This window comes from Alligator mississippiensis, chromosome 2, assembly GCF_030867095.1.
Source record: "Alligator mississippiensis isolate rAllMis1 chromosome 2, rAllMis1, whole genome shotgun sequence".
NCBI lineage: Eukaryota > Metazoa > Chordata > Crocodylia > Alligatoridae > Alligator > Alligator mississippiensis.
In genome coordinates this window covers 289013619-289157797 of record NC_081825.1, presented here as the reverse complement: position 1 = coordinate 289157797, position 144179 = coordinate 289013619, and the positions used below count along the sequence as shown (strand labels likewise).

General features: G+C 44.4%; 1 protein-coding gene across 1 annotated transcript; it reads left to right on the top strand.

The window, feature by feature from the left end:
* Positions 1–38480: 38480 nt before the first annotated feature.
* AKT1 (AKT serine/threonine kinase 1) lies at positions 38481–143724 on the top strand. Its single transcript, XM_006271369.4, has 14 exons — positions 38481–38651; positions 44066–44233; positions 90097–90225; positions 102771–102882; positions 110510–110657; positions 112538–112669; positions 112847–112912; positions 114051–114119; positions 115064–115189; positions 118882–119010; positions 122239–122453; positions 134818–134905; positions 140230–140332; positions 142117–143724. Exons 2-14 carry the CDS (start codon positions 44188–44190, stop codon positions 142194–142196), a joined length of 1443 nt encoding a protein of 480 aa, XP_006271431.2. The 5' UTR covers positions 38481–38651; positions 44066–44187; the 3' UTR covers positions 142197–143724.
* The last annotated feature ends 455 nt before the right edge of the window (positions 143725–144179 follow it).

Genomic DNA, 144179 nt, shown 5'->3' with positions numbered 1-144179 from the left:
ACCATAGCAGGTAACAGCCCCATGGAGTGGGGACCCATTGTGCTAAGCATTTTATAAATGCAGAACAAGACCTTGCAATTTTAAGTATAAGACATGAGATAACAGATGCAGAGGTAGATCTGGAGGGGTGGGGGGTACAGTGGTGCAGTCACTGCCCCTTCCCCCCTGCCTCGCACTATGTGCTGGAGCCAGCTTTTTGGAAGGCATGGCAGCTAGCTCCAGTTCTCCATGGCCCTGGATGCTTGGGCCCATTGAAGAGTCCAAGCAATAGACCAGGGGAAGGGGAAAGGCAGGGGTGTGGTGTGGCTAGAGCCCCCAAGGTAGCGGGGGCTCTTATTAAAGCTCCCCCTTGAAGCTGCTCTAATTAGAGTGCCTCCCCGCCACCTCCTGGAGCACATCTATAAATGCCCTAAGTGGGCATTTGAGACCCTCTGTTATTACCTCCTAGGGGTCCATTTTTTTTGTTCACTGACCATGCCCCTTCAACATGGCTTAATGCTATGTGGGAGGCCAATCCTAGTTTGATGAGATGGTATTTGTCCCTGCAGCCTTTTGATTTTTCAATGAATCACCACCCTGGGACTGCACATGCAAATGCAGACTTCTTCTCCCAATGTGGGGGAAGAGGGATTAAACATAGAAGAATGCATCCCGTGCTCCACTCTTAGGAGGAGGAACATGTAACAAGGTGCGTGGCTCAAAACAGAGGCTTAAAGGGTACGAGTGCCGGGTCAGTTGACAGGGATGATTGGCTGACTCTGAAGGAAGTTAAAAGTTCCCAGAGAGATGATGCCAAGGAGGGAGGGAAGCTGAGCAGAAAGGCAACACTGAAACACTGCTGTGAAGCCCTTGCCCTAGGTAAGGAAAGGTTTGGGGAAAGAAGATTAAAAATTCCTTTTTAACCCTGATGATTTTGACCTGATGGCTAGATTTCTCAAGGAGATGTCAGAGAGAGAGGCTGAGATTTTTAGCTTGAACAGAAGAGAGAGACCAAGACTACAAGGAGATCTGAATGGCCAGCTGAAGAGAGGGGGTGATTGAATTAGTGCTTTTAGATGAGATTACCAGAGGTGAGAGGAAAAAAAAGAAGAGCTGACTAAGGACAGAACTCTGAACGCTGAAAGGAGAATGAAGAGGATCCATTGAATTACATGAGGTAAGAGTGATTACAGGGATGAGAAGAGAACCAAAAAAAGTTAGTCCTGAAAGCCAAAGGAGAACAAGATATCAGGAAAGCATGGTTCATTTTTTCAGAAGCAGCTACTGATCAGGAAGGACAAAGCTAGACTCATACTTCTAAGATTGTCATAGATTTATAGATTCATAGAGTGTAAGGCTGGAAGGGACCTTGGAAGATCATTGGGTCTAGCTCCTGCACCAAGCAGAAAGGATAACTGCAGGTCAGGTGATCCCAGGTGACTGTCTAGTCAGGTGACTGCCAGGTGATCCCAGCAAGGTGACCGTCTAGTCTCCTCTTGAAGATTTCCAGGGTATGTGATTGCACCACCTCTGGAGGGAATTTATTCCATAATCTGGACACCCTGATTGTGAAGAAGTTTTTTCTAACGTTGAGCTTGAATCTATCTTCTAGGAGTTTGTGGCCATTACTCCTGGTTTTCCCCTTGGGTGCCCTGGTGAACAGTTGCTCACCAAGCCCTTGATGTACTCCCCTAGCGTAGCGGTAAGCTGCTACCAGGTCCCCTCTCAGCCTTCTTTTCCTCAGGCTGAAGAGTCCCAGATCTCTCAGCCTTTCCTCGTATGGCTTGCCTTTTAAGACTGATCATATGGGTGGCTCTTTGGACTCTCTCAAGCTTGTCCATGTCCTTGTTGAAGTGCGGTGCCCAGAAATGGATGCAATACTCCAGCTGTGGTCTCACCAGTGCTGAGTAGAGCAGAAGAATCACCTCCTTGGTTTTGCTGGAGATGCATCGATTGATGCATGCCAGAGTACTATTTGCCCTACTGCCTACACCATTGGACTGCCAGCTCATATTCATACTGTGGTCTATTATTACCCCCAGGTCTCTTCCATTCGTGGTGCTAGTCAGTTTGGTGCCATCAAGCCTGTAGGTGAGGTGAGGGTTGCTCGTCCCAAAGTGGAGCAGTTTACATTTCTCAATATTGAACTCCATCAGATTATGATTCACCCAACTTGCAAGCCTGTCTAGGTCTGCCTGTAACTGTAGCTTATCTTTCCCCATAATGTGGTGTCATCCATGAACTTGGCCAGTGAGCTCTTCACCCCCACATCCAAATCGTTAATAAAGATGTTGAAAAGTACTGGACCAAGCACCAGCCCCTGCTGGGCACCGCTGCCCACTTTCGCCAGGATGACACAGGTCCGTTCACTACGACTCTCTGGGTCCTATCCTGCAGCCAGTTTCTCACCTACCTGACAGTCTCAGAGTTATGCCAACAATCCTCCAATTTTCTCGTGAGGACATTGTGAGGACTAAATCAAAGGCCTTTTATAAGTCTAGGTATACAATGTCTCGTGTCCAGGTGGCAAGTTACCTGGTCATAGAAGGAGATGAGGTTGGTAAGGCAAGACCTGCCTGCAGTGAAGCCATGCTGGCTGACATTCAGAATCTTACCTTCTGCAAGCTTATCACAGATAGACTCCTTGATGAACTTTTCTAGATTTTCCCTAGGATGGAAGTTAGGCTGATTGGCCTATAGTTACCTGGGTCCTCCCTCCTGCCCTTGTTGTGGATGGGCACAACTTTGGCCCTCTCCCAGTCCTCAGGGACTTCTCCAGAAGTTGTGGAAGAGTTTTGCCAGGGGTTTCGCCAACTTCTTCAGCGCCCTCGGATGAAGATCATCTGGTCCTGCTGACTTGTATACATCTAATTTTATTAACTGGTCATACACCAATTCTAGGGCAATAATAGGAAAGTGATTACTCCTACCATGCTCATCCTCTACTCTATCTGGTGTGGTTTTCCCCTTGGTCCAGTGAAAGACCGAGGTGAAGTAGTCATTCACCTGTTTCTCTTGGGTGCCAGTAACCAGCTCTCCTGAGTTGTCGAGCGATGGCCCCACACTCCCATTTATTTTCCTCCTGTTCCTTTGTACCTAAAGAAGGACTGCTTATGCTGTTTCATATAAAGAGCAATGCCTCCACCTTTCTTTCCTACCCAGTCCCTTCTATGAAGGGTGTAGCCCTCTATAGCTACACTCCAGTCATGTGCAGATTCCCATCAGGTCTCCATAATCCTTACTAGATCATAACGCACATTGGAGAGTAGGAGGGCCAGCTCCTCCTGCTTGTTCCCCGTGCTCCTGGCATTAATATATAGGTACCCGAGTCCTCCTACTGAGGCCCTCACCTTCCCACCCTGCTGAGAACTATTCCCTCAGCTACTGCAAGAGTGGCTCTCCCAGTGTCCCTATTTACAGAGCTTACTTGTATGTTGGTCACTGGACATGTTTGAATTTTTGTATCCCTGTCCCCCTTCTTGTTGTCCTTGATTCCCGTTGCTAATCTAAGTTCATTTGCCACTTTAGCCTGTCTTATCTGTTCCTTGCAAATGTGGGTTGTCGTAGAATAGTCCTCCTTGGGGTCTGCCCCAAACTTCCATTGTTTATATAAGCTTCTCTTCTTTCTTAAGAGGACCGTGATTTCCCTGTTTAGCCAAGAGGACTTCTCAGCCCTTCTGTTACCTTTTCTCTGCATGGAAATGGACTTCCTTTGTGCTTCAAGAATCGTGTCCTCAAGGAACAACCATTCTTCATGCACACCTTTCGCCTTCAGTCCCTGGTCCCACAGCACTTGCCCTACTAGTTGTCATGACCCAAAGGTCTGATTTTTTTGTGTGTGTGCTTCGGCACTCGAATTATCCCTGTGGGTTAACAGCTTCATTGCACGGGGGAGTTCTGCTGCGCAGAGAACCTGCGTGCAAGGGAGTGTTCCCGCCACTTTGCAGCTATCTTTGCAGGGTGCATTTTCTTTGCAACACAGAAATGCACGGTGCAAAGATTTCCCGCTCGTCGTATGCAAATTCGTGCCCCGCAATTGGGTAGTTCTAAATTATTCACACGTGGCGGCTAGCGATTGGCCTGCTAGCCGTATAAGAGACTTGAGCAGTTTCCGCCCAAGCCGAAGAGGACTCTGCATCCATCTCGTGGGGACTCTGGGTGTGCGCGGCAGGGTAATAGAAACCCTGTGTGTCGCTCAGAGGAGTTTGGCGGCCTGATCCACCGCCCACCTCTTCCCATCTTCGAACGGAGCCTACTATAAGATGTAACAACGAGTTTTATGCACGCTTGTCCTGGACATCCGGAGTTTGTCTGCGTGGAGCCTAGCAAGCTCCATGTGATTGTTCGTGTTCTGTCTGCGTGGAGCCTTGCAACCTCCACGTGTGTTCGTGTTTTCTGTTGTAACCGCAACTCAAGCAAGTTCTCAGCCTACACCACGACCATCTCAGTGTAAGTAAAATAATCTTAAAATCAACCGTTACGTGTCTGTGCCTAATTCTAGCTCGGCGCCCACCCTCTCCGACCCGGCCTGCCCGGGCTGCTGGCCACAGCCCACGTGCAGAGCGACGAAAGCGACCCGGGGTCTGACCCGGCCCACACATGGCGACGAGGATGGGATCGGGATCACCACGGCACATGCCGATGGGATCAGGAGAGGGCTCGCTAGAGTTAGAATTAGTGGAGAACTGCCCTTGGAGAAGTGGGAGACGCAGCGTAGCAAGCATCAGAGAATTGGAGGCGCACCTCGCGTACCACCAGGCGGGCGGAACGGGCCAGAGATGTGTCCATGGACACCTTTCGTTAAGGGGAGAAGAGGGAACTCCAGAAGTCGGAGCCCTGGAAGGGAAAGAGATATATCTTCACCCCGCAGCGTTCGGGTGTATCATGGGCGATGAGCGGGTCCTATATAGGCCCCTCGAAGCTGTAACTCTTGCTGAAGTCGACCCGGCGAGTGCAGTAAGCCCGACCCCCACCCAGGAGTGTGTCTGTTGCTCACGGTGTGCCCGAGAGATGGGAGAGACGATGCCAGTCGGCTGGTTTTCCCCTTGTATGGTGGTGCCTAGACTGAGGGGTCGTGAGCGTCCGTCTGAGCTCCGCGAAGACCCGGAGACGGAGGACCACGCCGTAAATGAGAGAGTGGTCCTACGGTGCGACAAGGGGGGAAAACTAAATGCAACCTTTCAAACTATGGCTGATCTAATGACTGAAACTTTAAGATTAAAGACCCAGCTGCATATGGCCATTCGAGCGGTCGGAGAAGCGGCTGAGAAAAGGGATCTTGAGAAGCCCCAACAAGATGGCGCCGAGCAGAGGGAAGACCGCGTGGAAGAGCCGGAAGTGAGGGATGGAGCTTCGGGAGAGCCCGCGAGGGTTCGGCTGGTGACTCCGCCCAGCGACGCAGCGTCGGTTCTGCCGACCACGCCCCTCCGCCGAAGGGAGGGGGAGTCGAGTGGAGGAGTGCATCCGCCCCTCCCGCCTGAAACAACAGCAACCCCCACTGTAACAATGACTGCAGCTCCGACAGAAACAGCAACAGCAACGACAAATCACGAGGAAATTGATCAGCCTGCAGCATCGAGCAGCCCAGTCATCGGTCCGCAGAGTGCAGTTCAAGCTACCACCTATTACGCTCGTTCCAGAGCCGAACTGCAGAATTTGTGTAGAGAATCCAGGATCCGATCCAACGAAACTCTGGCTGTGTGGTTGGGACGTCTGGTCGTGGAACTTGGGTCCGACCTCCTGGACCAGGAAGAAGCAAGCTTCTTGGTGAGACAAGCTTCATGGAGTAGGGGACATGTCACCGACATCGACACGGTGGCGTTTAGCGTCCACTGGCCTATTCCGATTCCAGCGCTTGTGGCAGGAGTGATTGAACAGAAGGCCCACGCATGGCATGACGGCCGACCAGAGCACACCGGTGCAGAACAGCTTGTACTGGCTATTATCGGAGTTTCGTACTGCGCCTGGAACCCAAGAGAATGCATGTTGGGACTAACACCGCTCCAACGAATGCGACCGTGGCCTCACCGTCACCTGCGAGACCCTGGAACCGTTCCAGTGACCCTCAACAGCATAGATAGTTGCCTTAAAGTTTATGGGCAAAGAAACATCGTGTTTCTGCAAATTGTGCTGAACCCACTGGTCGATCATCCTGTGAGTAGTCTTCTTCATCAGTTGTCAAGACTGTGCGTCCTCATGGAGCCAAGTGATCGGGAATGTCAACACCCGACTGAGGCTCAGAACATGAAACACCGTGAATCCGAGCGTCCAGTATTACGCCAGAGAACACAGGAGGAGAGATATATGTTTGGATACCTCCTGCAGCGTTCTGGACTTAATAAGAGACAGCTTCGGATTTTAGGAGACGCGGGACAATGGCAGCTAGCCTACGAGTTAGGTTTTCACTATCTAGAAGAAGGCAACGATGACTCTTCGACGATTTCGTTGAGTTGCTGAGTTGGAAAAGAAAGAGAGCTGTCTAGTATAAAATCGTGTTTACATATTTGTATTTAATAGTGATGATAAGTTTAATCGACTGCATTATCGTGTGGTCCCATGTGATTTTGTAAATAGTAGTGAATAACCATTTTAAGAGAGTTCTTTTACAGATCTGGGATTCGGAGTGCGTGGTGGAGAGAGGCCTCAAGAGGGACAACATCACCGAAAGGAACGGAGGCCTGACACGCGATTCCACCATGACGCCCACCGAAGTCATGATCGTTCAGTTTTTTGTTATGAATGTGATTTTATGTATATGTGTGTGTGTCGGTTATTATTTGATTCGATCCCTTGAGGACGAACTTTTATTGTTGACTGATTTTGTTTTTGCTCGTTTAGTTTCGCGAACCATTGACAGAGCTATGAATAACCCGGATGATAGGTTTGAGGTATAATTCTATTGTGCCTTCAGCAAGGGGGGATGTCATGACCCAAAGGTCTGATTTTTTTTTTGTGTGCTTCGGCACTAAGAATTATCCCCGTAGGTTTGCAACTTCATTGCACGGAGGAGTTCTGCTGCGCAGAGAACCCGCGTGCAGGGGAGTGTTCCCGCAACTTTGCAGCGATCTTTGCAGGGTGCATTTTCTTTGCAACACAGAAATGCACGGTGCAAAGATTTCCCGCTCGTCGTATGCAAATTCTTGCCCTGCAATTGGCTAGTTCTAAATTATTCATACGTGGCGGCTAGCGATTGGCCTGCTAGCCGTATAAGAGGCTTGAGCAGTTTCCGCCCAAGCTGAAGAGGATTCCGCATCCATCTCGTGGGGACTCTGGGTGTGCGCGGCATGGTAATAGAAACCCTGTGTGTCGCTCAGAGGAGTTTGGCGGCCTGATCCACCGCCCACCTCTTCCCGTCTTCGAACGGAGCCTACTATAAGACGTAATGACGAGTTTTATGCGCGCTTGTCCTGGACATCCGGAGTTTGTCTGCGTGGAGCCTAGCAAGCTCCACGTGATTGTTCATGTTCTGTCTGCGTGGAGCCTTGCAACCTCCACGTGTGTTCGTGTTTTTTGTTGTAACCGCAACTCAAGCAAGTTCTCAGCCTACACCACGACCATCTCGGTGTAAGTAAAATAATCTTAAAATCAACCGTTACGTGTCTGTACCTAATTCTAGCTCAGCGCCCGCCCTCTCCAACCCGGCCTGCCCGGGCTGCTGGCCACAGCCCGCGTGCAGAGCGACGAAAGCGACCCGGGGTCTGACCCGGCCCGCACACTAGTGACCTAAGCTTGGTGAAATTTGCATTTTTGAAGTCTAAGACTTCAGTCCTGTTATCGGATTTGTCTGCCTTATGTCAGACAGTGAACATGATGGTTTCATAGTCGCTGTTGTCCAGACTTCCCTCTATATTTAAGTCAGTCACCAGGTCGTCTCCTTTGGCCAGGACCAAGTCTAGCAGAGCGTCACCTCTGGTTGGCCCATGCACCCCCTGAGTCAGGAAGAGCTCCTTGACACAAGTCAGGAAGGATTGTGACTGTTCTAACTTGGATGAGTGTTCCTCCCAGGAGATGTTTGGATAATGAAAATTGCCCGTGATGACCATGTCATGTGCACATGCCGCCTCAGTCAATTCTTGGGTGAACTCCAGATCAAGTTCCTCCCCTTGGTTTGGTGGTCTGTAGTATAAACCTACTGTTAGGTCTCTCTCACTGCACCCCTCTCTGTCCTCTCTCCCTGAAGTGTGCGCCATGGTCAAGGAATCCAAAACCTTCTTGGTGGCACCAGCGTCAGAGTTGCTGGTTCATTTCCGTGATGTTCACTTCCACCTCACTTACTATTTGGCGAATAGACTTTGTGAAAGCTAAGACAGCAGCCACTTAGCTTCCAAGACCACTGCCAGGACTAAGAATGGGGTAAAAACTGAATTGGAGAGAGTCCAGGATGGTCTCAGAGGAGAGAAAAATCTAAATGATAAAAGGGGGAAAAGGAGAAAGATCAATAATTGGCTAGAAAAGGGGTAAAGGATGGGTTTCTAAGGGCCAAAACATGCTTGTATTGTGAGGGGAAAGAGCTGGATAGGAAAAATGAGGTTGGTTAAGGAGAATAGTAAGTGTGGAGATTAGTGAGTGCGTGTGGCAGGATCAGAAGATAGGATGGGGACAGTGGAGCAAGTGGAGGGATTTGAGAAGGACAGCATGTAAAAAACTTCTAGGCAGTGCCTCTGAGATCCAACTCTGATATCAAAGAGATGGCCAAAGCTAGCTCTGTCACATTAATAATTAAACTTTCTCCATTGTGGATCACCTCAGCCTGTACATAATGTGTCTGTGCTATATTTAGTTCCCACATTGTGCCTCAACACATTTCATAGATTTCATAGACATTAGGGCTAGATGGGACTTCAGAAGATCATTGAGTCCAGCCCCCTGCCACAGAGGCAGGAAGTCTGCTATGGTCAAAGGATCCCAGCAAGGTGGGCATCCAAATGTTTCTTAAAAGAGTCCAGAGTAGGTGCTTGCACCACCTCTGGAGGGGGTCTATTCCAGGCCTTGGGGGATTGGAGAGTAAAGAAGTTTTTCCTTATGTCCAGTCTAAAATGGTCTTGGAGGAGTTTGTGACCAGTTGACCTTGTCATCCCTTGGGGAGCTCTGGTGAACAGGTGTTCCCCCAGATCCTGATGTACACCCCTTGTATACTTATAGGCAGCCACTAAGTCACCCCTGAGCCTACGCTTTTCCAGGCTGAAGAGTCCCATAGCTCTCAGCCTCTCTTCATAAGGCCTGTTCTCTTGCCTTCTGATCATGTGCATGGCTCTCCTCTGGACTCTCTCAAGATTTTCCAGATCCTTTTTAAGTTGTGGAGCCCAGAATTGGATGCAGTACTCTAGCTGCAGCCTCACCAAGGCCAAGTACAGCGGGAGGATGACATCCTGAAATTTGCTTAAGAAGCATCTAGGGATGCAAGCCAGGGTTTTGTTCAGTTTACCAGCTGCGACATCAGATTGGTGGCTCATGTTCATCTTGTGGTCAATCAATCGTTACCCCCAAGTCCCTTTCAGCCATGGTGCTAGTGAGCGTAGCACTGCCGAGCCTATAAGTGTGATGAGAGTTTTTTCTCCCAAGGTGGAGTACCTTGCATATTTCTGTATTGAATGTCATCAGGTTTTCATCCACCCATTTTCTAAGCCTGTCAAGCTCAGCCTGGATCACCAGCCTATCCTTAGGTGCGGACGCTTTACCCCAAAGTTTGGTGTCATCGGTGAACTTGGCCAGTCCGCTTCTGACACCAAAGTCCACATTGTTAATAAAAATGTTAAGGAGTATAAGTCCAAGGACAGAGACTTGGGGGACACCACTGGTCATGGAGTGCCGTGATGATTCATTTCCATTGATTACCACTCTCTGGGTTCGAGGTAGGAGCCAATTCCACAGCCATTGGACTGTTATGTAGCCGAGGCTGCAGTTGGCCAATTGTTCCATGAGGAGATCATGGCACACTAGATCAAAGGATTTTTTAAAGTCCAGATATATGACATCAGTCTCTTCTCCCTTGTCCAGGTGATATGTCATCTGGTCATAGAAGATGAGATTGGTCAGGTAAGACCTACCTGCAGCAAACCTGTGCTGGCTGTCCCTCTGGGTGTTGCCATCAGCTAGTTTGTCAAGAATGGTTTCTTTAATAATTTTTTCCAAAATCTTCCCAGGAATTGAGATCAGGCTGATTGGCCTGTAGTTTTCCAGATCTACTTTCCTCCCTTATAGAAGATAGGCACCACATTGGCCTTCTTCCAATTTTCCACTTCACCTGACTGGCACGAGTTCTTGAAGATCTGTCTGTGCCAGTGGCTGAGCTATGATGCCTGCCAGCTCCTTAAGTACCCTGGGGTGCAAACTGTCAGGACCAGCTGACTTGAATGTGTCCAACCTCTCAAGGTCCTTTACAAGGTCTATGCTGAAGTTAGGTATAAATTTGCCCTCACCCTGGTCGTCCCGTGTCATGTTAGGCAGGGCAGTCCCTTTGGGCTAGTGAAAAACCAATGTAAAATACCCATTAAGCAGGCTGGCTTTTTCCTAGATGTTGGTTGTCAGTTGTTCCATTTGGCTTAGCAGGGGTCCAATGTTACTCTTGCTTTTCTTCTGACTCCCCACATATCTGAAAAAGGACTTTTTATTGTCCTTGATATGTGTAGCCAGTTGGAGTTCGGTTGCAGCCTTGGCTTTCTTTCCTGGTTCACTCCCTGCAGGTCCGGATCAGTGCAGAATACTCCTCCTTAGTGGTGATTCCAGTCTTCCATCCTTTATAAGCCTCTCTTTTTAGATGCAAGAGGTCCACAAGTTCCCTGCTGAGCCAACAGGGTTGCTGTGCCCTTCTGCTACCTTTCCTCTGAAATGGGATGGACATCCCCTGTGCTTTCAAGATTGCTCCCTTAAGAAGCAACCACTCATCCTGAACTCCCCTCCCTGTCAAGTTGTAGTCCTTTAGGGCCACAACAACAAGCCTCCTGAGCTTATCAAAGTCAGCTTTTCTAAAGTCGAGGACTTCTGCATTACTGATTGACTTGCCAGCTTTGCGGTGGATAGTGAAAGTGATCAGCTTATGGTCACTGTCTCCCAGCTTCTCTTTGATCATTAGGTCACTGACTTGATTATCCCCTTTGGCCAGTACCAGATCGAGCAGCGCTTTACCTCTTGTTGATGCATAGAATTCTTAAGTCAGGTAGAGCTCATCCATACACGTGATGAAGCTTTGTGACCATTTGGATTTGGCTGAGTGCTCTTCCCATGAGATGTCTGGGTAGTTGAAGTCTTGCATGACAACCATGCATTGACAGCATGCAGCCTCTGCCAGTTCCCTGGCAAATTCCTGGTCAAGCTCTTGTTCCTGATTAGGAGGTCTGTAGTAGACTCCTAGCATTGTATCCCCTGTGCCATGTTCCGCACAGATTTTAACCCAGAGGGTCTCCGGTCGTCCTTCCCGAGTGCCAACGTCAGCTTGCAGGGACGTGTAGCTTTCCTTGACATAGAGAGCTACACCCCCACCCCTTTTTTCCACATGATCTCTCCTGCACAGGGTATAGCCATCTATAGCTGTGGCCCAGTCAAAGGTGGAGCCCCATCAGGTCTCTATTATTCCTATGATCATAGCAATTCTTGTTTAGCAGGAGGACCAGTTCATCCTGTTTGTTCCCCAAGCTCCTGGCATTGGTGTACAGGCAGGTAAGTGTCCCATTGGAAGCCCTAGGCTTCCTTGCACTCCCAGGAGGACATGGTTTTAGGGCTGGGGTAGGAGTGGATTGCCTTGAGTGCCTTAACCTGCTGGTTTTGCAGAAGTTGCTCAGTGGGCTTGCTTTGGTGGTGTCCACCCATTTCTCTGTGGGCTTAGTTTAAAGTCTGGTCGAGCAGGTCAGCCAGTCTGGTTGAGAAGAGCTTCCTCCCCAGTGAAGTGAGGTGGAGGCTGTCTCTTCCCAGCAGACCACTGCTTCTCTCACCAAAGAGTGGACTGTGATCGTGGAAGCCAAAGCCTTCATGATGACACCAGCGCCAAAGTCTTTGGTTGACTACCTCAATCCTTCTCTCCCTTCTTAGCCCATGACCCGAAACTGGGAGGATTGGGGAAAAGATTACCTGCACCCCAACCCCCTCAGCCCCACTCCCAACGCCCTTTAGCCACTCATGACACAGCCAGGATTGCTCTGAGCCATGTCATTCATGCCCACATGGATAGAAGAGATCTATGAGGCTCCAAATCACATCCAATTGATATATTACACACACTCACAGACACACACACAGAAAATGTAGAAATATTGTAAGGAAGCATGTCAATCTTAACATTTTAAGAGAAGTCAGGGATGAAAAATGATGTCACAAGCAAAGAAATCACAGAACTTCCACAAAAAATTCCACAAAATGTGGCTTGAATTAAACTGCAGAAAAAATGTGTGATTGTTGCAGAGGAGAGAGATGGATTACTGAAGAAAGAGTAGAAAAGGAGGAGAAGATCTCTGAAATGCTAAAAAGAGTTATAATTGATGGAACAAGGATCATTAGAGTTAGAAGTTTTCATGTAGAGTACTGTTTCAGTGTGCCATTTGACTTCCTAAATGACAGATACCTTATGAGACATCTCTGAAGTTGCAATAAATTAAGTTAATGAGCAAGGCATTGGGAGGACATTTGACCTTAGTATAGACGCTTTATTGGATGGTGAACACATAACATAGAAGTGTCTTGCTAAGTTGTCCAAAAGATAGTAAATGACCTGGAGGGGACCCTCAAAATAAAAAGAAGAAAATAATAAAAGATACACAAGGAGGGAAATATGATGACCTTTAAAAATGTCACGACATCCATTGGTCTTCTATGGGTATTTTGAAGAAATTAATAAAAAATGCTGAAGATCAGTCTAAGGAGACTTCTGGACTCAAATTATTCCAAAGAGGTCAGACCATAAATTCGCTTTGGAGAACGTTGCTGAACTCAAACCACTTCTAAGTGGACTGGTTATGTTGGCCAGTGCTTCTGGATAAAGATTTGAGGGAAAAATAGACCACACTGAAGTCAATGGCAACACTCCCAAAGACTTTTCAAGGTTCAGGATTTTATCCCAGGTGTCTTGCAGTTACTATATCTATCACCTACAGACATTGTGTTCACCATTTCTTAAGATCAAGGGTCTAATGAACTAGGCAGCTGATCACAGTAATCAGACTTAACCTGGTTGAAAACAAAAAGAGAACATTTAACTAATTTCACTGCCAGTATTTCTCCTGCCTTTTATCAAAATAGCAACATTTTTCGAATGTGAAAAATCTTAACAAACTTCACAGCTAATTGAAAAAAGGAGGACATGTTTACAGAATATTCAAAGATGTTCTTGTTGATTTTTCCCATTAATAATGTGGAATTGCATTAACTCTTCAAGCTTTAGGGACATCAAAATCCACTTTAATTACACCAGAGATGACTGCAAGCTATTGTAACATCACAGTGGGTGCGTCTACATGGGAACTTCCGTTACTGCGCAGTCCCAGCAGCGCATGGGTCGTTTCCTACCCTACTGTGCTGTAGCTCTTTGCTACTGTGCAGTACTCTGCAGTAGTGTTGGTGTCACAGTTCATGCCCTGCCCAACACTATGTCACTGTAGCGATGAGCTACGTTGCCATAGCCTGTTGCTACAGCGACATAGTGTCTCATGTAAACGCGTCCATTGTTCGGTCTCCTACTGGTCATAGCTCCTTGAGTCAAATCCTGCACACCTTAGGCTGTGCTTAATCTGGGAACCTTTGCATTGGTGAAGCTGTGCCAGCAAGGTTAGAATAGAGCCAGCAGTGACCTGCACAGTGACCACCACAGCAGAGAGCCTGATTAGCTGCTTTTCCTTAGTAGGTGGGCATATGGGGGGAAAAATTCACCAATCAGATAAGTGTTTCCCTTCAGACACCTCCTCAGTGACTTGGCTTCCTGTTATTCCCCAGGTCTGCATCCTGCTGTGACCCAGCACACTATAAACACTGGCTTTGTTCTGACCTACATGCCAGGAGCTTCAAGACTTAAATTCATGACTTCTGTCACTTGAACTAATGAGCCAGGCCCTTTAACTGGGAACTGTAACAAACTCAGGTCCTCTGGAGACTGGGCACTGAGAGAGAGACATAACACACACTAGGACCACTGGGTTATAATATACAGCAGTATAAATGATGACAAATTTATGTTGGATTTAATCTCCTATACTGCTATGAGTTACCTTTTACTACATAAGTTAGTGTAGCTACAATGGTACAAAAACCCTTCATGAGGACGAGAACTGAACAAGGCAAAACTCTGATGCTAGTAAGTAGTTTTGCCTAAGGCAGAAATATTTAGCTAAAAAAGCTGGCCCTCCCTGTAGCATCTGCCATAACGGAGACTTGCAGGTCAAGTAGATGTAAAAAAACTAATTTGAAAAAACTAAAAATTAAATGGAGTGGCTAACTGCTTATGACCTGATGTAGTATACAGTTTGGGTTGCTTTCTGGATTTCAGAAACCATAGAAAGCCACAGATTCAGGCTCTGTAACACAACATCTTATCTGGAGGAAACACCAGCCTTGTTCTCATGACCCAGGACACAAGTTTTTTAGCAGGAAACTGTAGGAAAAGTTTAGGAGGAGGATAATTCATATCAATGTGTTTCACAACTGCTTATATCAATGAGCTTCATAATTGTCCATCTGTTCCAGGATCTTCCCTTGTTGAGGCTCAAAAGCATGCAGGAGTTGCTACTGCTCTGTAGCTAAATGTCCTGATACATGAGCCAATAGCAGCCAGTTCTTTTCTCAGGGTTAGAGGAATTTTGAGTGAAAAAGCACAGTCCTTTCCATGGGAATCACTTGTGTCCCAACACTTCTTCTCTTAAAAGGCATATCCAGATGAGCGTGGACATTTGGTTCCCCAGGGACAACCACCAGTAGCACAACTTGCACCGCAGCTACTTGTCCCTGGGGAATGCCTGTGCCATGTGTGCTTTGGTGTGTGGCAAGTTGCCCCAGGTGGGGTAGGGAAGGCTGGGATCAGGATGGGGCTGGCCCCAACAGCCTTACCTGGGGTCCTGGGGGCTTCCTGGGGCTGCAGCTGTGGCCATTCTGCTGCATGGAGCCTGGCCAGCATCCACAGCACAGCTGCAGGCGGCCCAGCTCCGCTTTTCAGCAGCACGCACGGCCCAAGAGTGCGCTGGGCCAGTTCTTTTTTCTGTAGGTTTTTTTCACCCTGGATCAAAAAACAGGGTCAAAATGAGGTTAAAAATATGTGCGGAAAAAACCTGGCGCAGCACATGTTTGGGCAGTGCATGCTTGCAACGCGGAGAACACCGGACTGTGCGGTATGTGGTGCTGTAGTCATGTTCATAGCACCACATACCGTTCGACCGCACTCGTCTGGATGCGCCCTAGGAGTCTGTTGTCAAGCTCCCACTGGCCTTACAGAGAATACACAAAGCTGTTCGGTTCTTGGTGAGCTAGGATAGAAAAGAGGTCATTCGGTAGAGTTTTCAGCCCTCTGCAACTTTTTTCCTCCCACACAGACCTTCCCAGAGCAATCATCAGTCAGGGGAACATTGTCAAGTCTATCAGGCCATTTACCTTATTGTTCCTGACAAACTTTTTAGCATCTGCCACGCAGCAAGAGAACCCACGGCAAATACCCAGCACACACCAAGATATCAATCTTGTGAGGCCAGGTGCTATATGACAGGGGTCAGCAATGGCAAATCATTCACAGAGTTATTCCATAGCTGCTCCTGAAAACAGGCACCAATGACCAGGACTCCTAAGCCTGCTGCTTCTGGAGTTGTGAAGACACAGCTGGTGCAGGGTGAGTGCGACCTGGTGCAGGGTGAGGTCCTCGTTGTGCTCCAGTGCCATCAGTCAGTGCTCGCAATAGTCGCATCCAGTGTTGAGTACGCTGTTTGAACTATGTCATTTATGTGAGCATTCATGGGAAACATCTGGCACAGCATCTTATTGACGTGTCTCCAGCTACAGAAAACTGAGAAATCATGTCAAAGCAGCCACCTAAAACAAGACAATACATTTTTATTAATCTCAGGCCTGATTCGCCTCTCACTATAAATTACACATCATTTTAGGGAAGTCAGTGTAGACACACAAGTGTAAAACTGGTGTAAATTGGGTAGCTGCAAAGGCTAACAGTGCTACCCAATGGGGTAGAGCAGTGAACCCAGGTTTGGGCGATCTGGTTTCAGAACAAGCTTTGCCATTGTCTTGCTGAGTCACCTCCAGCAAATTACTTCACCTCCCAGTGCTCCAGCTTTCCCATCTGTAAGAGATGGACAATTGTCCCTATCCCCTTTGTAAAATGTTGGTGAACAGTTTTGGGGAGGAGCTAGCTGTAAGTATCAGCAATATCTGGATCCACCAATGACTTGTTGTTTGACCTTTGATAAGATGAATTGATACAAGGAAAAAACGGTAAAAGAAAAACTGTATAAGCTGCAGAGTTAAGGACAAGTAAGAAATGCTGGTGTTGGCCCGTTGCTAGAGGGATATGCTGGAACCATCTATAATAGTGCAAAAAGGCAGAAGTGTCTTTTGTTCTCAATTTGGGAGACAGCCAGATCTTCTGTTCACATAATAGGATGAAGAAAAATCTTAAGCAGCATCTACTACAGTCTGGCATTTTGAAACCAATAGTTCTATATAACTTACATCCAAGATCTGTTAAAGAGCCAGACAAAAGTTTTTCTAGACTATTAATGCTGCTTTTTAATACCTGCAGGAACACTGCTGAGAAAGCCAACATTTAAAACTGGGAAATGGGATGGCAGGTGTAATAATGGACTGGGGCTGTCCAACTTTGGCATGGCTGAAGGCCACATGCAGCCCACACCCTGTGTGGACAATATACTGTAGGGGCAGACCCCTGGAATCAACAGTCCTCCCATATCTTTGCAGGTTGCATTAGTGAACCCTTGCCACATGGGCTGCAATGGCATTACACAGCTCCCTTGCTGCATGGACTGCACTGGAAGTGCATGATCTCCTGCCCCCCATACTGCACCAGTGGCATATGGGTCCCCAGTGGTGCAGCTCTGCTCTGGGAGCTGCCCTTTGGTCCTCCCCTGCTGTGTGGCCAGGGGAGAGGCAGCTATAGTATCTTCATGTTAACTGCTTGCAGGCTGTACGTGGCCCACAAACCACCGGTTAGACATGGACAGCTTTGTTATAGACCAGTCTGGTATCAGTCCTGGGCAGTAATGACAGAACAGCTGATACAGGACACCATTAATAAAGAATTAAAAGACAGTAATATGATTAATACCAATCAGCATGGGTTTATGCGAAATAGTTCTTATCAAACTGCCTTGATTTTTTTTATTAGATTACAGTTTGGGTTGGTAAAGGTAATAGTGTTCAGATAATACATTAACAGTTCTGTAAGGCACTGCACAATATTTTGGTTAAGAAACTGGAATGATACAAACTCAAATGGCACACATTAAATGGATTACAATCTGACTGACTGAAAGGTGCCAAAATGAAGAATCATCACTGAGTGGGTGTGTTTCTAATAGGGTCCTCAGGAAGTGATTCTTGGCTCTATGCCATTTCCCATTTTTATCAAATACATGGAAAAAATATAAACCATTAGTGATGCAGTGTGGAGATGACATAAAAATTGGGGCAGCAGTAAAGAATAAAGAAAGACAGGCTATACATATATGGGGATCTCGATCACTTGGTAAGTTGGGCATAAGCAAAAAATATTTATTTGAATATGGTAGGAAAAAGGAATGGAATATTTTACCAAAGATATGCTCCAGTTCAAACAAAAATTAATTCAGAGCAATCGTACAGTCTTTGTTATACAGCAGATCAGACTAGCTGATTGTAATTTGACCCTTTCTAAATACACAGTCTACGAAAACCTCTCTAGGCCTCTGTTTCCCCTGATGTCCTGTCTGCCTTGTCTATTTTATGCTATTGGGGATTGGAACTATCTTCTAAAATATGTTTTAAAAGCACAATAGACACATCATCTCAGTTGTGGCTTCTCTATGCTACGATCAAGTCAAATGTTGACCTGTGGCTAACAACCCACAGGACTTCTTCTTTCGCATGGCATCAGATATTAACTTCCAAATCTATGAGCCAGTGTCCTGTAGACTAGCTAAAGCAGACCAATCTCCATAGCCAGTAGCACTCAGGGGAGCAATGTGGCCAGCATCATACCTTTGATTCCCCAGCTTGGCTGACCAGGGACCTGTTTACAACTAGGCCAACTGGGGGCAGCCTTTGGCATGAGTCCAGACCAGGGCACCTCTAGAGCCATAGCAATTCAACTTAATCACTCTGCTACCACATGCCTTATGCTGCCATAATACAAACACTATTACTTTGTGTGGGAGATACAGGCTGCTTAAGCTGAACCTCTGTTGACAACAAAAGGAAATTTTGGGCTAGTTAAAGGGAGGGGAAAGGGGTGTGTTAGTAAACTGGAGAAGTTACAATAGCCTACCAGGTACTATTCACTCTGATTCTAGTGTCATAACCTGATCATCTTGCTGCAACTGCTCTCCAGATCAGCTCTTGAAATACTAAGTACACTCTTGGCAATAAGGGAGGAAAAAGTCCCTGCCTGTCATACTGAATGATCTAAATGTTACAGAAATGACAAAAAGAATGTTTTCTGAAATAATTAGGTCAATTAAAATGTAACAAGGATAGTGGTCTAGACAGCATTTAAATTAGAAATGAACTGCATCCATTTCACTTGCCTACTTAATCATCCAATTCATCTATGCGAATTCCTGGCAAATTAGAAAATTTGCAAAAATGAACCCTCCATGAAGGTGGTGACTAAACTGTATTAAATTATGGGCCAATGCCGATGCCATTTTGCCTTAAGTATAAAGGGAACTGAGGCATATTGTTCAAAGGTATGAATTACTTCGAAGTCAATGGAGTTACATTGATGTCTGTCATCTAAGTCCCATGCTATGGTTCATAAGAAAAATGGTGATTTTTAAGGTTAAATATTCAAGGCCCAATCCCATAACCCATAAAATAAACAGTTAGACAATGGACTACGAACAAGAGAAAAGAACGTGGTTCCCCATGTGGCCTATACTCGCCACAGGTAACAGCCTTGTAATTGGTATAACATTTGTGCATCTAAGGGCACATCTATACCGCTGGGGCACTGTGTTATGGCAGGGAAGCTCCCAAGCACCGTACCTGCCCAATCCCACACATACATTCTTAACCCTAAAACGCACTGGTGAAATTGGGGCTGGATCCGATGATCTTCTGAGGTCCCTTCCAGCCTTACAATCTATGAGTCTATGAAAAACTGCTCTAGGGTCATCCCCAGTGGCTTCTCCCAAATACATGGGAGACCAAGAACCCCTGCCAGGACACACGGCTGTCTCAGTGTAAACATACCCTAAAAGAATCCTAGAATCAAAGAAAATTAGAGTTGGAAAGGACCTCAGGAGGTCATCTAGTCCAACCCCCTGCTCAAAGCAGGACCCAGTGAAGGCTTTAACTATATCATCCCAGCCAAGGCTTTATCTGTCCAGGTCTTAAAAACCTCCAAGGATGGAGCTTCCACGGTCTCTCCGGGTAGTCTGCTCCAGTGCTTTATTACCCTCCTCATAAGAATTTTTGTCCTAATATCTAACCTAAACTCCCCCCACTGTAACTTGAGACCATTGCTCCTTGTTCTGTCATCTGCCACCACTGAGAACAGTCCAGCTTCATCCTCTTTTGAATGACCCTTTAGGTAGTTTCATAGTTTCACAGTTGAAGGCTGCTATTAAAACCCACCTCATTTTTTCTTCTCCAGACTAAATAAATCAAGTTCCCTCAGCCTCTCCTCAAAGTCATGTGCCCCAGCCCCTGAACTATTTTCATTGCCTTCTTCTGGACTCGAGATGGTTGGAGGGACTGTGATATTCTCTCACCTAATACCTGCATCCAGATTCCTTAGGAAAATAGCACTGCTGCTTGGGTCTTTTCTGCCTGATGCCCTTGGGACTAATTATCACATAGGGAATAATCCGTCCCCCCTGCCCCATCTCCCACACACACATATACACACTCCTAGTACGGAGCCTGTGTTAGGCCTAACCACCACTTATGCCTTCCGTACCTCTGTGCAGGAGTGAAATTCATCTAACAACAACATCAATTTATATGCGTCATAGTGGTCTGTTTCTCTTTTTTAACTACTATCATGTTAGAGGACATCCCAACCTTAGGTTTAGCACTTTTTCTGTAATGGTTCAGATGGGAGTTCACTGCTTTCTTTTCTAGAACTCCCTGTAGTTACCATGCAACCAAAGTCAGGCTCTTAAAATACCTACTAATGAAATCATTGAGAAAGGAGAGATGAGGAAGTTGGGTGGGAAATGACATACATGGGAGAAAGAATGGGTGACAGAAAAAAATCGATGTTCTGAGGAAGTATACTGTAATGTTGTAGAACCTGTATATTTTTCCTCTATCAAGCTCATTTTCCTTTTGGATCAGCAAACTTAGGAACTCTCTACTGAATGCTTAGTAATGGATTGAATAGTCAATAGTTTGCTCTGACTACAGCAAATAAAACAATATATCTTTGTCATATAGAGCAACTTTGCTTTGCCTTCCCTAAAAGAAGCTGTAAAACTATCTGGAGAAACCAGCTCCAAAGCCCAAGAACCATTACAAGATAAGGTGAATTCAATTATATCTGTGTGTGTGAGACACAGCACTGTACAAAGTGACAGGCTGAAGTGTTTTTAAAGAATGGGGGATATTTTCTGACTGGGTTCCTGGCTAACAGAAAACGGCCCTTGCTTTGAAGGTTTTAGAAACTTTGTGGATGGTATTGAGACAAGCAGACAGAGAAGAACTGAACGTTGACAAGACTCTGAGACTAAGGTAAGGAGAACGCATGGATTAGGTGTTTGCTTGGGGCTCAAACCTGAAATCTGTACTTGGGGTGGTGAACTGGTCTGGCTAAAATTAAATCCAGTCTGAATCTTTCTAAGTCTTCTAAACTGAACCAACCCAAACGATTTTCTTAAGATCAGAGATTGTATTGTTTCGTGCGAATGCAATGGTTAGGAATTTTTTTATGGTCTTTGGATATCTGAGCAGGGGAAAGAAGATTATAGAACCATTATACTTGGTACTGGTGCAAATACTTCTGCTGTTTCCTTCCTGCTTCTTCAGTCCAGTAAGGAGTTGCTGCCACACTGAAGGCTCTTTCTGGATACAGTTTTATTCTTCAACAAAATATAGGCAAAAACCAAAACAGGCCTTCCGAACACCCTAAGGTTCCCAGAAGTCCTTTCCTCTTATCCACTTTGGACAAGATCTATTACAGCAAGCCCAGCTCTTTTCCTCAGCCAAACTACTTGTTGGCCTGCTAATCACACATTCCCTTTCCAGCTGAGTTTGAAAGCTGTACGGGGCTGGCTAGCCCCACTGTCCATGGACCTCAGACTTCCTTAGTTACAACGTAAAGAAGAGTTAGGAGAATGTTTAAAGGAAAGAGTCCCCTTGACTCCCCTTGTTGCCAGTTTATCGGGACAGCAATCTGAATACATCACATATCCATTGAATCAGCCAGACCTAAAGTGAAAATGAAATAAATTGAAAAATTCCTTTCTTGGTGGATGACTGGCTGAGGAGCTGAGTCACTTGGCAGTGCAGAAGGTCATTTAAGAGGCTTGTTGCAACAGAAGCTCAATTCTATTTTAGACCAAACACGTGCCTTTTCTTTTGATTGTTTCTCCCCTGATTTGCCTGATTTGTTTTTCTTCGTGTCTTTATATAAATGGACAGATTTCGGTGTTTAGCTTTGAAGTGTAACTGGCCTGCTTTTTATTAACCAACTTGAACATGTGCCTAGAGCACTGACTCTCACCCACGGCTGGCGCATTGTTAACAAGAAGTATCACTTTTCCTAATGAAAGTTTATTACCATTACAGTGAACTAGTGCGCTCCATCCTGAAGGAATGAGAACATTGTAGTGACGTGACAGACGGTAGACACAGGAGTCACCTTATTTGTGTCCACCTCTGCTTACCTCCATTAAATGAGTTCTATGTCAAGTTTCAGACTGGAGCAAAATCTTTATGTCCCAATTAATAACACTCCCAACCAACCACAAGAGTGGCTAGTGGAAGCTGGTAGATGGCATACACAATAGTACTGCACAGCAGTGCTACTGTGCTGGAATATATATTTCAGTCATCTACTCAGAAAAGATATATCATATTCCTAAAAACAGTGCTTACAAACAAAATGCAGTGTATAACATGGTGAATATAATAATGCTGAGCATAGAGAAACCTTGGGCTACCTTAAAAACAGATTTAATTCATATCTGAAAATAATTTAATCTTCAGTTTTCCTCCACACCACTTACTAGGTCCAAACAGTTTATAAGAGCTATTGACAGGCAGAAATTATTAGGGAGTTATGGCTTTTCAAGATCTGACTTTCTCAGCAGTTGCAAGTACAAGAGCAGAATGCTGATTAGCCCTCTGATGACATGTGAATGAAAAAAGAACCCCAGGAATATCATAACTCTGTTATATATAAAATGAAATATTATTTGGTAAACATTGAGCAAATGGTGATTTGTAGAGCTTGAACCACAGACTAAATGCCAGAATGAATATTCTTAAAGCAGTGCTTCGTTACCATTTACTATTTTGTAAGATTTGTATGAGCATTTTATATGATCACTAGCTATAAACAGAAATGTGCTATGTGTGGGTCAATACAGTGACTCAGCGATCAAAGTTACTTAGTCTCACTGCAGTCAGAAGACTGCAGTTTGATTTCCAGAACCATGTTTTGTATTTCCAGAGAGAAGAGGAGATGAGTCAGGGAATTAGAACAACCTTGCATTACTTAGCTAGTGCTTGTGGCTTGATCAATGGCACTAGCAGAGCTCTGCTGTAGGGAACCCCTGCAACAGTGTCGCAGTCTGCTCACTATCATAGAGTGCTGTGGCGGATACCAGTGCTCTGTCGCATGGGGGAAGAAAAGAAATATGGGCATGAAATAATATTGGAATTTCCTCTCAAATGATAGATGGTAAATAATATTTACCCTTTTCTGTGCAAGCACTCTGTATCCCAGCTGTTATGCAGGCAGACACAAAACTTTAAAATAAGAAAACCCCCAAATACCGTTGTTTTCAAGCTACAGCCAGTCACTGGCAAACTGGAATGCATGCAAAAAACACAACGCTCATAGAACAGAAGCATATCCTGGCCAGTCAGCCAAGACGTCAGACAGGTAATTAAAAACACCAGAATCCAAGGAGCTAGGACTTGTTTATTACTCAAAATAACATTAGCGATCTTAATAGTGTCAATTTTAGTTGAAGTGATTTATTATAATAATTGTGATTTGTACGCATTGTACAGCATACCCAGAGCAATAAACAATTGCTACTCTATCTAGCATTAGGCAAGTATTCTAACATGAAAATAATACAACATTTAAAACAGGAAATTACTTGCAGGAAAACAACTGGAGGTAACGGGTAGATGGTTTTCATAATTTGAAATGTGAATAAAAAATCTTTGCTGAACAACAGCTATTTCTAAAGTAAAAAGAATAACGTTATGTAAGAAACTGTCTAGTTGAAGGCATGTCATAAAAAAAGCTCCAATGACATACATAAAGGGGGAAAGTTATTTGCAAATTATAATGATAGCTTTCTACATCTGTTCTTGTAAAGAAAAAGAGCTGTGTGGTTGGTAATGTTTTATGCCAGGCTTTAAACCATCCATATTGTATTAAATTTAAAAAATCATATTACTCTTTTTATGTGATTTTATAGGGTTTTTCCCCCCACTTTTCTATAGCCACTGCTCTGCTTCAGGTTAGACTGTGATTTTCATCACGTTTTATGATAATGTTGATCCACTGCACTGAATCTTTCCAGGCTTAGTGTCATCCCAGAGATGACTTTATGAGGACAAATTTGAAGACAATCCTTTCAGCTGGTTCTCAATTACCAAACATTATTGCTAATTTGTCATGTGTATTACAGTTTTGCCTAGAGATCCCAACCAAGATCGAGCTCCATTGTGCCAGGTGTTGTCCTGACTCATGATAGGCCCCAGAAAGCTTACAGTCTAAACAGGTGAGGCAGAGAAAGGCTTGTGGCAAAAAAATCTATTATCTTTCTCACAAAAGAGAACCCAAGATGAAGGGATTAAGGGACTTGGCCAAGGTTATGCAGGGACTTTGTGGGAGAGCTGGATTTGAAGCCACATCTCTTAAGTCAAATTCCATGATGCAGCCACAAATCTGATTGATACAATGCTAGCATCCAGGAGCTGAGAATAGGTTTAGGTCCCATGATGTCAGGCACTGTGTAAAGATCCACTTGGATGCCCCTAAATGGAGATGGCACTAGGACTTCATGCTGGTCTAAGGGTCCACCTATGTGGAACTGAATCCCTAAATAGGGAAAAATGCATCAGTTGAATTTACAGGGAACAGAAAGGTGACACTGGTTAATAGGACTGCATACATATGGAGCATATGCAGTGTGGAGGCTTTGTAGTTCATTTGTTCTATTTTTAAACAAGGTAAGTGAACAAAAGATATTAATAACCTTTCAATGGGAGGTAGGTGCTTAAGTACCTTTAAGGATTTGAATCCTAATGTTTTAATGAATCAAGGTCTCGTTTGTGCTTTGCAAGGCTGCAAGCATTCTGTGGTGGAAGACCTCAGGAAAAGGCAGAGGTGAGGATAGCAGCAGGCAAGAGCCAGAGGACTCAGCAGTCTAGAAAGCACAAAGTGCAGGGACTCAGAGATGCGGGCCCTAAGACCACAGCACCAAGAAGGAAGAAAAGAATGATGGTGATTGGAAAATCCCTTTTCAGGGAGATGAAAGAATCAATTTGTTGCCTGAATTTTGGGCCACAGGAGGTGTGCTGTCTGCCTGGACCCCATATTCAAGATAGTTTCATAGTTTCATAGTAGCTAGGGTCAGGAGGGATCTGAACAGATCATCTAGCCTGACCCCCTGCCACAGGCATGAATGAATACTGGGTTCACAAGACCCCAGATGTGATCGTCCAACCTCCTCTTGAATTTGCCCAAGGTAGGGGCGAGGACCACTTCCCTGGGAAGTTGGTTCCAGATTTTGGCCACCCTAACTGTAAAATATTGCCTTCTGATCTCCAACCTAAACCTATTCTCCATCAGCTTATTACCATTGTTCCTTGTCACCCCAGCTGGTGCTGGGGAGAAAAGGGCTCTGCCTATTTGCTGTTGATCTCCCCTGATGAGTTTGTAGGCAGCCACCAGGTCCCCCCTCAGCCTCCTCTTGCTGAGGCTGAACAGGTTCAGGTCTCACAGTCTCTCCTCATAGGGCCTGTCCTGCTGCCCTCTCACCAAGTGGGTGGCCCTCCTCTGAACCCTCTCCAGACTGGCCACATCCCTTTGGAAGTGCAGTGCCTGGTACTGGACGCAGTACTCCAGCTGCGGCCTGACCAAAGTCACATAGAGGGGGAGTATCAGCTCTCTGGACCAGCTTGAGATGCACCTTTGGATGCATGACAAGGTATGGCTGGCCTTGCTGGCTGCGGTCTGGCATTGGTGGCTCATGTTCATCTTGGAGTCAATAATGACTCCAAGATCCCTTTCCACCTCTGTGCTTTCAAGAGGGGAACTCCCCAGCCTGTATGTATGCTGTGGATTCCTTCTCCCAAGGTGCAGCACCCTGCATTTGTCTATGTTGAACCCCATCCTATTCTTGTCTGCCCACTTTTGTAGTCTGTCTAAATCTAGTTGCAGCCTCTCTCTTCCTTCAAGTGTGTCCATCTTGCCCCATGTCTTAGTGTCATCAGCAAACTTGGACAATGTGCTTTCCACCCTCTCGTCCAAGTCGCTGATGAAGATGTTAAACCGTGCGGGCCCAAGGACCAAGCCCTGGGGTATCCCACTGCTCACATCTCACCAGGTTGAGTACAACCTGTCCACCACTACTCTTTGGGTGCTCCCCACCAGCCAATTTTTTACCCATCCAACTGTGTAGGCATCAATGCCACAGTCGCTTAATTTATTGATGAGGATGGGATGAGAGACAGTGTCAAAGGTCTCTTAAAGTCTAGAAAGACTACATCCACAGTGACACCATCATCCAAGGATTTAGTTACTTGGTCATAAAAGGCAATCAGGTTGGTCAGGCAGGACCTGCCTTTGATGAACCCATGCTGATTGCCTCTGAGCCTGATCGCCCCTGCAGGCCCCCCACAGATGTGCTCCTTGATGATTCTCTCCAAGGTCTTCCCGAACACTGAGGTGAGGCTTACAGGCCTTTAGTTACTTGGGTCCTCCTTCCTCCCTTTCTTAAAAATTGGAACCACATTATCCAGTTTCCAATCCCCTGGCACCTGGCCAGATGACCATGAATGCTCATATAGCTGGGCCAAGGGCTCCGCGATGACCCCTGCCAGCTCCCTCAACACCCTTGGGTGGAGGGCATCTTGACCTGCAGATTTAAAAATGTCTAGCCCTTCCAGAAGATCCCTAGCTACATCTGTGCTGATTGAAGGCCTGATAGAGTTATCCCCAAGATTGTCCCTACCTCTGGTAGGTGGGATACCCCGGTCCCTGTTCAAGAAAACAGAGGCAAAGAAACTGTTAAAAATATCAGCTTTCTTGTCTCCTCTAAGATGTTAGAGGAAGACTGCAATAAGCTTACCCATCCCTCAGACCACTACCCTTTACTGCTTGTCCATGTAGGCACCAACAATACTGCCATGAATGACAACAAGCAGATGAAAGGTGCGTATGAGTCTCTTGGCAAGAAGATTAATGAGCTTGGAGCACAAGTAGTGTTCTTATCAATTCTCCCTGTAGAAGGTAAAGGCCTGGACAGGGGCCATTGTATTGTAGAAGGTAGGGGTGCACTGATAGAAATTTTGGGGGGCCAATACCAATAGCCGATTTTTAAGGAGGCATATCAGCCAATACCATCTGATTTATGATATAGCTGCACCCAGCTGATAAGTCTGTTGTGGGGGAAGGGGTGTGGGGAGGGAAGGGGCATGGGGGGGCAGATCAATGACCCCACGGTGAAGAAGGGAGTGGAGCTGGGGCTGGAGCTGGGACTGAGGCAGGCACTGCCCAGTTGGGGAAGTGTGGGCTGGGTGTGGGATGGAGCCATGGCTCATCCAGGGGGTACAGGGGGGTGGCAGGTCCCACCACTGTGCACATCCCAGGAGGGCATGGGCAGGGGGCCTGTGCCCCAGATCTGTGCAGGGCGTGGGCAGGGTGGGCTGCAGCTGTGGGCTGAGAGGAGGGCTATGAGGGGACTACAGTGAATTTTGGGGTGGCTGCAGCCCCCCCCCCCGTAGTCCCCCTCCCAGCACTGCCACCACCTGCCACAAGTACAACCCAGACCAATCCCCACCACCCCGGCTGGGCAGCTCCTGCCCCAGTCCCAGTCCCAGTCCCACTCCCTCCCTCACCACAGGGGCCTTGATCTGCCCCCCCCATACCCCTTCCTTCCCCCTCCCCTTCCACCACAATAGACTTACCAACTGCATGCATCTATCCAAGCTGTCTGGCTGTGCTCCTCACCGTTTATGTGCTACACTGAGGTTGAGCACATGCACGAGTATTTATCAGTCAAATTATCAGCCATATCAGGCCAATTTCTGATACAGTTCTTTTTCTTTATATTGGTGCCAATCCGATATCGGACTGATGTATCAATGCACCTCTAGTGGAAGGAAATGTGTGGCTGAGATGGTGGGGCTGATGTGAAAGCTTTGGATTCTTTGACAATAGGCACGTATTCTGGGAAGGAGGAATGCTATAAAGATATGGAAACCATCTAACCAGAACTGGAAAGAGCACCTTTGGGTATTGTGTGGTCAACCTAGTAAGGAGGGTTTAAACCTAAGTTCCACAAGAAGTGGTGAGCAAAACCCTCCAGCAACAGAGCAAACAATCCAGAGGGGAAAAGACCAGACAAAGTTCAACTCTGGAAGAGAGTCAGAGAGCCACAGGACAGGAATAAGTAATGCAGTAGGGAAACAAGTCAGTTGGAATGCAAAATATGTCCAATGTATGTATACAAATGCAAGAAGTATGAGGAACATACCCATATGTTGGGGATGGTCCTGCTTTGAGAAGGGGTTTGGACTAGATGATCTCCTGAGATCCCTTCTAAACCTAATCTTCTGGGATTCTATGAACAAATATGAGCCAGAAGTCACAGACCATAAAAGAAACTATGGACTAACTGAGATCACCAAAATCTGGTGGGACAGATCTTATGTTGAAATGTCAACAGTGAGGGCTACACTCTGTTTTGGAAAGGCTGGGTTGGGAGAACAAGTGGTAGTATCACCGTGTGTGTCAAAAAGACATACACTTGTTCCCCAGTTCAGGAGGAAGAAGGGAGTACATTAGAATGTATTTGGGTGAAGATAAACAGGTAAAGATACAGCACTGATATAATAGTGGGGATTTATTATAGGTTACCAAGTCAGGAAGAAGAATGCCAGGATGAGGAACTCTTCAGGAGATGTCAAAATTATCCAAGAGTTATGAGAATAGTACTGATGGGAGACTTCAATTTTCTGGACAGCTGCTAGAAGAATAGTACAGCCAAACACAAAATGTGAAGCAACCTTCTGTTTCAGAATGCTGAAGCTACAACTTGGGGATCATCTATCTTGGATCTTTTCCTGACCAATAGGGAAGAACTGGTGGAGGATGTGAAGTGATGGGAAACTTGGGTGGAAGCAATCATGAAATAATAGAATTCATGATCCTGAGACAGGGAAAGCATAAGATCAGCAGAATTAAGCCACTAGATTTCTACCAATGCAAGAAGATAATAAGTGTGGTGCCATGGAAAGACAGGCTAAAGAATATAGGCACCCAGAGGAGCTGGAAACTTCTAAAGAATGCACTATTGGAAACCCAACAAGAAACTTCCCCAACACAATAGAAGAACAAGAAAAATGACAAGAGAGCAATGTGACTGCACAAGGAACTGCTAGGATGCCTCAAATGCAAAAGGAAAGCATGAAGGCAGGAAAGATGGGCAAGTCAACAAGGAAGCATACCAGGAAATATCAAAAACTTGCAGAGACAAAATCAGGCAGGTAAAAACTGAGCTGCACCTGGCAAGGGAAGTTAAAGACAATCAGAAGAGGTTCTATGAGTATGGTGGCCAGAAAAGAAAGGTGTAGTTAGCAGGACTGTGCGAAATTTCTCCAGGTGTTTCATTTAAATGCTGTTTCGACTCGTTTCAAGCTCAAAACAGTGAAATCAAAACCAAATGAAAGGCTTCAAAACAGCCTTGAAATGAAAAGAGGGCAATCAAAATGTTTCAAAAGTTTTGGAATGTTTTACGTTTCAAAGCTGGGCTTGCTTGCACAGAAACAAAACTAAGGAGAGGGACGGAAAAGAGCGGGGAAGGACTGCTCTGATATTGATTGTATAGCTGGCCAGTGACTGTGATCTTTCCCTGAGGTCCCTTCCAATCCCAGTGCTTTGGGGGAGGGATGGAAAAACAGTTGCCCCTTACACACACACACAGTCACACATGTCACAAGTTCTGCTTGTCAGCAGCTTGAGGCGCAATTTCCCAGACCCTAACAACAATCTCCTTGAAACTTGGCAGGCTTCATGGCCTCAGCAGTGGCTACCATCCCTGCAGTTTTCACCCCATTGCACCCTTTCATGGCAGGGGGTCAGACTCGATGACCTACTGAGATCCCTTCTGACCCTAACATCTATGAATCTATGAATTAACACACACACACAGAGTCACACATGTCATGAGTTTTGCTCTGAAAAGTTTGAGGTGCAGTTTCCCAGAAACCCCTGCATCTATCTCCTTGAAACTTAGCAGGCTTCATGCCCCCAGAAGGGGCTACCATCCCTGCTCTTTTCATTCAAACCTGCCTATGACGACTTTAGTGGATGTGACGGGTACCGTACTGTCCTCTCTTTCCGGGCCCCCTCCCCGCCTCAATTCTCCTGCCATGACTTGATGTTATTGGGTGAAAGGAGTGGTGTTCCTCTTCTTAGAGGGGGACGCGGTGACGGAGGTACTTACAGTTGTGCTGTGATGTTCCTTGGGGCTCCACCTCCCCTAAACCCCATCCACTCACCAATGACTTGGGTGTAGCTGGTGTAGATCCGCCATGCCCCTGTAAGCCCCTTTGCTAAAGGGGTCGGGCGTCGACTTTGGCTCCGGTATGTTTTTTTTCTTTTCCTTTTTTTTCCTCCTGGGTGTTAAGGCAGCTGGAGCCCCCAGCCCCTGGTGCCAGAAGGCTGGACTCCTTATGTCAGGCATGCCTCTCTTTCCCCAGAGAGGGCAACGGATGTGGGAGGTGGGAATGGAGGTGGGAACGGATCCTCCCCAGCCTAATGCAGGGACGCTATTTCCCCTGCTCTGGTTGCAGGCTCTATGCCTGCAGCAATGCTTCTGCCAGCAGCAAGAGTCACACCATGCCTGGCATGCTCCCCTCTGGCTCTCTCTCTCTCCCCTTCTCCCTGCCGGCTTCCAGTGGGGTTTTTAAATCTTCTTGTGGCGGCGTCTCCCGCTGCCGCCATTGGCCTAGTGCTCCCCTGCCCTGAAAGCAGCCATTTGAAGAGCCGGCTCATGCAGCTGCGGTGCTGATTTCTGCTCTGGCCGCGCGCCTGAAGGTAAGTTTTGCCAGGTGTGGGGGGTCTGTTTATCCCATGCTGGGGCTCTCGGGGTTTCCCCCAGCCCCCATGGAGCCTGTGGGGGCTTCTTGCTGCCACACTGCCAATAAATGACAAAGTTATAGGCAGTTTTATGCTTCCCCATTATAGCCTATGGGCAAAATGTTGAAACAGTGTCAAAACAGAGAAACAGTTTCGACAAAACGAAATGGAACAGCTCTTCGAAACAAAATGAAACTCAAAACGAAACACTGTCCTGTTGAAACATCAAAACAGAAGTTGAAACAAAACAATGCTGTTTCACACAGCCGATCGGTGACCGCCTGCAGACGGCATCTGCGGTGTTGGCGCTGAGGGGTGGGGTGTGGAGGGTGGTGACTGCCTGCAGGTCCTGCCAGCGGCGGTGACAGCAGCCAATCTTAGGGGGTGCACCACCAATCTCAGGGGGTGCATGTGCACCTGTGTGTACCCCTTATGCATTGCCAGTGGATGGGTCTGTATGAATTCAAGTAAGCAGGGCCTGATAAACTTCATCCCATGGTACTGAAGCAACTTTTTCACTGTTGGAACAGGGAGTCAGTGGAATACCTAGGGAAGCTGTGGAAATTCATCACTGGAGGTGTTCAAGCATTGTTGATGAATGATTTAGGTATCACTATGCCTATGCTCTCTCTACGGGGCATGTCCCATAGTTTTGGGCTTTGCTGATTGCCACATGGGACCAGGAAGGAATGTTTTCCTCTCCTGTTGCTACATGTGTCAGGGGCAAGGGCAGGGACAGGACCCCCCATCCTGTCCCCTTCCCCCCAGCGTTTGCTATTCTCAGGAGCATTGAGTATTGGCTGCAGCCAAGGCTGGTAATTTTGACTGGAGCATGGCCAGTGTTCCTGCTGGGAAGTAGGTGTGGAGGTTTCTGGGTCAGAGGTCTTGTCCCTCTGCTCAGGGTCAGACCAATCGCCATATTTGGGGTCAGGAAGGAATTTCACCCCATGTTCAGATTGGTACATATTGGGGGTTTTGCAGAGGGGACTCATGGTCCTCTTCTTGGATCTTTCAAACATACATCTCTCTCTAACAACACTTGCAGCAGCAAGGATACCACTGTCCCCTTGTTTTGGTGGTGGCAGGGTAGGTTGTGTCAGGGTTGATTGCGTAGTTTTGTATAGGGTGGTTTGGATAGGGTTTGTTTATTTAGCAAATGCAAATCTGCGAAGCCAAGCAATAGGGATGATCCTGCCTCTGGCAGGCGGTTGGACTAGTTGACCTCTGAAAGTCCCTTCCAGCCCGACTTTTCTATGGTTCTATGGGATTTTTGCTCAAGGATATCTCAAATATGCTTACAAATGCAGCTGTAACAAAATCCCTCCAAACAACCTTTGCTTGTAAATAGTCTTCTTCATCGAGGAGTGGGCTCTTTTGCTAATTCAGAATGTTGGAGGGTCAGAGGGAAATTAAAAACAAAGATGAAATAATGGACTGAAACAACACTGTAAACAACGTGTGTGTGGGTGTGGGTGTGGGTGTGGGGCGGGGGGTGGGGGGTTAAACCTACTATGTTTTTTTTTTAATAGTGTCTAACAAAGTCCTGCCCATTTTGTGACATTACTTTTCTAACCTGTCCTGGTATGATACAGGCAAGGTTTCTTCTGAATGATATCTTTTATTGGACCGATTGCATGATTGGGATAGAGCTTTTGAATGCCATGAAATGATTTCCAACAGATAAAACTACAGACATGGGTCTTGGGTAGGGATTTGAAGGAAGAGATTACAAAAGGTGTAAATCCACACTCTGCCATTCTCTTAGTCTTCAGCATCTAAAGGAGATGTCATCGTTTTAACCAATTCCCCAGTCATTTTGATGAGTTATAATAGCAGTAATCATTAGATGAAATCTTACAGCCTGGGTCATACAGGAAGTCAGACTAGATGACCATAGTCTTGATCATAATAGGCACATTTGGACTTAAGATCTATGAACTGTGAAACTAAGAGGAGACAATTCACATGCTAAAATGTACCAGCATATTTTTTGCATGTGCTATTAATAAAACTACTCAGAAAATCAAAAGCAACCCCCTCTCTTCTAATGCTAGTAGACAAATAATAATAAAAAACCGTTGACAAAATGTTTAAACTAGGCACACAAAATGTAGGAAATCCACCTACTTATGAAGCATGTTTCATCCTAATGCCTAAATACGAGGCAGTACTAGTTAATTAAGCGCAGTTAGAATAAAAAATTCTGACTTTTGAGGAATTCCCGGAAAATCCCATTTAGATTTTCCAGTCTTGAACCAGTCTGTTAGCTTCTACAGAGATAGCAATACCCCTAGGCACCAATAGCCCAATAAATCTATTGCTACTTCCATGGCCTACAAGAAGGAACCCATTGTAAACTTGCAACTAAAATCTCTAATACAGAGATGGTCAGAGTGCTGTGGCACTCTGGAGTGCCTTGAGATCAATGGCAGCACTGCTAGGCATGCAAACATGAGTCACAAGATAAACCCAGAGATTTCAAACAGAAATTAATAGGGTTAAAAACATTCTGACCTGTTGTGGTCTTTCTGAGTTTTATGCTACAGAAAAATTGCTCTATTATTTTTTGTAGTAAAAAATCAAGTGAAAACCAAGAGTTGGCATTTTTTGCACGATGCCTCAAGTCTTTTGGGAGGTGTCTCAAATCTAAAAAGGTTGAGAAACTGTTCTAATAGCACATGCTAAATTGCCTCTAGTGTATTTACTGCACATTGTCAAGTTAAAGTATGAGAAGCAACATGAGTGAGTTAAGACTCCTACAAGACCCTAAATATGTCTCTATTATCAGGCTTTTTTTGTTCCTGTGTGTTTTAATGTAATCAATAAGATTGTGATTGGCTTTCCAATAAATTTCAGATTTACTCCCCATAACTGAGGACATCTCAGATATGGCATTACTAACAGAGGAAAAAAATCAGCTATTTAAAATAGACTGTAATACATTAAAATTAAAGATTGCTTTTTCTTTATATTTGTACAGTCCCAAACGTTGCCCTGGTGTTGATTGGGAATGTTGGGTGCTGTTATATTACTACTAATGCTACAAATGATCGGGATAGGGGAGAGAAGTGGTATGTTTGCTGTTTTATCTAACCAATTCAGTTACTGTTTGTTCACAGAATTCCCCACTGCACGTTTGTTTCCAAATGTCATAGACACCAACTTCTCAGTTGAGGAGGAGCAGAGGGTTTTCCCATTGGAATTTGTCAATACCACTCATGAATCTGCCAGAGAAGCTACCACCGATCACTTACGAATCCTGCCTTTCTCCTCCCCTTTCTCCAGCAAAAGCAAGCTGACTGCCTTCTCGCTGCTGCCAGGCTGTCGTCTTGGGGGACCAGGAAATAGAGACTAAAAGCAAACCTCAGTCTCCTATTTGGCTATGCTGAGTGCTTCTATGAGCCATTGGGAAATGCTTCCAACAAAATATGTTTGTAAACATGAAGTAGTTCAGATCTACCTTTAATTTAAAACATTAGTTTAAAGAGCACTGTTTGCATCAAATTCACTCTAGAGATTTAATTGTTTGCACTATACATTTTCAACAACTAGATTAAACTTTCCCCTTTGTCAGTTATTGTTTTGCTACTCCAGAAATATCCATTTCCTTTTAAACACTGGACTTCTTCATATGTAGAAGGATGCCTGCCCCTTTTTCAGCTTTTGTAGGTTAAAGTTATGTGCTTTTAATTTTGTTTTCATATCAATCTGGATTTCTATGTTAGTCTAAATCTGATTCATCTTTATTTAAAGGGTGGAACTATTTAAGCTGAAATTCTGCCTCTGCTAAAGTTAATAGTAAAAGTCAAGGGAATTTCACCTCTCATCTCTTCCCTTGTGTTGCTTGAGTTTCGTGTAAAATATCTTTTAAAGAGAGAGGAACAGAGTCGCCACAGGCACATAAAAGATACACTGCTCTAGACAGCAGTGGAATAGCCCCTGTTATTTTAGGGGTCAATGTAGCTCTTCTTCACTTTTTTGCTGACAGACTTTTCTTCTCTTAAATATTGTCTCCAATAGTTTTTGAGAAAGTTTTAAAGAAACCATTTAAAAATTATCATCAAATTATATCATATCTCTATATATTTTCAACAATGAATGAGGCTAGACAGGTCAATCTCACAATGCTGTATTGATTTATAAGCCAGAAATCCATCCCTTCTTTGCTATTAACCCACATATTAAGTAGTTGTATTGTAATATAATGCTAGGGAATAGTTCGCACACCTTGTTTCTTACTAGTTCCTAAATCAGAATAAACAGATGCGAAATGTGAGGAAGTGTTTAGGGAAATCTAGGGACTTCCCTGAAAATTAGGGTTTATAGACTGTAATGCCATTGTCAATAATTGAATTATAAAACCCATGATGTTTGCATTTATAACAATACCCTCGTGATTTAATTGTTCTAAATGAAAAATGCCATGTTTTTCTTCATGCCTCAATACAAATCTCTTCTGTTATTGCAAAGCAGTCACTTCCTATTCTACCCAGTTATTTTTAATCTGCAGTCATAGAGCTGAGCCAGAGCTGCAACCCCTGATCTGAACGCTCCCAAGTTCTTTGGGGGAAGTTTAGGTCCAGAACTGTGTAGCTTGGGTCCACATCCACTATCCTTTGAAATCAGCAACTGGTAAATCTAAATTGCCTGTTGTTTTTTAAAAAAATTGTGTTTCTTTGTTAACAACCAAAATGAGATTTCCAGAGGAAACTTTACAGATTCTTTTTCGCCAGGTGATCTGGGATCAGACCAGTTAGAACAAGATTTAGCACAAAAAAAGGCAGGAAACAGGCTTTGATTCTGCAACCGCATCTGTTAGCAGATATAGTTTTGCATTATTAAGAACTCAAAAGGAGTCACCAAGGCTTTTGCATTGGCTGAGGTACGTGTGAGTGCAGGCCCTAAAATAAAGATCAAACTATTAGGTTAATATTCTTCTGGATGTATCTGTTAACTTCTGTTAATATACTGCAGACTCTATACTTTGATATTTAGTTTCTTTCTAGTCCAGTCAGGGGAAGGTAAGTCAAACAGTTATCTTTGATACTTAAAACATTTTAATCTACAGCTAAATATTCATGTGTGTGATGCTTAGTGACAAACTTGAATGTATTTGCATGCCTGAGAAAAAAGAAATACTAATAAAAATAATGGTAATAGCAATAATAATAATTTTCATTATCACTAGAATTTGCCACTTGCTTGTCTCTTCCAATGTATTTGTATTTGCCTAGAGATGGCAACACTGTTAATATCTATTCCAGTGCCTACTGAAAGTGGAAATGTTTCCATTGACATCTGTGGTATTGGATCTGGCATTAACTGAGATGACATGGCATGTGTCACAGTTTAGCTTATAAAATAAATTGCTTATCTCCCTATTGAAGTAGATATTAAAATGTATGCTAACGTAGTGTCATCCTTGTATAGAAGGACTGCTGACGACAATGGTGACAACATGACCATCCAGCTGAAATCAGTCATATACAATCTCATAGATGGATTGCTGTTTCACCTGGAGGAAATAATTATAGAGATACCTTGACTGCAGCTGGCCATTTTTATCGAAAAGGGGAAATAAACACTCCCTTTTCCTTTTAAAAGAGTGAATGAATGCCCCACTCCCAACTCTTTTCTGTTAGGGATTCTTTTGATGCCTCAAGCTACATAAAATCCAATGATCTTTTATAAATTTAGATACACTGTGATGGGTATAGTGTAACTACATAAACTCACCCATAAGATTAAAATGTGAGGACCAACTCAGCTCTGAAAAAGTGAACTGAATTATTTGCTGACTTCTGTATCATCAATATATTCGCTAACTAGGTTTCAGTTACAGAAACTTTGTTACTAGTAACTGTATGGTTCTGAATTAGATGTGACTCCCATAATCCAGAGTTTCCAGCACAGACAGTTAAAACATAAACATCTTAGCAAATGGGGTAAATTTGACATGGGAAACCTGGAAGAGCAATAAATGTATTGGTGGCATTTTAATTTTTCCAGAACAGACCTGCACATAAAAACTCACAAAAAATGGTGTACTGTAGACTCCAAACACTACAGGTCAGCAATTGTAGACTCTCATGCTTCAGGTCACTGTTATATTTAGGAGCAGTCTTATCTGGTTCCTTGTCCAGATTTCAGTATTCCCTTGCTCTGACCATTTCATTGCTACAAGCTCTCTATACAGTTGTGACAAGTATCTTCCTGGGCCTTGTCTTACCCACTCTTAAAAGGGATATTAAAATACTCTTACTGGTCCTGCCATGCCCAAGGTAGTAATCAATATTTATAAGATGTGGTGAGAATTGTACATGAAAGGTGCTGTACGCATGCAAAGCATGACTGTGTCGCAAACGTTTGCTAAAGGATGGCAATAGCAAGCCTTATAACACTGACTCTCAATCAGAGCATTATAGTACCTTGGGGCGCTGTGAGATTCTTTTAAGGGTGATGTGGTGTAATATTAGCACTGTTAAGCGTGCAAACGCCTACACTTGATTCACAAGTTAAGCCTAGAGGCCAAGTCCAGACATGCAGGGGCATGCACTTGCAGTGGCATAAATTGCCATAATGTACACCCCTGCATGTGCGCTTTGTTGTGGGATAAGTTGTCCTGCAATGAGCAGACTACCCTTGCCCAGCTCCCCCTGGCTCTTCAGTACCAGTAGGGCCAGCACTAGTCTTACCTGGTGGCCTGGAGCAGCAGGGGTACAGGTTGGGCAGTACCGAGGCCTAGGCGGTAGTCAGAGTATTGCTCTAGGTGGCCTGGCCTCTGTGCGTGCTTGTCGTATGTGTGTTGCACTGCTTTTTGTTCCATTTGGGGTTTTTCTGCTACCGGGAAATCCCAGCAGTAAATGTTGACCCTGCACTGCAGCACAGGGCACTTTTTAACGTTTGCCTCATCCAGTTTGTGGCACCGCAGCCCGCATGTCCCTGCATGTCTGGACCCGGTCAGAGATTTCAAATAGGAATCTAGAGCGTTAAAACCGCGCTGACCTGCGGAGGCTTTTCCGAGGTCTTCGCAAGAGAAAAAATGCTCTGTTATTATTCCCGTAGTCATAAAATGAGCGCAAGGTCATTTTCCGAGTGGGGCCTTGAATCGAACAAAGGGCTGAGAACCACTGCTGATAACTTTACGGTGCAGCCCGGCGCGCTCAAGCCCCAGCCTGAGGGCCAAATCCACGGGTCCAAATATTGGGCAGTAGGGAAGCAGCGGCCGGTCATTGCTGCTCTCTTAATGACAAATTTCCAAACCAGTGGGGAGCCCCCGGGCTACTTGGACCGTGCAGGGCCGGCTGGGGTGGCGCAAGGCCGATGCGGCGCACGGAGGTGGCGTGGGCCCGACCTCGGCGTGTGTCCCACACCGCTCCTCGAGCCCCACGACCGGCGCCGACCTCACGGCCTGGTCTAGTCGCGCGCAAACACCTGCCCACGCGGCGGGGCTGGCTTCCTCGCGCCCCACCGAGCAGGGGGGCCACCGTGGTCAAACGAAAGCCGGACACACGCAATACATGTAAGGGGGCAGAGGCCTAGTGTGAAACCCTGGGGATGAAACACTGCTCCCCCCACCCCTCCAGGCTCCAGGAGCAGGCTTTGCAGCCTCCCTGCGGCAGGGCCCGGGGTGGCTCCGGGCTGCTTCGCCTCCTCCAGACCCGCAGGCTGCCCCCGCGCAGGGTGGGCGAGCGGGCGGGCGGACAGGCGGGCGGCGGTAGGACCCGGCGGCAGCGCTGGGAGCAGACGGGCTGCGCGAGGGGGCGCCGAGCCCGGCCCGGCCCGGGAGGGAAGGCGGGCGGGCGGGCGGGCGGGCGAAGGGAGGCGGGGAAGGAGCCGCCGGGCAGCGGCAGCAGCAGCAGCGCCCGCCCGGGCCCCATGGGCTGAGCCCCAGCGCCAGCCGCCGCCGCCGCCCGGGGATGGTTTGCGGCCGGAGCAGGAGGCTGCAGCCGCCCAGCTAGGCCCGCGCCGAGGAGCCGCTGCCCGGGTGAGTGCCGGGGCCTGTGCGGGGCCGCCCGCCCGCCTGGGCCCTGCCCTGCCCTGTCCTGCCCTCCCGCGGGAGCCCGGCTCGCCCTCCCCTGCGGCCCGGGCCGGGCTCTGAGGGGCGGGAGGCGCCTCCCGGCCTCCCCCAGCTCCCAGGGCAGGCGGCCTCGCCCCCTCCAGAGACCCCCTGCCTCGCCCCCACGTGGAGCCGGTGCCACTTGGTGGCCTGTTGCGGCTGCCCCCGGCCCCCCAGGGCGCCAGGCGTCCTTTCCGAATTTGCTCTGGTTTCCCCAGGGGCTCGGGGAGGGGGCGAGCTGTCGGCCCCCGCGGGCGGGCGGGCGGGCGGGGGGTTTCGAGATTTCTGTGCCACTAACTTGTGCTTTTCTTCGAGTAGGTTGGGCGCGCGGCTGTTGTGCCCAAATGCCCGCGCGCGTGTGGGCAGCAGCAGTCGCGACGCGCCAGGTTGGAGCGTGTTTGGGAAGCTCGCTGTCCCTCCCCCCCTCCCCCCCTCCCGGGCCTCTGGCTTTTACTGCGAATTTAAATAATTTAGGGCTTGCTTGAGCCTCACGAGAGACGGAGCAAAACTTTGGTAGGGGTATCACGGGGCAGCGCGCACCTGCCAGCTGGCGGGGTTCGAGTAACGGCGCCCTGTGGCCCCCCCATTTTTTCTCCCTTGAGTGTAAAGAGGCGTATTTCTTGTCAGAGAGGTATAAGCAAAGAGCGTCCTGTCTATCCTGATGAATTTCAGAGAGAATCGAGCAATTCTCTCCCTTTCCCGCAGTTTCCGAATGCTTCCTCCAGGGTTGGTCCCCGCTGTGTTGCAAGGTAGAGAGCTGAACTTGTAACCCTGGTCCCACACCTGAACACAATTAACATCCTATCTGTTTTTCACTATGCATTGGAGAGCACTAGGAGTTGCTAATTGCAATGTGGAAGCCTAGGTTAAGTTTGCAGTGTGGAAGAAAAAAAAAAAAAAGAGACAGTTTATATTGCTGTCAACTTCCCTTTGTAATATCAGGACAAGCTTCCCAAACCTTGTGATCAGCCACATGTATAGTAATGACAGTCTGGGTTTTATGTGGTGGTGTTCAAAGCGGAGCATCTTCTGCACTAGCAAGAAGCATCACTAACCACACAAAACTGGTGGGCCACTGTTACATTTTTAAAACCTGAAGTAAGATTTTGAAACAGACTGGTGGTCCATTTTAGGCTTTCTTGAAAGTGAGCTCCTGCAGCTTGAGGGCTTTGGGTCAAATCTGACCTGCCCCCCCCCCCCCAACCTGTTAAGAGAACAGGGGCTTTGAGTGCATTGGTATCACTGGTTCTGTACAGGAGTGGTGGCTGATTTTGTGTCAAGCATGTAGGAGATGTGTTTCATGTCATAGTTTCACAGATGCTCCAACACACAAAGCCGGGCAGGGGCAGAAGGGATAAAGCTCACGTTGTCTGCGTCTACCCTGCCACACACTGCCTCACATGAGGGTGGGGTGATACCCGTTAGATCTGCACCGTCCATTAGGCTATAGTTTCAACTCAAGAGTTGTGGAGAAATAATGGTGTTTCCCCTCCTGCTTTGCTTTTCTATGAGCACAACCTGGCTGTGCAGAATATGTATAGAGACTAAGAGAAAAGTAAGATCTCAGCCTAAGGAAGAAAGGAAGATCAGGTGCATCTTTTAGTTTTGTACCATCTTGGAAGGCAAAAGGGAGGGGTGCATTAGAAAGATACAAAGATGTTAAAAAAAGAGCACCCAGCCCTAAAAGGCTGTCCCAAATACAGCTTCACTCCGCCTTCTGTTGGCAGATTCATTTGCATGGCTTCTTTAAGACGGGTTTTATTGTGCTAGTACATAAGGAAGGGATGCATGTTTAAAATTAATAGTTTATTGAATTTTCACCATTTTTATGCATGTTCTTACTAGCTGTCCCCCATATTAATAGAATAACATATGCAGGGGTACAAGATTAATATGCCATCCATTATTTATTGTACTTACAGCGTTTCTGACTGGTGAGTGTAGGTGATGATATAGTATAGAATAAGGTGGTATAGAAACAAATTTATAAAATTAATAAAAAAGAAAGGGCTAATTGTTTATCTCCAGTTCTTGACAACACTGTCATATGCATTCTCTCACAGGTTAGATAAGTCAGACTGTAGTCATCTCAGATGCCCTGCGTCACTGGGAACCATTCCTAGATTTGCATAGATGAGGGTAACAGTCATCCATTTTTGTTCAGCTTGTGCAAAAGGGAACCTTCTCTCATTTTGGCCATAACTAATAATAAACATTAATTTACTTCTAGGGTGGGCTGCCGCTGCAGCCTGGGACTGCGCTGGGCTCTTCCCAGCGGGGTGTTGAGTGGGACTGCACTCGAGGCAGGCAGCAGCTCTGGGAGGGGAGGTTGGGGACTATGGTGAATTTTGGGGTGACTGCAGCCCCCCCCACAATTCCCCTTTCCAGCATCTCTTCTACCTGCCCAGAGCACAGCCCGGTGCAGCCCCGGCCCCAGCCCGCAGTAGCAGCCTGCCCCACGCAGATCCGGGGGGCACACCCCTCCATGCCCTCCTGGGGTGTGTGCAGTGGCAGGAGCTGCCCCTCCCCCTCCCTGTGCCCCCTGGACAAGCCTGGCTCTGTCCCACACCCTGCTCCACCCTTGCTGGGCAGCGCCTGCCCCAGCCCCACTCCTTCCCTCACTGCAGAAGCCTTGATCTGCCCCCCCTTTCCTGACACCCTTTCCCTTCCCTCTTTCCTTCCACCACGACAGACTTACCAGTCAGACACCGCTCTTCAAGCTGCATATCGGAAATCGGATCGGTATCAGCTAATACGCCTCCTTAAAAATCAGCTATCGGTATCGGCCCAAAAAAATCTCTGTGGGCGCACCCCTAGTTTTCTTTGCTGCCACTAAACAACACTTCAGCACAGTTGAATAAAGAGCACAAGGCCAGATTGTGGTGTGTCTGTATGCTGGTATGTAGGAGTATTAGGTGCCCTCTTACTTCCTTGTGCCATGCTGTCATTTCTAATGCAGTGAACCACTGTCATACCAGCTTTTCCCTTCACCCCACCTTCCCAGGAGGGATGAGATGTGTCTGGCAGTATTATTACACCTGCACATTGGGGGCTCTCTGTTGCCTTAAGTCTATACCTGGTACATCTTGGAGACTAGGAGGGAAAGCAATTCCCAACTCAGTTGGGCAGCAGTAGGGGCAGTAAAATAACATGGTCTGACAATCTAGCCTTTCATTCATAGGACAGTGCTATGAAAATATGTAAGAGGTGGGAACCCATGCGGGCATGGAGTACCTCAGACTGAGACGCCAGAATTTCTTGTCATTGTATTGCTTCTTATAGTCTTGGGATTGTTCTTCCTACTAACTTAATTTGCTTTCAACTTTCTCTTATCTGATTACTGAAAAGGGATTGATTGCTTTAATGCCACTCCTGAATTTAAAACATGAAGGTACAATGTATAGTGCCTTGTCCTATTGTGGCACAGTATTATAAAGTGTTAACTTTCACACTGCACTGTTCCATTTTCAGACTTCAGCTGTGATAATCGTAGGGTTTTTGTTCAACACTTTACAAATTGCTCTGTGCTTCAGAGAAGCCTTTAAATGAGGTCTAGTCTCCTGTTGATGCCTACGCATGAGTCTAGTTAACATCAGTAGGTGTTGCATATGCACACTGACAGAGGCATAAAAGCCCATCATGTTTGTCAAGATGTATCTTAACTTGTCAAAAGGAGCTTGTCCTAAGATAACTATTCCTGAGGAAGCTACCCTCCATTTTGTTGCACGCAGTTCTATACTTGTGTGTGAGGTTAAGAAATTCCTGCCTGTCTGTGCTCCAGCATCAGGTTTTGTGTTTTCCCTTCCCCCGGGCAAACCTCTTGTCTGTTTCTTGGAGTTGATAATTATAAGCAGTGAGACATGGCAGATTCCTAAGTTGGAAAAACAGTATGCTTCTCAGGAAAAAAAATGACATGTAACTTGTAAAGATGCAGAACTGTGATAAGTAGTGAAAGTTCATAGAAAAAAGAAAGAGGGACCTGGCCTCCTTTTTAATCCATCTCTTCCCACTTTAAGTTGTATGATTTGTTTATTCAGTGACTGAAATACTTCAATTTTTTAACTTCCTTAGATACCTAAACACTGGTAATGAAATATGGAACAGCTCATCTCTACCAGAGCTTAAAATGTAGATAGGTTCATAATGATCTCAGGTCATTACTCTCTGAAATCTCCTCGGGAGTTAGATGAAAATACTTGATCTGAGTCCATTTTTAATGGACAGATATCACCATCCTGATTGGAACTAATTGTTCCAGCTGTTGCAGATCCACATAGAGCTGGTATAGGCTGAATAGGCAAAAAGATGCGGTCCTTTAAGATTAGGAGAATGGCAGTGGCGTTGAATGGAGGGACAGATCAAGATATTTGCTGGGGTTGGTGTTGGGTTCAGTTTTCTTAAATGTAATGATCTGATTTCAATCATCTGAATGTGTCACAACAACACAGAGTGATGTTACAGATATCTCTGTGGTGATTTTAAAGAAAAGAAATTGCCCACGTGAATAGAAAATACCTAACAATTGAGTTCAATTTGGGAAGAGAAACCTGGAAAGCAGATCTATCTGGGCTTCAAACTAGGTATGTTTGGAGTGAAACAAGGCAGAGAGGAAGATTAAGAATGCTTTCAGTCATGAAAGAGGCTGGCAAGAGTCTTTTACCATCTTTGTTTCTGGATGTCTCAGTAGAAATATAGTCTTAAACTGGAGGAGATGCAAGTAGTGCAGTTTAAATGTTCAAGTAGTACAGCATACTGGTTGGAGGGATTGCTTTATCTGACTCACGGACAGTCCTCTAATCTGAGATTGTGTACAGCTTTAAGAGGGGCAGAAGTAATAAATACCAAGGTTGGAAAAGTATTGCTTAGAGACTCCAAAAAGATTTAACTGGGAGTAACAGAATGAAATTGAGTCTAGGGCAACTGAAGCAGAATATTAGGAAAAGTTTCCTGATATTGGGATGTGTTGGGTTGTAGATATCCTTCAGAAGGAAATTCCAGAAACCTTTCTGGGGGGATAATTAAATTAGACTCTGTAGCATCTTTGAAAAAAAAAATGTTTGGGGGATAATGTGGCATTGGCAAGGAGATTGAAGAGACCTTCTGGATGAAGTCTTACAGTTGCTCTCTAATTATTACAGTGTGTGCTGATGTTGCTGGTGCACTCCACTCTACCTGCTTAGTGATTAGATAGAGCTTTGCAAGTATGTATTTTCATAAATGTCCCTGTGAAGAACATTCCCTCTTATGTGGGCACTGTAATGAAAGTTTCCCCCTTTTATATCTATGGCTGTTTATCTGTAAATTGCTGCAAATGATCGTGTGCTATTCTTTAATCTTTTTAGAAATATCTGAGAGAAGAGGGAGGAAAAAACCCCCTTTCCGTGGCTGCTTCTGCTGGTGTCCAGAAATTACAGCGGTGTGATCTTTTGGTATAAACTGTTTTCCAAGAGACATTCCTGCAATTATGAATGAAGTAGCAATAGTGAAGGAAGGATGGCTTCACAAACGAGGTAAGTATCAGTTCCTACTCACTTAAAGGAACACTGACTGTTTTGGTCTGTCAGCAAACGGGCTTACTGTCACATTGATGCTACCTTTAATAGCATACTTTTTTTTTATTGACAATCCCCTTTCTTAAAACTTGTCTGTCCTGATGGTAAATGTGTGGAAGAAAGATGTGTGAATTTCTGTGAACTATGCAGTACTCTGAGAAAATGTGTAGTACATTTTCTGTGTTTTTTCTCAGAAGACTATCTCTGCCCTTTAGTTTAAAAATGATGCTAATGATAAAAAGCCACTACTTTACAGTTAAGTATTAATGGGTGGACTATAGCAAAGGTGGACTAATTAGTTTGTCTTGATATCTTTTAAAATGTAAGCAATATATTTGCTAGCGTTCTCTGTACATGCAAGTGTCATGTAATTGTCTCTGGGCAAACTGCACTTGAACAGCAAGAAATACAGTGTTTGTTAGTTGTGTGCTTCTGCAGTAACTTTGCCAGGGAATGCACTCTATTTTGTACTGTGTGCGTGCCATTTAAATACTAACTAATTTTAGTACCAAGCCCCAAGATATGAGCAGTATCATGAATTCTGCTCATTCCATGTTTAATGTTGATAAAATAAAAGACATGCATGAGAAGGAAGGGACACCTGGACTATAACTGACACTGTAATTGCATATGCGACTGCACTATTTCTTATTAGGCATTTTGTTCCTTCAATATTTTGCTGCCAGTAAGTTTAATTGGAGTTTATTGCACAAGGTGTGGGGGTTTTTTGGGGTTTTTTTTTGGTTTTATTTATTTATTTATTTATTTATTTTAGTACAGCACCACTATGCGTATTAGGTACTTGACTTACCCATTACTTTGTACTGTATTACTACTTTCTGTAAAGAAGTGAACGTGTTTAGGTGCTTTCCATAATCTCATCTTTTTGGGCCAGCAACAAATTTAGTGCTAATATGGAAACTTGCTGCTTCTGCAGAATCAGGATTTTTCCAGAGGGTTTGCAACAGCTTAGTAATGTAGCCTGAAGGTACACAGGTACAGTAAAATTATTTTTGGAAGAAGAGGGAAGTATCTTATCATAACCTTGATGAAGGTTGATTCTTCTGCAAGAACAAAATTTATAATACACAACATTAAAATAAAAGGGATATTTTTTTTTCTGAAAACTGATATAACGTTTAGTTTGTCATTATTGGCTGATGCTTGGTCAGGAGAATTTGACAGGGCCATTTGAAAGCAGTATTATATATTTAGGTTTTCATCACGATTTGTTTCAGACACAGTTTATATGTATAAATGCCCCCTTTCTACAGCTTACAGAAATATATCTTAACTCCTGTCTCTGGATAGCTCTGTTAGCTGGTTCAGTCAGTGTGTTAGAAAGGCATACTTTGCTTGCACAAAGCAAAGGAAGTAAAAACTTGCTTGTACTTCGTATTAGACTTGAGGGTCCAAAGAATTCTTTCAGCTAAAAGGACAGTGTGGACTTGCATTATGTTTTTTTTTTTTTACCTAATGTTATTACAAATAACATACATGTAAAAAGACTGCAACTGAACGAGATTGGAGGGAACCATTTGTTTTTGTGGTCTAAAGCACAAATAACCAAAAGACCAGATCAGTTCTTCAGCCCTGCAAGGTTAAGTGCTACAGCCACAGGATGTTTCTAAAACTTTATACAATTATAATATAGTCAGCTTTCTCACTGTGTTTCTGTGAGTCTTTCACATGAGAACAGAGCGGAGAGAAACATTTCTCAAAAAAAACCTTGTAATATGACAGATACTGTCCCTGAATCTGCCAAACAGATACAGTCAGTATCTGAAACCACTTTTACCTCCTTTTTAACTGTCTGATTTGATTTCAAAATGACTATGACTCTTAACCTGGGAATTGAAATTTCTTTACTTTCCAAGAGAAAAACATAACTTCCAACCAAATAAGATGCCAGTTCAACATAGTATGTAATGCTGCTGGGGCAGCTTTTAGTTAAAAATGGCTTACTTGAATTTTAAGTTCCTATAGAAACTCTAAACAGGCTGCATTATAATTTCTGACTCATTTGCAAGATTGTGACCAGATTATTTGATGAGCACCTTTTTATTTTGGTGGTTGTTGTAGGCAGGATACATAGTGCAAGCTGCATATTTGATAGTCAGATTTGTCTTTGGACTATGTTCATCCAGGTCTTTTGCATCGAAGGGAAACTCCATCTCTTTATCTTGGTTTCTGCAGCTTTTTCCACTTCTGTGTCTTGTTTTGAGGACTATTGTGGTACCTATTTTCCTCAGTGGTTCAGTACAGCTGCTAATAATATGTCACTAACCTGCTGGTGGATTTCAGGAAAGCAGTGCCATATCCCCTTTTAGGTTCTCCAGAACACCACATGTATCTGCTCTGCTGTACTTCTGGTTTTGTTGGCAGCAGTTTTGACATCAGTTGTGAAACTTGATTCTCTCAGATAGAGGGTCAGGCTGGCCCACTATTGCTGGTCTGTTTGTGAGTGATATATATTTGTTGTAGATGTGCTTTAATCTATAGTGATTATTAAGGAGATCTGTATATGGAAAAAAAAAAAGATTGATTCTCCAGCTCTGCAAGGTTAAGTGCTGCACAGGATGTTTCTAAAAGTCATGTCCAATACTGTGAGCTTGTGAAACAATACATAAACAGTAATTGTTGTAGGGAGGGACTACCAAGGGAGGACTACAGATACAGTAAATGCCTGCAGTTTGTCCCTTTGGGTAAAGTATACAGATGAGATCTTGACCGTTTGTAGTCTTTAATGATCCCATGATCCTTTTCACAGGCATAAAGAGTGTTAACCCTGGTGACTGGCCAAATTCCAGATCCCGTAATTACGTTCTGACTACCTAAAATTTCCCTTGTATCTTCAGTTGGATAAAATATCTCTTTCGGTTCCTGTCTTCAACAGTTGAACAGCACAACAGTCAGTGTGTTTCCCCCAACTGATGGCCATGTTTCTGTGGCTGCAGTGATTTGTGCACATATAAATCAGCTTGCAAAAAGCTTTGTAATCCTGGAGGTCAGGTGCTATACGCGTTAGCCATTGTTAGCTGGAGCAGGTGTTTTGCTTTGGTTGAAATAACAGGACTTTCTAGCATTCTGGAGTAACTTCCTTCCTTTAGCTGGCTTTCTTTTTCCAAAATAAAAATAAAATATAAATATGTTTTATTTCATTTCCCCATATATATCTAATTTGTCTATCTAGATATAGCTATATATGGATAAGTGAAATTAAACATAGTTATTTATATTCTTTGTATATTTTATATACATATTTCATACATATATATACATAATACACACACACAAAAACATATATGGAGAAATGAAATTAGACATCTTTTTCTCTGCTAGTCTGAGTTCCTGGCAGTCCTGTGAGTCAGTCACTTAAAGGAAGTGCTACTTCCAGTAGTGCAGATGTTTGTTTGCGGAGAGGCTAGAGTCATCTCCATGACACTTCTAACCTCATCGCGTCAGAAGTATAGGACTTCATGAATGAACTGACATTTTTTTTCAATTGGCAGTGCATAGCCCTACAGTCCTAATCAGGATACGTCAGGTGGTCAGCTTCACACACAAAAGCAGTAGTTACAAATCCTAACCTCAGTTTGAAGAACTACATAGCAGAAATGCCTAATGTGTGTGTGGGGAGGGGGCAAGGAACCTGAAGTGGAGGAATTTAAACTTTGTCATGTTTGGGGGAGGAGATATCCATGTGTGTGTCTGCATGCTGTTTGTGACATTGTTTATGTCACAGAGCCGTAAGGCAGGTAAAAGAGTAAAGTGGGTTGCATGACATTAAATTAACTATTTTTTGTTGAAACTCCAGTGTTACTTTGTTTCTAAAGGTGTGTCAGTGGCAGCTTGAGCTTTAGAAGCATGCCCATTGGGGTGCATTTGTTAGACTGAAGTAGGGAAGGTTCCTTGGGTGAATCTGATATCTTTTATTAGACCAACCCAAATAGATGGAAACTAATTACTAAGCAAGCTTTTGGGTTCAAAAACCCTTCGTCAGGCTAAGGAAGTTTCAGCAGTTGGTATGTGCTCTTCCTGCTCAACTGCTGAAACTTCCTTAGCCTGATGAAGGGTTTTTGAACCCGAAAGCTTGCTTAATAATTAGTTTCCATCTATTTGGGTTGGTCTAATAAAAGATATCAGATTCACCCAAGGAACCTTGTCTGCCTTTGTCCTTCGACCAACACGGCTACAACCTACACCCTTAGACTGAAGTAGACATTCACGTAGCCTCTCTGTGCCTGAAAGTCTGTGTTCCCTTTCTCATCTCTGTTCATCTTACTACATTTGTCCCTATTCTCTAAGGGTCTTCATGATAGTATCACTCCAGTTGTCATCCTCTTTTCATTCAGGTCTGTCTTTAGAAGCCCACTTCTTCCAGGCCAGTAAGAAATGAGATACTGTCAAAACACTGCCCTCCTCACTTCGGCCTTTCCTGGTGTATCTTGTTTTCTCTGAGTCTTATTTCAGTTCTAAATTCTTTTGGGAAGAAACTTCCTTTTTTATGCTGTGAAGAAGGGAGTGTTTTGTTGGGGCTAAATAGGAAATAAAAGTCTGATGGAAGCAATTACCCTCAAGCCTGTACCAAATATGTGGCATTTTTTTAAATGGCATACACAAATGCTGCATAGCATTTAGGCAGAAAATTTGCAGTGGCTTATCCATCTGATGCTGTAGGAGTATTTTAGGCAAGTAAAAGATAATTACTCAATTCAGGGTCTGGGTCAACAACAGACAAAATTGCCAGAGCATCTTTATGAACAAGTGACTCTTCAGCTTACTTGACAGGCAGTCGTTTCAACAGTGGGGTGGTCCTACTGCCATGCTAAGGAATCAGGTCAGTGCCAGCTTAGAGAGATCGATAGCCCTTGGAATAATGTGTGCGCCCTTTAGAGATCTCCAGACTAACATTTATACCCAGTCTCACCCTGCTGATTTCAGTAGGGCCTGTAAACTGTGGTAGAGGATATCTGTGTAAAGTATGCTTGCCTAACTAAACATCAGATCCATTTGTCTGAACCAGAATAACAGGGCCTAGCACCATTTAGCATTGTTTTCCTGAGAGCCAGTCAATATGTTTAACTGTTCACTTTCTAGTATCAGTTGAAGGATGGCTAAACAACCATGTTTCCACCAGCTAACTGTTTTGACAAGCCCAGGTTGGGTACACTGATATTTCTTCTCTCTTTTTTGTTACTTGGTTCTTTCCCCGCCTCTTCATTTTTTCTTGGCTTCTGGGCTTCGTAGCTTTGTTCTTTCCAGCTCACCTATGCAACCAGACCCTTCAAGATTCAGGTTGGTTGGAGGACCTTCTGGCTTTGATGGTATTTCAAAGAGGTGGCCATGGTATCAGATACAAAGGATTCAAATGTACATACAAACTTACAGGAAGTTGGCTATAGAGAACAAAGCTACTTTAGAGGATAAGTTGAAGTGATGAGGACAGGTAAAGATGAACAAGAATCGAGAGATAGGAGGGAAAGGAGTCAGTGCTGTTTCCGTTGTTTTAAATAGAAAAGCAATATGCATGGTTGTAGGTTTGTAGTTCATAGTTTAGACATGTTACTCATCTGGTTGTACATAAAAGAACTTGGGTAAACAAGGTCAGACTGTGGCTTTGGACATTGATCACATCTTCAACACGAGGCAAAGGTTTTCTAGTATCGTGCTTGTTCTCTGTCTCTCTCTTGTCCTGCTCTAGGGGATGGAAGGAGGGAGGAACCAGGAAATTGTAGAGCAATAAATCTGACCTTGGTGGTAGGCAAGATGCTAGAAACATTAAGAAAGGATGAGATCACAAAACATCTGGAGAAATATGAGCAGATAATGGCTAGTCAGCTAGACTGTTTTGGAGAATAAATCTCATCTGATGGAATTATTTGTGGAGAGACTGAAGGAAGTAGCATGAGTACAAAGCAGTGGAGATTGCCCTAGTTAATCCTCTGCCATCCAAAACAGACAGTGTAGATGGTGTCATTCCTGAACAGTCAAGAGCTGGTTATTGGTTAGAAGGCAGATTAAAGATAACTCGGGGGGAGGGGAAGCCAGAAGATGACTAGACGGTTGTAGGAAGAAAGGTGGTTGAAAATTTTCTGACAAAACAAAGCAAAGAAATTCCCCACCTGCCTATGACCAATACGCTTTTCTTTTTGAGTGAAACATTTTCATTTTGATAAAACAACATTTTTCTTAAAATTGTTAGTTTTTTGAGATGTGGAAAAAAATAGATGTGCTGTAACTCCCTTCTCCACAGAAGTGAAAAATGTAGTTTTAATATTTTAAATTAAAACCGTTCTGTATATTTTCCAAAATGTTAATGAAATGAGACATTCTTGTTTCTCTAAATTTATTTTAGAAGATAAAAATCCCCTGTTTTAACTGCTTTTACACAGGAATGAGTGTGTTAAAGTGAGATGCTTTTCTCTGTGTTTTTGTGAATGATTTGCCGTGGAATAGAGGTGCAGAACAGATTTTTTCCAAGCAATGATATAGAAAGAAAGGATCACATGCAGGCACCTGGATATCCTATTAGACTATGGAGTTTGTCTATGTTTTGTCACTTCATGTCAGGCAGCTTAGTTTCATATTCTGTTTGGCTGTATGTCAGAACTGAAGGGAAGTAGGTGTCGGTTCTCCCCAGATATCAGGTCATGTTGCAGAATTGTACCCTAGCTTGTACTTAAGAGACCCAGGAATATGGGGTCAGGGTTTTGGTGCAGGCCAGCCCGAAGCTGAGAGGGTAATGATTTGTAGGGCAGGTTGCATGGTGCTTGTCCACAGTATTGCTGGTCCTCCTCCTTTTCATTCTCCTCCCCACCCCTTCATGGGCACCTCTCTTGTTTTTAAAGAAGAGGAAAACAATGGGAGAATGGCCAAATAAATAGCCCTGTGGTGATTTTGTTTGTTTTTGATTTTATCTTTTTTTTTTCTGGTTGAGCCTCTGTGCTTAGTTTAGGAGAAAGGGGAGTACTGAGTGAGAGGGTTTCGGATTAGGTAGAGAGGAAGTTGAGTAGAAAGCCGTACTCCTATGGCAAAATGTAATGGATACTGTGTAATAGTACTGTTTTAAACCTTAACACACTGTCTAAAAATGGCTAGGGCAGTTGATAGATACAGATTAATTCAGGAAACCGGCTTTATTGTATGCTAGAAAGACCAGATTAGTTGGCATGCTAACTTTCATGTAGATATACATTTGAAAGCAGCTTTCAGTAGTAACTGTGATCTGCTGGGACAAGTCATGGAGGCTGTTTTTCTTTTATGGTACAAGGTGAACCTATTGCATAGGTTTACTAAGAAAATTCATAATTTTTAATAGGGCTTGATAAATTTACGCTCTTTTAAAATGTATTTTAAAATTGAGATCCTTGTAGTTGTATTGCATAGACGATAAAGTACAGGTATATATGTCTTAAAGGGGGAACAAAAACCAGGAAACTGTGCAAGGAAAGAGGAAGAAAAAGAATGAAGGAACAATACCACCATACTAGGTGTGATATAGTCCATGTTTGTGAAACATATTTATAGCAGCTGAAAAGGAGAATAATTCTAACACTTTTTTTGGCTGGAAGGGGGAAAATGTAGTGGAATTTATAGATCTATAATTTGTTCAAGATTGAGAAATGAAAAGAGGAAAAAAGTTGGTCCAAAAATACAATGAAATGTATCAGTTAAATCAGCAAATGTGTGATTGTTCCTTATCATAGTCAAAATGTATGCGAGGGAGAAGAGAAAAATATGTTATCTTTTTATTATCAGTTTAATTACTGGTATCCTTTTTTTTTTCTATGTTTTAAGTCAGGAGGGTATGTTTTGAACTACCCCTCCAAGCCCAAATCCTGCAGTGGGTGAGTTATAGGCAATCAGTAATGTTGTGTGTGTTCACAATTTGTTACTGGCGCTACTAAAACCATTAATGCAATGTCTGGTGATTTATAAATTTATCCCTCTTACCTTGTAGGGATACTGTATTTTTTATTAATATGTGACTGAGGATCATAGAGGGAACTGGATTTTGGATTTGTTTTGAAGGCGCATAGATTCACACATAGTTGGATCTGTCTTGGGAGTGAATTCCACAGTTGTTAGGAAAGCTGAAGTTTTCTTGGGTGCAAAGTTCTCTCTCTTGAGAATGATGGTATTACTGTTCCAGCAGAAAGTAGGTGTTGCTGGAGTCATGATGGCTTACGGCATTGTTGATCATTCTCACCATTTCATTGCAAGTCTTCCAGTATGAAGTCCCAGCTCTAGGAGTCATGTGACTACGTGAGAATTTAAGCTTTCATTTGAAGAGCAAGAGTAGGTTTCTAGTCTTTGTGGTTGTGGAAAAAAGCTGGAAGACATTACTGGAGTGCCAGATTGTGAAGATAAAGGACAGAAAGCTTACAAGTGGTTTTTAAGTCTCTACCCTTTTCTCACTGTTGTGAAGGGGCATAAAGATGGAGAAAGGTTCTTAAGATTGCACTTTTAGAGAGCTAGTGGGATGAAAATATCATTTATATACTGTAAGAGGTCTAACAAGTTTAATGTGCAAACTGCCTTTTTGGAAACAGTCAAACTAGCTAAAATAGATCTAGATGTGAAAGTCTGCTGTGGTTTCCTTGTGACTTAAGGGCACTCAACTCTTATATATGTAAGTCATACCAATTAAGTGGATAGCACCAGGGCATTATGGTTGGAGTTACAATAATACAAAGTTACTTAATTGGAATAGATTAGTTTAGGGCTATATGGGCTGCATGTCATTCACAGGGGCTTAATTTACAACATACTGGGTGCATCTACATGTGCGCTTTACTTCCAAGTAGACTAATTAGTTTTGCAGTAAAGCATCACAGCCTACACGCCCACCAGTATTAGGATACAGTAAACTAATTAACTCTGGTGTAGGATACTACTGTCCCTGACAGTACTATCCTATGGCAAAGTACTTCACTGTGCCAAAATGCAGATGTAGATGGTGACTACAGGTGTACATTGTGCTCGTTTACCCAGCCAGCTGTGGGCCTTTTCCGCCCCAGCTCAAATTGCTGCTATCCCAGGCACACATGTAGATGCTTCCCCTGGGAGCAGTCATCTCTGGCTGGAACTACTTCAGAGTTTCTCTCGCATTAATTACATATGTAGATGCACCTGCTGTCCCCCACCCAGACACCTGCTTTGACTGCTGCTGCCACTGGGTCTCCAGTAGGGCTGTGCGAAATTTTGTTGGCTGTTTCATTTCAACACCGTTTCGACCAATTTGAAGGTCAAAACAGCAACATCGGAATGAAACAAAGGCTGTCGAAATAGCCTCAAAACAAAATGAGGCTGGTCAAAATGTTTCAACCATAGGCTGAGGATGGGAAGTCAGTCCAGCTGGGCTGACTTCCCATCCCCAGCGCAAGATCCAGTAGGGGGTGGCAAGGCAGCCCAGCTGGGCTGCTTCCTGGTCCTCCGTACTAGATCGCACCGGCTTACTCTCCATCCACAGTGAGATGTTGAAACAACCTTTCTGTTTTGACAGAATGGAACAGCTATTTCGACTCGAAATGAAATTCGATATGAAACACTGAACTGTCGAAACTCAAGGTGAAATGGAACGGTGCCGTTTCGCACAGCCCTAGTCTCCAGGCTCCCCCTCCAGCTTGCATTTCCTGCCCCCGAGAGCAGAGTGGCACAGCAGGGCCTGGGGCCCCCATGTAGTGGGAAAAGTGTTTGAGGTGGTGGGGGGTGCCAATGACATGGCAGGGGATCCATTTGGCGTGCAGTCCCTTGTCGTTCCTAAGTTGGACAGCCCTGGTTTAATTCCTGAAAAGGCCAGTGGAAGGACTGTTTAAATCCATGTAAAACTGTGTCCTCATTAAGAGATTTTCAGTAAAAATATTGGTAAAAAATAACGAAACAATATATATGGCACAAGCTGTCTGAGTAGTCAGCCCTTGATATCACTATCCCTTGTTTCCCCCATGCATGAAATGAGGAAGATGGAATTTCTTTTGCCTTGCTAGTGCATGGCTGTACAGCACAGGGGAGTGTTGTGCAGAGGTATGATAACCTAACTCTGTACCTGTTAGCTCTGGAACCAGAATCCAGTATGCTTTTGCTAAAATAAAGGTATCAGTATTACTATATTTACAATAGTAAACTGTACTATTTAAATACGTTTACAGTGTTTGCTGCCAGAGCCAGCACATGTGGAGCTAGGTTTGAATGTCTTTGTACAGCCCTTCGTTTTGTCGTACAAACGTCCCTCTCAATTGTAAGCTCTTCAGAGCAGGGACTGTGTTCCTCTGTTCAAACATGTGGGTCCCTCATCTCATTTGAAGGCTGTAATTACTGCTGCAGTACAAATAATATTAATTATGCAACTACAAATGTTACTTTCCAGATCAGAGTTACAATAGAATATTCGGGTTAAATAAACATCACATTTTTGTGAAACCACGTGAAATAATTGATCTTTGCCTGAAGGCATTTACTACTAAATCCAAGCCTGATCTCCATGCAAATATGTGTAGATTTAACTAAGAATTGGTCTGCATTGCAGATTGCAGTGTAGCATTAGGATACCTGATGTAGTTTTAAAGGGGAAGCAGTTTAGCTGCGTGCTGCAGCAGCTAATTTGTGCTGCCAAGAAGCAATCTGCAGTATAGACACACCCTAACTCGGCTTGGTTATTTCGGTTCGGGTCTCAGAGTTCATGCTTCTGTGTTAGAATAAAGCTCTTTGCACAAAAATAAATGATTTTTTGTCTGCGTACCGTTTTGTTTTCAGAATAACACGTGATTCTGTGTGCATGGATCAGGCCCCTGATGGTGTTAATTTTTCAGGGATGCTATTGACCCACTTGGTGGTGATTTGTTGCTAGGTCTCAATGAAGGCCATGCTTAGATTGGCAGACTAAACCTCGGTAATCCTGTGGCTTCTCTTAATGACATCAGTGAAAGGCTGAGGGATTTCTTTGGGATGCTGCCTTTTTTGTGAAAGCAGTCTTGAGTAGAGAACTTATTCCAGTTTCTTGGCTTTATCTGGCTGCCCTGAGTAATATATTTCAGAATTTAAGGAGGTAGGAGGAGGTTTGCTTCCTACTTTGAAATATTCCTTGTGGCAAGGAATTCCCTTAGCCCTTTATTTTACTTGGGAATTGGCTTGCTGAAATTGTTGTTCTTGATGGTAGCTCATGCATACAACACACACCCCTCTGTGTTCTCTTAGGATGGGGTAGTTTGCCTCTTTGTCTGTATGGTGGGTGGTTAGCTTGTTTCCCATCATAATCAAATCAGTAATTTCTGAAGTGAGAATTTGGGAAATTTGCCATGTTTTTCACTGTATGGGAAGTCACTGAAAATTTCTCAGCAGTACTTTCTGAGAGACTTGCATGAACCCCAGCCGCCAAATACAATGATGGCAATCTGTTTCTATTGTTTTGTGACATTTAGCCTGTGAGGTTGACACCTTAATCCAAAAAAGTAAAACGCAACCCAAATCCACAAAATGAGTGTGATGGGAAGATAGTTAAATAACATCATGATGGAAGAATACCAGAGTACTTAGTTTTAAAGACATTCAGAACTACATTGGCACCCCTTTGTTATACAGTGTAGCTGAAAACGAACTGCAGCAATAATGAACCAATCCATCTAAATCACAGCAGCTGAACAACTGACTATTCTATCTCAAAATGCAAATGTGTTGTGCAGAATAGATTTAATTGTAAATGTTTGCTTCGTAGGGAATATGAGCCTCTTAGTTTGTGACAATAATTGTGAATACAAAGAACCCACAGAATTTTAGGGTTTACATAGCTTTCTTCTCTTCTCATAAAAATATTTCAAAGTTATTCTTTTTTTTCAAATGTGCCCTAGCTAACTAATATTACTTCAGACATACAAGTATACCATGTATTGTGAAGGCTGAAAGATGAATTTAGCTGTATATATTTAGATCATGTTGGATTTTTTGTGGCTTTTCCTTGATATGTATGTGGTATGTATGTTCACTTTTTTAATATAGTTTAAATGAATAAGAGAAGACAGTGATGACTTTCAGAGCGTTTGATTTGTCTTTACAATGCAATAATGGTGAGAGTTTTTTACTTAGCCCTTTCATTTTGATTCCAGCAAGGTAGCTTTTACATGTGTAATATATCACTATTTAAGGATTCAGTTCTGGCTCAAACAACCCATGGAAGGTTGAGACTACAAACTATTTTCTTGTTTCATAGTTTCATAGTTGGTAGGGTTGGAAGGGACCTAAGCAGTTCGTCAAGTCTGACCCCCTGCCACGGGTAGGAAAGGATGCTGGGGCCAAACGACCCTGGCTAGATGATTGTCTAGCCTACTTCTGAAGACCCCCCGAAGAAGGGGCAAGCACCACTTCCCTTGGAAGTTGGTTCCAGATTCTAGCCGCCCTGACAGTGAAGTAGTGCCTCCTAATATCTAGCCTGAATCTACTCTCTGTCAATTTATGGCTGTTATTCCTTGTTACTCCTGGTAGTGCTCAGGGGAACAGGGACTCTCCCATTTGCCAAGGGGGACCAGCAGGCAGTTTATAGGCAGCCACCAGATCCCCTTTCAGCCTTCTTTTGTGGAGGCTGAACAGGTTCAGGTCCCATAGCCTCTCCTTGTAGGGCCTACCCTGCTGCCCCTTGATCATACGAGTGGCCCTCCTCTGGATCCTCTCCATGCTGTCCACATCCCTTCTGAAGTGCGGCACCTGGAACTGCACGCAGTACTCCAGCTGCGGCCTGACCAATGTCGCATAGAGGGGGAGGATCACCTCCCTGGACCTGCTCGTGATGCATCTGGATGCATGACAAGGTGCGGTTAGCCTTCCTGACGGCGTCCCCACACTGCCAGCCCATGTTCATCTTGGAATCAATAGTGACTCCAAGATCCTTTTCTACTTCTGCACTGACAAGAAGGGAGTTCCCCAGCCTGTAGGTATGCTGCTGGTTCTTCCTCCCCAGGTGCAGTACCTTGCACTTGTCCGTACTGAAACTCATCCTATTCTCACCCTGTAACCTGTCCAGATCTAGTTGTAGCCTGTCCCTCTCTTCTAGTGTGCTCACCTCTCCCCACATCTTAGTGTCATCTGCGAACCTGAACAAGGTGCTTTTCACCCCCTCATCCAAGTCGCCGATGAAGATGTTGAACAGTGCGGGCCCAAGGACCAAACCCTGGGGAACCCCACTGCCCACATCTCTCCAGGTCGAAAATGACCTGTCCACCACCACTCTCCGGGTGCAGCCCTCTAGCCAATTTGTGACCCATGTGATTGTGTAGGCGTCAACACCACAGTTACCTAATTTTTGAATGAGGATGGGGTGAGACACAGTGTCGAAGGCCTTCCTAATGTCCAGAAAGACTACGTCCACTGCGACACGTGCGTCCAAGGCTTTTGTGACCTGGTCATAGAAGGCAGCCAGGTTGGTCTGACAGGACCTGCCTCTAATAAACCCATGTTGGTTGCCCCTAAGCATAATCTCCCTTGCTGGCCCCTTGCAGATGTGCTTCAGGATAATTTTCTCAAAGAGCTTCATAGATTCATAGATTCATAGATGTTAGGGTCGGAAGGGACCTCAATAGATCATCAAGTCCGACCCCCTGCATAAGCAGGAAAGAGTGTTGGGTCTAAATGACCCCCGCTAGATACTCGTCTAACCTCCTCTTGAAGACCCCCAGGGTAGGGGAGAGCACCACCTCCCTTGGGAGCCCGTTCCAGACCTTGGCCACTCGAACTGTGAAGAAGTTCTTCCTAATGTCCAGTCTAAATCTGCTCTCTGCTAGCTTGTGGCCATTGTTTCTTGTAACCCCCGGGGGCGCCTTGGTGAATAAATCCTCACCAATTCCCTTCTGTGCCCCCGTGATGAACTTATAGGCAGCCACTAGGTCGCCTCTCAACCTTCTCTTGCGGAGGCTGAAAAGGTCCAGTTTCACTAGTCTCTCCTCGTAGGGCTTGGTCTGCAGGCCCTTGACCATACGAGTTGCCCTTCGCTGTACCCTCTCCAGGTTATCCGCATCCTTCTTGAAGTGCGGCGCCCAGAATTGCACGCAGTACTCCAACTGCGGTCTGACCAGCGCCCGATAGAGGGGAAGTATCACCTCCCTGGACCTATTTGTCATGCATCTGCTGATGCACGATAAAGTGCCATTGGCTTTTCTGATGGCTTCGTCACACTGCCGGCTCATGTTCAACTTGGAGTCCACTAGGACTCCAAGATCCCTTTCCACCTCCGTGCCACCCAGCAGGTCATTCCCTAGGCTGTAGGTGGGCTGGACATTTTTCCTCCCTAGGTGCAGCACTTTGCATTTCTCCTTGTTGAACTGCATCCTGTTGTTTTCTGCCCACTTGTCCAGCCTATCCAGGTCTGCCTGCAGCTGTTCCCTGCCCTCCGGCGTGTCCACTTCTCCCCATAGCTTTGTGTCATCTGCAAACTTGGACAGAGTACATTTCACTCCCACGTCCAAGTCGCTGATGAAGACATTAAAGAGTATCGGTCCAAGGACCGAACCCTGCGGGACCCCACTACCCACACCCTTCCAGGTCGAGACCGACCCATTTACCACGACTCTTTGGGTGCGACCCTCTAGCCAATTCGCCACCCACCGAACTGTGCAGTCATCCACATCACAGCCTCTTAATTTGTTCACCAGAATGGGGTGGGATACCGTATCGAAGGCCTTCCTGAAGTCCAGGTATACGACATCCACTCCTCCTCCTGTGTCCAGGCGTTTCGTAACCTGGTCATAGAAAGAGACTAGGTTGGTCAGGCACGATCTGCCCGCCACAAACCCATGCTGGTTTCCCCTCAGCATAATTTGCCCTGCCGGGCTCTCACAAATGTGAGCCTTGATAATTTTTTCAAATACTTTACCAAGGATGGAGGTGAGACTGACCGGCCTATAGTTGCCCGGGTCCTCCTTCCTCCCCTTTTTGAAAATGGGGACCACGTTAGCCCTTTTCCAGTCCTCCGGGACTTGGCCCGTGCGCCACGAGCATTCGAATATTCCCGCCAGTGGCTCTGCAATGACGTCGGCCAGTGCCTTCAGCACCCTCGGATGGAGCCCATCCGGGCCTGCCGACTTAAAGGCATCCAGTTCTTCCAAATGACTCTGCACCACCTCAGGGTCTACGCATGGAAGTCTGGCGCCTTGCTGCTGCCTCTCTACAACCCCAGTGAGAGTCTTGTCGTGCCCCTCGCTTAGGAACACTGAGGCAAAGAACTCGTTGAGGAGTTCAACCTTGTCCCCTCTATCTGTCACCAATTGCTGCTGCCCATTTAGCAGGGGTCCTATTCCTCCCTGGGCCTTCTTTTTACTCCCAATATATCTAAAAAACAATTTCTTGTTGTCCTTTACTTGGGTTGCCATCCTCAGCTCCATGGTAGCTTTGGCCCGCCTAACTGCCTCCCTACAAGCACAAGCAGAGGAGGTATATTCATCTTTAGTGATCTCACCCTTTTTCCACTTTTTATGTGCTCCCCTTTTGGCCCTTAGGCTGCCCTGGATTTCTCTGGTCAGCCATGGAAGCCTCCTGGCCCCTTTCCCTCTTTTGCCTCGCTCGGGGATCGTCTTGCTTTGTGCCCAAAGGATCGTTTCCTTTAGGCACAGCCACCCTTCTTGGGCACCCATCCCATCAAAACTCCTACTCTGCAGTGCTTCCTTGACTAATCGCCTGAGTGCAATGAGATCAGCTTTCCTAAAGTCTAGCACTTTCACCCTACTAGTTACCTTACCCACTCGCCGTCTTATGTTGAATTCTATCATAAGGTGATCACTGTCTCCCAGATAGCTACCGATTTGGAGGTCCCCTATCATGTCATCTCCCGTTGCCAATACCAGATCCAGTATGGCATTCCCCCTAGTGGGACCATACACCTCCTGTGTCAGGTGGAGGTCCTGTACACAAGTTAGAAACCTGCGTGAGCGATGGGACCTTGCTGTCTGCGTCTCCCAGCAGATGTCCGGGTAGTTTAGGTCCCCCATGACTACCGCCTCTTTAGCTTTTATGGTCTCCGAGAGTTGCCTCAGGAGCCCCGCATCTATTTCTTCCCCTTGGTGTGGGGGTCTGTAACAGACCCCTACCACCAAATCCCTTTCTCCTTGCCCCCCATGTAGCCTAACCCACAATCCTTCTACTTCCTCAGCCTCGGATTCTGTCTTGATGAGGGTTGATGTATATTGCTCACTGACATAAAGTGCAACCCCCCCCCCCTTTCTTCCCCGACCTGTCCTTTCTGTACAATCTATAGCCCTCAATATGTACCGCCCAGTCATGGGATGAATCCCACCAGGTCTCTGTTAGCCCCACTAAGTCATAGGTGTTTAGTGCAAGCAGGAGCGCTAGTTCATCCTGCTTGTTCCCCATGCTCCTAGCATTCCCCAGGACTGAGGTAAGACTAACGGGCCTATAGTTTCCTGGGTCCTCTTTCCTTCCTTTTTTGAAAATGGGGACTATATTGTCCCTTTTCCAGTCCTTTGGCACATCACCAGAGCACCACCAGTGCTCGTAATGCCGTGCCAGGGGTCCCGCAATGACCTCTGCTAATTCCCTCAGCGCTCCGGGGTGGAGATCGTCAGGACCTGCTGATTTGAACAAGTCTAGTCCCTCCAGAAGTTCCCTGATTAGGTCCTTACCTTTTGTCAAAAATTTCTTTTCCTGCCTGTGTGATGTTGCTCATGAGGACTGAACTCCTGTCACTGATTTTAATATTTAATTATGAGGAAATAGTGTTAAAGTTTCTTTTTGGATAAGAGGGGGATGGCAACAGGAGGAGGTGGGTGGGTGGGGACGGAGAGGGGGTAGAGAGAGAGAGAGAGAAGGGGCTGAGGGAGCATATCCCTGGAGCAAAAAAGTAGGTTCACCCTCCAACTAGGATCAGAAATACCTCAAACTAATAAAAGACACTTATACTCTTTGTTTCTTTTATTTTACTTAGGTGCTATGGTTGCTATTTCTTGTGTATTTCATTTTAGTATGCGGGAGATGTGTGTTTTAGTTGGGGGGAGGGAAGCCCTGAAGAATAGGCCTTTGTGACATTAGAAGAGTTTACTGTGCCAAAGTTATGGTAAGAATTTGTAAATTTTGGCTTCAGAGGCACTTCCTTCCACTGTTGTAAGTTTCCAACATTAAAAACATAAGGGTTGAACAGCATTTTTTAAACTGACAATGCCAACATTCATTTCACAAACTAAACCATCCTTTCACATGACACCACTGGTTCCACATAAACATGCTGTTGATTTTGTCCCACTGAAGTCATCCTTCGACTTCCTGAGTCATGCAGAAGGGTCTGTCACTGTTTTCAGATCTGTATTGTGGACTCTGAATGATCTGTATGGATTTAGTTTGCAAACTTACTGTCCTTGAAAGAAATGCTTTTATTTGGAATTATGTCCTCAAACCCTAAATGCATATCTGGCTTATTTATGTGTTCTTTGTTGGGACCCTGAAAATTGCTTTGTTTCCCTGGGATAAAGCACAGCTTGTTGGGGAATAGTTGTTTGGTGTCTGTAGCAGCAGCACCATCTTCCTCTTAATTATGCTGTTGGCTCCTTATGTTGCTCTTCCTGTTGTTAGAAGCTTTATTTTTAAGTTATACAGAATGACTTGTATTCCAAAAGGCCTAAGGAAGAGCATGCCATGTCTGTAGGAGTCCGTGGGCTGGGAGGACCCAGGTAATGCATTCAAATAGTAGTCTTTTCTGAAGGATTGAGGGGCACATTCTGCTGTTTGCTACCTGCTCATTTCACAGGGGTTTGGCAGAGTAATCAGGGGCAAAATCTGAGCCAAAAGCTAGACTTTCATGGTGACGCAATTTTTTTAAAAATGTTTTCTTGCCTAAACAAAAACATAGATTGTACATTGTGAAGTACAGCTCAACTCTAATAAAGGATTTTGCACGTTGTAAAAAAGATTTGGAGACTTCTTTGTCAGTTGTTTCCAGCCTATTTTTTTTTCTCATCTTGCAGGTGAAAAAAAACTTTTTTTCTTTTCCTCTCTTACTGGGCTGCTGGCCTTGCAAATTCAGCTTCATGTCTGAGGATCAAGATGGGTTGATAAGCTTCTACCCCATTTGTCCAGTAATATTTCACAGATGTGTAACAGACCAAAGTATGGCCCCACAGCATCAATTGAATGAATAGTGAAGGCCAAGTGGAATGGAATCCAGCTCGTTCTCTCGGTAGCCATGCATTAAGGCTGAAAACATTGTTAAAATGTATTAGTGTCATTGGAGTAAGCAGATCAGAGTCAGAATATCCAGATTTGGTAAATTCTCTTTCTGGATTAAGGTTTGCTGTTCCTGCTCTGCTAGGACTCTTTGCTTCCTTTTGGAATAGCCACTGATACTTCTATTTTTCCTTGAGTCTCTGATATGTTCCAGCCTCTTGGATATATACATCCTCACTTCAAAGGGAGCCATGGTCTAACATGGCAAGGATAGCTTGGCCAGTGGGAACAATAAAAATTGTGGGTATAAAATGAGCAAAAATGAAACGTTTGATATGACGATGAGTATGTGATGCAGAAGTGACTATTAGCCAGTCTTGTACAAGTTGTTATGACATTCACACCTCTTGCAGTTTGGGCATTGCTCTCTATCTATTGGTCTGTCTCTCTGCATAACTTAGTTACAATTTCATAAAAAGCACGTGAACTCATTTGTGTATATGCATGATGGATGTCAGCATCTCTACTTGGATGATAAGGAGGCTTTCTTTCATAAATGGTGGCATTTTTTCAAATGCAGGGTAACTTTAACCAGTTTATCTGCTGATACTTGACTGCATGGCCTTGTGAGACTGGCGCTTTTAAAACTACTGTGCTTTATTGAAGTCCTGCATGCTCCTGAAGCCTGTAGTACATTTAGAGAAATTAAAAAAAAATGAACAAATGGTACGGGGTAAACATCAAATTACCCTCCTCCTGGCTTCTTATTCTCTGATGTCCTGACTTCTGAAACATCCTTATCTCTGGCCTTGACACATGCAAATCTGCTGGCAAAGATCTGTCTTCTGGTAGGTCATTTCATGCATCTTAGACCTTTTATTGTTTCCCACCCCCCAGTTACTCCTGATCTGACCAATCAAACATAAACAGCCTGTTTTCCCTTTCAAGGTGGCTTGTCTCCACTTCACTTATCCTCTCCAGTTGGATATCTAGAAAAACTTCTTCACTATGAGAATAGCGAGGCAGTGGAATAGACTGCCTGGGGAAATTGTGAACTCTCCATCACTAGAGGTGTTCAAGAAGAGCTTGGACAGCCATGGGTCGAGGATGATCTAGGCGTAGCTATATGCCTATGTTCTAGCATGGGTATTTCCTATGCTTATGGGCTTTGCTGTTTGCCCCATCCTTCCCCTCCCTTTTCTGCTACAGCATCAGGGTGTTTTTAAGCCTTCCCAGAGGCACTGGGTGTTGGCTACAGCCGGGGCTGGGAGTTTTGACTGAGGTGTGCCAATGCTGCTTCTGGGACCAAAGCCAGAGGTTCCTGGCTAAAGGGTGTTGCCCCTCCGTTCAGGGCCAGACTGATCACCATATTTGGGGTCAGGAAGAAATTTTAGTTCATAGTCAGATTAACACCAGCTGGGGGGATTTGGCCTTCCTCTGTAGCAGGGACATGGTCCTCTACCTGGGATCTCTTTTGTGTATCATTTTATAGAAACATTTTATAGAATGTTGCTATAAAACATGTTATAGAACATGTATTAAACATCTATAAAACATCATATAGAATATGTTATAGATAACATTTTATAGAAACAGGAGGTTGGCTGTTGTGGCTTCCCTGCTTTACCTGTGGCAGGTTAGACTGTTAGGTCTATGTTGCATCAGGGTTGAGGGTAGTCTTACGTCGAGTTTAGATGATGGTTGTATGGGGTGGTTTGGATAGGGATGATCCTGCCTCAGGCAGGGGGTTGTACTAGATGACGTCTGGAGGTCCCTTCCAGCCCGACTTTTTTGTGACCCTGTGATTTTATGAATTTGCTTCTGAAATATTTACTCAAGTCTCCGTTGCTCACTTGTTTACATTTTTTAAAAGTATATTTGTGCCTTCCCCTTTTATTTGTAATGACTGCAGTCAGATGTGGTAGCAGTTTGGCCCTGGACTGCTGAGAACTCTGCTTCTCTCATAGACTCATAGAAAATGAGAGTTGGAAAGGACCTCAGGAGGTCATCTAGTCCAACCCCCTGCTCAAAGCAGGACCAGCCCTGACTAGATCATCCCAGCCAAAGCTTTATCAGGCTGGGTTTTGAAAACCTTTAAGGATGGAGCTTCCATCACCTCTCTGGGTAACCTGTTCCAGTGTTTTACTACCCTCCTAGTAAGAAAATTCTTCCTAATATCTAACAAAAACTTCCCTTGATGAAACTTGAGATTGTTGCTCCTTGTTCTGTCGTCTGCCACCACTGAGTGTAGCTCTATCTTCTTTTGAACCTCGCTTCAGGTAGTTGAAGGCCGCTATTAAATCCCCTCCCAGTCTTTCCTAGAGTAAATAAGCCCAGTTCCCTCAGCCTCTCCTCATAAGTCATGTGCCCCAGTCCCCTTACTATTTTCATTGCCTTCCGCTCGACTCTTTCCAATTTGTCCACATATTTTCTGTAGCGGGGGGCCCAAAACTGAACACAGTACTTTAGATGTGGCCTTACTAGTGCTGAATAGAGGGAAATAGTCACTTCCCTTGACCTGCTGGCAGCACACCTATCAAAGCAGCCCACTATGCCATTAACCTTCATTGCAACAAGGGCACACTGTTGTCTTTTAGTCAGCTTATTGTCCACTGCAACCCCCAGGTCCTTTTCTGTGGAGTTGCTGCCCAGCCAGTCAGCCCCCAGCCTGTACGGGTGCATGGGATTGTTCTGTCCTAAGTGCAGGGCTTTGCACTTGTCCTTGTTGAACCTCATGAGATTTCTTTTGGCCCAATCCTTCAATTTGTCTAGGTCACTCTGATCTGAACCCTAGCCCTACCCTCCAGCGTATCTACTGCTCCCCTCCAGCTTGGTGTCATCTGCAAACTTGCTGAGGGTGCACTTTATGCCTTCTTCCAGGTCGTTGATGAAGACATTGAACAAAACCTTCCCCAGGACTGACCCCTGGGGTACTTCACTTGATACCGGCTGCCATCTAGACATTGAGCTGTTGATTACTACCCTCTGAGCCTGATGCTCCAGACAGTTTTCTATCCACATTACAGCCCCTTCATCTAGCCTGTACTTCCTTAGCTTGCCTGTGAGAACGTTGTGGGAGACTATCAAAAACCTTGCTAAAATCTGCTGGTCTCCCCATGTATACAGAGCCAGTCACCTCATCATAGAAGGCAATCAGGTTGGTCAGGCATGACTTGCCCCTAGTGAATCCATGCCAACTGCTCCTAATCACCTTCTTCTTCTCCAAGTGCTTAGAAATTGATTCCTTGAGAATCTGGTCCATGATTTTTCCAGGGACTGAGATGAAGCTGACTAGTCTGTAGTTCCCTGGATCTTCCTTTTTCCCTTTCTTAATTATGGGCACTATGTTTGCCCTTTTCCAATCATCCAGGACTTTCTCTGGTTGCTGTGAGTTTTCAAAAATGTTAGCCAATGGCTCTGCAATCACATCAGCCAACTCCCTCAGCACCCTTGGGTGTATCCCATCCAGCCCCATGGACTTGTACATGTCGAGCTTTTCTAAATAGTTCCTAACCTGTTATTTCACCACTGCTAGCTTCTCATCTCCTCCCCAGACTGTATTGCCCAGTGCAGTAGTCAGGGAGCTGACCTTGCCTGTGAAGACTGAGGCAGAAAAGTCATTGAGCATTTCAGCCTTTTCTGCGTCCTCTGTCTCAAGGTTGCGTCCCCTTTTAGTAAGGGACCCACACTTTCCCTGGTCCTCCTCTTGCTACCAACATACTTGTAGAAACCCTTCTTGTTACCCTTCATATTCCTTGCTAGCTGCAACTCCAATTGTGCTTTGGCCTTCCTGACTTCATCCCTGCCTGGCAGAGTAATGCTGTTATACTCCCTAGTTATTTGTCCATATTTCTACTTCTTATAAACTTTCTTTTTGTGATTTAGTTTACTGTAGAGTTGCCTGCTAAGCCAAGCTGATCTTCTGCTATACTTGCTAGTCTTCCTGTGCATCGGGATGGTTAGTTCCTGCACTCTCAGAAAGTACAGCCAGCTCTCCCAGACTCTTTTCCCCCTCTGACTGTCTTCCCAGGGAATCCTGCTCATGTGTTCCCTGAGTGAGCTGGTCTGCTTTTCTCCTGGTAATCAGTTTTATCTCACTGTTACCTTGTTCCCCCATCTGCCCATGTGTCATCTCTTGTCTGTCTGTGTGTCCTCCCTGTATTTTCAGGACAGGGGGACACTCTTTGTTCTGTTTGTACAGTACCTAGCACAGCGAGGACCTGGTAGATGACTCTGCTTCTACACCAGGGGTGGGCAAAATACGGCCCACGAGGCCATTCTGTCCGGCCTGCGGGGCCCCTAAAAAAATGTAGAAAATTAATATTTCTTTGCTCTTGGTTCCTGTCAAAAATGCAGTAACCAAGAGCAGTAGGATCCAGGGGAAGCCTGGCGGGCTCCAACAACAGTGGGGCCCGCACGGCCCCGTCCCACAGCCGGAAGCCCCAGCCGGGGTTTCTGGCCTGGGAATACATGGCTGCCCCGGTGTGGGAAGCTCAGGTTTGGGGCGGAGGGGACCCTAGGCAGGGAAGGAGTGCAGGGGAGGGTGAAATGGACCCTCCCCGTCCCACATTTGGTGCCCCGCACTGCAGCTGCTTGCAGCCCGTGTGGGGCTGCCTGTGCCCGCTCCAGACAGCCTCATGTGGGCTGAGAGCACCTGCAGCGTGGGGCACTGGGTGTGGGAGGGGCTGCTTCTCCCCCGCACTCAGCTTTTCCCGGGCTCCTTCCTTGTGCGGAGAAAAGTGGCCCCTCATCCGCCCCATAGCCCGTGCCCCGCACTGCTGGTGCTTGCAGCCCACGCAGGGCTGTCTGGAGCAGGCACAGGCAGCCCCAGGCCAGCTGCAAGCGGCTGCAGTGCAGGGCGCCGGGCATGGGGCAGGCGAGAGGCTGCTTTCTCCGCCCCCCATGCTCAGCACCACCTTGTAACCTGGCCCCACTGCCAGGGGGGCAGTGGGGCAGGTTACAAGCTGGTGCTGAGCACGGGGAAAAAATGGCCCCTTGCCTGCTCCAGATAGCCCTGTGTGGGCTGCGAGCGCCTGCAGCAGGGGGCGCCGGCCATGGGGCGGGCGAGGGACCGCTTTTCCCCATGCTCAGTACCAGCTTCTTTCCTGCTGGTGAGAAGGGGGTTGGGGCTGTGCGCTGCCCCCCACCTGTACCTCGGGGCTGGGGGGCACTGGGTGTGAGTGGGCGGGGAGCCAGTGGGAGCACAGGGCCTGCACCAGTGTCCTGGGGCCAGTGCTGGTGGGGCCCAGAGCAGGGTGGCAGGAGCACGGGGTCCCAGCCAGCAGGGGCTCTGTGGAGCCAGGCCAGCTCCCCACTCCCTGCTGGTACAGCCCAACCCGGCTCCACAGACCCCTGCCAGTCTGCACCCCACTCTGGGCCCCACCGGTGCTGGCCCTGGGACATTGGTCCAAAGACATTGGTCCCAAGATGGTGACCAGGGGGTGGGGCACCTGTCAAGGGACGGGGCTACCCATGCGGCTCTTGACAGTCTGCCAAAACTGGGTAAGCAGCCCTCTGCCCAAAATAACTGCCTGCCCCTGTTCTACAATGATAAAAATCATTAGTATCTAGAAAGCTTTAGTTTACAGTAAAAAAATCTGGTTTACTATATTCATTAAGAAGTTTTTAATTACTGAGCTGGGTTTTTGCAGCGATCAGGTTTGTGATACTTTCTACTTTTAGGGTAAGCCCTGTGGTTAGAGTACAGGTTCGATTGTCATCAGCAGTAAAAAGCTACTAAAATAGCGGACTGTCTAGGAGCTGCGCTGATTGGTTTCTGGGAAGACAGGACTGGGTTTAACTATGGTAGGACCTCATGTTGTAGGCAGCTTGTTTCCATGCACCATTTTAAAAGTAAAGTGACACCTCGTCCCCTCCCTCGGATATGTGGTTTTAAGTACACATTCGCACTTCAGAGTGCGTGCATAGCTTTTGACCATATACTGTCCAATACTGTTTCTCTCAATTCATGTGGTAAAGTAAAGCATGGGAGAAGACACACAAATCACTTCTTCTTGTGAGTGTTATATTCTGAGAATATGTGAATGTTCATCATTCTGCTGAGTCTTGTGTCCTCAAACCAAGGACTGGAGGGAAGAATAATAAAACGAATGCAGGTGGCCAAATAAACCAACCAGCTACTTTTTCATAGAGTTGACCTGAAATTGTTGAGGGTTTGAAAAAAGTTTAGTTAATGCTTAGGTTTTTCTCCACTAATGTTTGGCTTTCTCTTTAATTTTTTGTACCTCTAGATTTCTAGCTTTGTCTAGAAGTACAAGTACTAAAGAACTTGTGGAGAGTCTCTGGCCATATGCTGGGCCTGTTTGAAAATGGAAATAACAAGGCTGAATCCTAGTTAAAGGAAGAGGAGTAGTTTGAGTTCCTGCTCAGAGCTACTGAAATTGGCATCAAACACCTGATTATTCATTGGGAGCAAAGCTGTTATGATTACTGTCCCATCCTAGAAATCTTGATGGTTCTCGTCAGTGCTTTCTCACATACTAATTTTCTACATCGTCTTTTCAAATAAATAGGAATTCAGCATGGCTTTAGACTGTCTTTCTCAACCTCTTCAGCGCTGCAGGCCAAATAAGTGTTTGCAGGCCAGATCCCTTGTGTAGAGGTTCATCACCAGGCCAGATCCAGTGCAGGGTTGGTCAGCAGGTGTGATCTGGTCTGCCAGTGAGGCCCTGTATGTTGGATCCAGCTGTGGAGCTACTGTGCGCTGGCATGATCTGGCATGCAAAGCAGTATCATCTGGACCCGGGGCTCCCCGTGGGTCTGGAAATTTGGTGGCAGAGGAGCAGTGCCAGCATTAATTGCTATGATTCTGGGAGTAATTAACACTGTTACCACTCTCCCTCCCCTTCCACACACCACCCCACCACTAATTTTTCAGACCCATGGGGAGATCCATTGCCTGGATGACATGGCTCTGCAGGTTGGATTTAGCCTGTAGGCCAAAGGTTGAGCACCGCTAGTTGAAGAGATGGGTTTGTTGGTAAAAGGTTTTAGTCAAGCATAGCTGGTTTCACACTTATTAGTGCATTGCGGTCTGTTCTGGGTGACCAAAAGTTTCTTTCTGTCCTTAGATACGTAGGCTTGGATTCTTTGGCCCAGACAGAGTATAAAATGACTTCAAAAGAGGTGGAGGGAGCTGGGGAGGATTTCTGGTGTAAAGGAGTTGTTTGCTGTCAGAAAGCAGCTGCTTTTGGTATAAGCAGAGAGGAGAGTGTTGTTCTTGGTGCTAGTTGGAGCAAGCTCAGTTCTGCCTAACTCTCCACAAGCAAAAGGTGTGTCGTCCTCCATCCCTGGCAGAAGTTAGAACAGGCCCCTTCCAGTGCATTCATGTGACTGAGGGAGTGGCTGATGGCTCTGTGATCCCGTGTGCTGTTCTCCAAGCTCTGCTGGAAATGTGGCCTTTATTCATCTTGAATTAGTGATGTTTACTTAAAGCTTAGGGTACCTCAAGTTACCTGTTTTAAGGCAGGAGACTTAGACTTTAGTTGATGGACTGTCAATTTAGCTTGGTGCTGGTAAACTGGAGCCCAAACAAGGCAGTGGAATTAGAAGCCAGTCCATTGCTTGGTTGCATATACTACAGAGCTAACCCAATCACGCAGATATCTCCCTTCCCCTGGCTGTGTTGTAAAGGGCACCCCACCAAGGAGCAGACTTGATAACTTAGGTTGTTAGTAACAGGTTAATGGCCGTTTGTTATTTATAGGTCACTTTATTGAAACTGCGTCAGGATAATTGTGACCAAAAATCGTTACTGTTTGATGGCAGCTTTATATCTCCAATGTGATTCAACTAGATGCCATGCATGTCCATAAAACAGCTGGTGTGCTAGATGGCTGTTGGCGGAGTAGCTGTATGTAGGATGGACTCATAAATACATAGATGTTAGGGGCTGAAAGGCACCTCTTGAGATCATCAGGTCCAGCCCCCCTGCGCTTGGGCAGAAAAGACAACTGGGATCAGATGACCCCAGCAAGGTGAGTGTCCAGACATGTTTTGAAGATACCCAGAGTAGGTGATTGTACCACCTCTGGGGGGAGTCTGTTCCAGACCCTGGACCGTGGAGACAGAGCCAGCCTCTCACTCTGAAAGGTGACTGCCTGATGGCAGGGTTGAGACGTGGTTGGGGGGAGAAGCAGGGGGCATAACTTGTGCGGTCTGCTGTCTATAGTGGGTCCTGCTGTTCTGCTTCAGACTTGCGTCACTACTTTGAAATCTGAAGCCAGGATCTATATATGGAACTTCACCAGATTGTAAACTGGATAGTTGTGGTGTGTGGGGGATTTTTATTGCTCTTTAAAACAAAATACCCAGAGGAATAAGGTGCTTCGAGGGTATGTGTGTGGTGTGAGCTGCTTTTTCAGTCGTCTTTGTTGATTGTTTTTTAAATTGTGTCTAACTGCCTCCTGTGGACACTTTTTCTTTAAACACTTTGTGTATTTCCCCTGTCCCTTCCCTCTACAGTGGGGCGATGTGTGAGCATTAGAACATCGGTGTCTCCATGCAGTTGAGGCATGCAGGTGCTCTGAAAGGGAGTGGTGCCTGCAATCTGTATCCCATTCCTTCCACTTGGCACGGACCAGGAAATGGACCCACAAAGCATGCAAACCTTCCCTGTCCCCTGGCACTCAAGGGAGCAGGTATTCTGTCAACTGGATAGTAGGAAGGGGTGAAGTCGAGGGCTGGGAAATGGTTTGATGGTTCAGGTGCTCTTGTGGAGCTGGGAATTGAGCTAAGGTCTTTCTTGCTGTGCCACAAACTTCCTCCCATGTGCCCTGGGGGAAGGTTGGTTTTGTCTCTGTGCGTCAGTTCCTTATCTGTGAAATGGAGATAACGGCACTTCCCTACCTCCAAAGGTGCTGTGAGGAGAAGTGCATTAAAGATTGTGATGTACTCGGGGGCTATAATGGAGGACTGGACAAGTTGCCCCAGGTGGCTAGAAGTATCATGCATCCCAAGAATGGTTCTGCTTCTAAAGCTAGCCAGAAGTTTGATGTGTTGATGGGAATTGGGGTCCTGCATTAGCTGTGAGCTGACCACTGCAGTGTGCCTTTCCTATGCATGTTTCCTTTTCTTGGTCTCTCTATGTCTGAATATATTGTACATAAAACCACACAGTTAACTTCCTTATTAAATGTTGTTACTTGGACCATTGGTCTGCAAGGTCTGAGTGCTCAAGTGTCGGTACATGACCTAGCTTTCATATTTGCCCTTCAGGCACAATCACAGCGATTAAACTGAGGATTTCAGAGTCCGATAATGTTGATCCAGCATATTCTACAAACCAACTTAAACACTGAAACTAAATGTTTAAAAAAAACACAAAACTTTTGTGGATTTTGTGTGTTTAAATGTGCAGTTAAGAATAATTCAGCAGTTACAAACAAGATCTTTATATCTGACAGACTAATTTGACTTAAGTAATAAAATAGAGGAATTGTCCTTGGTATAACTGGTTAAATTCACAGAGAAACTACATCCTTTTTGTTGCCAGTGACAACATAACATTCCCTAATGTTTGAATTTGAGTGGTGCCTTATACCCAAAAGTACGTGCAAACATTTTCTTCTTAAGAATTTCTATTTAATGACATTGGAAAAGATGTTCCACTCTGCTATGCTTAACATTAGATGTTGGAAACTGCCTGTTTATATATAGTGCATACAGGTACGAGCCAGGAAATCTGTCTGCTTTACCCTTGCATTGCTCCACGTGCAAAGGAGGTTGTGACAGAAGGTGGCACATGCGAATTGAGGGGTGTGGGACTATTTTTTTTCCCCCATTGTAATAGGGGCCAGCTCATTCATTGCCTCCTTTAAACATGTGGTTCACATCATCTCCCCTGTTCACCTGCTTTGGTAAACTCTATATTTAGTTGTCTCTGCTCATGCTCTTCATCTATGCGAAAATAACTTCTGTGTCATTGCCCTCGCCGTCTTTGCCCTCCCTCCCCTCACCTTCCCTGTTGTTGCTTCTGGGTTTAAGGTATTCATTTGTTTTTGGAAGATTGTTTTTACAAGGAGCGAGTGGGTGCTGTAGAAAGCATTTTATACCCTGTAATAAACTTGTTGTGAAGAATATGCAGACTATCAAAAACACTTCCTTCTCTATTATAACACTTGCTAAGAGGTCAAAATGTGTGCAAAACACTTGGAGGGGGTGGGGCTGAGAGGCTGAGAAATGGCTTGCATGTGTTTGAGGCATACATCTGTTTAACAAAAAGAGAACCGGGGATTAATGGACAGGCAAATAAGGGTTTTGGTTCTGGGCTCTGGGGCTGCATCTGAAGATTGCAGGGGAGCAAATCTGTAGATAAGTTTCCTTTGGACCTTGACACCTGTGGTGTAATGCCATGTGGTATTTAGCAGAATTGGTTTTTTTTCCCCTGTCCTGTAAATTTCTGATCAAAAGAGAATCTGGGCAAGATTTTGTTTTAAGCAGGATCTCTTCTGTCCCCAGGATTAGTGCACTTCATTACTAATGTCAGAGACAAATAACCAGTGGGGTGAGCCATTGTATCTGGCTGGTGGACAAAGAAGTGTAGGTATCCACTGTATCTGCCAGGGTGATTTATATTACTATCCATTGTCTTCCTAGGGTGTTTGGGGAGATGCTGTTTCTCTCAGGGGGCATTGAGCTCTGGAGGCTTCACAGTTTTCTGGGTTTGTTGTACTGTACATCATCAGAGTGTTTGCCCATATCCTCAGTGAGGCTTACCAGACACACATGGGCTAGACCTGGGTGGAGAAGTGTTCTTGATCCTATGAGCAATCCTGATGAAAACAAAATATGTTATTCAAATACTTTTTGCAGTTTTTTTTATCAAACTGCTAAGAAAGAAATCACACTTGGTTTCCTATGGAAATTTGTGTTTTTCATTGGAAAACCCTTTTGACAAAACATTTCACACAGCTGTACCATTGATAGGATTGTTGGGGTTTTGTTTTTTCTAAAAAGCAGCAATTCCTGCTAATAAGGACTTTTTTCCTTCCTACTTTTTTGTGCTGATGGAAGCGAGGAACTAGTGATGCTGGCTATAAAGGCAGGCACGCTAAGTTTTCCCAGATAGCTTTGGCAGTACTTATGCCATTTGCCTGACTTGCAAAAACCCATGGTAGTGCAATCCTGGAAGATATTTAACCAGAGACTGCCAGCTGTCAGATCATGTAGGGACTTCTGTGATGTGATGTCTGCAAGCAGAAACTACCAAACACAACACTTAGAAACTTAACTGAAAATGCATATTTGAACCCAAGTCTACCCAATTAAAAAAAAAAAAAAAGACTGCAGTAGTAACCCATTGGACTACCTTGTTCTTGTGGGATTAGGTTGGATTGTATTTACCCTGCACTTTATACTGTTTTTAAATTGAGGGCCGTTAGTTTCCAGGAATGCTAGTTCCTTACTTCACGAACACAAATATGCACTCAGATCATTTTGAAGAAAGGAGTGGGCCCTGAAAAGAAAGCACCCTTCGCATGCTTCAAGGCATAATGTAATCCTTTTAGTACTTTGGATTGCTGCGATTGTACTGGGCAGACCAGGATGCCTCTCAGACATCTGCTTTTCTGTCTGTTGAGTCAACTCAATATCCTCAAAACTGTAATTTTCACTGTAATGATGGATTACACTTGTCACAGTTTATGGAATTTTGGCTGGTGTGTTTAATAAAAGGAAACAGATTCTAATGCTTATTATTTCTGAAGTCACATAGATCTGAACTAAAGCTCAGCGTATGCAAGACAAACTACGCTTTAATTTTACAATTGTCTGATGGGACTTTGCGATTTATTTGTTGTTACTTCCTTAATGATGTTGCAGTCAGAGGCACTGTTTTGCTAAATGTTGTGTAAAAAGTAAATTGTAGCACAGCAGATGTTGGTATTTGGATGGATGTCGGTGCAATGGGGGGACAGCAACAGTCATCTCTGTCAGCTGTCTTCAGACTCCACAGGCCTGCTGTGTGGTTACTTTGGTGTGTAAAAACAGCTCGTTTTGCAACTGGGAAGTTTGGCATTACGTTTGGCATGAAGCCATTCTACTGGGTTAACACAAGTGTTTATCCAGCAATTTTCTTAAAATTGGTAACTCGCGGAAAATGTTTATTAAACTTCAGTACAGAGGAAAAGGGAATTATAGCTGGCTCTGTTCTTTTAAAACAAACAAAAACACTTGTAATACTGCAAAGGGTTTTTGGTTTGGGGTTTTTTTTTTTTGGTTGCTGTTCTATTGAGAGTCTTTTTGTCAAATACTTGTTTTTAATTTTGTTTTATCTGCTAAAGGGAGTGCAACCTGTTTAAGCGGCTAGGTGTCTTTAGCTAAGGAAGGTAAAAATAGGAACTCCATTTTTATTTAGTCTGCGTTTGGTTACAAATAAAGCAAAAGGCATTAAGTATTGCAGATGTAGCAATTTGTTTATCCCTTTATAGAAATTTCAACTGAAGCATAGAATCTGAGCTTGAATCTGCAGAGCACCTGATTTTGTATCACAAATTACTTAAAATTTTACCTTTAGGCTAATTGGAAGAGTCCCCTGCAGGCTTTCAAGAATTCTCAGTTTATTAGACTCCTGTCAATTTTAGATTCTCTTCTACATGGAAATTGCAATTTGGGGAGTAATATTAATAAGGAAGTAGCTTTATAAAATGATGCTGCTTTAAGCAGACAAAGTTCTCTGGGTAAATGTGATATCTTTTATTAGACCAACTAAGTAGTCGGAAAAAATGTTCTTTGCAAGCTTTTGGACACAAACACCCTTCTTCAGGCACAGTCTGGAGAGTCTGCTTGTGTTTTGTGTTCTCCTGGATGGAATAGAAACCAATATGCAAGCTGCAGGTCTATGAAAATGCAAATGGGTGGCAGAGAGGATCAGAGGTCATGGGAGATGATAAGTGTGAAACAGGTAGGTGGAGGGGAAAGGGGGGAATATTGACCTGGTGATTCAGTGTAGCTGGTAAAATTTAGAGAGGCTACCTGGAGTTATCGGATGGTAGACAGGTTATAATGTGCCATAAATCCAATGCCTATATTTAGTCCATGATTTTTTGTATTCAGTAGATTTATGAAGTGAAGTTCATAGGCTTGTCTATGAAAGGTGTTTTGTAAATTCCCTCTGAGGATTAGAATTGAGAGATTGGAAAGAAGAGTGGTTGATTTGTAAGAAGTGTGCACCAACAGGTAATTGGATATTCTTGTCTCTTTGATGGATTTCCAGTGTGCGTTCATTCTGGTATGCAGTTGTTGTTTGGTTTCTCCTATATATTTTCCATCATGACATTTTGTGCACTGGATGAGAGATATGTTACATTACTGGAGGTGTAGGTATAAGATCCAGGAATGGTGATGGTTCTGTTGTGGGGTGTAGTTATTGTGGGGGTGGTGGAGATATGTTGGCAAGTTTTACATTTCTTGTCCCAGCACAGTCTGGATCCATTCGGTGTGTTTTGGGCCATAGGACATTTACTTCTGGTGATGAGATTGGCATGAATGACGCATGCCCCCGGTGGCTGCGGGGCACAGAAGCAGCAACAGGAATGCAGAGGCAGTAAGCGGGAGCTTCCACAGGCGCCGCCGGTGGAGAGTGGGGGGAGGGGGTGGCGAGCGCCGACCAGGGATCAGCGACCACCCACAGGCAGCGTCAGCAATGGTGGGGGGAGGGGGGAGAAGGGTGGCGAGTGACAACCACCCCTTTTTGTAGGGGATGCACTGCCATGCTCAGGTCGTGCACATGCACCTGCATGTACTCCCTACACGTTACCCCTGAAGATTGGTGAGGTTTGTTGCTTGTTTAAAGGCTAGGATGGGTGATTTTAGGAGGGCCTATTTAAGAATTGAGTCTTCTTCTAGCATGGGTTGCAACTGCTTGAGGATTTTCCGTATAGGTTCCAGGGAGGGGTGCTATGTCATAACTAATGGTGTGCCATTCATGGGGATTTTCTTTTTGTACTCCAGCAAAACAACAACAGACTCTCCGTATGCCTGAAGAAGGGTGTTTGTGCCCGAAAGCTTGCAAAGAAAAATTTTTCCAACTGTTTAGTTGGTCTAATAAAAGATATCACATTTACCCAAAGAATGTTGTCTGCCTATGTCCTTAGGCCAACATGGCTACAACCAACAACCCCAAAACATGGTTGCTTTAACCAGGCTTTTACATCTTAATCTGGGAATTTCAGAACCTTTAATCTGAGGTTTTAATGGGAAACTGTATGACAGTATGGGAAATGTTTTAAGTTTGGATTTCTCTGTTTAATTGTTTTAGCCATTAGTGCCACTTTGGTTAGAGGATTTAACTGCCTGTCACTGGGGAGGACCTCTGTTTCTTGTTGGAAGGAGAAAATAGCAAACTCCAATGCAGAGGAGCTGTGGAGATACAGAGGAGTGAAGTGAGAGAAGTGTGAAACTCCTTGTTTTTCCAGATGACAATGTTTATTGTACATCGCACATAAATGTGCAAGGTGCTCAGTAAATGGTTTAATTGAAATACAGTTTTATTACCAAAAATTACTCCAGTGGAAAAAAAATCCTGCTTTTTATGGAAGAGACAGAGATGTTTCTTTGCTGTTGGCATCTTCCAGGTTTTGTGCCAAATTTGGCTTAATTTTGAAAGCTTCAGTTTTACAAGAGTGTCAGTCAGCCCTTTAAAAAAAAAAAAAAATCTCTTAGTTTGTCAGAGATTAACTGACAAACATGCAGCAGCTCCTTTTCATAAACTCCACTTCTCTCTTTTGGTTTGTTACTGAATCTGCAATTAAATTGTAGCCTGTATACTGCTTTTGGGGAGGACGGAGAAGGGAGATGTAATGCCAGAATTTTAGTTTGAGGAATAATCCAGGTTTATAACTTCAGCAAACAAAAAGGCAAGCTGAAGCTCCAGAACCTGGCTGCCCTTTTGCAAGTTTCTACTACAAAAATTGGCTGCATCTCTGCAAGGATGCTTAGTTAAGTGACTGCAGAAATGTCAGGCCCCCAAAATTCTTCCCTTGTCTTTGCATTTAAAGCCTTTGGATGCTTGCTTTTTTGTTTTTTTGTTTTTTCCAGAGACAGTTTGGATCTAAACTGACCTAACATTCAGAGATTGGAAAGAAATACTGAAAGCAGAGCGGTCCTAGCCCACTTTGAAAAATAGGCCCCCTTGCTTCCAGTTTTTTCAGGCTTGCTCCTCCTTTGCACCTGATATTTATTTTGGTGACCTCTAGTGGTCCTGAGTATGGCCTCTGGGGTGCAAAGCTTTGCAGTCCCCTTGACTGTCCCCACTGGGGGCATTTGTAGTAATAGCAGCATCTGACTCCAAATGGAAGAGACCCTGCTCTGCCCCCACCCCTTCTCTCCTTTTGTCAGCAGCATCTTATCTGGTGCAGCAGTTTCCAGCCAGAGTCACAGTACAGCGTCTAGAGCATCTTGGCTGATCTGCACCAGACCTTATTTCTCCCCTTCCCCTCCCCCCTTAACTCACTGGCAACAGCAGGACCTTCAGGGTGGCCTCTTTTTGCTTGACCCCTGCGGCAGCAGCAAAACCTCCAGCAGCTGCAGCCCGAGATGATCGTATCAGATCAGGGACTCGTGAAGGAAAATGCTGTGTATCCAAAGCATACTCCAAGCATCTAATTGTAAGGCAGGATTTTTTTTTTGTGTGTACCTTCTTTCGCAAAGCTCCCGGAGGCAGGAATGTTACCCCAGGTGACCTCCAACCAGAACGTTACCCCAGATGACCTTCACATAAGCTTTATTTCTGGTTTTCTGGTGCTTACATTGACTTCCCTTGTATCTAACTTTGCTAGAGAGCTTGATTTAATGACAGCAAATTCTATAGGCACAAATAGCAAATATACCCCAACTAGGCAATATTGCCTTTGGGTGAGTGGGGGAAGATGGGAGCAAGGCTTTGGTCTGCACTGGGGGCTCTCTCGGGACACATCCATGGTGGAAGGGAGGTAGGCGGTGAGGCGTGGAGCAGTCATGTGCATGCGGTGCACTGCGCCTGGAATATCAGGTGCTGAGAGGTGGGGCTGATGCAGCAAGCCCTGACCTCTGCAAATCCCGTGGGGAGGGCTGAGGGGTGGTGGCTTGTTTTTTGTTTCCCCTGGAAGCAAGGCCCGTTTTAGAGGAGGGAACTGGGATTTTTCTTTTTCTCTTCACACCAGAAATGCTGTTCGTTACAGTAGGACTACCCTAATTGCAATGTCCGCTGTCTTACTTTAAATAAGAAACACCTAGCTTTCCTGATGACGTACTTTTCTGTCCTTTTCCTGCATCCTTGAGTTTTTTTGCTTCTGGAACTATATACCGTGAGCAGAGATTCCTTATTTAGTGAAGAGTGATATTAAACATACTATATGGGTATTGCAGTACGAGTGGTAGTACATGATAAGTGTTGTAGCATGGAGTCAGTCTGTCTTGGGGCTCAGCAGTTAGGCTTAAGTGTAATGAGTTGAATAGTGACTTTGTGTTAAATTCAGTAATGGTTGTTACTGAGTATTTATTATTATTATTATTATTATTTAAAATTCTGGCTCCACTGGAGTTAGCGGGAACTTTGGGGTTGATTTCATTGGGGCCAGTGTTTCACCCTGCATTGTAAAGTGAGTGCATTTGCTATTTATGGAGAGTGATCAACAGACAAGCTCTACTTTGACCTGAACTCCCAGGGCAACAGCAGTTCTCTCCGCTGACAAGAGACCTCACTCCAGAGAAACAACCAGTAGAGGTTTCTTGTACCCCTCCAGTCCTTGGTTTCTCAGCTGGAACTGCCAGCAAAGTTCCTGATTAGTGTTGGTGGTGACTGTTTAGAAAAATGTCTTCCTTCAAGTTAAATTATCTGTCTGGTAAGAATAGGCCGCTACAAAACGCCGCGTTGCCTATGCCAACATAATTTAGTTTCTGGCATGTGAACTGGATTTCGGGTGGCTTTAAGCCAGTTTTCTGCTCCCTTTTCCTGGGTAGGTTGACTCATAATTCCTATGTAGGAGGAATCCTGGCCTATAGCTTTAAGTTTATGGGTGCAAAGCAGAAATAGGAACAAAGCCAGGAGGTGTGTCAGTTCACATGGGCACTATGCTAACTCAATATGACTCAGAATAAGCCATCGGTATAGCTTATGAAAGAAGCTGGAGGCTTTCAGGACTGAGCATCTATTCTCAGTCCACCTTAGCCTGCTTAGTGCTGTTTATCCATTTCTTTATTATCAAGAGATGTACTGAACAGCAGTTGTTTTGAATACATCTTCACTGTTCAAAACTAAGCAGGTTTCTGTTCATATCTGTGTGTCTCAGCAAAACTGTCCTTCCCACACAAGTACTGGGTGATCTTGTGTATTCTCTAATGTCTGCTATTTTTTTTTTTCCATTTCTTTTGGCTTCCCCAAAGTTTCAATGCTGTGCGAGTTAGGCTGTGATCTAGTGGTCTGAGCCAGGAACTTGAGAGTCCTTGTTCTGGTTGTGACAAAGGGTCTCTCTAACCTTGAGTTTATCACTTCACCTCTGTCTCAGCTGCAGTTTTGGGATGCTAGTCTTTAACTTGCCCCACCATGGTTTTGATTTAGTAAAGTGCATAAAAGTTTAAATGCACAACAAAATTGCTAGTTTGAGTATCGGAGTTCTCCACCTTTCCCTATATCCTTTCTCTCATTGATTGTATTTAATTAGGGAAAGCTTGTCCTGAACATATTCAGTGTGGACTATTTAAGCAGCGTGTGGAATTCAAGCTTGAATTCCCTTTTTAGTTTTTCATACACTCAAGCGGTCTTTGGTTTGCATTACTTCTCAGTAGGGGTGCACCGATAAAGATTTTTTTGGCTGATACCAATGGCCGATTGTTAACTAGCCATATTGGCTGATACCGATCCGCCAGCCAATATATAGCCCTGCCACAGCTTGGAGAACAGTGTCCAGCTGGTAAGCCTGTGGGGGAAGGGGCATGGGAAAGGGAAGGGGTATGGGGGGGGATCAAGGCCCTCATGGTCAGGGAGGGAATGGGGTTGGGGCTGGGGCAGGGCAGGGCACGGAGCAGACACATGGACAGCTCGTCTGGGGGTGCGGGAAGTGGGGAGGGGGGCAGCTCCTGACTGCTGTGTGCGTCCCCAGGGGAGGCATGGGGGGCATGTCCCCCCTGGATTTGTGTATGGGGTGAAGATGGGCTGCCCACTGCAGGCTTGGGGCCAGGGGCTGCACTGACATCTTCCCAGCTGGAGGAGCTGGGCTGGAGCTGTGCTCGGGGCAGGCAGGGGTGTGGTGGGTGGTGGCTGCGCTGGGGGAGCTACAGTAGATTTTGGGGTGGCTGTAGTCCACCCTGTAGCCCCCCCTCCTAGCTCTGCTGCCGCCCACCCCAAGTGCAGCCCTGGCCCAACCCCCTCAGTGGGAAAAAGCCGGTGTATCCCCAAGCCCACAGCGGGAAGCCTGCCTTCGCCCCATGCACAAATCCAGGGGGTCACATGTCCCCATGCCTCCCCCGGGGGTGCGCACAGCAGCCAGGAGCTGCCTCCCCTCCCCACCTCCCACACCTGCCACAGACTTTACTGGCCAGACGCTGCTCTCCAAGGTGCCAGGTTGCATTCCTGGCTCTGCATGCTGCAGCTGCGCACATGCACACAGCATTTATTCGTGACATTATTAGTTACACCAGCCAAAAAAAAGCCAATTGCTGATAATGTAAATTTTTTTGTTATTGGTGCCAGTGTGATATGGATATTGGTGCACCTCTGCTTCTCAGTTGCATTTTTCCTTCCTCCCTTTATCTCCATCTTTAAGCAGAATTTAATTGAAGAGCACTACTACATATACCATATTTAAATAAACTCAAGTTCAAGAGTTGTTAGAGAGCATGTCACTTCCATGTTATTGCAGGTAATTATGTCAACCTTTTTTATAGCAGCCTAGACTGTCTGGAAAAGACTAGGTATGTTCAAATGTGTTGGCATATGGGGAATTAGGATACAACCAATGTGTATGTATTTGGAGCCCGATTTATTGAAGTAGTGTGTCCATAACAGAAGCTGAAGACATTGCAGAGTTGTAGGTTCCCTACAATTCTGAAAAATCAGACCCTAAAGAGAGGAGACATTTAAAATCTTAGTGGGGTTTATTTGCTTAAAACCCTTAGGCCTAAGCTTTTGCAAAATCTCTCCCTTAATTTCTAACTGAAGTCATTGGGAGAAAAGACTGGTTCAATCCAATTCAGTTTGATTCTCTACTTTCTGCTGTTTTTCTGTGGATAATATGTAACGCATTTAAAGATGGGTAAAAAAACCAAGTAGTACATTATGGAATTTTTGTTATTGGAATGATTTATTTTCTTAAAATGCGCTGGTGCTGAGAGCAATGCGTTACTAAAAAAGGTATTAAAATTAGATTGCATGCCTTCTAATAGCTTTTAAAGCACTTTTTTGCTTTCTCCAGGATGTAATCGAGACAAAGTTCATTCTCATACTATTTTTAACATAGTTAAAGAGATCAATGTATCCTTTCTTATAATTTATGTAGCTATCCTTAAAACTGCAGTGTTTAATGAAACTTCATTTGCATCTTTTCCCATTGGAGACAGCTGTAGGTTAGGACTAGCCTGACTAAGCTGTGCCAAAGGTAGGAGTAAGGAGTTTTCTGTATGCTGATTAATTCTCTTTGACTCCTTTGGGAATATCTGGTATTGCTTAAATTGATTGCTGTAAGCAATATGGCAACATTTTTGACCTTCTAAACCGAAACGCAGCAAAAACTCCTGTGTTTCAATTGTACGGTTATGTAGAATTGAAGGGCAGCATTACGGAGTTAAGAGCGATCCACCATGAATTTGGGGTGTTGCCTGACAGATGATGAGCTCTAAACAGTAGTGATTTTTAATATTAACATCTGTTTTCTGTGTGAAAAGGCACCCGGATAGATAGGAATCAATATCTACTTCCCCATAATTTTTATTTCGATCTGTTATAGAGATCCATTTCAGATCAACCATTGGCACCCTAAAATATTCACACTGGCCATCTGTTAAGAGACAGAAGCCACATCCAGTAACTTTAGTTTTCTGCAGAGTTCATTCAAACACTTCATGTGTTGTGTTTTTTAAAGCCCTAAGTAGCCATGTAATGAATTTTTATTTATTTATTTTCAAATTAACTTGCAGATGTGCGATGCCAGGTGAATGGGAGTTGCTCACTTGTTTTGAGCAGGCTTGGAGTTGAATACAGTGTGAAGATTTTTCTTTGTCACTCCAAACATGAGACCATCTAATCATTCCCCTTTTGCCCCACCTCCAGCTCCCCTCCCCCCTCAAATTCCCTGAAGATATGATAATTAAGCAGGTGCCATATATTGTGGCTTTGTGTAAGCGTGAGAAACAGTAGTAGGTTTAGAATAACCAGCGCCACACTTGAAGAGGAAGGCATTTCTTCTTAACCTGTTGGCAATAATGTCAATCATTGTCATGCAGGCTGCTGTCGAGCCTTACATGCAATGCACTACTATCCAGCTGCATGGAAAATGAGTAAGAATAAAGCAGTGAACGGATTTGCCTTGCGCTGAATTAGCTTGTTGTGACAGTGGACTGCCATATATGGTCAGTGAAAGGCGAAGAGCCGGGATAAGCTGGAGAGCGCCAGTCTGGTGCAGACAGTCTGCTGACTCAGGCTTGACCTCCCCATTGGGGAGCACCCTTGACTGCAGTCTGAGCCGGCTCATTGAGATTCAGGGCACAGCCAAAGTGTCCGCAGCTGTATGCTGGAGGCAAAGGCTGAGAACACATCCAGGGAGTGACCAAAAAAATAATCAAAGAACTGGCCCCCTTCTGTACTCCTGTGAATAGCCAGGCAAACCAGAGGTCCTCATCTCTGAGTGAGCATATTGGGAAAGACATTAGCATACGCTTATTCCCTCCCCAGCTACCTAAACCCTGGTACTGTTTAAATATCTTGTTTTGACAGTTTGTCCAGGGGAGAAAAAAAGGGGCACGTCGACCTCTAGGAAAGGAAAACGGAAATAATGTGATGCTGTGATATACACAGATTTTTAATTGGGGGCACAATGATCTTGTCTGCCTTAAAAATATCAAATATTGGTACATGATGTGGATTTATCTCACTGTCTGGAAACTGCGGACTGTTTAAAAAAAAATCAAAGAAGAATTTTCAACCTTTTCTTTTAAAAATAAGGAATTTGTATTGGCTTTAATAAACTTTTCAAATGAATGGATAGTTACAGTACTGACTAGCAGACACTAATTGGAAAACCTTCCCTTCAATCCCTCCAGCACACATGAGATGGCAGCTTCTAAGAACTTCACGTCTTTGAGGAAGCTGGCATCTGTTTCTCTGAAACCTTATTGGGCAGACAGGATGCAGACCACTTTTTGCTTCCATTCAAGTTTTATAAATGAGTCATTCCATTTCTTTGACCAGGGGAACATTAGTCCTGCTTTTGGCACAACTTTGGTGTTTTGCTCAGAGGGTTAAGTGCTCAGTGAGAGAATGCATTGCATTTGGTCTGTTTGAGAGAGACTCAAACAAAGACTGAGGCTGAAAGGTTTTTTAGTTAATGCTTGTGGTGTTTAATTTTAATAAATAAAGCTGATTTTTTGATGCCTGCAGCAGACAGCATAATGCAGGATTTATCCATAGTTTCCACTATGGATACATGAGTGCATTTAATATAATCGGGACATCGCTTTTCTCTTGAATATTCTAGCCTGGCTCTGGTTAATTTGGGATATTAAAAGTTAACAGTCCAATCCATATTCTTGTAATTTTTACAGGCTGCCATGGTTGGGTAATTACTTTGCTAAACTATATATTTTTTTTAAATCCTCAGTGTCTATGTGTGCGAGTTTATCTAAAAAGATGTAAGCAAAAGCTGCTTAAATATAGTCTGTTATGAATTAGAGGGTGTGGTGTTGGCTTTGAATGAGCTTGATGCAGCAACAAGCATGCAGCAGTTGGTAAATAAAGATGGATTTTCTTTTGTTCTGCTGGTGCTTGCTGCTCATTATTCTCCACTTACCCCGTAAGCTTCCCAGGGAGTGGCAGCTGTTTCTGATGTTAGACACTCTATCAGTGGTAGACAGCTCCAGATTCAGTACGACAGTGTTGTGGAGTGGAAGGGCAGGGGGGGTGGAACCGAACCCTGAGTTATTGTAAATCCTCTGTAGAATTAACTTTTCATGAACCAAAAGAGTTTTTTGCTTAACTTTCTGAAATATTCAAATTGGAAGTATGCTTTGCGCTCCATCTTGTTATGAAAAGTGCTTTTGGCACAAGGTGGATTTACATTATAAGTGCATATTAAGGATTTTAATGTGCAGTGTGTGGGGGCAGAGACACGGCAATAAAGTGAAATCAGTTTATAACAATCTTCATGTATATTTGTGGCAATGTACAGTTGGGGAATTCTTGCATTTTGCAAATTGCTCTATGTAAACAGCATGGTGAATAAAGATTTTAAATAACAAAGCTAGCAAGTTGGAGAGGAGTCTGTTCAAATCCAGCATTTTACATGTAGGATTTATAACCCGCACTTTTTGCTTTTCTCTCTTTGCACTGTTAGCGTTCTGTTACTGAAAACAAAGAAGGCTCTGCCAAGGCATTAAACAAGCAATGAATCACTGAGGAAAAAATCTTTTGCTTTCTAAATTGTTCAGTTTTCCATGGTGGTTCATTATTATTTTTACTGTTGTCTAATAGAGTTGGAGTTTAATTTCCCCCCTCATGCAGTTTCTTGCATTGGTTTCTCTCTCACATTTTTAATTGTGCCTGTATTTAAACTGTTTTATAAGAAACAGCCTAACTAATATAAACAACTTCAGATAGGGCAATTATAACTGAGAAGCTAAAAAAAAATTGGGGCAAAAATCAAAACAATGCAGCTCATACTTCAGATATGCCACTTTCCAACTCTCCTAACACAGTAGGAAGAAAAGGCTCATGATTTTTTTTTTAACCAACTTTGTGCAAGCAGTCTAATACTCTATTTTGTCTGTTTAAACAAAATGTTTGAGTTCTGTCTCAAGTATTCACATACCCAGTTGTGACTTGTCTTCTAATCAATGGGCAGTATATGTGTGTGGGTATATCTAACTTAGTTTTGGAATTCGTTGCTTTTGCGGTGCATTTAGAGTCCCATATCCTATATGTAACAACTCATCTAAATAATTTTATTTTTAAGAATAATTTTGAAAGGAAGGTACGATTTGGCAACTGCCATAGTTAAAATGAGCATGTAAATTTTAGCTGTTACTCTTGCCAGTCTCAGAAACTCAAATTTGCTTCGTAACAACAGAAATACCACACGCTTTTTCCTGCTGATTTTATTTGCAAACCTGTGCTCCAGTGCTGCTGTAGATGCAGTTGTCTTTGCTTAATTTATCATTTCAGTATACTGTATATTCACGCCTCTCTGATCGCTGTCTTGTGCAACCACAGATAAGTAAATTTCATGCCAGTTTGTTACATTTCTAGTTCCTGTCACTTTAGAGCATGTTATGCAATGACACTCATTCTATAGTTCCTGCTGTGTGCTTCATAATGCTGCAGGTCGTCAAGATACGATGTTTCTGCACAGAGCATAGGTATTATTTATTGATTCATAGTAGTCCTTGGCACACATAAAACTGTTGCAATATTTATTAAGTGGCAGACAGAACAAAAAATTATAATAAAAAATAGAAATGTTTACAATAGAATTGTTTATACAGTTTAGAAATTAGCTTTAGGAAAGAGAACTAGCTGCAGTGGTGATTAATATGTGATGGTCCAAATGTTGAATGATCCCATCATCAGGAAGAATATGTCTGATGTTTATGAAATAATTAATTCCTCAAGGAGGAAGTGTGAATGGGCTGAAGAAGAAAGGGAAAGTACTAAGGAGAATGCACATGCAGTACTCCAATTTGAAGGTGGTGATTAATTTTACTACAAGATATATTTCCAATTGGAACAGATCCGTGCAAGAAAGCTATTGGAAAATGATCACATTTGAACACTGAATAAAAAGTAAAAAGGAAAAGAGAAGAGAGTGTCTGCAACAACTCAATATTGTGAATTAGAAATGGGATTTCATGATCCCCTTCCCTCCCCTCCCCTCCCCCTGCAAAGAATTTCATTTTCAATAAAACCTTTCCTTTGATAATGTTGACCAGAAAGGCATTAGGACAGATTATGCTAGCCCTTACTTGTCTGTACAAAGAAGAAAAGGTGAATGAAACTCCCCTGGCTTGATCCATTGCATATTCTGACTGGCTGCATAGTTGGAGGGGCAGAAGCTTCCACCTACCCAATCTGAACTTCTCTTTAAGCAAGTGGGTGAGGGGATTGAATGGGAGGATCCATGGCTCTACCCTTGCTGGTCTGCAGCAGCGAGCAATTTCCTCCATAAATTTACTCTCCAGATCAAAAGGAAGAAGCAGGGACAAGTCTTTTGCCTGAGTTCATTTTTGGGTCTGCTCCTGGCCACCCCTTCCCAAGAACAGATTTTGCTGTTGCACCCAAACTCTTACTATGGGAGCAGAGGAAAGCACCTATTAAAATTTTGACTGAAAATGTTGGTTAAGACCTAGTGGATTGCAGGAGCTGAAGACACTGAAGTCATTGGGCTTTGAGGAAAACCTGGCACCTCCTGCATTTAGATCGTGTTACAGCTGTAGTTAAATTGATACTTATCAAGGTATCATAAGCATAGGCAATGTGTAGAGAGGACACGAGAGAAGCTGCCGCTGGCTTCTACGGGCAGTCGCCACTTGCCACCTGCCTCCTCCCCCCCCGGCCATCGGCGTCTGTGGGTGGTCCCTGCTCACCACTGCCGACACCGGCATCTGCAGGCAGTCACTGCTCACTGCCAACTACAAATGGTGCCCCCCCAATCTTGGAAAGCACCAGTCGTTCATGATCATAAGCCTAAATTTTTGATCTAACTTCAAGTTAGGGTCTTAATCTTCCACGTCTGGAACATCTGCTTCCAGCTTTGTCTGTTAAGACCAGTACTGGGAGGAGGTGGTGTTGCAGTTTCAGTTGTGGAATAAGGTGAAATGTCTGCCCTCTTGTAAATGGCTATGGGGTGTTCTGATGTAGGTTCCTTGTGACCAAGTTCACTTGATATATAAGAAAGAGGTTTTTTGGTGTGGGCCAAGGTGCTAGTGACAGTGCTGGCAGCTGGGATGAGCATCTCTGCTCATGTCTTGTGTAGTCCTATGCAGTGAGAACTCAGCTGTGACCACGAGTTTGTATCTGACCATGGTAGTTAGGGGCATGGTCTGATAGAGATGACTGTTGCAAAGTGGCACTGGATTTGGACCTAGTACTTAGAAGTGGAAGGCTCCAAAAGCCTCTGTGTAGTCCCAAGAGTTGCCAGCATTTGTTTCACGTTAAGAATTAAGCACTTTGAAATATAAATGTTAAGTCATGACAATCATGGGTCCAGTCCTCAGACATTTCTATGGTAATTATGACACTTTGTTAATCTCTATAGGTTACCATGGCAGTTAACCCAGTAGTTTTCAACCTTTTTTTTAGACTCAAGGCACCCCTTGGAAAATGCCAGCCCTTAACTTTCATTTTATTTTTTAGACTATGGAGAAACAACAGAGCAATTCTTCTGTTTTAAAGACTCAGAAAGACCACAACAGGTCAGAATGTATGAGACACTATGAATTCCTGTTTGAAATCTCTGAGTTTATCTTGTGAATCATTCCTAGGTGTTTGTACACCTAATAGGATTAATACTGAGTAGCACTTGGTGTTACTCTCAAAGGTGCTGTGGCACTGAGAATCACTGATCTAACCTGCTGCTGGGGCACGCTGACTTGTACATAGACTCGTGCTGTATCTTGTGCGTCTCTTCTGTGCTGTCACTTGTATCAATGCTAATAGAAGGTCTTGGCAGATGTGCCGAATTTAGAGGATATCCTCCATACTTACCCTTGGGCAAGCTGCCTTCCCTCCTCTTTACTTACCCGTAGCTTTTTTTGCTTTAGGATAAAAAGTCTAAATGCTGTTGTGGCTACACAGGGAAAGCAACTGCCAGGTGTGCAGGTGAGCACCACAGAGCAGGTATGAGGTTGAACAGAGGGAAGAAGTGCTGCAGCTGCTGTGTGAAGCAGCCAGAGGCTGCATCACAGAAGGAAGGGAGGTCTGTGGGGAGAGGGAGGCAGGAAAAGCAGCTGTAGGGGAGTTCCTGGGGCAGGGTGTGCGGCATCCTGGGAGAAATTATCTGTGGTGGAAAGTGGAAAACAGCAAGAGAGGCTGTATTGGGTGGCCAGGGAGGAAGGAAGGAAGAAGAGTAGCAGAAAGGAGCTGTGGCTAGTAAATCTGTGGTGCCTTGTATTTTCTTGTTTTTGTCTATTATTCAGTTTGGTGGTTAGCCCTTCAAACAAATCAACAGTGAGCATCATGCCCTTGCATGATAATCTCTTAGGCCTTAAAATGAGACTGACTGAATAAAACGTATCTGCCACCCTGGAAACGCCTGTCTATTCCACTGTCTGGTATCTTGTCTCTGGTGGCCAGCATCAAGCATGTCAGGGAGGGATCTAAAGCCCATCTACCATTATGGGCAATTAATAATAAACTTGAGGAGGAGAAATTTGCTGCCCCCAAGGCAGTTATTCGTTAGCTCATCTCTCTAGATATGTCTTTATCCTAGTTAGAAAATTCCAATCCGTGGACAAAACTCCATGATGTTGAGGCCACATGTTTGTAGGAGACTGTGACCAAAGGCCTTTAGGTGGAACACAATAAAAATTGCAAATATGTCATGAAAGCACAGAGGCCCAAGGTCATGTGAAAGTGTTGTACGTACTGCCCAGATGCAGGGTGAGAGTGCTTAAATAGGCACAGTGAGGCCAAATGAGAAACAACTTGACCAAAGTCAATAGGTAGACAATACACCCTTCCCATGACTGACTAGGTATTTGGTCTGTGAAGTTGCTGTTCATTCTGCCGCCATATGTTTGAATGTGACCGTGCTATTTATGCACAACCAGAGGTTCTCTTTATAACATTGCTTGTGAGCAGTGGCCTGGGGTTAGAAATGCTTTGCCTCTAGGAAGAGAGGGCAAGTTCTTTGTAAGACCTTTCACATTCCTATTACACAGTGAGATTTTATTTTTCATATTATGAGGTAGCATCTTATCCTACACATTTTTAGATGGTTTGAAAGGAGTAGTGTTATGTAACTTAAGCAGAGAATGATCTTTTTATGCTTTAAAAGTGACTGTTGGTTTGATAAAGCAGTTGACTAATTAGTAAATTACCCATTGTTGTTTAAAATACTTGCGCTGCAAAATGTAAATGAAAAAAATTTCTCCACTTGTCAGTATGAAAAATGACAATAGCAAAAATAATACATAGGACATCTGCTGTGATTTTTAAATTTTAAAATGCATTTAAAACAGATGTTGCAGAGTTTGTATGGAAACAGAAGTAGCTGGAATAAAATATAGCTCTTTACCTTTTATAAAATCCCATTTTTTGGTTAATATCACTGTCACTATCTGAATCACTCCTGTATTTTTCCATTGTTTATACCAGGACAAACTGACTGTGTTAAAAACCTTGCTGTATTAAAAACTATGTGCAGTATAATTGTTTTAAAGAGGTTCCTCTGACATTTGTGGGTAACAGTGCATGGAATGTTTTCTGATTTTTCTCTTCTGGTCTGTGATTTTTTTTTTTATAGGAGAATACATAAAGACATGGAGGCCAAGGTATTTTCTGCTGAAGAACGATGGCACTTTCATTGGCTACAAAGAGAGACCGCAGGATGTTGACCAACGGGAGTCCCCTTTAAACAACTTCTCTGTAGCTCGTAAGCCTTTTTAGCACCATCACTCCTGCCCACTGGGTTTTACAGGTTTTGTGTACATTGTCCTTGTGAGCAGCGTCCTTAATGTTAAACCAAAATTGGTCCTAGACAAGCACTGTGGGAGGGCTGAAGAAATGTCCTCATTTTAGACAAAAAGAGCATTAGGTTTCTCAGTATAAACCTAACTCATAGCTTTGCATGAAGAGTCGATCCAGAGTCAGGTCACATCTACTATGTGTACTTCACTTCTGTTTTTCAGTCTCTTTTGTGTTACTCCTGCAGAACAGAATAGGGTCCTGTACTCTGATATTGTTTTACAGTTAAAATAGCTGCTTTTTAGGCCTTCAAACATGGGAATAACCCTACTGAGCAGTATGTGCTCCAGTACCTTGCTGAATTGAGGCTGAAAAGCCATACATTACGTATCTGCTATTGGTTCCAAATTTCAAAAGGTGATTGATAGGGGTGCACCGATAAAGATTTTCTTGGGTGATACTGATGGCTGATTATTAGCTGGCCATACTGGCTGATACTGATCCGATAGCTGATTTACAGGAATGTAGCCGGGCAGCTTGGAGAGCAGCCTCCTGCTGGTAAGTCTGTGAGGGGCAGAGATGTGTTGTGGGGAGGGAGGGGAAGGCTCTGGGGAATTTTGGGATGGCTGTAGCCCACCCTGTAGCCACCTCTCCCAGCACTGCAGCTGTCTGCCCCACCCCTGCCCCAAGCACAGCCCCAGCCTCCCTCACTGGGCAGAGGCGGGCACAGCCCCTGGCCCCAAGCCCGTAGCAGGCAGCTTGCTCTCACCATACGCATGAATCTGGGAGGACACATGCCCCCCATGCTTCTGGGAGGGTGTGCAGCAGTGGGGAGCCACCCCACACCCACCTTCCCCCGCCCCCCCAATACCCTGTGGGCAAGCTGCCCACAGCTCCGTCTCCCCCCCATGCCCCCTTTCCCCCAGACTTACTGGGCCAGCGCTGCTCTCCAAGCTGCTGGGCTGCATTCCTGGCCACGTGTGTGCTGTGGCTGCGCACATGCACGTGGCATTTATGGGTGATGTTATCAGCTACACTGGCCAAAAAAAGCAAATGTTAATTTTCCTTTTATCAGTGCCAATCCGATTATAGACTGATATATCGGTGTACTTCTAGTGTTTGAAGTCAATGGGGAAGTTCCTGTTGACTTCAGTGGGCTTTAGATCAGGCTTTGATGTTGTGTTTCAGAGGATTTGGGGACATAAGAGGAAATCTTACTCTCCCTCTTGTTACCTCACACAAGACCCCAGCTTATGACTCTAAAGCTTCCCTTAGGCACCCTAATAACTCTCTCCAGTACTTTTTTTTTTAACCTCTCCCTGAATCCATTCGCCTTCAGTTCTCTGCCACTGTCTTTTTTTTTTCCTGTTTGTTTTCATCAGCTCCATGCATACTCCACCCTTCATCTCTCCTCATCCCACAGCTGAAGAGTGGAATCACATATGGCTCATGATCTGTATATGGTGGTCCATTTCCTGCCCCTGTCAGTTTGGCTGGGGAGGAAAAGTTCAGCAGAGGACTGCATTAAGAGAGAGCTTTGCCGACGCAGACTGTTAGAATAGATGCAAACGCAAACCCCGTACCAATTTCTTCCTGAGCTCCTGGGCCCATTAAAGCACAAGAACGTCCCATGAATTGTCACACAGTCTCTTGGCAGCCTTGCTATTTATGCACCCAATAGGCCCCTTGCTTTGTTAAATCTTAAGGCAGGGTGGGGATGAGAACATGAAATAACCATGTTATCAAGAGATGCTTTGGTCCAGAACACCAGGGAGTGTTGGTGGGGTTTGAGGAGAAGCTTATGTCTTGCCAAGCTATTCCAGAGAGAAGAATTGATTAGTATTTCCCCCTCAGTAATGGACCGAACCTACGGTGCTTTACTCTGCAGACTGATTTCTCTTTATAGATCAACGAAGTAGAGAAAAACAGCAGAAAGCCATTAAATCCTAGACGGGTTTTTTAAAGCTCTTGATATGTAGCCAGAGGCTTTTAACAAATGCACTTTTTGGAGGATGCTTTCATTACGTTGCTGCTAACTGCATTATTTACAATATATGTATTTTTTTACCAAGGCTCAGTGCTGAGAGATAAAAAGGGGTGTAGGGCCTCTTATATTTCTCTTTTTTGGTCCAGAACTTCAGTCCGAGAGGGTTGAGTTAAATCGTCCCTTTACAATGGAATATGTTTGGCTTTTTTTGTCAAATCAAGCACGTCAGACTAGCCATTTATAACAAGCTCATTGCCATGCTATTGAAGTATTGTAGAGCCATGACACGCATCTACCATGCAGTGTTGCCTCCTGTACAGACATAAATGTAAGTGAGCACAGGGAAAAGTGTTTTTAGCAATTGCCTCAATCTGTTTAGTAGCATTGAAAGAATTCAGGAGGACTGTGTGGTCCCAGTAACTGCATACTGTCTTGATCATTGTAAGGCTGCCTTACTTGAAATGGCGAGCATAGTTTTTGGCCAGTTGCTGAAACTAATTCTGCCTCTTTCCTCACACTTGGCCATAGCTTAGTTCATTCGCTTTTCATCTAGACGCCGAGATATGGCACTGCTAACATATGATGCAGGGGATAAGTGGAAATGTGGGGGACCTAGATGCTTTTGGCATTTGAGGTTCTTGTACCTCTTTCAGATCCTGCTTGCTGCACCTTCATCTCTCTCACAGCCTGATTGCTTCCTTTCACTTGTTTTGGATTCGAGTCTGCAGTTCTGGGAAGCATCCTGCAGGTTCAATAAAGGGATTACCAAATGCATCTCCAGCTGTCCCTGCAAGTATCAGTTGAAGAACACAGGCCAGAATATCATTTTTATATGGGCAGCAGCTAGCAGTAATGCAGAGATGACTGTTGCTCATAAAGCCAGGGACACATTTGCCCCCAGATACTACATCCACATTTTTTAGTGTTTCAGGTAATTTCATGGGTTTTGGTATTTGGTGGGATTCCCTATACGTAGAAAAAATGTAGAATTGCAGATTTTTCAGGGCAAATGCTAGTTTTGTTTGCAAGGTGATTTGTTTTGCTGCCTCAGATCTTTCCTTCTGCTAAAAGGTAGGCCATTTTCACTTAAAATAGTTTAATCAATAACAAAGGCTTTTTAGATGGAAAATAAGATAATTTTCCTATTTAATGTATATTTGTAATGTAAAGACTCATATTGAGTTTTTCAATTTTGCGTGTAGACAAGAGGTGTGAAATATTTGCATGAGAATAAAGTAACGAAGGAAGGGGGCAGATGGTATTAGAGAGAATAGTCTGGTTTCTTTTTTCTGAGGAAGAATAAATATGGCTATGGGTCCAGTCCTAGCAACAGCTACTAGATACAGAATGCAAGTTCCTTCTGCAGTTGTTTTGCATCTGTTTGTCAATCTGGAAGCCTGCCTCTAATCAGCCCTGGACTTTCATGCTTCAAGGGGAATGGACTTTGATCACAAAACTGCCTATGAAAGCTTGCCTCTATTGTAAAATGAGTCTGATCTTTGATAAAAGAAAAACGTCCTGATTTTCCTTGCCTAATGTACTTTTTTGAAATAACTATTCATCTGGGTCTGTGGCTCAAGGTTACGGTTCAGGAGTCATCTCCCAAAATACTGGTTGGCTATTTTTTAATGTATTCCCTCAAAACTTGTGCCTAATGCTACAGTTCTGAGGTGGGATTGTATGTCCACTCTTGCTGGTGCTCTGTTCTTACTTTATCAGTGCCAAGAGAGATGAGATAAGAGAGCCTCTGTAAAAACAGCTGCTGGTACAGAAATTTTCTGAGACATGTGAAACACCCCAAAGATCATGCTAGCAAGTAACAAATAGTCCATCATGATTCATGGCTTAGGTCAGGGGAATCCATACTGATGCAGTACTTTCAGTTCATCTTCACTTGAAATTATAACATATGGAGCTGAGACTGGTACATTTTATAAACCAGGAAAAAATTAAAATAGAGAAGAACCTGTTTATAAAGAACAGATGATTTTTCTCTATAGTGAACTGTATTGAGGGTAAGAGAATGTTTCTTCATTTCTGATATCAGATAACTTCATCTGCCCAAATACATGTTTAGGGTCAAGAGTACATGCCTCTGGCCAGCCAGTTTCAGTGTCACTACTTTTCTGGATTTCTAAGATTATTGATTCCAGTAGGTATCTTGTTTTTCCTCTGCCATCCCCAGGACCCTCTATGTTAAAGTATTTTGACATATCTAGGCCTGGGGCAGTGTTCAGAACTGTGCTCACCTTGCTGTTGTTGTTGGGTTTTTCCAGTAGTACTGAAAAAGCAACAGTAACTAAACATATTGGGCATTTATACACATACATTTTCATGCCCAGATGCACTGGAGATCTGCACACAAGCTAACACACATAGCACTGCGTTGCTTGCAGTTGTATAAGTGGTGAAATACGCGTCAGCGTGCAGCAAATGGTGGTGGTGCGCTTTTGAAATAAAACACCTTCTATGTTTTCCAAAAACCTTCTATTCTGATCTAAAACGCATTCTATTCTAGTTCAAATCTAGTTCAAAAGTGCACCACCACCATTTTCTCAGCACTGACATGCATTTTGCCACTTACATAATTGTAAGCGATGCAGCACCGGGCACTTTTCAAAGCACCCAGTGTTGCGGCGGTTGCATGTGTAAAAATGCCTATTGTTCCTTGTTTGACTTCATCATTCAGCTCTTCTGGCAGCCTATTTCCTTTTCGTTTCTGGATTTTTTTCCCCTTAAAAAAGCCACAGTGTGGAAATGATGGATTCTTCCTTGACATTATTGGCTTAAAGTGTGATGTCACTGAATAGGGAGCAGAGTTTGACACCTTCATCGCAAGTAATCTGGCTTTTAGCTTAAGTGCTAGGGAAGCAAATATTGTGACATTTTAGAAAGTCACTGGGATAATACTAAGTGTCTTTCAAATACAAAATGGTAATTTACATTTGAATGCCTTGGTGTCTGTTCCTGTTAGGAACAATTTCTCTGTCCTACTTACTTTTAAAGACCAAACGCCAAGAAAGAATCAAGAGGTTCTTTAAAGCAATTTAAATCATCTTTAGCAGGGTGCTGTTGATAGTACTTTGTGGCAACTGGGTAATAGTTACGTTGGTCTGTTTGACAGGACCGACTGTTTCCAAAGCGGTAGATGACCTCAACTTATTTGAGGCACTTGATTTTCATAGCATAACACCAAAATAGGATATAAATCTTACTTAATACTGTAGAGCCAGGAACACCTTTTATGGGTGCATCCAGATGAGCGCGCACGTGTGGTTTGCAGAGCCACAGACCCGTCTGCTGTGCCACACATCACATACACCACACATGCAGGCATTTGCCACGCTGCTAATTTGCAGCATGGGATTTTTTTTGACACCGGGAGAAAAAGTGGGGCAGTGCATGTGGTGGCAGTGTGCGTTGCTTGAAATGAGAGCCTGGCCAGCTAGAGTCATGCTCTGGCTGCTGGGCAGGTTCTACGTGCCTGGTTTGCTACCACAGGAGGCCCCCAGGACTCCAGATAAGACTGCCGGGTCCAGCACAGGTGTTGGCCTCCTCCTCCCCTACCCCACCCAGGGCAGTTTATCGCATGCCAACTAGTGCAGCACAAATACGTGCCGCTGCTAGTTGTCCCAGGGAATGCACATTCCCGCTCGTGGGGGCATGCCCTTTGTGTATATAGTGCTGGGGTCTACATGATTTTAAAGTGGGTTTGCAGGGGGATGGAGAACAAAGCCCTGAGATAAGTGGGGAAGTGTGGGACCTGGAGCGAGCAACAGGGGAGGCCTCATTCTTCCTGAGAAAGTAGGGACAATCCTCTAGTCACCTTAGGTGTCTGTACATGAGCTCATGGAGCCTGAGAAACAAGCAGGAAGAATTTGATGTCTTCACACAGTCAAGGAACTGTGATGTGATTGGAATAACAGAGACCTGGTGGGTCCTTGCATGATTGGAGCACTGTCATGGATGGGTACAAACGGTCAGGAAGGACAGGCAGGGGAGAAGACGAGGAAAAGTTTGCATTGTATGTAGAAGAGCTGTATGATTGCTCAGAGCTCCAGTATGAAACTGGAGACAGGCCTGTTGAAAGTCTCTGGGTTAGGGGGAAAAGCAACATGGGTGATGTTGTGGTGGGGGGCTGCTATAGACCACCAGACTAGGAGAATGAGGTAGACAAGGCTTTTCTTCAGACAACTAGCAGAAGTTACCCAATCGCAGGCCCTGGTTCTCATGGGGGACATCAGTTACTCTGACATCTGCTGGGATGACAATACAGCAGTGCATGGGCAATCCAGGAAGCTTTTGGACAGTTTTGGAGACAACTTTGTTGTGCAAGTGTTGGAGAGACCAACTAGGGGCCATACTGTTCTTGACCCACTACTCAAAAACAAGGAAGAACTGGTGAGGGATGTAGAAGTGGGTGGGCAGCTGTGACCGTGAGATGATTGAGTTTAGGATCCTGACAAAAGGAAGGATGGAGAGCAGCAGGGTATGGACCCTGGACTTGAGAAAGGCAAACTTTGACTCCCTCAGGGAACTAATGGGCAGGATCCCCTGGGAGACCAGTCTGAGGGGGAATGGAGTCCAGGAGAGTTGGTTGTATTTTAAAGAAACCTGACTAAGGGTATAGCAACAAACCATCTCAATGTGCAGGAAGAATAGCAAATATGGGAAGTGACCAGCTTGGCTTAGCAGAGAACTCTTCAGCGAGCTTAAACACAAAAAAGAAGCTTACAAGATGTGGACGCTTGGACAAACAACTTGGGAGGAGTATAAGAGTATTTCTCGGACATTCATGGATGAAAGTCAGGAAGGCCAAAGCTCAATTGGAGTTGCAGCTAGCCAGGGACGTGAAGAGTAACAAGAAGGGTTTCTACAATTTAATGAGGAAGATCAGGGAAAGTGTAGGTCCCATACTGAATGGGGGAAGCAACTTGTGACATAGGATGCAGAAAAGGCTGAAGTACTCAATGCCTTTTTGACCTCGGTCTTAACAAGCTAGGTCAGCTCCCAGACTACTGCACCGGGAAGCACAGTTTTGGGTGGAGGTGAGCAGCCAACATTGGTGAAAGAACAGATTAGGGACTGTTTAGAAAAGCTGTACATGTACAGGTCCATGGGGCTGGATGGGATGCACCCAAGAGTGCTGAGGGAGTTGGCTGATGTGATTACAGAGCCACTGGCCATCATCTTTGAAAACTCATGGCAATCAGGAGAGGTCCCAGATGATTGGAAAAGAGCAAACATAGTGCCCATTTTAATAAAGGGAAAAAGGAGGATCCAGGGAACTACAGACCAGTCAGCCTCACCTCAGTCCCTGGAAAAGTCATAGAGCAGGTCCTCAAATAATCCATTTCTAAGCACTTGGAAGAGAGGAGAGTGATTAGGAACAGCCGCATGGATTCACCAGGGGCAAGTCATACCTGACCAACCTGATTGCCTTCTATGATGAGATAACTGGCTCTGTGAATGCAGGGAAAGCAGTGGACATAATATACCTTGACTTTAGCAAGACTTTTGGTACCATCTCCCACAGCACTCTTGCAAGCAAGCTGAGGAGGTATGGGTTGGATGAATCGACTGTAACGTGGATAGAAAAGTGGCTTGATTTTCAGACTCAACAGGTAATAATCAATGACTCAATGTCTAGTTGGTAGCCAGTAGGCCTGTGCAAAGCGGCTAGTATTCGCTCCGGATTCGTCTGATTTGGGGGACAGCGATCCAATTTGTTGCCGAATCACTGTCCCAAATTGATTCGGCTGATGCCAAATCTCCGAGCCAAACAGGCCCCATCCCCCACCCGCTCTCCTGGCCCAGTCAATGGATGCCCTGCCTGCCCAGCCTCCCGGCTCTTTAAAAAAAAAAAAAAAGCCCTGCATTCATTGGCTGCTGCGGGGGTGGGGGATCCCTGCTGCACCCCACTGCCCAGCGCTGCGTAGGGGAGGCTCTGTCATGAGACCCCTGAAGCCACGATGGCTTCTGCAGCAGCCAGTGAGTGTGGGGCTTTTTTTTTGCCTTTTTTTTAAAGAGCTGGAATGCTGAGGCTGGGCAGGGCAACCATTGATGGGTGTGGGAAATCAATGGGGGTTGGGGGGGTGCTCAGGGGGGCTGGGGGAGCTGGCAGGGGGTGGGGCCTGGCGGGGGTTCCCCTATGTGCTCCCCCCCAACTTACCAGCATAGAGTCCAGGTCCAGGTCCAGCTCCCTGTGGTGGTGAGTGGGGACTGCCTGAATCTTCAAAGCTCTCCGAATCTTTTCCAAATCAATTTGGAGAGCTTCAAATCAATTTGGACCTTTTCATTGGTTTCCCGATTCAATTCAGATTGGCACATTTGGCCACTGAATCGGGCTGAATCTCCTTCAAATCAAATCAGCACCTGAAGCTTCTCACAGTCCTAGTAGTCCAGTGTCAAATAGAGTGCCCCAGGGGTCGGTCCTGGGGCTGGTTTTAGTTAATGAAGATATTGAACAACTGGAAGATGGGATGGTGTGCACCCTCAGCAAGTTTGCAGATGACACCAAGCTGGGGGGGAGCAGTAGATATGCTGAAGGGTAGGGCTAGGATTCAGACCTAGACAAATTTGGAGGATTGGGCCAAAAGAAATCTCATGAGGTTCAACAAGGACAAGTGCAAAGCCCGTGCACTTAGGACAGAACAGTCCCATACACTGGTACAGCCTGGGGGCTGACTGGCTGGGCAGCAGCTCTGCAGAAATGGACCCAGGGGTTACAGTGGACAATAAGATGGATATGAGTCAGCAGTGTGCCCTTGTTGCCAAGAAGGCTAACAGCATATTGGGCTGCATTGGTAGGAGCATTGCCAGCAGATTGAGAGAAGTGATTATTCCTCTGTATTCTGCACTGGTGAATCCACATCTGTAGTAGTGTGTTCAGTTTTGGGCCTCCCACTATAGAAAGGGTGTGGGCAAGTTGGAGAGAGTCCAGCAGAGGGCAGGGAAATTGGTTTGGGGCTGGGGTACGTGACTAATGAGAGAGGCTGACAGAACCAGGTTTATTCAGTCTTGAGAAGAGAAGACTGAGGGGGGATTTAATAGCAGCCTTTAGCCACCTGAAGGGTGCTTCCAAAGTGGATGGAGCTGGACTGCTCTCAGTGGTGGCAGATGACAGGACAAGGAGCAATGGTCTCAAGTTGCAGCAAGGGAGGTTTAGGTTGGATTTTAGGAGAAACTTTCTCACTAAGAGGGTGGTGAAGTGCTGGAACAGCTTATCTGGAGAAGCGGTGGAATCTCCATCCTTGGAGGTTTTTAAGACCCGACTAGACAAAGCCTTGGCTGGGATGATCTAGTTGGGACTGGTCCTGCTTTGAGCAGGGGGTTGGACTAGACACTATATGACCTCCTGAGGTCCCTCCCAACCCTAATTTTCTATGATTCTGTGGTGCTATACCTGCATACATACAAAAGGGACAGATAAGGTGCCTTGATAACTTGCAGACTACAACAACAAACACTCCTATTTCCTGGTTCATTGATAAAAATGGGCCCTCTAGACTCAGTTATGTCAGGGGAAATTCTGTGGTAACTTCAATTTTTTTTTAAGCCTATGTGATAAGGCACTATAGTAATAACAAGTTAAAAATATAAAGCCTTCTGCGTTTCTTGATATGTGCTGTTATGATTGAGCAGGGTAATTAGACAGCATATTGTTCACTAAACAAAACACTTCTCTGTGACATTCTTGAATTATAGTGGTTATTAACTGACAAATCTCTATTATTTATCTTGCAGTATGCTTTAAAGATTGCTGGATCAGCAAGCTTAACAAATATCAACAGACAACACAGATGTAAAAGAAATACTGGGATACTTTAATTGGTCTTATTCTCTGTATCCCAAAGCCAAGCTTTGTTTGTCAGCCTTAAATTAAATAGTTACGTTTTTTTCTGGGTGGGACACTGAGATCAGTCCCCTGCATGTGGAGCCTACCATTTATGTAAAGTGTCCTAAAAGGTGTCCACTCCAGACCCTTACCTGCCACAGTCACAAAACACCTTATATCCAGACAGCAAGCCACAGGTAAAAAGCAGGGGAAAGAGGGGTGCCACCTGTGCCCTGCCACTGCAAACCAGGAAAGTTATTGGATGATATATGTTCAGGTGAGCCTAGGCAGAGGATTCAAAGAAATGCCTATGTTGTTATTTGGAAATATTTATTCATAGGTATTGAATAGCAGTTCAGAAGGTGGTTGACTAAATACTTTACCACTGTAAAAACATTTAATTTATATACAAACAGTGTTGGGTTTCAAGATTGGCATAGCAGGCAAATCAGAATGCTCAATCTCATTTGAAAGGGTTCTTTCTGTATTATTTGTCGTTACCAGTAGGGCTTAAGGGCCTCAGCCCAAATCCAGACTCTGTTGTGCTTGGCACTGCATGAACAGATAGGAGAACCCTCCTTCCTTGAAAGAGCATACCACCATACTAGAATAGACTGCCAGGGAGTGGGAGAAGAAGCCAACCAGGAGAGGTAACGTGACTTCTGCCAGGTTTTACAGCAGGTCAGTGGCAGAGCTGGTAGGAGAATCTGTTTGAATAACAGTCCAGAGCCCTATCTATGAGACCAAGCCAGCTCTGACGGTGCTGCGGAAACTACAGGTTCATGAATGATGACTGTAGCTGCTGGAACACTGTAGTCAGGAGGAGTTTGGCATGGTAAAAGCATAGCTTCATCTTTTTGTGGTGGTTTTTAAGCTTAGTTTTCCTAGTGAATAAGAAAGTGCCGTTTATCACTACAACCTTTTCATGACTCATTAATAAACTTTCTCTTATCTAATTGCAGTGCTTCTGTAGAATGCAGCATAACCTCAGCATGCTATTAAAGAAAAATTAGATTTTCTTGTCATGAAAAATGCAAAGTTACTCATTGAAAAGCTTATAATTTCAGCAGCAAATGAGGCATGAAATATATTGCCAAAAATACAGCACCCAAAAACACTGGCAGTAAATATTTTATCTTGGTGCTAATAAAGGCTTGGATTTAAAATCAAGCATTCTGAATTTCCACAGTAATATCATTCATCTAACAGTGCTGGCATGCATAGTCTTAAGAACAGCATGCATCTGGAATGACAGAAATTTTATGTCGTTAATCCTTATCCACACTACGAAAGTGGAACTTGTTTGAAGCTTTGGTAGGAAGTAAAGGTTTTTTTTCTCACTTTTCATTGTGCATGCGGATTTAGACTGCTAAGACCCCAGTACTATGGAAGCAGTGGTTTTACAAACTGCAGGATAAGAGACTTGATATTAGGTAGGACTGGAAGGGGTCTCTCTGGCCATCAAGCTCAGTCCCCTGGATGTGTGGGCATCCCTTGGTCCACAGGGTCTACGAGTTTGTCCACACTGCCCCCTCTATACACTGTTAACACAAAAGTAGCCAGGTTAAAAGAAACTTGATTATGTTTGGATCTATTGTTTTTCTTTCATGTTGGGTAGTTGCTTGGGGGGTTTTCATTAATGGGAGGAACGCTGTTAGCATTTGAGCTTTGCTAAAAGAAGTTTAGAAAACCAGGTACAAAAAAAGTGGCATTTATAGTGTAGGTTTAGTACCTCACTGAATGTCTTTGAGTCTGTCCAGTTTACAGTAGCCAGTCTGCTCTTAATGGGGACTTGTTCGAGGCCCAGAGACAGAGGCAGCACTGCAGGGCATTGGGTGGCGGTGCTCCGTCCTCGCCCCACCCTTCTGGTCATTCTTGAAGGGCAGCTGGCTAGTATTTAATAAATAGTCAACATGCTGTTTTTAAAAAATCAATTCCTACAAGAGAATTTGGAGTGGGTGTGTTGGAGGGGGTTGGGGTGGGGAAGAGGTGAGAATGATGGGACAAGGAGGCTACTCTGTGATGAAATGATCCATCCTTCGTGGACTTGTTAGCATTGCAATGTCTGCAGCGGTACAAGCTTTCATCACAGTGTTGTATAGGGGTGTTTGCACATCAACTGCCTTCTATGTTTATGAAGCGTTGAAAGTCTTTTTTGGGGGTGCCTGACTACAGTTTGATCCATATAATGAGCACCATCTTTTTGGAAGACTGTCTATATTTCAGTGTCCAGAGAGGTCTCTGAAGAATGGTCAGTACAAACATGCACTCTACCGTCATCTTAAAAGTTAAGAGCTTGATCTTTTTATCATTAAAATCAATGGGAGCTTTGCCATTACTGTCAGTGGATGCAGTCATTGGCCCTATCCAGAGCTGCCTGTACTGTGGGCTCTTCTCCAGGTGGTTTGGGGGGTGTGAGACCTGAATATGGATCTTTTCTGTTTTCACACTGTGTGCATCTGTTAGACCTCTGGGCTGGCCACCTCGGAAGGCTTTTTAAACAGAACTTAGTCACTTAAGCTGTGCTTTAGTTTCATCAACATACTAAATTGTCTCATGTCTCCAGAAGAAGTACTTACAGAGATTTCTATGGCTGATTAATCTCAACAGTTTGCTAAGTAAGAATAAAGACAAATGATTATTTAAACCTGCTTATATACCATGACTCTTTTTTCCTTGATTGTGGTAGAATGCCAGCTGATGAAGACAGAACGACCTAAACCAAACACATTCATCATTAGATGCCTCCAGTGGACCACAGTAATTGAAAGAACATTTCATGTGGAGACTCCAGAGGAGCGGTATGTTTCATTCATATTTAAAACATAAACTACTTGTAAAAGCAGATGCGAACGTTCAGCATTATTAGTGCAGTCCTGGCAGAAGCTCTTATTTGTCAGGTGATTGTACATCTAAAAAAGTGCCAGGTGATTTTGCGTGCCTCTGTTTTTGGAGGCCCCAGCCTCGGAGGCCCCTTAAAGAGGAGCCTGCTCTTCAGAGGGTAGGTGTTCAGTACTTTTTGCAAGACAGGTCTCTTTAAGATCCTTCAGCTTGTGAATCCAGAAATCACCAGCTGTTTCGGAAAGTTTAGGTCAAAGCTCCTGGAGCAAACCCTAGGTTTGGGGGCTCTTGCTGTGTACACTGTAATGGGTCTTGAGATTCCTGAGCAAAGGTGGGCAAGAAGCAAAATGGGCTTCAGCACAGGTGAGCTGCCTCAGCTTGCTGACTTTCTTTTTGAGGGCACCTTTTTAGGAACAAGTTTGTTGTATGGTTGCCACTTGCTAATAGGTTATGTAAATAAGATGATAAATGGCGATGGGTAGAAAGCAGTTGCTGCTTATGTAGACTTGTATTTCAGCAGCTAAAAGAAGCAAAGCTAAAAGAATGCGTCCTATACTCTGTGCTCAGTGGGGAATTGATCTCTTACCTCCTGCTAGAAGAGATTCCCAGCACAGATATTCTACAACTATATGCTATTTAAATTGCTTTCCAAGCTCTGAATTTATATCATTCCAGTATCATTGTGCTGAAGGAAGGGTGTTTTTAAAACCCCAGGCCTCCCTACAGTGTGATGCAGGCACATAGAAATCAGCATTTTTCTACCTACTGTTCTTCACCAATTTCCCACAAAGTCTTTCATGGAGTGATTTGAAGTGATGTATTATACCTTAGCATTCTCTTATGAGGTCAGGGGGAGATGAAAATAAATTGAAGCAAAGAAAAAGATTGGGCGCTTGTTTTCATCTGTAGCTTTGCAGTCACTGACCCTGACAGCAACTGACGCCTTGCACTTCAGAGAGATTGCATTTCAGTCTTATTTTGGTCCTTCCTAACTAATTAACAAGGCTGAACAGTGCTTCAGGACTTAGTATGTTAGTCACCTCTGCTACATGCATTGGGGAGATAAAATTGAACTGTGAAATACTGGCCTCATTTGAAGTCAATGGCACTGACTTCAGTAGGTCCAGGAATTTGCCCTAAGTCAATAAGATATCTAAAAATAGACTTAAAAGTAGATACCACTTTTATGTCCTTTGCTGCTAAACCTGAAGTTGTTTCTTAAGAGGCAGATGATGAAATGTGAACACAGACAGAACAAGGATGTGTTTTGTATTGGGGCTCTCAGATGTGTAGAGGTAGGGCACTGAGGCAGGCATTCCTGATACACTGATAGCAACATTCAGAAACTATTGCAAATGGAAACTTGAGCTGTGCTTTCGCCTCCCCCATAGGAAGATCCATCTGTGCTGATGTGCTGTGAAGGTACTGGTCATGGAAGTGAAAAAAATTACAACTTTTACTAAGTTGGGGCCGGTTACTACTCTTTTCTGTCTTCATCCCCTCTTGAAGATAGATAGGAGCACTTCTTATGATGCACTTCAAATACAGAATACGGCATCTGGTTTTGTTCGCCTTAAGAAAAGGTGAAGTAGTAACAGTGTTTTATTCAGACAGAGTGAAAAAATCAGGCTATTCACTAGGGTATGTGTGTGTGGTCAGTAAGGTAAATTTTATATACCATGTTTACTTGGCCTCCCCCCCCCCCCCCTTTCATTTAACATGTGATAAGCGGGAGCCCCTTATCTTGGAATAGTATGGGGGGGGCAACGGGGAAGGGTAGGTGACTGCTGTGGCTTGGGCTCCAGCCCCTACCTGGGGTTGGGGTTGTAGCTGCTGTCTACCCTTTACCCTGCATCCCACCATCTCCCCCCTGCAGCCTCTTTCCCCCATATAGCCTCTGCTCCACTGCCTGCCCCTCTCTTTCACTCCTCTTACTTTTGCTCTATGCTGTCAGGCTCCATCCATGCTGCAGCCTGGGGCACAGAGCACAACCCCAGCCTAGCCTCATAGCAGTGAGGCCGAGAGGGTGGGGGGCAGGAAGTGGGCAGGTAGAGGCTGGGTGAGGAGAGGGGAGGGGGGAATCGGAGGCTGGGGGGGAGGGATGCCGAAGGCTGTTAGAGGACAGGCAAAAGCACCTGCTCCGCCACTGCCTGCGTACCCTTGCAGCGGGGAGGGGGGGATGGATGAATTAAAGAAGACACTCCAAAAATTAGATTGTGTACATGGGAAATTATAACAAATTCATAATTTTTCCATGTATAGAATATATTTATTGGGGGTCTTCTTAAATTAATGGTCATCTTAGATTTGAGTAAATGTGATAATTTCTATAGTTTTAATTGGAATTGTATGTCAGATACTGTCTTACCTAGATCTTCTTTTCCTTATTCATTCTTTTCTAAACTATATTTGGCTAGTAGGAAAGATGTTCTTCTAAATCCAGTTTTTAAAAGGGCCTTGGAAAACGAATGGCCAAATTGTGCATCTGGTAACTACTATATTTACTTAATTCCAAGATGAGGTGTGTGTCCATTTAACACGGGAGAAAAAACCCCTCATCTTCAAATTGTGTACAAGGAAGTTGGTGGCAGAGGGGTGAGGACGAAGAGTGGGCAGCTGCTGTGGCTCCAGCTTTAGCCCTGACCCCAGGTTGGGGCCGGTGCCACAGCAACTGCCTGCCCCCCACTGCCCCTGCACCCCCTGCCTCTTCTGCCTGCGACCCCACAGCCTAAGGCCCCTGCCCCCAGTCTCCCCTCCGCTCTCTATCTCTTCCTTCTGTTCCCATCCCCTTCTCCGCACACGGCTTCTGCAGCCTTGGGCCCCCACCCCCTTCCTCCATCATTCAATAAAGTGGGAGCCTCTGCTAAAGGGTCTTTTTCCTTTAACATCAGATAGAGAGAAGCAGTTAAGACTGTCTAGCAATAGGGTGGGATTTTCAACACTGGTCAGCTCTGGCCTAACTGGGTTCCCATTAGAATTACTGTGAGTGTTACAATTTTACTTCACTGGAAGGGACCTCCAGAGATCATCTAATCTAGCCCCTTGCTTGAGGCAGGATCATCCCTATACAAACCATCCTATACCGAGACTCCCCAGTCCTTTCCCATTCAGCCAGGTGTTCCCCGTTTTGTCTTTGTGTTTTTGGTTATTTTCCTGAGTTGTAGCATTTGTCTGTATTTAACTTCATCCTGTTAGCTGTAGCCCAACTATCCAGTCTGTTGAGATCCTTCTGAATTGCACTCGCATCCTCTAGCATGTTCACAATCCTTTTCCAGTTTTGTCATCCACAGACTTGCTCAGGAAGCTTCCTTTGCCAGTATCCATATCCTTATTAAACACACTGAACTGAACCAGGCCAAGGACTGAGTCCTGTGGAACTCCACTCAAAACCTCCTGCCATGGACCAGTTAATAATTACCCTTTGCTTTCAGCTATTGAGCCACTTATCTGTCCACCTTGTAGTTTTTTTTATCTAGCCCATATTTCTCCAATTTGTTTAACATGATTTGTTTTTTCATAAATCTATGCTGGCTGCTTGCATTCAGCCTTTCCTCCCCCTTGCAAGTGGCCTTCTTTAAGCTACGCTCCACTTACTTCCCAGGTATTGAGGTGAGGCTAACTCGTCTGTAGTTCCCTGAGTCATCCTTGCCTTTTTTAAAGAGGGGCACTATGTTGGCCCTTTCTCAGTCCTCTGGTACCTGATCTGTCTCCCACAACTTCATGAAGATTGTGGCCAAGGGCTCTGAGATCTCTGACCTTGGGATGAAGCTTATCCAGCCCTGCTGACTTGACTTCACTAAGAACTAGCAAAAGCTTTCTGACCATCTCTTTAGTGATCTCCCTCAGCTTGCCCCCTTCCTTATCTAGATAATTCCTATTGATGTCTGGCAGCTTAGTTTTTTTGTGAAGACTGAGGCAAAGTAGCTGTTGAGTAGCTCCACCTTCTTTGCACCTTTGGTTAGGAGTTCCCCTGGTTTGTTAACAAAGGACCCATAGCTTCCTTGGTCCTTCTTTTCTGGCCAGCATACTTACAGACCTCTTCTTGCTGCCCTTAACCACCTTTGCCAGGTGTAACTCGTTCTTTATCTTTACCTTCCTGATTGGAGGCTGGAGTGGCAAAGGTGCTAAGGTACGTGGCTGACAGCCCAGAGGTCGCAAGCTTGAGGCCATAGCAGAAGTGCTTACAGTGCGGCCCTGTCCTATTCCAGAGGAGTCTGTGAATACTGCAAACTACCTTGTCACAAGGGCATGAGAAAGGAAGGCCTTCCTGATTTTGTCCCTGCTGGTTCCTGCTACTGCCTGGCCTGTTATGCATCCTTGGTGGCCTGCCCATTCTTAAATTGCCTATGTGCTTTCCTTTTGCATTTGAGGTATTTTAGAAGAAACGTGTGCAACCACTTTTTTCTCTTGTCATTCTTCTTGTGCTTCCATTGCATTGGGACAGTTTCATGTTGGGCTTGCAATACTGTGCCCCTTAAAAATTCCCAGTTCTCCTGGGTACCTTTATTCTTCAATCTGTCCTCCCATGACACCATGCCTATTAGCTCCTTGAGTTGAATGAAATCTGCCTTTTTGAAACCTAGCATCCTGATACTGCTGACCTAATTTTTTCCCTGTCTCAGGATCTAGAATTCTAGTGTATCGTGATCGCTTCCTCCCAGGTTACCCATCACATTCACATCTTCCACCAGTTCTTCCCTGTTGGTCAGGACAAGATCCAAGATAGCTGATCCCCTAGTTGTATCCTCCACTTTTTGGAAGAGAAAGTTTTCTTCCACACAAGTTAGGATCCAGCTTGAAATGTCATGTTTGGCTGCATTGTTTTTCCAGCAGATGTCTAGATAATTAAAGCCTCTTATCAGTACCATCCCATAGGTTTTGGATAAATTTGTCACCTGCTTGAAGAGTGCCTCATCCACCTCTTCCAGATTCAGTGGCCTGTAATAAATCTCCACAATGCCTCTGGAAAATTCTCCACATCAAATGGGAAGATCACCACACACATACCAGTATCTTTGCTGAAGCTAATGTTACCAGCATAGAGTCAGTGTTCCTCAAGCACCAACTTCACTGGACTGGACATTGTGTGCAGATGCCTGACTCTTAACTCCCAAAACAAGTGCTCTGCTGCCAGCTTAGCAATGGCCCAAGATCTTGCAGTGGCCAAATGCTACAAGGACACGTTGAGGGCATGCCTCAAGAAATCAGATGCTGACGTCAAGACTTGGGAGGAGCTGGCTCCTGACCAACTTCGCTGGCAGCACAACCTCAACCAGGCGTCTGCCTGTTTTGAGGTGAAGCATCTTGCCTTCAATGCAGAGAATAGAGTGGCGGAAGGAAATAGAGAGAGATCCTGGCATACGGTCTGTCCTTTGCTACAGAAAGACCAACTTGTGCAGACAGATTGGTGACTCAAGGATTGTAATTTTAAGTCACTTAAAGACTCATCAACGAGCCATGGTAGAAAGCATCCTTGAATCAAGGGACTGTGGAGTATGACAATGGTAGAACACAATCGTTCTGTGAGGATTTTTAAAAATCACCAATTTCAGAGTTTTTTTTCCCCTTTTGGATTTAATTTTTTTTTTTTTTTAATCGGGGAATGTTTGGCTCCTAAGCAGAGAAGATGAGGAAAATATGGGAGCAGTTTTAGAAAATAAGAACATTCCTGCTTTCTGTTCTGTCCTAGCTTCATGTGATGATTACTAACCAAGTGCAAATTTTATTTTAATAAAAAAGAAATAAATTGCCCTATATATATTAAGTTTCAGTGCTTTTTGCAGCCATACACAATATTTGGCTACCATTTGTGGGTTTCACCTGTTAGTGCTGGGAATTTAGGGGTGCTAAGTACACTAGGGAGGCCATTGAGGTATCTCAAGAATAGAGGACAGGTGCATTTAGTGCAACTGTCCCCACCACCATGAATATCGCGTGCCTCCCAAGGCTGGGGTGGGCACGGCGAGCAGCCTCAGGCAGTGGTGGTTGTGAGCGCGGGCAGGCTGAGCGGGGAGTTCCTGCAGGCGGCCACAGTGGTGTTGGCAGCGGAGGCAGGGGGTGCCATAGCAGTGAAAAATAGTGGACATAAAGGCATCCGGTTTCATATCATTAGAGGACAGAGGACTAGAAAATCAGACTGTCCTCAATAAAACGGGATGAATGGCCACCCTACTGTGCACCCTTTGGACTTATTTACAGTTTGTTAGTAACCTCCACACAGTCGTGGCCTTTTTTAATAGAGTGGCTCTGTTGCAGTACCTATTAGGTTGACCAGGTAAGTAGAGGGCATACAAGATATTTTTACCTCCCTTTATTTCACTTGCATGTTTAACACCAGAAGGTGTTACCATGCATTCACAGTAAGAACAAGGTTGTGGTTCAGTAGAGGTTGGTTACTAGTCTCCTACATGACCCTTTTTTTCTAAAATAGAGAAGCAGTTAATCAGAATCTTACTAAGATTTTAAAAAGATGGCAGGGAAAACGCTTTTATTTGTGTATAGACAAGGTTCTTTGGGTATAAATCTGATATCTTTTGTTAGACCAACTCAATTAGTTGGAAAAATTCTTCTTTGCAAGCTTTTGGGTACAAGCTTTAGTTGTGTATGTACTTTTCTCATTTTTCTAATTGATGAAGTTAATCAGTTTTGTGTCTTCTCTCTCTCTTTTTTTTGTTCCGGCCTTTCCCAGCAAACTGGGACAAAAGGCCTGAAATGTTTATAAATACAAATGTAAAATAAGCTATTGTGTGATAGGCGAGTTGTATTTTTGGTAGACTTGCAGTGAAATGAACTGAATGGCAAGAACATTCACTTCAGTAGCTTCTTACAATGTAAAATTCCCCAAAGGATACTTTCACTGGAGCTGTCTCTGTAGGAATAGGAGGGGTCAGCAGCCATTGCTGATGCAGCTGTGGAGCTTTCATGTAACCCAATCCCTGCATCTAAGATAAAAATGCTAGTTAGAAAAAATAGTGAAGGAGCATTCTCTTTTGTTGAACATGCTCTGACTGCATTTTACCCTAGCATAGCAGCAAATTTACTGCCCACTGGCAGTTCAGAAAACATGGGCAGAGTTATATAGTCCTGGAACATCTGCATTGATCAGAGAATAGGATGAATATATGAGGATTTGTCGCTGTATGACTATCACTTGCATATTTATATTTCCGTGTCTTGTGAGGAACAGGCCAAAGTGTTTAAATTACTCTGTGCTATGCATTTGCTGTGTAGCTTTTTGGTTTTAGCTGGCCTGTTTGTTGAGAGGGTCAGTCCTTTATAGCATGGGTAACATGTTGTCCTAAAGCCTGAATATGAATTTTAAAAATGTTCTTTCTTGAAGGACCTAGTTATTGCTATGGCACTACTGGGACTTATCTTTTGTTTCTAGTATGTTTGATCAACATATCCAGTAAAAGTGGTTTTGAGCATGAGCTCTTACTATGTCTAAAAGCATGTGGGTTTTTTTTGCATTCAGCAGATTGGTTCATCTGATAATGTCAGTCGCTCTTTATTCTTTTGTGACCCTTGCCATGGCAGATGGTAGTCTGAAGTTGTGAGTAACAAATGTCATTGCTTACATTTTCTCAGGGAAGAATGGACAAAAGCCATCCAAACAGTAGCAGATAGCCTTAAGAAGCAGGAGGAAGAAATGATGGATTTTAGATCTGGTTCTCCTAGTGATAATTCAGGTGCTGAAGAAATGGAAGTTTCTATGACAAAACCAAAACATAAAGTGGTAAGTGAGCATAGCAGGAATAATATTTGAATAGGGGTCTTGTTATGAGAACACACCTTGCTGCTGACAGCCCCAAGCTTTATTGAATCCAGTGTCAGCTGTCTGCCAGTAATCCTTTTGATTCTGAATAGGGGCAAGGGTACTAGTAGGTATGCCTTGAATGCAAATGAGCAGTAACCATCAATATACAACTCCCTTCTTTCCCCCTACCCCTTCCTAATGATGTATGTTGATGAGGAGATCCTGTACCTGTGAATTAGAGTACTGCTTTCTTTCTTGTCCCGTGTCTTGCCCTCAGCATTGTAATCCCCATTTGCTTCCGAAACTGTCTGTGTTCTGGGGACATGAGCTGAGCCAATAAACTTTTACTGAGAAACTGTTCACCCCCAAGCTACGTCGCTGACAAGCATGTACTCTAGGTGTTCATTCAGAAAATGAATTTATGCCAATGTGTGCAACTATTCGCTTGTCACTCTGAGATGCAGCTCCCATTGATCCTGACTGCCCTCTGCTTTAGTGTGTCAGCAAGATTTTGCTGGAGCATTCCAGCAGGATGCACCAGGAACATACGAAAGAATGTCATGGTTCGGCTAGGAAGCGGAGGTAAATTCCTCAGGAATGGTGATTCAAGTCCCTTTGAGCCTGAGAGCCAGGATCCAGCTGAATGACCACTTGGGTCCTGAAACCATTAAAAATCCACTCTTGGTTTTATTAATGCAATCAGATGTCACCTCTTAGTCAGTCCATTTATTAATGCCTTCAGCCAGGGAGAGAGAAGGCTGGTATTGGGAGCACTTTCAATCCTGCCTGGCAAGCCCATATTAATTCAAAGCTACATAGGCCTACAGCTATCCCCTTAGAAATACCACAAGAAGTATCTGAGACCAAGCTGTTCTCATTCCTACACCAGCTGTTTTAATAAAGAGAGAAAAAACAAGAGACAAGGCAAGAGGACAGTTCAAATGGCAGCATGGCCTCTGCATGCTGTCTGACACCATGCTTTGGAAGGCTGATCTCCCATAGAGATGGTCAAAGCCTCAAAAAGGGACATGAATCTGTAGAATGAGAAACCAGGTAGCTTTTTTCCTAAGACTCCAAGGTGTTAGTCACACCATAAATTACAACATGCCACATGTTCAGCCAATTTATGAAGCCGTAAGTTGGCAAACCAGCCTCAGAGATGTTCTACATCTAATGTAGAAAATCTTTGTGGCTGGTTTGTATCATGCCTCGAATTGAATGTGTGGTATGTGTTGTTTTCCAGACCAGAGCTGTCCCACCAGTGTTGACAATCAGGTGATTTTTGTCACCAACCCTGAACACCCCTGGCTCCTGAGACTGCCTCCAGACCAGTCCTCAAGTATTGGGCTGGAAGCAGCTCTAGAACTCAATTGCGTCCTGCCTGGAGGCAGCCCCACAGTGGGACTTGGATGGGATTTGGAAACTAAGGAGTTTTATGCTCCATCCCAAACTTCATATGTCCTTCCATACATGTCTGACATGACAGAACACACATTGTTTAGGGAGGGGTGTAAAATTCCTTGGCCACACGGTCATGTCATTATTTTAATGTCTGCTAGGGGCCCAAGTGATAAAGGCTGCATGGCCATATGGACTTTCAGTTTTGCCTGATTCAAATGAAGGAATTTTCAGGCAACTTCGTGGGTTTGATTCTTATTATTGGATAATGTAATATAGATGTCCTATTTTGGAAAAACCACTTGAGTTTTTGCTCAATTGACTAGAAGTCATATGTACCATTTTAAAAGAAATTCATAACTCAGCTAATAACTCAGCTGCTGTTTCTTCTTCTTGAGTCATCATTCATAGGCATTTCAAAACTGGTTATGATGTGTTGTTTACCTTACTGTCATTAACAGACCATGAATGAGTTTGAATACCTTAAGTTACTGGGAAAAGGCACTTTCGGGAAGGTTATTCTAGTTAAAGAAAAAGCAACTGGACGGTATTATGCTATGAAAATTCTGAAGAAGGAAGTAATTGTAGCCAAGGTAAGCATACTGGAACATCCTGGGCCCAGTTTATCCCTCATGTAACTCTGGCTTCTGGAGTTGCATCAAGACCTGCTTTACCCTGGGTAGCATGCCATTTATTTCCTTGTTACTTTTGACTGGACTCGTTGTCTCAGATGAATTGCACTGATGGCTTTCTGCTGTGTGGCATTGCAGGATGAAGTAGCACACACGCTGACAGAAAACCGTGTTTTACAAAACTCTAGGCACCCATTCTTAACAGTAAGTATTCCTCCTTTTTCAGTACGTTGGTAAAGCCATTTTGGCATTGTGACAGCCATGACTTTCCTCCTTATTGTAGTAATAAAACAAATCTTATGAGCCTTAGTTTTCAACAGTGACTAGTAATGCTGGGTAGTTCAGTGACTGAGATGCCGTTGAGGGTCCTGATATTTAGCCGGTGAGCGCTTGGTACTTAATGAAAAAACAAAGATCCCTTTAGAGAGAGACCCTTTGAGTCTCTAAAACCAGTACAATCCCTAAGTACAGTCATTGGTGCGCCTGTTGACTTTTATTGCAGAATACTGTCTGATCTTCCTCTCTGCAAAAATATTGCTGATTCAGATGTGCTCCTTGTAATGTTGGCTATGATGACATTGTGTTCTACGTCCCCCTTTTTCATGCTGGCATAAAGCAAAACATCTCAAGCAAGGGTTGTCTTGAAAACCCAGCTGTCAGGCTGGGTCATGACCCATAAAAACAAATGAAGGATGTGGCAAACAAGCTGTTGGCACTCATGATGTGGGAATACACATGATGCAACTGTACAGAGACACTTTGTGACATGCTGCGGCTCTCCCCTGCCTGTTCTGTTTTTTGTGAATTGATGGCAAATTGATATCGACAGAATTGCTCAATCCTCTAGTTAGCTGTCGTCATGGAGTGGCAGCAGTAAAGAGAGCAGAAGCGACAGAGCAGCGTGCATAAGTATTTGCTTCACACCAGGCTTTGCTGCAAGTACAGTAAGGCTTGTGTCCACTTTTGGTGGGATCGTATCTTACCTGGGAGTTGAAATTGTAAGAGCCTGTGAGCCTTGTGTTGGGGAAATGTTCATGCTATCAGCTGATTTCCAGTTAATATTGATAGATGATAGCTTTGTCCTTTAGCATCATAACCTTTTTAGACAGTTGTTATAAAATGTTATGGAACCTAATTCATTATTTTAATGAAAAACAAAAATTGCCCCTTGCAGCCCTGTTTGAGAAGTGCTACCGAAAAACTGAAGATACTGCCGTGTTGATACAATACAATAGGTGGTGTTTCCTCTCCACCTAGTCTTAAAACTTCATGGAATGTACTTTTTTATAAATGTACTTTTCTTGATGTGGCACCTCTAAGTTTTAATTTAAATGTGTTTCAGGCTTTAAAGTATTCCTTTCAGACGCATGATCGCTTGTGTTTTGTTATGGAGTATGCTAATGGAGGAGAGGTAAGGAAAATTTGAACCACCTTCAGTTATTTTTGGATTTTCCTGTAATCTACATTTATAGTTGGTTTCATGGCCCTTGCTGAGAGACCATGCCTGCAAATCTTGGAGTTTACTGCAAATGTTAACTCTCTCTAATAGTCCCTGTTAAATGGCAGTGCTCACAGGACTTAGGTCTATGAGTAAGGGTTGTCAGAGGCTTTTCCTCAGTAATACAGATTCCAGTAGTATCTTTAGGTTGACATCTGACTTCACTACATCTTGACATTGCTTTGTGATTGCTCTATAATGTTGAAGCTTTAGGATTTGTTTAATATTAGAATGTAAAAACACAGCGCGTTGAAGAGCCCTATACACAAAAAGGAGAGCTTTTAGAACAAGGACTGGTTCAGATGAGGAAAATTTCCAGCTGAGGAAAAAGTCGTTTTTCTAAAATGGGGCTGTTGGTTGTAGCTGAGTTGTTCTAAGGGCTTAGGCAAGCAAGGTTTTTTTGGGTAAATGTCATATCTTTTATTAGACCAAGTAAGGGTGTTTGTGCTCGAAAGCTTGCAAAGAACTTTTTTCCAACTATTTAGTTAGTTTAAAAAGATATCACATCTACCCAAAGAACCTTACCTACGTTTCTAAAACAATGCATTCAAGTCTGGTATAAAATGTAGCTGTAGTTTTAAATGAGAGATTTTTCTATTGGTTTATATGTCTAAATGTGTGGTGCATAATGAAGTTATCAAATAGAGCAGATGTACGTTTGCAGTAGATTAAATTAATGTTTAATCATTTAATTTAGGGTACAGCTTAGAACCTTTTGGAGCACAGGTGTGTGTGGGTGGGTGGAGAGAGGTTTCTCTCTTGGTTAATATCTGCTTCTAAGCAGCATGTTCTATAAAGTAGCGTACATCATTCAGAAACACGTGCATTCTAAATGTAACAGATGATTGTTGTTGTAGTTGTTTTTCCATCTGTCAAGAGAGCGCGTTTTCTCCGAAGACCGGGCTCGGTTTTATGGAGCTGAGATTGTGTCAGCACTGGATTACCTGCATTCAGAGAAGAACGTGGTTTACAGAGATCTGAAGGTACATAGAAGCCTTCTAATTTCATAGGCCACTGAAAATTGGCACGGGCTATTATTTACTTTTGGAAATTTACAAAATAGCACTTAAACATTGTAAACCAGATGTGTTAAATGTACATATACTGATGGGCCAGGGAATTTGGGAGCGCATCTAGAAGAGGGCAGGGCTCGTCACAGAATCCATGGCCCCTTGGACATGGCTATTGATGGCAGGACATGAGTGAGGGTGTATCCACATAGCCTGTTTGCCCCACTGTTGCTTGGCCCACAATTTGCCCTGCTGCTGCTTGCTCACCACTTGAGAGCGGCTGCTTAGCCTGCAGCCATGTGGCTTATAGCCCTTGCCATGGTTATCAGATGCTCCTGGTCACTGGCCCCACAGATGTGGCCCACATGGAGCTTTATGGTTTGGATCCAGCATGGGGTCAGTTTGACATCCCTGCAATAAACCTGTCCACTGGAATTTAATATAAGAGAATTTTGCAGTTATTATTTTGATACGCTGAATTTATAAGATTTCACCCAACACTTGCGTAATCTATCTGTTATAGGTAGGATATTGGTGCCTTTGCTACCAGTGCCCCAGTGGAACACAAAGAAGTGCTTTGCTGTTGTAGATGTATCTTTGAGTGGCAGTAAAGCTAAAAATTGACCACTCTCATTAGGAGAGAGGGACTGGCAGTTCTCCTAAGTAGTGAAGGATCAGCTGAACATCTTGGCCACATTCTCTCTGTTAGTGTACACATGTGATCCTTGGGTACATTCACAAATGTGATCCTCGGGTACATTTTGCTCTCCTAACATCCTGTTTCTCTCGCACTTACATTTGCTCAGTTGCTTACTACTGAGGGGAGGGGGAATCTAACTTACCCTTCCTGGTGGAGAAAAAACCCTCTGCTGCTTTTCTTCCCCAGAAGTGCATGCATTTCAGGGTGGGGGAAGTGATGCTACTAGATATTCAGCCCACCATTCATTTTAGGAGCCACCTGAATGGCTGTTGATCTAGATCAGTGGTTCTCAAACTATGAGGTGGAACTCCCTAGGGAGGTGCAGTGTCATGTCAAGGGAGGTGCAAGCTGTGAGTCTTTTTTTTATTTTACTTTTTGAGGAGAGGTTGGATGAATTTTTTAAAAGTTATATATTTTAGATATATTATATTTTAAAATAACTAAAAATAAAATAATGCAAAAAGCTTGTGTTTAGTATACTAATGTTGCATAGCAACTGTGCCACATCAGACCGTGGTGAGCAAAAATATAGTCCGTGGGCCGAATCCAGCCCACCAGGCGATTTCATCTGGCCTGCGGATGGGTGCCCACCAAACCCCACCCACTCCTGCCAAGGCAGCACGCTGTGCTCTTACCCTCATGCACAGCATTGCCCCAGCCCTGGCCAGCGCACACTACTTCATACATTCACAGATTTTAAGGGGCTGGAAGGGACCTCGCAAGATCATCAGGTCCAGCCCCCTGCACTAGCCAGGAAAGACAACTGGGGTCAAATGACCCCAGTGAGGTAACCATCCAGTCTCCTCTTGAAGATCTCCAGGGTAGGCGATTGCACCACCTCTGGAGGGAGCTTCTTCCACACTCTGGACACCCTGACTGTGAAGAAGTTTTTCCTAGTGTTGAGCCTAAAATGGTCTTCCAGGAGTTTGTGCCAATTACTTCTAGTTTTCCCCAAGGGTACCGTGGTAAACAGTTGGTTGCTGAGCCCTTGATGTATTCCCCTGATATAGCAGTAAGCTGCTACCAAGTCTCTTCTCAGCCTTCTCTTTTTTAGGCTGAAGAGGCCCAAGTTCCTCAGTCCTTCCTTGTGTGGCTTGCCTTGCAAGTCTCTGATCATACAGGTGGCTCTTCTCTGGACTCTCTCAAGCTTTTCCACTTCCAGGCAGGGCTACTGCTGTTGCCACCTGGAAAACTGCTCAACTTCCCCAGCCTCCAGCAGCTCCTTCTCCTATCACTGCTGCAGTCCTCCAGGCAGCAAGTAGGGAAGTTGGGGCAGGCAGAGGGAAGCTGTAGCTGGACAGGAGCTCAGGACTGGGGCTGGCAGGTGCCCAGTGGGGTGGAAGGAGTGCAGAGGTCAGATCAGCCCAGTTCGATCACACAGAGCTCCCCGCAGCTCACGTGCAGCTCTCAGGACTTGTGCGCTGCCGGGGGAAAGTCCCACACAATGGAGCGAGCAGGGTTCTCTGTTCTCTACCACCATATGTAGCTTCTGGGACTCCGCTGGAAGTGGCAGGGAGCACCGTGTGATGGAGCCAGGCTGGCTTGGCTTTGCTCCTTGCTTCCTGGTGGGGTCCTGCATGTGGCAGGGAGTGTGGCCAGGCCGTTGTCCCCATCGCATGGGGCTTCCGCCCCAGCAGCATGCAAGTCTGAGAGCTACACAAGCCTCTGGGAGCCCCATGTAATGGAACCGGGCCGGCCTACCCCATTCCCTGCCACCATGTGCATCTCCTGGAACTGGCCAGATCTGCATGCTGGTGGGGGGGTGGGGGAGGGCATGTGCAGCCCAAGGGCCCACCCCCTGCTGCTGCTGCAGCAAGAGCTGTGCACCATGGCAGGGGTGTACACGCACACACCCCCATACCCATGTGTGCACAGTGCGCACATCCCCCATACACACTCCATAAACATCACACCCACAACCTCCCTTACACACACCCACACCCCCTACTCCCCCTACAAACGCCACACCCACCAACACACACACATTTTTCACCCCCCATACCCCCCCCACATACCCCTCACACACGATATGCAATAGTAAGACTTTATTTTGAGCTATTATGCAATCACCTCTATATCTATACTACACAAACAAATGTAAATCAGGGCAAAATATATTTTTTAATAAATTAAAAATATTATTAAAATATTATGGATATTTGATTTTTAGTATACGATTGGGTTTTTTTCCAGTTCCAAGATGGCAACCCCCCTCACTCCCCCAAAAGAGAGGCGAGGGGAGGTGCAGTCATTTTTTTCATACCTCAGTGAGGCTCACTATGACAAAGTTTGAGAACCTCTGATCTAGATGAAAAGTGCTGAATCATTTAAGATTGCTGCAAAATGAATTTAGCGAGTGTGGCTGGGATTTTAGACTCCCAAATCCCCTAGGCATTGCTGAAAAAAACCCTGCTCTGCCATTACTACCCTGAATCTACAGAAAACTGAAATGTGGGTGAAACAAGCAGGATAGGCATTGACTCAGTTCTAGGTAAATGCCAAATTTTGCGTCAATATACAGCACATTCACTATGTTCAGGGCCCAAAGATAAATCGATCCCTTAGTTTTAAATGGATTTATTATTTTTATCCCTGTTGCAGGATTCCATCCATACCAAACTCTGAGGATGCTTGGAGTAAGAGAGAGGCAAAATGGTTTCAGTTTTTTAAATGCATCTGTGCTTTTGTTGATGATAAACTGTAAGACGTTTAAGTCTAGTAAGACCCTTTATGTGCTCAGTGTATAGCTGTCAGCTGCCCAAGCACCATGTGATGTTTTTCCTAGCATTTCCCTGAGGAAACGTAAATTTATAGTGTGTGCGTGCTAGGACAGCCAGCACATTTCTAATCCCAGTATGAACAAGAATGAAAAGAGTAATGTACAGGTATCCAGGTATTTGACAAGCCTGCTTGAAAGGCTTGTGCTATCTATCTAATCATCCTTTTTTTTGGGCATTGATCTCAGCTGGAGAATCTTATGTTGGATAAAGATGGACACATAAAAATAACAGACTTCGGGCTCTGTAAAGAAGGTATAAAGGATGGAGCAACAATGAAAACTTTCTGCGGCACTCCAGAATATCTTGCTCCAGAGGTATCTTTATTTTGGTTGTTATAACAAACTATGTTCTTTAAATTAACACCATTCTTGAGCATTGTTTTAGTGCAGGAAGGCCTCAACCTGTGAAACTGTTTTACCATTGTCCCGGGTGAATGCACAAAGTGAAGGCTTTTTGTGGTAGTAAAATAAGGCACGTAGTTTATTTTATGAAAAAATAATGCTAGGGGAGCGTGTTCTGTTTTGGTCCACTGATGGCTCTTGTCCTTGCTGATTGCTCCTGCCTGCTTCTCTTCCTTTGAGGCAGTGACATGGGGGCTGCCGTATGCTCCTGTTTCCAGCTGTTTTCCTGTTTTTCCTCATAAAGGATAAGCCTGCCTGTTCCTATGAAGAACCCAGGCACCTGTCAAAGTAGGCTGGAGCCAGCCCCATCCTGCTTGCTCTGTTCTGAAGGAGTCACCAGAAGCTCCTTAGTGAATCCAGGTTGTAGTCTGTGGACCACCATTTGAGAACTGGTGATGGGAAAAGGGATTAATAACACAGCAAGGAGAACTTGTTCACAAATATGACTTCTGGTTGGCAGGATCTTTTTTTAAAAAGCAATGTTAAGCTGCAGCTTCTCATTGAGAATTTTGTGGCGTGATGTAAAAAATACCAGAATTATTTTTTTTCCCCCTACCACAGACTGTCTGAGGGGAAACCCACACAGGGGAGTTACTTAGCTGTTTTGGTCACCTAATCACTAGTACTTTCCTCTCAGTATTTATAATGAACTGGCTCAGTCGCAACCCAGAAGGGCAAATCCCTGTAACTGCCTTACTTGCAGATCTGTACTGTGAGTTGGAGTGTTTAAATCCTGAAGGCTTGCGTCATCTGGTTGACAGCATGTGAAAAATCTGGGAATTGTGCATAAGCAAGTATTGTATGTTTTAAGGTCATGCATCCTTGAAAGTAGGGGTGTCTTTCTTGTCATCTCTATTTGTAACTTGAATCCAACATAGAAGCATGTTTGTACAGTTGCTGCATAGTTGTTTTTAGGTTCATATTGGAATCTCGTGCATGGATGGTAGTGACTGAACCACGTCGGCTTTGATGTGTCAGATATATCGACGGCTGTGGTGTTTACAGCTGTTGCGCCTTCTCTTATAAATTCCATCTCACAGCTGTTTGTTATGAATTGACCATCCATATAATTTAAGTTAAATGACCTTGTTACCTTGCTGCTTCCCAGTTATCAGGCATTTTGCAATAAATCAAGGGCATGTAATGCCTTTTCCTGCTGCTTATCTAGTTTTCCCCTCCTTGGCTGCAAACATACTTCAAGTTACAGTAACACCATTGTCCTGTTCTATACATACATGAATTCAGTGTTTGGGAGAAGCATTTTTCCTTTTTGCTGCTTGTGTTACTGGTGTAGCGAAGGCAGAAGATGCAAAATTCTAGTAGATAATCTGAATATGACGTATAATCATTTAACATGTTGGTTTGGCCAAATTTATCACTTGAAGTTTATTTTGTGTAGTAGAAAATGTAATTTTTTGTTTGTTTGTTTGTTTTGTTGCTAGCACTTGTATCATATACAAGCAACCTGCCATAGGCTTGGCTTTTTCGTTTCTTTTTGTTTCTAATCCATTCTATCATATCTCTTACATCAGTTTCAAAATGTGAAGGCAGTGTGTCTAATTTATTTTCAGTAACCCAAGTGGGTTAGTGTGAACAGGAAGCCCTTATTGAAAGGGTGTGACTCAGAAGTATGGCTAAGTGCATTGTCACACAATATCTAGTACGAAGTTAGAGCCCATGATTCCTCATAAAGGATGAGGCTGGCTCCTGGAATCCTGGCAGACAAGCAGCTGTGTTGGTCTTATACATATATGGGGCAGCTGTAGAACCAGCTGTCGTTTGGTGTGAATCATACGGCAAGAGAGGCTGTAAATAGACCTGTGTGGGGTAATCTAATACCTGACAGCCTTTGGATTTTTACAGCAAGCCTTTTTCCTGGTCCAGATCATTTTTAAGGCAGAGACCTAAACAATTCCTGCCAAAGAGAAAGGGAACAAAATTAAAAAGAAGCTCTTTGAATGAATTATATAAGAATCTGTGAATAAACTTAGAAAGGGCCAGGTCCTGTCTTATTAAAAACCTGTGGCAAAACCTCTGCTGACTTCAGCTAGTTCTTTGGTCCCAAATCCCACCGAAGTCTCCTATTTTTGCATATAAATGATTCCAAACTGTAGCTTTGTAAAGTGAGCAGCCATGAACGCTGTATGACAGTAAAGAACAAACTTCAGAAGTTTCATTTCTTGCTACTAATAGGTGGTTTAAATGCGGACTTTTTGGAAGAGTAAAGATATTGTGTCCAGAATATAGAAGTAAAACCTGTGGCTAGAATTAAGGAAAAGAAATTTGCAATAGAAGGTTTTTTCCCCCTGATAATTAAAAAGGCAGTTGTTTCTTTCCTTGACATCTTTGTGTTCAGTAAGAAAAAGCTGCACATCAAAAAGATTTCAGGCTGTCTATGAGTGCAGAGCATCTGAAAATCTGGAGAGTAGATTTTCAGAAGTTCAGCTCTCCTTGAAGATATCGAAATAAAAGCCAGATTTGCAACAGAACGTTCAAAGCTGAGCTGTTTGAAAACTCTGGCCCTGAAAGTTAAATTCAGCTGGGTAATTCTTTTACGATGCACAGACAGTCTTTCTTGCACTGCGACCTAACTTCTTTTTTTTGTATGAGAAAGCTTAAAGAAAATGTACAAGTCGACATGGAGACAGAACAAATATGATTGTAGCTTTGAAGCGACAGGTTAATAATCAGCTGCTTCTCTCCCCAAATGGCATCTTGTTTTTAAAATGGGATCCCATTTGGAACGGTTTCTAATGAATAAGTTAGGATTTAACAGCTGGCTTTGTAATGTGAGAGCAGACTTGGGTTCTCAGCCTCTAGGCTTTAGAAGGTTATGCTTATCATGGAAGTAATGTGCGGGGGGACGGGAGGGGGAGAGTGCCACAGCATGTTTGCTCTCTAGCTTTTTTTTTTTTTCAGTCTTCTTTGCCTAGAGCGTTCCCTGTTGATAAATCATTGGTGAGCATTGGTGTCAGTTGTTTGCAAAGGGATCTCCAGAAGGTATGCCGTGCCTGTGGACACAGTTGGGAAATACGGAAACATGAATATAAAGTACAGGTCCTGTTGTGTGAATTTTCTGTGTGTTCCCAGTGTACAACCATGTGTTAAACCTGTTCCGTACATTTTTTTTTTTTTTGGCAGGTGCTGGAAGATAATGATTATGGTCGTGCAGTGGACTGGTGGGGCTTAGGAGTTGTAATGTATGAAATGATGTGTGGCCGCCTGCCTTTCTACAATCAGGACCATGAGAAGCTCTTTGAACTCATCCTCATGGAGGAGATTAGATTTCCACGCACTTTGTCACCTGAAGCAAAATCTCTTCTGTCAGGTTTGCTAAAGAAAGATCCTAAGCAGAGGTGAGACACTTATTTAAAATCTTTGTTTTAATTTCTTTACTCTGCTAGCTGATAGCGAGGGATCCAGGTTTTCTGTTTCCTATGGGAAAACAGAGAAAATCATGGTTTTTACCTTTTACCAGGGGCAAACACGGATTTCTTATTTTACTGGAGAAACCTGCGGATTTTGCAGTTTTGCAAAGAGCGCTCTGGCTGGCAGATTTCCAGCTTGCAAGGGGCTAGAGGGAGCTGGAGGAGCGCTGTCAGGCAGGGGGGGCACCATGTGCATGTATATGCACGTGGCCACCAGGCAGCCTGGAGAGCAGCTCCCTCAGGTAAGTGGAGGGGTGAGAATTGAGGCCCCCATAGAGAGGGAGGGAGTTGGGCAGGGCTGGGGCTGCTGCCCAGCCAGGCAGTGCTAGGGGTCTGGGGCCACAATGTGTGGCTGCAGGGCCCCGGTGGGGAGCGGGACAGGCTGTGGGCAGCTTGGTCAGGGGGTGGGGTAGGCTCCCCGGCTCTGCATGTCCTGCGGGGGGCAGAGGGGACCCATGCCCCACAGATCTGTGCATGGGGTGGGGGTGAGCTGCCTGCTGTGGGCTTGCGCTCCCGCCCTACTGCCCTCTCCAGGGGCCTTCGCAGCCCGGCGGGGTGCAACCCAGTTCTGCAGGTCAGAGCGGGGCCGTGCACAAAAGCAGCTTGCTGCTGCAAGCTCCACGCTGCCCTGGCAAGTCATTCCCTGTGTGTGGGGCTGCAGTGAGGGACAAGCCCCGCGGCTGCTGCGCATCTAGTGGACATGTCGCCAGGGCAGTGCAGGGCTCACAGTGATAAGCACCTTTCCTGCATGGCCCCACTCTGCTCTGCAGCGCTGGGTTGCACCTGTTGAGATGCGGAGGAGGCCCCAGGGGAGGGCAGCAGGGTGGGAGCCCAAGCCTGTAGCGGGCAGCCCCCACCCACCTCTGCTCCCATCCCACACACGGATCTCGGAGGCATGGGTCCCCTGTGCCCCCTGCAGAGTGCATGCAGCAGCAGAGAGCCGGCCCTACCCCTGATCCTGCAGCAGGCAGGCAGCACGGGGTGGGAGGGAGGAGCTGGGTTCTGCTCTGCTGCAGCAGCCACCACCTCCAGCAGGGGGCTGTGGACCTCTGTCTCTGGCCCCATGGCCCTGGCAGCTGGGGCCCCCCTCTGGCACCGGGCTGGGGGTGGGGAGTGAGGGGCACCAGCAGGGCTAGGGGAGGCTGTGGAGGACGAGTGAGGGTCCTTTCATTTTAATCATGGATTTCAGGGGTTTTACCAGAGAACTTGCGATTTATTTATTTCTTTATTTATTTATCGGGGAAAACCAGGATCCCTGCTGATAGGTCTGGCTTCATTTCTTTTGTTGGATTCACTACATAAAAACAGTAACATTAATGATACCACAACCTTCTTAAAGTCACCAGTGTACAAAAGTATATAAATAAAAAGGAAATCATCTAAGCAATTTGGGAAAATATGTTTTATCTCCAGCACTCCCTTGTGAAAGACTCGTACAAAATGTCAGCAGAAAACAGTAAAACTGGGCCTACACAAAGTGCTGTTTAAGGGGCAAATTAGACAAAGGACTGGGGAAGAATGTTGTCCTTTCTCATTTAAAATCAGAAAGAATTTTAAGATTTTTAAAACACTACAAAATCTCAGCAACTAAGAATAGCTGCAAGATCCAATGAACAAATATCTTCTTTGTTTTAGAAGTTGCCAGACTGGCGCTACAAATAGCAACAAAAACCGAAAACATACTAGAGGATCAGAACTTCAATATATGCAGAGTCCCACTAGTTCATGACTATAACCTAGGAAAAAAACAAATGGGTTACCGGCTTTTGTTCACAAGGAACATATGCTGACTGTTGCAGGTTGTAAACGTCTCTTGAATGACTGCTTCAATTTTTTGTCCTGGTTCTAACTTCTGTTTTTTGTTTTTAGCTCCATACTGAAACATTTGACTGTTGTCAGTGTAGGTCCATGGCTTATCAGTCAGGGTTGGTATATTCGCCATCTGCGTTCCCTGTTCCTTTAAGTTTTTTAATAGCCCAAAGTGAATGTACACAGTACAACAGGTAGGAAACTTTACAGGGTCAAAGAGGATCTCTGATCTTTCCACAGAGAGAGATATTAATTTAAGCCAGTTGCCTTATTACCAGCACCATAATGCTAACATAAAATGGGCAAAGTTCTTGTAGCTTTTCAAGGGGTAAAACCTAGTGTGTGCTAATGTTGTGAGCGGGAGCTTACCATGTCCTATAGGGTTGTTGTCCTTTGTCCTAAAGTTGTTCCTAAACTTACATGAGATGGCAACAACTTTAATCCGTCTTGAGCTGGGTGGGATTCAGGCCAGTGACCTACAAGTGATTCCATAGCTCTTTAGCAGCACGTTTCTGTATTCAGTCCTGTAAAACACTAATGGGTTGGCTTTGCAGAAAGCTTAGTTAAATCAAGGCATGACCTTTTCTTAGCGTATTCAGGTAGAGCTTTCAAACTTGGGAAATACAGGGAAGGTCGCCTTTACAGTTTTCCCAGTCTCCCATAACCTGTTTGTTAAGGGACAGCTCTGATTAATCAGAATGCAAACAGCTAACAGCAAACCAGATAGAAACATAGAAAATTAAGGTTGGAAGGGGCCTTAGGAGGTCATCTAGTACAACCTCCTGCTCAAAGCAGGACCATCCCCAACTATATTGTGCCAGCCAAGGCTTTGTCTAGCTGGCTCTTAAAAACCTCCAAGGATGGAGATTCCACAGCCTCCCTGGGTAACCTGTTCCAGTGTTTTACTACCCTCCTAGTGAGAGAGTTTTTCTTAATATCTAACTTAAACTTCCCATGCTGCAGCTTAAGACGATTGCTCCTTGTTCTGTCTTCTGCCACCCCTGAGAACAGTCCGGCTTCATCCTCTTCGGAACCACTCTTCAGGTAGTTGAAGGCTGCTATTAAATATAAAAATACTAGTACAGCCTTCAAATTCACTTTTAAATATAGAATTGTGTACTGTAAACGGATTTCAACAACTGTTCCCTGATCTTTCTGTTCATATTTACACAAATGCATGCTCTTGCATTCATATGGGAAACAGCATAGAATTTGAAACCTTCAGATCCACAACACAGACCTCTTCCACTTCAACTGCAGAAATAGCTGTGAGAGGTGAAAAATGCTCTCACCCTCTGTGGACCAACCCATGCCAGAAGAGATTGCATATGCACTGCTATTACTTTACACATGCATTAGAAACAGCTGTAGAATAGTGACCATCAGAATTTCTGCCTTGTCTTCATTGCTCTAGATTGAAGCAGACTGTTGCATGGTGGTTAGAGAGCTTAGATGATTGTAACAGTAGCTCTTACAGGGGTAACTTTGGGGACCTGAACCTAGAACTTCCAGGTGAAAATATGTGAGAGCACATTACCTGAGCAAAGTGTGTAAGAGACAGACAGAGAGAAATCAAGGTTGCCAAACTCATTAGACCTCACTGGCCCCAAGCACCAGATTGGGTCCACAGACTGGCCCTGTGAGCCAGCATCAGCATGCATCAACTCCGAGACCCATGAGCAGCATCACGATTCTGATGATAGGGTTCCCACCCACAGGCCATATTTTTGACACCCTTATATATATGGAGTCAAGCTGCTAGAGGGTGATGCAGAGTTGCACTGGATTAATGCAGGTTTCTGAAGCAACTTATATTTTTCCCCAAAAGCTGTGCAAGAAAGTAGCCAAGACTTGGGTCCCCACCTCAAGTGACCATGAGCCAGTTCCCAGTTAAATTATGACCTTGTACCAGTTCCCAGTTGCATGCACCCATTTGGCTAATAATGTTAGTTGCCTTAATGACAGTGGGAAACCTTGTTTAATAGCATGGATTGTGAGAAGCATCAAGGTACTCACAGCAGTAAGGGGAAGAACTGGGCCTACAACTCGGGTATTCTTGCCCTGCCATTTCATGCTGGGATCCCCCAAAGTCATGTGATGGCAAGTCATGCGATTGTCAGAACTTTGCATCTGCAGTAGGTGCCAAAACTGATTTTGCTGCCTTGACTTGCTGCTAGTGAGTGGGAGAGAACGAAGGAGGAAATGGGAAAGGAAATCGAACCCTAAGGCTTCCTCCCTGCACAATAAAATATATTTTTTTCTTTTTAATGAAGAAATACCGAAGCATTGTGCATGAGGATGTTAAGTTAAATGAATGGCTACAACTGACTCTTGGCCTGCTATCAGGGAATTTAATGTTACAAATAACCTGTCTCACCTCAGCTGGTAATGTCTGAGAAGCGTTAGCATTTGCTTTCAGGAAAAGCAGTTGTGCTCCAAACTCACAGGCATGTGGGGAAAATATGAGGAAAGATAATTGCACTCAGACTTTATCAATCACAACCCCCCCTCTCCTTTTGTAAGAGTAAAGGAATTTTGAGGTTTCTTTAGGGATTCATATAAACGTATTGATCTTGGAATGTGAACCTTAATTTTCCTGAGAAGAAAAAGAGTTGTTCTATAAATGTTTCTTCTCTGCTGCCTTGTGACACAGCTCAGGTTAAGGGAGACAAAAATCCTTATGTTTTTACAGTTGAAAGAGTAAAGTTTCCCAAGTACCTTATTATTCTTTCTTTTGCTCTAGAGATTGTAACTGATAAGAATTGAATGAGTCAGGGTGCTCTATATGAACAGGATGGCTTTTTCTTTAGAGCATATGTGCAGTCCAGCAGCAAGTTTCCCACAAACTCAAATGAATCTCAGCCCTGCTGAATTTAGATTTGCAAGTGCCAAGATTTCTCTTATTCATGGATTCAACCCTTTTTGTCACTCCATACTCCAATGTTTCCATTCCCCCATCCCACCCAATATCGGGGTGTCAGAAATATGGCGCATGGGTGGGAACCCAATCACTTTGGTTGTTTGTGTTCTCTGTTATGTTCCTTACTCTGAGAAGGTCAGTTTACCACAGGATTTCTTCCTTTTCTTTCTTTGGCCCTTTCTGGCCTTTGCCAACAGGAAGGAACAAGAAATAGAGGCTAAAAAGATAAAAACCGAGCTCTCACCTCCACCCTACTTCTTGTCACCTTTGTGTGCGATTGGGAGGGCTGGAATAGAATCCCAAAATTTTGGGTCACTTCTTTTAGCAATGCAGGCTCCTTCATATCATTATTCTAGGGTTGCTGAAAACCAGAATGGTGGTGTCTTGAGTTCATGAAAGTGGGCGTTACAGCTTTTACTTACCCTAATCTTTTGAAAGTAAGGGAGCTGACTATTGAGGCATTTAAACTGCCTTAACTATGTCCTGAAACACACAACCTATCATTGTCCTTTCTTTGCCTCCAGAGTACTGAAAATGCACCTGATGATTGCTTCTTTAGTTTGTGTCATCACAAGCATGTCAGGGCCTTAGTGGGCCTTTTCTGCATCTAGAGGATTGTGGCATGCCATGAACTACTTGAATCCATGAAGAAGGTTTTTAAAATGCATCCATTTTAACCTACAAATGCGCCCCCAGTCTGCTTGGAGCAGAATACACTTCCAGCAGTTTGTATGAACTCACTTGATCTAAAATCAGTGGTACCCAACCTTTTATTCTCCATGGGCTGGATGACTGGTATGGAGCGGGTCCATGGGCCAGGACTGACCCAGTGCACATGGAGCTGGGACCCAATCCAGTGCACACTGGATCTGGCCCTGGTCCCACATGCCATATTGTGGTGAAAGCCCTGTGGAGGATCAGGCCTACTGCCCCAGCTACAGGCCCCCGTGCACTGGGTCAGCCCAGCCTCAAATCCCTCATGCTCTGGATTAGTTTGGATGGCGTCTCATTGCCCCCTGCTTGCAGGCGGGATTCCAGGTACAGGGCCATGTTATCTGGCTCACGGGACTTAGAAATTACATTAGATTCCCTCTAATAGTTATTAGACTTAGAAGATGAAGTAGTGGAGGAGCAGTGGCTGTGTTAATTACCATGGCTTCTCCCCTTCCTCCCCAGATTATCATACTTTTAGGGAGCCCCATGGGCTGGATCACCTGGCTCCACAGACTGGATCTGGCCTGTAGGCTGGGGGTTGAGCACCCCTCATCTCAGCCATTTCACTTTGAACTTGTCAGGTGACAGCATGAGCACAGACATGGTAGAGTGTTTCAATTAATTCTGATGGTATTGTGTGTGCCTGAGTGGCCTTTTGAAATCTCCCAGATTCTACTGTTTTCACATCAAACAAGTCTACCTGGCAGCAATGTAGGAAAGAGAAGGTGATGATTAAAGCAAAAAGTTATGACTTCTTTTGTACTATCAACAAATCCTAAATACCTGGGACAGAGCAGGGTGTATTTCCACCCTCTCAACTGCCTATGTAATAGGCTACAGACCATCCAACCCAGCATGGTATTTAAGAAGCTGTCTCTGTCTCCACACAACAGGGACAGCTTCTTAAATACCATCTTGGGTTGGACTGTCACAGAGACTGTCCTTGGTGTTGATACTGCTCGTGGGGAAGCCAGGTAGATGCAGCTATATCCAAGGACTTAGGAACTGCTAGAAAGAAAGAAGTCTCTCTCTAGGTTTGGGATCCTTGATAAAACAGGAAACTTTTTTTATCTGATGTGTTTAGGGAAGGTGAAATGTGCAGCCACTCCTGCCATTCCTCTCAGAACAAGTGGCCTCTGCTGAGTCGGTTCCCAAGGTGCGTTTTCATCCTATTAGAGAACCAAGTGGAAGTAATACTGTAAAACATGCCTGGTAATCAATTCCAGCTAAAAATTTGAAAGTCGCCTTTCAGAAGTATGCCTCAAAAGCTCTGGGAATGTGCCACCTGGAAAGCAGCTAATTTGGAAAGGTGTTCACTTCTGAGTAGATGTTTGTAGTCTTACTTGGGACTAGACGGTTACGGTGCCTGTACCCGAGCGTGGAGGCTGCTCTGATGCACTGAAATTCCAGCATGTCAGAGCAGACTTGATTAATCAAGTCTGTTGGAGCGTAGTAATTGCTGTGCTCCAGCAGTCTCCTGCGTCTTGTGTATCAGCGTCTCTGCACTTAAAAATGGCAGCGGGGGCACTTAAATAAAGCTTGTCAAACGAGCTTTAGTTCAAGCACCCCGCCTCCATTTTTGAGCCTGGGAATGCTGATACATAAGATGCAGCGGCACTTTAATTAGAGTGGCTCCAAGAGCCACTCTAAAACACCATCCCCCACCCCCGGAGTACGTGTAAAAGTACCGTAAGTGTCAGAACCGAAGGTGATGTAATGGGCTACACTGCATCATGCTAACAGTTTCTACCACTGTAACTATCAGAAGGAATCCACTGTAGACTTAGACTTAGAAGGTCAAGTAGACTGCTTTCAGTGGTTAGAGTGGTAGAAACTGAATTGGAGGAAGCAGTTACTGTAATCTTAGGTAGGCCGAGAATGTAGCTTTCATTCTTAAATCAGACGGGCCACCTTGTACTGAGTGACTTACACAACAGTTGGTTTTAGACTACATGTGAATGGAAGCTGGTTGCAAAGCAGTGAATGTAGCCACAGGACAAAGTGGAAGAGGAAAAAGTCCTATTTCTCGGGTTGCCCCGTTTTTGGAAAATATGGGGCTGCTGCCAGCATCAGAATATTCTCTGCATCATTCTTGTAAAGCAGAGCATGTCTGTAAGGAACAACGGTTAATAGTTCCATAGAATTTGAGGCCAGAAAGGCCAGCTTAGGTAGGCTAGTCTGATCACCTGTATATTACCAGCCATATTTCCCCTGTACAGTGCTTTTGTTCAGCCACTGAGTGAAGCAAAGTCCTCAGTGTGCCACAGAGAGACACAAGAGATCAAGGTGCCACCAGTAACTGAGGCCCCTGTGATAGCATGTAAATGACTAGGTGAGAGATGCCCAGCTGGTCCCATCCTTGCAGGTGACCCTTCCCTTGTTCTGAGGAGATGGTTAAGGTAACAATGAAATGGTTTGAGGCTTCAGATTCAAGTGTAACGGAGGGAAGTGCAGAATGAGCACTGAACCATGAACAGTCAAGAACCTGGAGGTGAGTGGTGTCAGGATCTTCCAGATGAGGATGGCCCCAAAATCAGAATCTCTCTACTAGGTCCTGGTCCAGCAAAGCAAATTCTGGGCTGTTGAGATGGTTCATGTGCCTAAAGTTAAGCACGTGCTCGAGTGCTTTGCTAGATTGGAACTAAGCTGCAGCAAAGGTGACATTTTTCAGTTGAACTGGAATTTTATTTTTTGTGAATGTGGGAATGGCCAGGGGTCATTTTAATCTTCACTTTGAGGAGTTAGCTGAAATGGCAGGGTCTGTCTGTGATTTAGAAACCTGCTCATTTTTGTATAAAGACCATTGCTCATAAGCCTTTGAGTGATCTAAGCATGCTGAACAATTTTGGTATTTGCATGTGCTTTTTCTGTGGAAAGAGCTGACTGCCATTCACTTCTGGAGCACAGATATTAGCAGCCAAATCATTAAAATAACTTCCAAGCCATATAAATTCCAAGCTCCATATAAATTCCAAACTAGTTCCATGTTTAATTTTTTTCCTTTTTTTCCTTCAGCTCCATTTTAATAAAGTTTCTTTCTTTGGAACTAAGCTGAAGCATAGAATAAAGGTTCTTGACCTAAGAAGGAAGCAGCCATGAATAAATAGAAATGTCCCGTGCTCAGTTAATGAGACCCATTTAAGCTCTAGTCTTTCTTGTTGCTTCTGGCTCTCTCTATTCATTTCATATTTCCCTGTGTACTGTAAACTTTTTAGTAGTGGTTTGCTTTTCCATTCTGGTTATACCTTTCTGGATTCTGTCTGCCGATTTCCATGCTGGGACGTTAATTTTACGCTGCAGATTTTTTTTCTTTCAGGCTTTTTTTCGCCAGATAATGTTGCATTTCTTCACAAGGTGCCAAGTTTTTAATTGTAAATACTTATTAAAAATGGTCGTGCTCTTGCATTAGTTACTGACTTGAGTTTTGTTCACTCCCAGAAGGCCCTTTTATTCTAATCCTGGCAAAAATAAAAACTGTATTGAAAATACCTTTGTACCCAAAACGTGAGGTTTTCTGTTGCATGCAGCTTTCCTGTTCTGTTTCACTGAGTTTTACTTTTTATTTTACTGCCTTATCAATTTTAAAAAAGTATAACACCCCCCCAGCCCTGCTGCCACTTCACCAAGTGTGTGTATTTATTCTTTGCAGAACAAAAGCTGCTATAACCGTGCTGTCTCCAAAGTACTTATACATGTCTGCAGTTCACTAGCCTTTTTGCATGCTGGTGAAAAGTAGTGTTCATGTCATTCTTAGCTTGTAATTGCTTTGGATTTTCTATATCAAATGGAGAGAAAACACAGTGAAGCAACATTGTTAGTAGTCAGATTGTGGGTGGGGTATTGGAAAGGTACTTCATGGGCCTGTGCTAGACACTAGTCTAGGAAGAGAAGTAGCCTGTGTAGAGTGGGTGGAATGGGATGCTCGCCTCTCATTGTACTGGCCAGCATAGATGCATTGACGCACTGGAGAATGTGCAAAGAGCCTGGTGGAGAACTGGCAGAGCATAGTACCTTCCTGCACCTGTGGTGCAGATAATGATCCAGTCTCCTTCTGCAATCTGTTTCTGGGACAGGGACAGTATAATAATGAGGGCCTGATTTTAAATCACGGATTTAAATATGCTATGTTTTTCACATCCTGCCCCTTGCTGCTGACTGGGTGGGACACAACAACCATATTTAAAACCTCAGTTTTTGCCTTCTGGCCATCAGGAGCAGTCAGCAGGGTCAACAGGCCCCTCCACCAATTGGTGTTGGGGAGCATGTGTGGAGAACTCCAAGATTAAAGGAGCTGCTGTGCTGCGAGTTGGGCCCACGATTTAAACCAGGCCCTAATAATAACACACTGCTGCTTACTTTATGCAAATCATTGTCACAATCAAGCCTGTGATTTATACTGTAAGTGAAATTTAGAAGCTTGCAGCATGGTTACATAGTGAGAGCAATTATGGCCCTGTGCTAAAGGTTCCAGCTGGGGATATGGGAGTGCTGGGGTCAGTTTCCAGCTCCATTGCAAAGGACCTGTGTGACCAAGGCAAGTCATTAGGCCCAGATTCTGTTCTGTGACAGTAGCTCCTGGCAGACATTAAAATAGTGGCACCGTTCAGATCTGACAAATGTTATGTTGGATCCCAAATATGGCATGTCCTGCCATGCCAGAAGTGCATGCAAGGACACATCGTGTTTGGGATGGGACATAATATGCCGCAGATGCCAGTCATGCCACTGTGGGGCTGTCCCCAGCCTGATTCTGTGGATCAGGCAGGGGACAACTCTGTCCCTAGCTGTGGGGCTGTCCCCAGATGGGGATTGGGCATAGATAGCCTTGGGACCCAGTTCAGGACTCAGAGCTGCTCCCACTCCAATCTCAGGGATCAGACTGGTTCTGGGATTATACTTGAGCCAGTGTTATCAATCAGCTAATTGTTGGAACTAGCCTCAGTCAGCCCTGGGTCTGGTTTGAGACCCAAGTCTGTCCAGGGCTAGCACTGACAATCACCTGCCCACTTTTGCTTAGTACCTTGGTGGTTGATGTGCTTGCCCATGAAATCACCTGTTTGTCAGCACCAGCCCCCAACAGCCCAACGTCCAGTTGGAAATAATGGGACTGTCTGAAACTGTTGACAATTAGGTGATTGTTAGCACTGGCCCCAGGCAGCTCTGGATTCAGTTCCAGACCTGGAGCTATCCCCAGCTGATGCCAACAATCAGCTGATTATTCATATGGGTTGGGGCAACTCTGATCTGGAACACAACATATGTCCCATTTGATTTAAGGCGCCATGCAAACCAGCCACAAAGATGTTTTGCATTATATGTGGAACATCTTTGTGGCTGGTTTGCCATTTTACAGTGCCATAAATTGGCTGAACGTGTACCATGTTATACTTTATGGTGAAATTAACATTTTAATCGTGCCATAAATGCAGTGTGTCCTGGGCCTGTGACATTTAAATGGTATTTAGGTTACTTTTAGATACCTGAGTGGCTAAGTGCAGTCTTACTCCATGCTGTTTGTGTTCTGGAAGACTATTATGTATCTGCTTTTGTAGCACACATTCATCACAACATTAAGACTTCAGAGTCACAGAAAAGGGGGCAGAGGGAACAGGATGTGGAAGAGGAGAACCTGCCCATTTTTTGCCTAGTACCCTAGTGTTTAGGTTACTAGCCCAAAAAATGGGCAATCCAGGTTCTAGACTCCATTCTGGCAGAGCTTAAAGCTACATATTCCACTTTGAGGAACGTTCCACCAAGCTCTAGGCAGGGTTGAGGGCATTCTTCATCTTTCCTGTTGTACTGGGCCACTAGGTAGAAAGGCATGCAGGATTTGGAGGGCCAGAATGAGAATAAGACAAAAGGAACCTAACCAATGGAGGTGGCTTTCTCCTGGAGGGGAGAGGATCCTGGGTTCTGCCTTCTGCTCCAAATGCTGTTTTCTCATTTTTATCCCGTGACTACTAAATGCAAAACTTATCCCATTGCTCAGTGAAAACAACTGTTCTCTGCCTTCTCCCACCAAGTGGCAAGGCTCTGTAATAGCAGCTGTCTAGGGATAACTGGTCATCTGTCTGCATTGGATCCAGTGTAAGTTATCCTGGCGTGCAAAACCAGTGCAGATTGCACCAGTGTTGGCATCTTGTGAGTGTAGACCCTAAGCCAGTGCCTGTTGGCACTCTTACTGCAGAGTGTATTTTTAAGTTTCTTTTCTTCTTTGAAAAGTGAATAAAATGCAAAGTGGGTTTCTGTGTTTGTGCCTCACATTTTATATCAAATCTCTCTATAACAAGGTTGTGCGTTGTTGGTTTTCTAATAGCCTGAACATAGCATCTCTCATGTTGCGAGTTCTTGGAGTTCTGTTGGTTTAATTCAGTCCGTAGTTAAGCCAGTTTTATTTTATTATCTTCCAATTCTGGTTGTGATGATTCCTGTGCAAACCTCACTGGAATCAGTCCTAGGTACCAATAGTAACTGGCTTTTTAATTGAAACAGTCAAATTCTGTGGATGATGTCTAGAAGGCATTTTGTTTCCCATAACCATGCTAGCCCAGATCTTCTAAAGAGTGGTTTGTTTTTGTTTTGGGGGTTTGTTTTGGTTTTTTTTGTGGGGGGGAGGGATCTTTTTTATATCAATAATGATTTCTAAACTATGATTTCAGAACGTCTAATGTACTTTAAATGGTGCTTATTGGTTTTGCTGTATTTATGCAGCCAGATAGATCATGATAATACTGGGTCTGCTGCCAACTGGACAAACCCTATAACCCTTCAGGTCCTCTCTCTCAGATACTTTTATTGGAAAAATACATGTTCTCTTTTTATTTATTTATTTATTTTGTCCCAACACAGGTTAGGTGGTGGTCCTGATGACGCTAAGGAGATTATGCAACACAAATTTTTTGCTGGCATTGTTTGGCAAGATGTATACGAGAAAAAGGTATTTATAATATTCCTCTTAGGGAAAGTGTATTTGTGAATTAATTGTTTTCTCACCACTGTCCCCTACATAAACTGTAGAAGAAAACTGCACAGAAGAGATCTGGAACACTTGAGTTATCTTTTCTAAGCCTACCTAAATTGTTACACTGTTCTGCAAGTACTGCAGTTATAGGATTTCCCAATCAAAACTTTTCTTTTAAAGAAAAGCCATCCATTTCCATGCTTGGAGAAGAAGGGTCTCTGTCAAATCAAAAGTGGTCACAAATTCATGTTTTGTTAAACACGTATTTGTGCAAAGCTGGTCTCATTCAACTTTCTTCTGGTAGGAAATAATTTCCCATAAGATGGTTGTAGCCCAGAAGTTGGCTTTTTGTGTCTGGGTACCTGAGAGTGAAGCTAATCAGAAGCAGTAGTAAAAACCTGCATAATTAAAATAGATGCGATCAGACGCATGGGACAGGCATTAACCATTCAGTGCCTTCCACTATAAGCATCATGGTGCCCTCTTCCACAGTGCCTTTTTTGCCTTATCTGAGCTGATCTGCAAGATCTCTTTCCCTGTGCATTCAGGTCCACCTCAGAAACCACTCTTATGATGCCTACAGGAAGTTTAACCAAATGGGACATCCACAGAGTGAGAAAAGCTGCCCTCTTTGTTATCATGATAGCCCTTGAGTAATTGTAGCCTTTTTCCAGCCTCCCGGTTTTACTGTCTTATTGTCCTCTCATTGGGTTAAGTCCGATTTAATGCATAAACAGGGATCTGTCTAGTCTCTCCTCTGTTGCAGAAGTGCCTATAACTTCTCTGGGCCCCAATAGGCATGCACACTATACTGTTTTTAAGTAATGTCCTTTTATTGAATATAGTGCATGATCTGTTTCAGTCCTTGGCTGTTTGGATTCCTTTTGATATAACTAATGCAATAATCTGTTAGCAATTTCTATATCATGACAGTAGATTAACATTGCTGGCTTGTGTATTGTATTGGGAGTTGTCCAACATGAATAGAAGATTACAAAGAGCACCCTATTTCCTCCTTTACCCCCTCCTGTCTTCTTACAGATGTATGCGGTTAAGAGGAACAAAGAGATTGTAGCACAGTAGTTTTTCCTAGTGTTTGTAGACCTCACCTTTGTCCTTTCTAAGCACTTTCTGCATTCATGATAGCTGTAAAGGTGTTGCATAGTCCCTAATGCAATGCAAAATATATAGCATGCAAAGTATAGTATGACACATGTTCCTAATTCCAGAAAGAAGTATTAGCAAAGAAGCTTCCCTCTTTATGTCATATCTCAGAAGGGAAAGAGTGCAATGAATTTGAATGCTGATGAAGTACTTCAGCATTGCATACTTCACACTTGAGTACCAGCATGTGACCGGGATACGCTGATCCTCTTAGAGGACACTGTCAAGGTTGCCAGGCTAAAGTTTTAAACTATTTGAAGATTATTCATACATTTTTTAGTTACAGCATAAACCTTTGTCCCTGCTCCTGGAAGACCTGCTTTTTTCCAAAACCAAGAGAGTTACAACTCTTAACAAAAATGCCTCTTTCTGTAGAAAGCAAATCCCCAAACACACCCTGATCATACACATGTGTTTTACTGGGTTTCATTCTTCTGCTTGCTTTGTTCTTGTCAGAATGCAAAATTCTGGAATCAACAGGCATCTCTCAAGTCTTGGGAAAATTGGATTTGTATAGGTTTCCTGCAGTACCTCACCAAACCAAAGCAGATGAGAATTGGAGAACTAGCAAGTCATGCTTTTGTGTAAAGGCCAGCAAATCAAGAGCTGGCTGGAAGGTCTAATTTTATGCTGACAACACTCAGTAACCCAGGAGTGGGCAATCATTGTGGCTGGGGGGGGTGTATGGTGGGGTGTAGCGGGGTGTGTGTTTATGAGACAGTGTGGCTGTGTGTGTAGGGAGGTGTAGGGTATGTTGTGGGAGGGGTGTATATGAAGTGGGGCTTGTGAGAGCCGGGTGTGGGTGTATGGGGTTTGTGGGCTGTCAGGGGGCGGGGGGATCTCCTGCACAATCCCCCTTATGGTGCACAGCCCCCACCAGTGGCTGCAGCAACAGCAGCAGCAGGGGGCCCTTGGGCCACTCTTGGGCCATTTGTGGTCTGTACAGGTGTTGCTGCAGCTTGGCAGCATTTGGCTTCAGTAGAGCTGCACCTGGTGGCAAGGAGCGCAGCCAGGCCAGCCCACCTCTATTGCATGGGGCTCCCCACGGCACACGTGCAGCTCTCAGCACTCGTGTGCCACCAGGGAGAAGCCCCACGTGATGGAGCCAGCTGCCTTCCCTGCTGCCTGCCGCCATGTGCAGCTGCTGGGACTCTGCTGGAAGTGGCAGGGAGCTCTGCCCGCTGTGTCGGTGGTGGCAGGGAGCAAGGAATGCAGCCGGCTCCATCGTGCGGGGCTTTGTGCCACAGGGAGCCCCACGCAATAGAGGCAGGCCATCCTGGCTACACTCCTTGCTGCCATGTGTGGCTCTGGCCAGAGCTGCAAGCAGGCCACAAGCGCCCCAAGGGCCCACTGTTTGCTGCTGGGGGGGTTTCTGGGGGGTCCCCACACCTCCACACACTCCCTCACACCCATACCCTGCCCACCCGAGCTCCACATTCCTGCCACCCCCTGGGTGCAGGCTCTGCACACCCACCAACCCCATGCTCCTTGCCCCCACCCAGCAGATGCAGGAGTGGCAGCAGCAGCCCCACTTGGAAGCTGTGTGCTGGCTGAGCCAGGGCCCTTCCACGCACAAGGGTGGGAACAAGGCCCGCAGGTTGGGCAGGGTACAATTAATTGGTGGGAGCCCACAGGCTGGATGAAATTTCCTGGTGGGGCCGTATTTTACCTGCTTCTGCGCTAGCCCTTCTATTGCTTGCTGAATGTCTGCAGCAGATGCCTTAGGTCCTTGACTTTTGCACGCCGGCTTTCTGATTGCATAGGATGTATCCAGTCTAGTGTTAGGAACAATTGTTGTAAAGAGAGCTGCGTGAAGAGGTAACTGGTGATTCCTATCAACCTGTGTGGTTAACTAAATGTTGGGGTCTTGAACATTGCACCATTTAGGAGGAAAAATTGATGATGTAGTTGAGTCTCTTTGGCACAAGGGCATACAAAACCCTGCTTCCTTAGGCAGGAATCAGATTGGAGGAAGTTTTCTTCCTTGTGGCACTGAGTTTCTTTCAGCCTGGACCCCCACAAAAGCACACTCAGTCCCCATGGGTTGTGCTACAAATGGCACCTTTCAGCCAGTCGAATTGCACAGCTCTCTCCTACTTTAATATCCCAAACCTGGAGGCTGATAAGAATCTTGCCATCTCTTTGGGCTGTGCCTTATTCTGGCTTAGATTCCAGTTATACAAGGATCCTTTCCTGAAATACGCCAGATCACATTTGTCGCAGGCTCTTGTGTTCTGCAGCTTTCTGCTATTCCCAGCCCTCCTGGAGCACAGAGTGTAGGTGTCTGCTGCAGTGTCCAAATCCTAAATCACCCCCACATGCTGAGCCTCTGCTGCAGACAGTAATTTAGAGAGCATCTGGGAACAGCACAAACGCCAACAACACCATTAGCTAAAAAGGTCAGGGAGGAACCTGAAAGCCAAACAGAACAGGGCAGTGTATGGCTGTAAGGATGATCAGAATAGCAGGGTCTAAAAATGGGGGAGAAAAAGGGGTCTTTCCTCCCTCCATTATGCATACCCCTCATTCCTGGCTGGAATTGCTTGGGTTGCTTCCTTTCACGACGAAATTATCTGCTGTTGTACCATGAGTAATGCATAGCTGGTGTGCTCTATGGTTTCAAGAATGACCTGTGCTTTGAAGTACCTTCATTTTTTAAACCCAGTCAGAGCTCTGAAAGGGCTGAGTGCCTGTCAGCACCCTTGAAGGCATCCCTGGACCCTCAGAACTATTGGCTTTGAAAGAGCATTTCAAAATCTACTCTGCTGGCAGTTTTTAGGGAAGGTATTCATTCTGGAAGTGGAAATTTACTTCTTTGCAGGCTCCCTGTATGTGGGTCCTCTACTGGTGGGTCATGCTTTTAACCCTTTAGATTTAAATCTAATCTGAATAAAGGAATCTTCCAGTTCTTCTGTTTCTTATCTTATAGTAGGGCCTCGGAGCTGTGCTCTAAAAACTCAAAATAAAAAGATGGTTCCTAAGCTAGTTGGATGAACACAGTGTCTTTCTCCTGAGCAAGTAGCTTTGGCTTTTAGGATGAAGCAGAGGGTGGATGGGGTTTTAAAGTCAGGTTCTGCTGACAGATTTCAAATAGAAACTTTTAGTAGAACTTTTTATTTGCATACGGGTTAGTAGTATAAACCTCCATGTCTGCTGAATTCCTGGTGGAGTGATTTACCATTTTGCCTAGATAAATGTTTCCCCTGTGATTTCACTGGGTGCAGCATACTTCCTCCAGCCAGCTCCTAAACTGTTTCGTTGCGCAGTTTGTGTACTATTAAAAGATGGCTGTGTGTACCACCAGAGGTAGGAGAACTGAGGATGAACATCTAGAGCTGTTTGTGCTTTTTGGATGGCAAAAAATCTGCTCTGTTTACATTCAGTTGCTACAGTGTCATGTAGTGGGAGAGTGACCAAAGCTTGTCTCCCAAGGACGTTGGACTCCAAATGCTCTTCTGAAAGAGCAGCTCCTTTCTCTTTCACCCCAGCCTGCCTCCTCCCACGCCCCATTCAAGCGTCTCTGCTCCATCCGGAGATCATGCTTACATGTGGCTGACTTCTGTCCCTCATGCCCACACCCAAGAATTTCGCAGCACAGAGAAGACACTGATTGTGCCACATGTGGTTTAGCTAGAGGAAGATGCTGCCCATGCCTGCTTTCTGTAAACCCACAGGGCTCCCTATGTGCTTACTGTCTGGTTTCCATGCGATAGGAAGGAAGTGTGATGTCACTATGCCCAGCTCTAAACAATTTGGGGGGCATGAGACAGGTTTTCAACTTCTCTCCCTTTCCAGATCTAAAGCAGAGTAGAGGAGTCCTATAAATGTGTACATCATTTTAAAAAGAGACCAACCTGTAATAATTTTAATGAGGTATCTGTTCTTTTTGTGTTGCTTGAAATAGCATCAGAAGTCCAGATCTCTTGCCTTGCTGCAAGCAAGATGGAAGGGAAAACAACCCATAAAGAGCAAATGCATATTTAAATGCTGTGTACACTTTGGCCCATTTCTTCCCAGTGAGTTGTTTTGCTTGTTGTACAGCAAAAATCACTGTCAGTCCCAGTTGCACTTCAAAGCCTGCCTGTTAACACTATATTTCAGGAACACTTAAACTTAGTTGGTCTTTTGCTTTGCAGCTTGTACCTCCATTTAAGCCACAAGTGACATCTGAAACAGATACAAGATACTTTGATGAAGAATTTACAGCACAGATGATTACAATCACTCCACCTGACCAAGGTAAAGTATCCTGAACAAAACTAGCACCATCTTCCCCTGAATAATCTCAAAACAGTTTTCAGTAGTTTTTTTACAAAATACCAAGGAAATGTTCATTCACAGGCATCTGGGATTTTTTTTCCTGGTACATAACTATATTTTGTGATTTGTGCCTGATTGGGGGTTATTGACCTCAAGGGTTTTTCACTTTGTGTTGCCTGTATAGATCAGGGCTAACAGCAAAGATGGGTGCAAACCAAAATCCTGTATCCAGTCTCCAGATGTTTAGAAATGTGCATCTGAATTTTTCCCTCAAGGCTCATCCCTAGATAATAGGCCCCCTGGTAGATGTTACACTTAAGACGTGATTGATAGTTAATCACGTCTTAAGTAGTGACGCGGCCACACATTCATTCAGTTAGCGGGATGATGAAACGAAGAATGACCCACAAAGTTATACAAAAGATGTGAAATAACTTTGTGTCTGATTCCTATCACACCTTTGATTGAATGTGTGGCCAGTGCTCCCAGCCTCTGGAGCACACCAGAGCCCTTCAGAAGTCCTGTGTGTTGCAGAGTCTGGGAGCACAGGTCAGCTGATCAGGGGCTCCCAGCAAGGGGAACACCCAAGCCACTTGGCTCCCATGTACTTCTCCGACCAGGAGTACGCAAGCAGCTGATTGGGGCTCCCAGGTGAGGGATTGCATGGTGTGCTCCCCAGCTGGGAGCCATAGTAAGGTGATGGGCATTCTCAGCCGGGGGAGTGCATCAGATCCAAAGGTTACCCTGTGCTCTCCCAACTGGGAGCTCCAGTCAGCCGATTGGGGTTCTCAGCCAGCGGAGCGCAGGGAGCCACGCTTGCTACATGCCGGTGCAATCATGCACCCTTGCACTGGTGTGGTGGGATATGATGGCACAGCAGGAAGAGTCATTGCTGGGATCCTACATCAGATCTCATTGCACCCGTACTGTAATTTCTGTCAGCAGCTAGAGTAACTGAGGGTTGTTGCTCTAGTGAGTGCTTGGTGAGCTGTAGAAACTATCCCAGCTTTCTCAGTCATCCCTACAAAACCCCACTACTTTAACTAGCACTGTTCTTTCTTTTCCAATTTGGCCTTGGATAAATTAAAATGTTTTGTTTTTGGTAAAATCAATATTTCATTCTAATTTTGACATTGTTTTAAATACTTCATATACCTGGCAGTGTACAAGTTTTGAAACAGTTGTTTTGGAATGAAAATGAAATAAAAATTTGAAATCAACATTTCATTTCAAATGGAATGAATGAAAACAGTGAAATTAGCTTTTAGTGAGAACAACTCTTTTGAAATCTGTGTTTTATTTTGCTGAATCGTCACTTCCCATTGGGAAACGACTCTGCTCAGGAATTGGAGTTGTGTGTACCCACGTTCTGTACACTGCATATGTAAGCAGTTACTACATCAGGGCTGGTGTGCTGAAATATGTTCTAGGTACATGGTCACTGTGTATTCACTTCATAACACTAAGTACCAATGTTATGCCTGTAATGTTAAATGGAGATCACCACTGTTACACCTCTGCACATTGTGCAAGGGAGATTTAAAAAAACAAAAATCAAAAGAAAATCCATTCTTCTATGACTATTGTTTGATATAGAGATTCAAGGCAGGTCTTGAAGGTTGCTTTTCTTTTGATAGTTTTAGCTATGGTTTTTCCACACTGCATTTGTTGAAAGAACTATAGAAGTCATTTGCATTTGCTTTAAAATGAAAACGTACAATTATTATTCAGCATAATGTAAAATGGTGTTTGTCTGCTTGCAGATGACAGTATGGATTGTGTCGATAATGAGAGAAGACCTCATTTTCCTCAATTCTCCTATTCAGCCAGTGGAACCGCTTAATGTTTTGCAATGTTTTCCATTCAGAAACAAAACAGACTGCCTTTTGGGGACCTTACTTCAATGGACACTAGAGAACTTTCTATATTACCTGAATTACAAACTATGTTTGTACTACAATTTAGATGAATTTGTAGGATGCCTTACAGATTCTGTATTTAAAACAATTCTTCATTGCATTTTTGAGAAGGAAAAAAAATCCACTCTTAGTGTTAAGTCAAAGCCTTTGTGCTGAATGACCATAGGTTTTTAAGAATATGCACCAAAACCGTTTACTTTAGAAGTTATTAAGATATTAAACATATCAGCAGCTCTCACCAGAAAACCCCCTTTATTTATTTCATTCAGTTCATTATCTAAATATAGAATCTGCACTCTGAACAATTAGATTTATTTAGGAAGATATAAGACTTTAGTAGCTAGTGCAATAATATAAGCAACAAAGTGAACAAACTCTGGAGAGTTAAGGGTTCAAACTCACTTTGGACAGCAAAGAAGTGTCATCCTACTCCAGAAAACCAGTTATAGGAACAGCATTAATGGCCTCAGTGAGGTAAATCAAGAGTTATTTTGTTATAACATCTGCTACAAGACATTACATATCAAAACAAGTTCAGTGGAATCTAGTCCATCTCTATTTTACACGGATCAGTATTCCACTCAAGACAGTGCATTTAATTATTCCATTTGCTTAGAATTAGAACTATTTGCTAGGATTGGCTTCTCAAGATTTAGAAAACAGGCTGATTTCCAATCTCATCTGGAATGCTACACTGCAAAGTCACCCCACTTTACATAGCATATAAAAAGCTGCATAGGTCTACATGAGAAATCCACCTCAATGAGCAAGTCAACCAAACATGAGTACATTTTGACACTGAAGTAATGACTTGTTGCCACTTTTTTTTTCTTAAAGAAAAGCTATATAAACACTTAATGAAGTTTGCATCATGCTAGATCATTTCCTCTTTCTTCAGTGTGCATTAACGGTATTGGGCAACAGTCGGCGGTGCTTTCTTACTCGTGAAGAATCACTTCAACAGTGTTTCCCATGTATAAGGAAAAACTAGATTGAAACGTCATGTGTGTTTGAGTAATATGATGTCCAAAAAGTGATCTTTTTTGTTTTTTGTTTTTAATCTTAGTGGACAATACTCCACACCCTATTTTGTTGTATCATGTTTCTTTGTAATTTTCATAAAAGCAGTCTTATTCTGTCTTTACTGCAAGTGAATTTATTCCATTGTAGGTTGCATTCGCTTAGATTGCTTTTTGTTTTTGTTCTCTTGACTGTATAAAAATGATGAAATGTACTGCAGTAAATTAGCATTTATTTTTTTTTAATTTGAAAGGGAGTATATTACAAGTACCCTCACTTCCCCTTCCCATGGCAAACTACTGTGTTCAACCACAGAACACCCACCACCATCATTTTTTTTTTTTTTTTTTTTTTTACAACCATTCAACTTTAGCATTTTTACTTATGATATGAGTTTCCCTCCAAATACTTAAATAAAAACTGCTTTAACAAGTTAGGTTTTTATTTCTTTTCGTTAGGAGCTTTCTGGCTTTGTGAAAACATGAAAGCTGTTTTCAAATTTCTCTCCATCCTTCCCTTGTGTGAAGCCTCTTAAGAGTTTATCTCCTTCCACCCACCTTCCCGCAGCCCTTTATTTGCTATGCACTCGAGGTCTGTTCAGTAGTAGGTTGTTATGGAAATAAATTCTGTACTGGAAACCTTCCTTAGGGAAAGGGAATGAGGAAGGGCCTTGTTCTGGTGTCCCTACTTGTGTCAATGGGACTAAACTAAAGTGCTCTGAACAAGAAAGGACAGGATAAAACTCGGATATGCAGGTGTGTTGCTGAGGCCCTAATCCTCCAAGGTATTTCCTATTTTAGTCGACTGAGTCCGGGTTGCAAGAGGTAAAACCCCATCTTATATTAGGTATTAATAGATTCCTTTACTCCGGGAGCTATTTTCCCCAA

Excerpts from the sequence above, each read along its gene's own strand:
- AKT1 (XM_006271369.4), top strand. The coding sequence starts at position 44,188 with ATGAATGAAGTAGCAATAGTGAAGGAAGGATGGCTTCACAAACGAG. Across the intron at positions 90,226-102,770 it reads AAACAACTTCTCTGTAGCTC|AATGCCAGCTGATGAAGACA; the intron begins GTAAGCCTTTTT and ends TGATTGTGGTAG. Across the intron at positions 119,011-122,238 it reads CAGAATATCTTGCTCCAGAG|GTGCTGGAAGATAATGATTA; the intron begins GTATCTTTATTT and ends TTTTTTTGGCAG.